Raw genomic sequence first — 113,463 nt, forward strand, 5'->3', positions numbered from 1 at the left:
ATAAAGCTTTAATAAGGCTCATTACTAGTAATAATGCTTAATACCAATAATAAGGCTTTATTAACGTTTATTACTTGAAATAAAGCCTTAATAATTACTAGTAGTGAGCGATGAATACTGATAAAAGTCCTTATTACCCCTTACTACTAGTAATAAGGTCTCATTATTATTATTACTAGGAATAAGTCTTTATTAATGCTTATGACTGGTGATCAGGCCTTACTGATGTTTATAACTAGTAATAAGAACTTATTAATGCTTATTACTAGTAATAAGTCCTTATTAATGCTAATTACTAGTGATAAGGCTCTACTGATGTTTATAATTAGTAATAAGAACTTATTAATGCTTATTACTAGTAATAAGTCCTTATTAATGCTAATTACTGGTGATAAGGCCTTACTGATGTTTATAATTAGTAATAAGAACTTATTGATGCTTATTACTAGTGATAAGGGCTTACTGATGCTTATAACTAGTAATTAGGTCTTATTAATGCTTATTACAAAGCCATATTAATCAAAACATCAAAAAGCATTCGTGACTCTCACGCCGTCACACACTGTATTTATACTTTAAGGAAATCCTCTATTTAAATAAACTCAGAATCTATTAATCTATCTGTAAAAACCAAATTTAATTAGAGTAGAAATCTTCAGTGTGAATCTATGAGCCGTTTACAAACTAAAAAAAGGTGTTTGGCGGCACACAGTGGCTGTTTAAGTAATAACAAGCCTTTAAAAGGACTTAGAACTTCTCTTTTTTGCTCTCGCATATTCATATTCATATTTTTCATTAATGCATTTATGTTTTGCAGACCTCTAACCCACATTTCTATTTGTAAAGATTACATGCACCCATTTTGTGAATCGTCATGAAGTCTGTTAAGTAGTGAAATCAGTGACTCATAAAACAAGTATTTTAATACAAAATAAGCTTTAAAAAATATCTATCAATATAGACGATATTGTAATTTTCTGTATCGCCAAAATAGAAAAGTATTTATGCTGTCTCGTTTAGATTTCTGGAAGTTTGTATGCGATTTTAACTCATTTTGTGCATTTACTTCAGGGGCCGCTCAAAATAGAGCGAGGCAGCATATGGCCCCTGGGCCGCCAGTTGCCCATGTCTGCACTAAAGGCTTGTAAGGAGCCAGTATGTCTCCAAAGAAGCTTCCCAACTGCTTTTATACAATCCGAGGCTTCAACATTATGTACTGTGCCTTCTTTTGCTTCTTTATGCTAAACTGGTGTTGTGCACCACAAAACCCTGTCAATGCTGCTTTGATGTGATATCCATGGCCTAAGTCACTGAACTGCTGACTCTCAATTAGACTTGGAGGTCACAGTGTAATGAGGTCAGTGAAGCTCTGTCATTCACTACCAGCACAAACATAATCCTGATCTCATGCATCAACAGTATCCCAGGAGAAAGTAGTGCTCCAACACTCAACCCATACATTTTAATCTGCTTCAGCTGATCTATGGTGAGCATCAAGACGCTTCATTCATCCAAATGGATGGATACATAAAGATGTCCCATTCTTTTTTTGAATTAATGTGATCAAATTGCTCTGTGGTAGTAATAAATAAATTATCTTGCTAAAACCTATTTTACAAGATTTATACAAGACACTGCCAAAAGTATTGGCACCTCTCCAAATACTCTAGTTACATTTCCAGGTTCTTCCTCAGCCAGAACTTACTGCAGTGAAAAAATTAAACTTCCCAGTCTGACACAGAGAGAGCAGAACATTACAAACCACGATGGCCCAAGTGCAGAATCCATTGGAGATGATGGTGTTTTCTTTGGACAATATCATGCTCCCAATTGTGAATGCAACAGTTATGAAGCCCAATCCTTTGTTTCAACATGATAATGAACTGGACTGGCCCAAAGAGTCCTGAACTCACCCCGATGCTTCATCAAAGCAAATACTAGTTCCTTCTCATCCAACATCACTGTCTAACCACACAAATGCATAAAGTCTAATCAATGCAGGTCTACACCAGAGCCACTACGGCAGCAAAGGATAATCACAATAAACCTGCAGATCAGGAATGATTGTGTTAATAAAATGAATGTGTGTGAAGGAACAGATACAATGATTCTAGGATGGAGTTGGTCTAACACGATAAACAAACCCAATATCTCTTTTACTCACCCCACAAAAAAATTAAAAATCTACCTTTTAAACATTTAGAAACTCTTTCATGGTTTTGGTCACTTCACTTTTAAAGTGGGTGCCTGTATAACAATGGAGTTAGAGTGCAAACTAAAACAGAGGCAAAGGGCTTAACTCTTAACAGACGGGACTAGAATCTAGATCAGAAAAGAGGACTTTGGACCACTGAGCAACAGTCCAGTTCTTTTTCTCCCCAGCCGAGGTAAGACACTTCTGACGATGTCTCTTGTTGAGGAGTGGTTTGACATGTGGGATGTGACAATTGTATTGGATTTGTCTGTGTACTGGCTTTTGATGCACTGACCCCCAAATTCTTAAATGGATTTTGCTTAACAGTCGTCTCAAGTCTGTGGTCATCCCTTTTACTGGTGCACCTTTTTCTACCACATTATTTTCTTCCATTCAACTTTCTATGAATATGCTTTGATACAGAACTCTGTAAACAACCCGCTTCTGGTCTTTTGTGGCTTACCCACCATGTTGAGGGTGTCAATGACTGTTTTCTGGGCATCTGCCAAGTCAGCAGTCTTCCCCATGATTGTGTAGCCTACTAACCCAGGCCGAGAGACCATTTAAAGACTCAGGAAACCTTTGCAGGTGTAGCTGGTTAGGGTGTGACACCATGAATTTACAATATTGAATGTTTTCACAATATCCTAATTTTCTGACACTGAATTTTGGGTTTTCATTATCTGTAAGGTTTAATCATCAACATTTCAAGAAAAAAAGGCTTGACTCTGTGTCATAAGTTTATATTTCATATGGGTTTCACTTTCTGAAATGATTGACAACAAATATTGAACTTTTAAATTATATTACATTTTTTTTTATATATATATATGTACCTGTATCACAGAAACAAAGACATGGATGTTGTTAAAAATTTAAATTATAAGAAACCTGAGGTCTCTGGAACTTGTTTAGGTTCCAAAGTCTGTGTTGACCTGGGCCCTCATCTTCATGGGCTTGCTACAAAGTAGCTATCCAACACCCATTGTTGCACTTTGAGATTTGCTTTAAATGCAAAGTGCATTATAAATAAAATATGTTGTTATAATGATAATTATTATTAACATCCCTCAGCGATACAATCCATTACCTTCTGTCAGGTCACTAAATCAGTTACTATCAGTGGTTCCAAGTAATAAAAGTATATATATCTGCTGGCAAACGTTACCTTGTATATCTAATCTCTCCTTCTTTCTGCTCAACACTAATAAAAAGCTTGGAAAACTGTAACTGATGAGTAGTTTTGTTTTTTTTTCCAAGGTTTTTGAGGCAGAACTGATGACAAATCAACTTTGACAACAGACCAGGAGTCATTTGTCACACATATGCCTATCAGGTTCCTGGAGACAACCAGCTAACACATGCCAGCTTGTAGTCATGTGTTTGATGAGGTCCAGCGATCCCTACACCAGAGCCCTCCACTCAAACATGCTAATGTACCTGTGCTCTGCTTTAATTGGTCCCAGTGATGCTCACCCTGCTCCACCTGTGTTCACAGGAAGCCTCCAGTTAGTCCTGCAGTCAGGTCCCTGACTCTGTGTGTGAGCGTGCAGACAGTGCTAATAACGTGCAAACAAACACACTCTGATTTGGGACTTCTTACACACATCTGCCACTGTCGACATAAGAGATTTGGAGAAAGGAACGGTAGGTGGTTGAGGGTGGAGGTGCTTAAATATATTAGTGAGATTACCTAAGGAGTGTTACTTTACTGGGGTTATTTTCCAGCCAGCTTGGTACCATCCAAACTTTAGCCAGTTGGCTAATGAGCACTAAAAAGTTACTCAAGGTGGAGAGGTGCTCTTAGGAGCAATAGACCCTTAAAGAAGGTGTTGTTATCATCTTAATGCTAAAGGAGAAAACAAATGATGGTTACTGATTTTGTAACAAAGAAAAACAAATGAAGACTGATGCTGTGATGATCATTTGGGATTCTAGGTGTTTGAAACAACACGCTACAATGAACGGCATGCCAAACGATGCAGCTGATGCCTCTGGAATCCTGGAAAGTCCGACTACATCTAACAATCGCATGCAGCGACTGTGACAGACCTATCGGCTACACTTTTACATCATTTGCGACAATATCCCAGATCAGTCAGGTTATAGTAGTCACACAGAGCAGTCCAATCTCTCTGAGGTAATGTCAAGGTCTGCGGGTTCCCGTCTCTGCAGTAAGAACAGCGGGATTAGAGATCAGATCAGCCCTGGTCTGACTCTCTCTTTTACTTGTTTTTTTCTTCCCAAGTGCTCAGGCCATGGTTTTAGAAAGACAGCTGCCATGGGCAAGGCTTAGGACAGACGGTCCATGGGGATGGAGAAAGTGGGAGTTGTCAAAGAGCAATAAAAGTGCAGACAGAACTTGAGTAGGACAAGACAGGACAGATGAAAACGTAATATATAAATTTATATCATACATTGTGTAGGCAAATGCCTCGATCCTGTAAGTATTGTTTTCCTTTCACCCAATACCTTTTTTTTTTTTAACGCAGCATCAAAACATAGCTTCAGTCCCCCGAGTGGCTCGCCTTTTAATCTGTTCCCTAGCTTCCCACGGCGGGCCGCATCCACCCATAATCTGCTGCCGTTTCATGTCTGGAGCATTGCAGAGGAGGATAAGGGACTTGTTCAAGTGGAGATCAATGAGCTAGTGTAGCATAAGGATGGAGAGACTCCTTTATTCCTTTTAAAGTGCCACCTGCTCTAATATTTAAAGACATCATGGATGCCGATAATAGGCCATGTAAGACCGTAGACTGTAACCCATCGTCACAGTTTCTTTAGGTTTATCCACTCCACGTTGTTAGCAGATCCTTTACCTTTTTTCCTTCTTCTACAGAACCCACTCCCTGAGGACCAGACACAAAGGAGGGATACAGATGAATGGTAAACATGTTGCATTATACATTTGTCAAAAACACATTATTTGGCTTCATGTCACAAGTACCTTGTTATTTCAGTCAGTGCCAAGTGTGTGCCTTGAAAAAAAAAAAAAAAAAAAAGAATATCAAAGCTGAGGGATGCATTGGCAGCCGTAGCTGGGGTACAAAACTATGTCAGTGAAGTAAGCGAACTCACCAGAGGGCAGCTTTCTATTCACACAGCTGGCTGATGAGATGTTCGAGGACTAATTATGTATCAGTTGGAGGCTGAAGAAATTTCCAGTCTCAGCCCTCTGTGCTCTAAGTTCTGTGGTCTACCCGCCTTCCCACCCAAGTGGCACACCCACGCACACACAGAAAAAAAACTTTAAAGTTTAAACAAAGCAACACAAACATGCACATCTACATTGATCCAACCAGTAGTCACATTGTGACCTTGACCTTCTCGTTTATGACCCAACAGAGGACAAATATGTTTGATAGTTGGATTAAAAAAACAAAAAAAAAAAAAGGTATGAGACCAAAATCACAGTTGAGAATTTGGGGGGAAAAATGACCTAGCACTGGCTGTGTTCGGATGAATAAAAGGGGATGGGAGAAAGAAATGTTGCATCTGCTGATCAAAGTAACTCCCACAGGAAATCCCTCTTAATGAGAGCTGTACAAGAAAAGACTAGTGGAAGACAAGGAGGAAGAGAAAGAGAAGAAGAGTGTGGCACACCATTCCTACACAGAAAAGAGAGATGAATCATACACAGCGTGTAGCGTGAGACACGTATGGCTGAGGTGGGGGTGTTTTTTTGAAGGGTGTTTTCAAGATCGCTTTAACATCTTCACTGAGGGAACGTCAGAGCCAAGGCCAGGTTAATTAAACCCAAGGGAGCACCAGTTGAGGGGGCCCGCATTTGAATATGTCACAGAAATAGCACAAGTGTGTCAGTCGAGGCCGGATGGCGGTTATCAACGAGCAAATATGTTAACTTTGCATTTTACGCTAAAGGGAAGAGAGAGAAATAAAGAGCGTCAGACAGCAGAGAGAGTAGGGAGGGGCGAGTGCTGCGAGACACTTTGCGTGGAATCGATGTTTTGCTCTTAATCTAAGCATGCCACCGGATTTCTCTGAGTCGACGCTTGTCATTCGCCGCATTAGGCTTGAGGACAGTGACTGAGGAAAAAATAAGAATTTTATATGGGACAAATAATGACAATGGCTTGCCCCTGGGTACTGGAGAAGAAAAGATGCAAACTATGTTAATGAATGGTAATTAACCACGAGGGTTTGTCTCTCCTGGATTCCAGCTAAATTGGTCCCCGAGTTGCAGCAAGAGACAGTCCTAGCCTAATCCTTTATTATAAAAAGATAAAGGAAAACGAAGTAATTAGCATATATTTGCAAAGGGAGGGGGGATTAAAAAGTGAAATGATTTTTTAACATTCCTGAACGCAGGATACTTCACACCATTTTTAATTATACATAATAAAATGAAAGCAGGGGAGTGGAGAAGAGAAAAACAAAAGCCCAAAGATGTAGAAAAGGAGCATTATAAAAGGAAACATGTGGGGCCTCTTGTGTAGGGTGCCAACTCAAGGACAGAAGAGACCTGGAACCGGCTTTTTTAATATTCAAAATGAATAATAAGAGGAGGGGAAAAAAAGAAGAACTGATCAAAGTGAGTGGAGGTAGCTTTGTCAAGGATGCAGCAGCCACTTTAATGTACAACTGCTCCGTACGAGTGTGCCCATCCACTGCCTTATTAATGATGTCAACAGCAGGGGTCACTTGTTACGGACAGGAGCCGTGCCAACAAGCCGCTGTCAATCATAACAGAAGTGTGTGGACCTGCTGATTAGAAGAAAAGCTTAGTCGCAACTGCACACCGCTCACACGAAAACACTTCACTGATGTGTATGATCATTTGTATTTATTAGGCACAATAAAAATACAGAAGTAAAATGTTTTACTTAAAAACAAAAAAAACAAAGGATCTAATTTAGTAAATCAAACTAATCTTTGTAATATTCAGCTTCTTGTTGCATTGGATTTGCGCCAAAAAAAAAAAAATAATTGTAAGGCTGTGTGTCTGCCCTTCATGTGCCGAATAAATAAGGAGGTAAGGTGAAAGAAAGTTAAAAAATGGTGTAACTTAAACTTTAGTGTAAGCATTTGCCTCATCACCACAGGTCTGCACTTAGCGTAGCTGTGCTGTAAATTAGCTTGGCACTAAAGGGCCCCTGTCTGACAGACGTAGTGCGGTGCGCGCTAACACAGATGTCGAGGGCTCATTTACAAAAGCTGGGGTGCTGCGTTGAGCCAGTGGCCCAGAGTGAGTCGACAGTGCTTTTCTCACAAATATTGGTTCTGCTGCCCCGGCTCAGCTTGGCTCAGGCCGGCTCCCACTGAGTGGGAACTAGGGAGGGAGAGAAAAAAAGAAGAGGATGACAGTTTTCCCAGCCTCAGCCCAGGGAGTCAAGCTTTTTCGCTGACTGGTGTTGCAAGCCTGGCCAGCTCTTCTGTCAGCACTTTCCTCTCCTTCATCTTCACGCGCACAGCCTCCATTAGCTGGTCGGCAGAGGGGATCTGCAGGGGAGAAAAAGGGTAAAAAAAAAAAGGGTGTGGGGGTGGAGATAGAAGGGGTTAGGGAAAAAAAAGAAAGAAAAACACAAATGAACTCCTGTTTTTTTAAACTCAGATTTTTGACACTTGGCAACTTTTCAGAAGCCGTGTTTGCTGTTTTTGAAACGAAAACAGAGCCCGAGGACCAGTAAAACTTCAGAGGGACCAACTGTGTTACAGTTTTTGACATAGTGGGTAATCTGGCGATTTAAAAGACTGATGTTGGACTGAAATTTCTATTACCCTTTATTGTGTTAATGCAGCATTCAACTTTAAAGCTGCGTTCACACCAAACACGTTTCGGGTGTCAAAATCGTGCCTCATGCCCCTATTTGGATGCTTGTGCTCATTGAATCAGACGCTTGTCACCAGCGTCGAGGACGCTCTGGATGCACGTCCACAGAAGTTGGGAAGAGAGTGCGTTGAGCGCATTTTGGGGAGGGGCTTCTCTATTGCAGGTGGTGTTCATACAATAGATGATGTTGTGGTGATCAGTTATGTTCATAATTCAGCCAGTAACTGTGAAGTGGTGAGGAACATTATTGTGTTGAGAAGGCAGTGATTACGGTTTGGATGTATTTTTGGTGTGACTCAGTGTGTGCACTGTGATGTTAGAGGGAAGTGTGGTTGAATGGAAAATAAAGTTGGGAGTTCCTTGCTGAACACGCCGCCTCCGAGTCCCTTTCATCGGCTCTACCGTATCAAGAGAACGTCGTCGAAGGGCTCCTCTGCACTGTTTCTGGATTCACCAGAGCTGCGCTCAGACGAGAGTCGCTTTCAGCGCTATTTCTGACTTTCCCGTGCCCAGTTTGACGACCTACTGACCTGCATTGCCACTCGCATCTCCTACCAAGACACCAACTGCAATCGTTCCATCTGTCTCCGGTTAGTGTTTTTTTCTTTTCCATTATTCGGAATTTGTCACGGTTGGGGAAAGCTCCTGATTGGTCGACGTGCCAACTCTAGTGTCGGCCATGTTGGAGGCGCAGACGCACGTCAAAAGCTTGAAATCTCAAAGGCACAGTGTCCGCCGCGCGTAAAGCTTCAAAATGAGTCGCACAGGAGGCGCCGGATGCGCACCGGGACCTCTCGACGCTCCTAAAAGCGCGTCCGCCATATATTGTGTATGTACACCTGACACTTTTGACACCTTTGATGCGTTTAGTGTGAATGTGCCTTAAATGTACATCAATGAGGAACATTTTAACTCCTTAAAAGAATTGGTTTGAAATAATGATGAAAAAAATCTCATTTAGAAACCTAATCACATTTTCAAAGCTTTTTTTCACATTTTAAGGTGAAAAACAAAGTCTGTTGCATCCGCTTAGTCGTTGTCAGACACTAGATATGTACAGAATCAGTATGAGTAGGGTTGCACACGTCACTCACCAAGAGTTACCACAGTTTTCAGTATTAACTATCAATGCACCAGATAAATGTGTAAGCACAAACATTCTCTCAGCTGAACCGTACTTTGAGGAAGCATAACTTCAAATGTACCAGAGTGACTTTACACTGTAGCAAAGTGTTCTCCTACAACAACTTCTCAGTATTGTTATCCCTCATCAACAATGGCTGCTTAGTATGGGATCAGAGCTCCAGTTTGTTTAACCACCAATTAATTGTTGTCCTTTTCTGTTTCAGTGTTACTGGTAAAGTTGGCTGTTCCAGTTTAAGATGGTAAGTTGCTCATTTTAAAACACAGTCTGTGGTCAGTGTTGGTATTGACCTGTAACATAGTACAAACCTCAGTATCAAACTTGATACCTGAAACTTACATAATGTATTATGGAACCCTAAAAAGTAAAATTAAAATGATATATGATTCTGGCTTGTTTTATTTTTCTTCAGCATCACCAAAATAAATGTATTTTCACTTTGGACGATGGAAAAAAAATGCTGACAAATGACACTGCATTGCCACATACAGTACATTCATTGTTGTCTTTTTCCAAGTTTGTGGATGAAGAAAAGATGGTTTATTCAAATAAACCATCGATATGAAAATACATATTCTTGGATCATAAAAAAGTGAACAAGTGACAAGTTTAGAAAACATGAAACAAGGCTTGTACGTTGGAACAATAATTTCAAATATGTCAAAGAGACAGAAAACTCTGAAACTCCTGCACACACAAAGTCCTTGTGCCCCTTGACACCATTAAGCACCAGAAGAGGAACTACAAGGCTGTGTTTGCTGAGAAGATGGTGCGAGTGTATGTGTATGTGTGTGTGTGTGTGTGTGTGTGTGTGTGTGTGTGCGTGGTGTGGAGCTATAGCATTGAATGCATCAAACACACCGCTCTTCCCCAGAGAGCCGCTGCACTGGAGTAACTGCTGAGACATCTCCCTCAGCCGGTATCCTCCAGAGAGTATTACCTCTGTCTCACACTCACGCACACACACAAAAAAAAAAAAAATCACAAATACACACAACCACACACACTAATCAGCTAATTGCACTTGGAGCCACTAACTATGCAAACAAACCCACTAAAATAGAGACACAGCCACAACACAAGCCTCTATGGGACACTGATGTGGGAGACTGGATCATTAATAATCCCAGTTTGGGAATAGGGATAAACAACTCAAACAGGTAAACATGATCAAGATAAAACCAAACGAAGCAAAATGTAGGGCCTAAAACCATTAATGACACCATCACACGGTTAATCTACCCATTTTTTTTATTTCAGTGTTGGCATTTACTACAAAGTGACACACAGGTGCTGACCTTCATTATGATAAAGAGGAAAACCCTTTTGATGCATTGCTAGTATTAGATGCTACAGCTTATTTTTTAACCAGTCGTGCAGGGCAATGTTAGTCACTGGTTTTATTTGCTGCAATGATTCACTTTGTGAACATGTAACATATTTTCTGATACAACAAAAATACTTATTCTAAACTTTTTGGTCAATTTGTCCTGCCAAAAAATGCAACTGTATCTTGCTTTTACAGTATCTGGAAAACTTGAAAAACTTCTTTTTTTTTAACGTTACTTACACAAGATGAATAATATACTGCAGGTTACAGTTAATATTTCAAATATTCAAGGGGTTATTAGTGAGGATGCATTGGCATCCCACTATTGTATTCGTCGTACTTTATTATATTTCTTATTATATGTTCTTATTCTTCCGTAACTCGTTCCACAATTTTCAACCAATTTCAACAATTGAGGTATCAAACTCTTCAGAAAATTCTGTACTTCTCTGCTATATCTCAGTGTTTTGCTCTCATCCACTTACATTGAAAGTTCAAACCTTTTTGACCCTCTTTGACACTTTGACCCTCTTCATCGTCGGCCATTTTGAAACTGATCCAAACCATTCAACTTTATCAACCTTTTTCAACTGTTTCAACCTTTTCAACCTTTTTCAACCTTTTTCAAACATTTCAAACTTTTTCAAACTTTTCAAACATTTTCAACCTTTTTAAACTTTTTCAACCTCTTCAACCTCTTCAACCTTTTCAACCTTTTTCAAACTTTTCAACTTTTTTCAACCTATTTCAAATTTTTCAAACTTTCTCAAATTTTTCAAACTTTTTCAAAATGTTCAACTTTTTAAAACTTTTTCAGCCTTTTCAAACTTTTTCAACCTTTTTCAAACTTCTCAACCTTTTTCAACCTTTTTCAACCATTTAAAACTTTTTCAAACTCTTAAACACTTTTCAAACTTCTCAAACTTTTTCAACCTTTTCAAACTTTTTGAATGCTAAAACAAGGCTATTGCTAATGCCAACGCTATGCCAATGCTAATGCTTGTGCAATACTAATGCTCGCGCAATGCTAATGCTAGCGCAATGCTAATGCTAGCACAATGCTAATGCTAGCACAATACTAATCTTAGTGCAATACTAACGCAATGTTAATGCTAGCACAATGCTAATGCTAGCGCAATGCTAATGCTAGCGCAATGCTAATGCTAGCGCAATGCTAATGCTAGCGCAATGCTAATGTCAGCGCAATGGTAATGTTAGCGCAATGCTAATGCTAGCACAATGCTAATGTCAGCAAAATGGTAATGTTAGCGCAATGCTAATGCTAGCACAATGCTAATGTTAACATAATGCTAACGCAATGCTAATGCTAGCGCAATGTTAATGTTAGCGCAATGCTAATGCTAGCACAATGCTAGTACAACGCTATTGTTAGCACAATGCTAATGTTAGTGCAATGCTAATGTTAGTGCAATGCTAATGCTAGCACACTGCTAGCGCAATGTTAATGCTAGCACAATTTTAACGCTGACGCTAACGCAATGCTAACTTTTTCAAACTTTTCAACCTTTTCAACCCTTTCAAACCTTTTCAACCCATTTCAACCTTTTCAAACTTTTCAACTTTTTTCAAACTTTTTCAACCTTTTTAACCTTTTTAAACCTTTTTCAACCTTTTTCCACCTTTTCAATCTAACTGGTTTTAGCGATTGTTGCTAAGTTATTACAACATTAAGGCTATTGCTAGGTTAATGCTATGCTAATGTAGTGCGACGCGGGCCAGCACATGCATCCTCACTTGCATTTTCTTCAGGAAATGCAAAAATTCTAGTTTCAATTGATTTGAATAAGCCTAAATAAACTTTTTCCCGCCACACAGAACTAAAACAGCCAAATCAGATGACTAATGCGACTGTCATCAGCACAGCATCTTCATCAAAAAAATAAATCAAAGTTTATAATATAATCACAAAACTTTGGAGTTTCTGAAGATTTTGGCAGAAGAAAACACATACACTTCATGCATCCTCACAAATAGGACAAGCAGGACTATCAATCCCTTTCATCTAACTGCCACATTGGCTTGGGACTGATACCCTGCAGGTTGGTTGGAGGTAAGCTATGATGCAGCTGCTCGGCTGGATCCCTTGGGCTGCTTAAAGCAGTGTTAAGAACTGGCACTAATGTTATGCTACAGTTGATTTAGCTGGGCCGTTGTCCCCTTTGGCAAAGCGAGCTTGCAGCAGCACGACTGCTGAGCAACACAACCGCTGTTTTGCAAGAGGCCCCGTCCCCTTTGGCAACAGTAAAGAAAGCTACAGTAGCATTAAGCCTGGCTAACTTACACCTATTACTATTCAACAGGCCCTGCAGAGAAGACCTTTGTCTAGGTATGATTTCATGAACATGTATCAGAAGCAAACTGACGTGTAAAGCCACTGACACTGACAAGTGGGTGTGCATATATATTTGTGTCGGTCTCTGTGTGTGTGATGGTGTGCGTGCGTGTGTGTGTGTGGACAAGGACAGAGGCTGCAAGCAAAAGGTGTTTTTATGAGCCAATTAAATGACAATGCTATTTATGGCCTGGGGCAGACCTTAAGGCAAGGAGCAGCACAAAGTTTCAGGACTCCAGTGACCACTGTCTGGTAGTGGCATTACACCTTTTTCCATAAGAGATCGATCATTCCTTCTCCTTTGTCTATTCCCTAGGAACAGGTTAGAATTATTTCCAAGGGCCCAATTTGTAGGTTGTTGTAGAGATTGTGTCAGCCGACTGGATATCTGAATGAACAAGAATATGAAAAGAGGGAAATCACACAGCCTAAAAGAGATACAAAAGTACAGTACTTGTACATGTACTAGTGTTGTGAAATCTGTTCAAACCTTATCAACATAATGTCTCATGCATAATAGATGTTAAAACTCAAGAAACTGGTTGTAAAGCAACTCTAGGGTCCTGCTTATGTATATCTCTATATACTTTAAATATAGTTAGTATGTGTGTAGAGTTGTAAACTAAATGATCTTTTGAATCACTGTTTGAAGGTAACAAAACTCGCTAACAGATACATTTGTCCCTTAGCTAGTAACGTCATCTCCAATCTAGGCCACTATTCAAGGTAAGGGAGAAATACATACTGTAGTTTTATCACAGAGAAAAAGAAAACAGCTCTTTGATCTTTGATCTTCTCACTTTTGTTTGAAAATCAAATTCATCAAACGGGGGAATAACAACAACAACATGATAAATAGAGTATAAAAAAAAAAGCACAAAGGCGCACACTAAAAAGTCTTGCATTTGATTATCTCCAATAATGAATATGTCACATTTGCAAAAAAGGGCTCAGGTAAGAAAATCACTAAGGCACCGACAAGCCTATTCTCTAGCTCGCCTTTGTAATTACCTACTCAGGCACCACGGCACATCCCTCGCTTTTCTTCCCTTTAGGCCACTAGAGACTGATATGAAAGGGAATTGGACACTTGGGGCCACAAATACTGTAATTAAAAATCTCTCCTTTTCTTGATACGTTGTTTCGAAACATCAACTCTGTGCGCAACATGCATTTGTTAAGGATCTGACCTAAATAAGGCACAGATTAAACACAGGAAAGCACCGGGTCTTTGTTTTAGGTTCCTACTCATTAGGTGTGAAAATGAGGTGATTCAGGCATGATTGGGTTATAAATATAGAAAGGTGATATCCATACCAAAGCGATACAACCTTTTGGTAGAACTCAGCAATCAAGAATATAACAACTGAACGGTATGGCTCATTGCCCAAGGTAATGTACTGGCAAGCAGTTACAGTCAACAAAATGGCTGTGCTAGAAGCAAACCGACACGTGTGGCCAAAATGTACTCAGAGTTGTCCATGTTCTTGTTCAGTGACATAAGGGGATCCATTACATCATAATGTTTATTCATTAAGGATATTTCCACCTCTATCATTCATCATTTTCCTCTTTCAGAGGGCTACCCTTTGGGTGTAATCACACAGGTAGTAACCCTAAACCGTCAAAATGAAGACAACCCCCAAGACTTCTAAAGAAAACCAATGTTTTTTTTTACAAACTTTAATCTGTATAGTCCCCTGCAATGTGTTATAGACATTACTGTTGCTTTGCAGTAATCACCCCCACTGTTTAACGTCAACTGAAGACCACCAACAAGCTGTATCGGCCTTTTGTGTTAGTGTAAAACACGAGCGGAGAGCAACAACAAAGTCACAGAGCGCTCTGACATTATGACTACAGCTAAGCTCTCCTTCAGGGAACTCGTTCTGGTCCCCATAATTGTTCCAGCGACATATTTACAGTACAAAGACTTGGCTCGAGTCCCCTCCACACACATACAAACACTCTTAGAGACAAAAAAAAGAGTGGCTGATTTAATTAGCTCAATCATTAAATGAGACTTAATTAGAGTCACTTTACTTCAGAGGCAAGAGTGGGACTCAAAGCAGTTCCTTGTCATTACAGAGGAATAATGAGCCACACAGCACAACACACTTCCCTTCATTCTTAGAGCAACAACAATAGAAAAGTTTTTTTTAGTGCATCAGCACTGCAACACAAGTAAGAAACTTTAAAACAAAGGATAATGACTTTAATACCAATAAACGCTCCAATATAGCACGAAGCCCTGACGAGAAGTGATACGAATAAAGTCTGTAGTTCTTTATTGTTGGAGAGCTCCAGCAAGTCCTGGCTGAAGTTTGAAATAACAGAAACATGTTTTAGCCCTGGAGATCATCCATTAGTTCCTTTGATGTTTTATAACATGTCCAGTTCAGATTGGTCTGGCCTGTCTCTACCACTCTCCTAATGTAATGTTCACCTGCTTGTTATAGCTTGGAGGCTGATAAGAAGTGATGCTTGTACGCCTCCCCCGGGTGTGATTGTGGGGTAAATATTGGCCAGCCCTCAGCGTCACCCCATACCAGTAAACCAAACCACTGTCCTCCCATAAAGAAATCAACAGAGTCAATGACTTTTTAAATGTTATTATGCTGTCATGAGGCTCGAGATCGGTGTGTGTGTGTACAAAATGAGTCTGAAAAATGATCTGGAGGGAGCGTGTGTGCTTGTGTGCACGTTCACAAGTTTGCATGCACATGCTCCTCCTGTTCATTATTGGCCAGCAGCAGAAGCTAGTCATTTCCCTGTCTTCATAAAGACTTGGCCCATTAAATTCTACCTCCAGTCAATAATTAGGACTCCACAAATAAACCAAAGGCAATTAAATCAATGCTTCCCCGGGCCGGTGCCTGGACCCCATGGCCCACACGGACACTCCATTCTCACTGCTGGCCTTATTCATGGTAGGTTGCCGTGGAGCCATACAGCACACCCCCTGGCCTGCTCATGATTATTAGATAGCACCGTCCCCTGAACTGAGCGGTGTAGTGCTGCTTATGGTGGCTCTCTACTGAGAGGCATACGGTTTGATTTCATTAATTCACCGGTGGAGGTGAGAGACGAGGAAATGAATGCAATGTTTCATTTCGTTTTGAGTGGACATGTGGGGCAGGGGTGAGGGGGCTACAGAACTCCATGGCACTCATTTGGCATGAGGGCAACACACACACACACACACGCACACACCTGCAAGACAGTTTGCCAGTGTATTGTGGATGTCTCTGCTTCTTGTTACGCTGACATGTGGCAGTGGATGACAGAGATTGCCAACAATTGCTCAAACAAAGCCACTGATACACACACACAAGCTTGGAGATGCACGGAGTGAGTGATGAGTTTGCTATTGACAGGGCCACTGAGATAATAAAGTGCTGTCCCACTGGTAGCTCCATTAGGCCTTGACAAGTGACAAGATGAGGCTGTCGCGAGTGTGCACATACACACACAAATATGCACACGTAACTTGACATATGCCCAGATGGACACATCCTCATCCTCTTTCAGTGACAGCCAGCCAGTTAAGCACACGGATCTCTCTCATCTTTTCTTTCATTCGGTCTATTTCTGTCTCCAATTTTTTTTTATCTGATGAAATGTGTGTGTGAGTGCAGCTCCATGTAAGATCATATCACTATTAGAGGAGTGTGTTATTAGTGTGACAGGCAGGGTGACAGACAAGGCCATTTTACTTCACAGATGTTCTGCTTGGTGAGTGCACAGAAACTAATGGGGCACAGTATGAGGTTTCATAGAGCCCGTGCACCCACTAGAAGATGTCGGCCTCAATGTAGTGCACACGTGTTGAAGTTGTTTTTAGGAACAGTAATTAAAAAATTGGATAACTCATCCAAATAGCCAACGAAAGGCTATTATCACAGCTTTACAGGTGGTAAAAAAAACCTGTGATACCATCTCCCAACAATAAAAGTCTCATTGAATTAAAAACCAACAGTAACAGAGAGCGACTAAGGCCGTTGTTGCCAACTACTTGTGACAATATGGTTTCATTTGCGATAGTGCGAGGAAGCTGCAAGAAAGAAAAAAGGCGGAAAATACTAAAGAAATAAAACAAAAAACAAAAAAGAGAACAAGATGGACTTGAAAGGCGATTGAAAAGTCGGTTTTAGTGAAGGGGGATGACTGCTGTGGTCCCAGTGGTCCCAACATGGACCTGGGGGCGAGTCTCAGCCTTGTCATACCCTTCCACTCCTCCACTGTGCACAGCAGCTTCAGCCCCCCTCCACCACCCCTGTTCTGCCCACGGAAAACGTCGATAGCAGGCTGCCGGTGCCGAGGTCTCTGGTGGACACTAGCTCATTCTCCCGGCATCGACAGGCCCGCCAAATCAATATTTAGTTCCCCACTAACAAGCTGCCTCGGGGTCTGAGCCAAAGAGAGAGAAAGGTGGAGAGGGAGAAAGAGAGAGGAATGCAGGACAGAGGAGGATGGCAGACAGAGACAGAGCAGGGACTGAGAGCTGTCCAGCTAGAAGGAAAAAACAGATTCAAGAGTGAGTGTGTGTGTGTGTGTGTGTGTGTGTGTGGGAGGGGTAGAGTGGGGTGGAAAGGTCAGAAGAAGATCTGGGGAACAAGAGAACAGTGTCTGGTGTGTGTCGTGGTGCGTAGGCGACGCATGAGTGCCTGCGGCGGCCGCTGACAAGAACACAGACAAGACACACACACACACACACGTTCACACTAGACACTCTCAATCATACACATATCACAGCCAGCAGACGTTGACAGTGCTCGAGCAAAGCTCCGGCAGAACACTCACAGATGAGTGGCTGTGCACACACAAAGCACACCGAGAGAATGTAGGAGCATTTTGGCGTTTTATCTTTTGTATCTTACTTTTTTAAATGCCTGGAGCAGGATCACTGGGATTGGACCTAAAATCCATCCTCGATTTCCAGTTTGTCTTGAAACCAGAGTGAGTTTTTTTTTTTTTTCTCAAAGTAAAGAGAAATTTGTATGTCAGCCACGTAAAACTGACTATTTAGAAAACATTTAAAACAAATAAACAATTAGAAACTCATGAAATTGTTCCGTTATGAAAGAATAACAGTTTCATATCAAAGGTTTACATGAATACCTGAATAAAATTACAATCATGTTAGAATCATTAAATAATTTGATCATGATAGGTCTTCTAGATTAGAAGATCAACTTCTTCAAGGAAAACATGCTAGACTTGTTGGATTCACAAAAATAAAAATTAATATTGAATGTAATTCATAATGTACAATTAGGTTTAGGTTTATGTTTTCTCGACAACAGTCAGCCGTTTCCTCTAGTAGTTGCCATTGCAAGTCATCTCGTATAAGCTGCAGTAAAAAAAAAAAAATAGATATAAGGAAATGGATAGACCTTTGTGATGGAAGAACACAAAAACTGTTTTTGTATTTCCCTCCTGCAACACCTACTGCTAATTACTGCATAACTTTTACTAATAAACAAATAATTAAAGTTACATCTATAATTTTACTCTTGAGGGAAATTAAGCAAGCATTGGTTTTCCTTGTATTAGAGAATAAAGCTGCGCAACGTCATAGCACAATGCACAGGAGTGAGTAAAGAGTGAGAATGACCTTCTGCTGTAGAACATGGCTTATATGATCCATCCACTCCTGGTCTCTGGAAGTTTCTGTGCAGGTTGATGTCGCCTGCAAAAAACAAAACAATCAAATTACAATATTTGGCAATTTAATTAGAGGTTCAATTAGACCCAATTTTAAAACCAGCAACCCATGTTGGGTTAAAATTAATGTCAAATCAATAAAAAATATACTGTAAACGAACAACAGAAAAACAATCAATTAATTCATTTTTTGAGCAAATTAAAACCACATAAAAAAGTAATATTAGAGAACAACTTGTGGAAATTAAAATAATTTTGTTTTAATAGACTGAAACCAAAAAACAGTTACATAATTATTTTGTCTGTTAAACAAAGCAAACATTTTCGCTGCATCTGACATTGGCACACTAAATGACATTAAATGAAATTTCATCTACATTGGAAAAATACTTTTGGTCAAATCTGTGCAAGGCACATCTCTTGTGCAAAAAAATATGAATAGAGAGAGCACTGTCATAATTATATTGCAACTTCTAGGTAAAAAATAAAGACCTGAGCTGTTTTTGTTAAGACAGAGACTGCTGCCTGTCAATGCAAAATTCCAAAAATGAGCAATGTGCTTCACAGTGTGCAGCATTTATTCTGCTAGATGAAAGTGTAGAGCTTAAGGCTGCGTCCCTGGGAAAGTTTTACAAAAGGTCATGAAAAGTGTTTTTCCTAGGTTTCCTGATAAGCCCTAAGTGGAACCATTTATAGGTCAATGGACTCAATACTGAGCTTTTTTTTTTTTAGTTCAAATAAACTAAACAAAATGGTAAAACTTTTTAGTTTAATCTAAATATTCATAGAAGTCTTTATACGTTCAGGATACGAGAGGTTTTCCAGCATTGGCCTCCTTAGACCTGCTGCTGGAGGGCAGAAATGTAACATCACACTAGCTAGCACTTTTAAGAAGATCTCAAGAGAGTTGGTGGCAAAGTTAGTAGTGTGCCTTTGCATACTACTCATGTAAAAAGACCTAACACAGTCACAGCCTTGTTACTCTAATGAAGCGGGTGTGGAGCTGCAGTTCAACCATGTATACCTCAGCACTAATGTGCTACCTCTACACTTTAAACCCAGGTGATGCTCCTATGGGAGAGGAGCGATGAGTCTTGTGCTAGCTCAAAGGGTCAGAGGCGTGGTAGAGAAAATAATGCATTTTTGAATTAAAACTTTGTTGCTCATACAAAGTCTTGACCATAAAAAGCCAACATCCTATAATCAATCCAATGATCCAATTGGGTGTATGTATGAGGGCTGGATGGAGAGGATATTGTCTGGAATCAGTTTCCTGTAAGAACTTAATAAATGTAGTTGAGTTAAATGATGTCAAGGGTGTAACTTCTCTACACACTAATCCTTAAAGCTATTTGCAACCCATCACATAGATGTACTTCAAATTGTCTGAAGCTGAATAATAATGTTACTACTATTTCATGTCAGTCATTTATTTCAGCTTTTAGCCTTTGAATACATGTAACATCCCTTTATAAGTGGGGAAGGCCATTTTGGAGATTTCAGCCAATCAGCATTTGCATATCACGTTGATGTCATATTCAGGAAAATGGCATTAGATTCGGCGATATATCACGATATTACATTGCCCGATTTTCGGATCGATTCCAAATGCATCTATTTCAATTTTTTTTATTTACCTTTATTTAACCAGGAAAGTCTTTTCCACGGCAGGAGACATTGTAACTGCACAATGACGTGTGCTGAAACCTGGGCATGTTGACCAGCTTATGTTTTTTCAATAAAATCTAAAAAGAAAGAACTACTTTCTGCATTTATTTGTTGTTCTAGGCATATACCTCAGTTACGTTGCACTAAAGTCAAAGTTGGTTTAAAAGGCACAGGCAGGTTGTGTTATTTCTTTATTTTAAGTTGTTGGCACATGGCATGTTAAAGCCAATGTTTTGAGTGTAAAATATGCCAATAAAATATATTTCATACATAATGTTCTCATGAAGGTGTACAAATGTACAGATTAGATGTTTTTTAAGTCATATATAAAAAAAAAACTTAATAATCGCCTTATACTTTAATATCGGGATATATCGTATCGTATCGTATCGTGACCTATGTATCGGGATAAGAATCGTATCGCCAGATGCCAGGCAATACACACCCCTAAGTGGCATCCAGTTCCTTGGGCGTTATGACTATTGTTAAGAGGACCAGGAACATTACGGTGGAAATATAATTTAAATGCAGCTTCTAAATCACCTCTCACTTCTAATAGTAACGTTTATATATGATGGTCTTTCAGTTGAACTGTCTTAAAATTTAGCTTAGAGTATTTCTTTAAAGACTTGAAGCATATACTGTTTGCATTGATTGTGTCTGATCTGTTGTGTTAAACTAGCTTGGATGACACTAAAATCGGATTGTTTGACAATTGCTCAGTGGTGGACACTAGCAAAGTAAATTGATTTAATTACTGTTCCAAATAGGTATTTTTGAATATGGAGATACTTCTTATCTTCCCTCCATTACATTTGAAAGACAAATATTGTACTTTTGGCTCCATTACATTTCTATGGATGTCCTTGTTACTCAGTACTTTTCCTCTCCTGTCAGCTTACTGTAGGTTTTTACATTGCTTCAGTTGTGATACTAAAAGTTTCTGTTGATCCTCACTTGTGTTGTTACAATTCTATAAAACATTTAATATGTCATGTTTGTCAATGCAAGAGCCAATCAAAGAGAAGCGGGTCATGTCTAATAGAAGATAGACAAAGATACTCTCCCTGAGCATCCATGGCTGTATCTCAGGCCCCATGTTTAAGGTTCTCGAAACACAAAACAATGGTTTAATGCTGGCAATATATGGTCTGGTTACCTAAACCAAAGAAGCACTAAACATTGCATTTTATTAGTTTTTTAGTGTTTGTTAACAATTAAAATAAATAAAAAGAAATGATTTTGGGCAAATAAAACGGTTGTATTGTTGAATTACTTTCATTACTTAAGTACTACTACTACTTCACCTAACAATTTGACTGAGCTACTTTTACTAGTGGTGGAATGGTTTTCGACATGGCGTATCTGTACTTTCACTCAAGTAATAAAGCAATTACTTAAATTAATTTTTGAATAAAAGTGTCATTAGTGGCTGCTTTTTCCTTACATTTCCTTTACATTATTAGATTGCACCGTTTACCAATTAATATGATTCTTGATCACTTCAGTATGCATTACTAAATTCTAGCTTTTTACAGCCCTTTTCCTCTCTTATACACCTACATCTTCTGCTGCTTTCTAAAGCTACCACTCTGATTTGGCTGAGAGGCCGTTCTTTGCTTCCAACAAAGGAATTCCCCTTCTTTAATCTTGTTATATGCAATTAATGCATACTATGGGGCTAATTGTTATTTGTATTCATGCACTTGTCTTTATTGTTAAACCTTTTGCGATTTCATACATGGTCAATAAGCACAAATTGCTCAAATAATGGTGTCATCTTGATAAATAACCTGTGGCAATAGCTCAGATAGCTAACTGGTAAATAACAATAAAACAATAAAAAACCTGATTTGTAAAAGACAAAGGTTTGAAATTAATGTGCAATTACAGAAAATCTAAGAAATAAAAGATTATATTGTGACTATCTTGTTTAACTTCTTATTACACAAGCACATACTCTGTGGAGAAAGAGAGAGGGATCTTGTCCACCCTTGGTAGAAGTATGAGAAAGCACTGACCCTCCATTCAACATTAAGTGCAAAACAAACCAGTCTGGCAATTATAGCCTTATTACCTCTGGATCATTAACATCAAGCTACCCAGGGAGAGCTGCTAGAGCTGCTCGGGCCTTTGTGGGGCTTTGCAACATTCTATGGATTCAGGAGGGGCAAATAAAAGAATGCAGCACGATACAAGTGAGTAAATATGGGCACATTGGAAAGGATTAGCACAAGTGCTGAGGTTGTTTGCTTGTGCGCTTTGTACGTTTGTCTGTGCAACTTTGGGTAAGAGAGAAAGTGCAGATTTGAATGTGTTGAATAATAAATAGTACATTCAAGTAAATAAAACTGAATATCAACTGAATAAAACTTTAATACAAAATAAGGGTTCAAGCTGCTGTAAAAAAAAAAAGTGCAAATTTTTTTTATTAGGGGATAAAAATACAATAATCAGTTTACACTAGTTTCAATACAATGTTATACCCGTTGAAAGCTCCTCGAATAATATGATCACCTCTGTTTCCCATCTTCATGTCAATTTAAGATGCTTGTCCCCTTATTTTTCAATAAGAATTTATAACGTTGAAAGTAAGCTTTCTCTTGTACATTTATACAACTATATATATATATATATATGCAACTATTATCTACTAATCAAACAAACATTTGTGTTAGCATTAATATGATGAAGAGAGGAGAAGGATAATGAGACAAGAATTTGACCTACAGAGGTTTCAACTGTGGTGAGAGGGACCTTTTGTCATGTGAGAAACTGTTTGCTGTCATCACCTGGGTGGAGCTGCGCCGTTAAAGGCTAAAATTGGTTTCAAGTGTGAGTAAGTGTCTGTTGCACCCTCTCTCATCTTGTGATAGATGAGAGAAAGTCCCAAGGGATGTGAGGCTGATTGTAACGTGAAGTGTTAATTGATGACATGGCTGGGTATGATCTATTGTATAGAGAGACGGACTGCTACAAAAAGAGTGCAAGACACAGAGTTCTACAAGCAGCCAACAGTTAGAGGAAAGAGTTTTCATTTCACCGATGAGAAAAGAAGATTTAACTTTCTCAATTTGTGCCATTTTAAGTAGACAAGTGCTGCTCCTGTGGGCTGAGGTTTGATCTTCGACCTGCTGTAGCATGATGTCACATCCCTCTTTGTGCCAGTACATGCTCAACAATGTGCTACAGAGTTTCAACAAAAGTTAGAAGCTTGCGTACTTTACTTAACATCAGGAAAAAAAAAACAATCCTACCAACCCAAACATTCTGTTTTTCTTTCACCTCAAGTCAAGAAAGCTGCATAACACCAACTCACTTTTGACTAACGCAAAACCACTACATTACAAGTAGATATTGATGCAATTGTTTCATTTCTAGTGTCAGGTATAATCATTATAACAACTTATCAAAAAACCTTTAGGGTGTTTAGAAAGGTTATAGTACAAATCCATTGTAGGTTTAGAGTGCTTTGGGCAAAATAAAAAAATAAAGATCCTTAAGTAACCATTTTGTGTTAAATGTCAAACCACTGGCCATTAAGCTTACCTGATCAGTTTCCATTATATCTTCCAAATCGTTTTCTGACATATTGAGAATGGAGGCGGCGATGGACTTGGCTTTGATCATGGACTTGGCTGAGAGGCCGCCCTTTGCTTCCATTGAGTTAGCCTGCTTCAACCTCCTCCTCTTTTTCAACTGCTGCTTGACCTCCTGAATGTCTAAAAGTATTTCACTAGCCAGGACCTGAAGGGGAGGAGGAAAAAAAGTCAAAAAAAGTGAATGATGAAATGCATTTAGAAAAACAAGAGAGAAAGCTCTGCCTGGCAGATGAATAAATAAAATTGATCAAGCATGCGCCAGAGAGGGCTAGTACATTATGGAGGAATATTGAGTTTGACACACTCAGATTCTCCTTGGTTTCGCCGTACGCTCCCCTGTAGAATATGGACCAGAGGGGTTGGCTGCCCAGCCGATTCAAAGCTGAGGGAACACTGCTTTGATATCAAACGCTCCCAAGTTTTACTAAATTCTCAAAGGACACAAAATCATGCATCACAGAGAGAAAATTGGGCAGCTCCTGAAAATACTGCCATTCATTTATTTATTTGCTTTCTACATGTCTCACAGTACAACAGTGTAGCATAACACGTTAATAATTAAGCTACGGGGGGCTGTTTTAAATTCAGTCCGAGTGAAAAGGCAAGCGAGAGGATAAGGCCTGAGATGGCACAGTTGTCAGGCACTAAATGGGAGTTTTCTCTAAATAAGGAGAGACAATTAAATGTTGATACTGCCACTGTACACAAGAAAGTCAATAAAATAAACTCCCCTTTGCTTCATTTTGAGCTTATTGATCGAGGCAATAATCTTCTGTATCATTCCCTTGTAAGGTATTGAGAAACTGACCTTGGAATAGATGGTCATATGAGGAAAAGTTGCACTACAAGAAAAAAAACAAGTGAAACTTGTTCTTATTAGACAGTAAATAAACAAAGAGCAATTGCACCAATGGTACTGTGAATCAACAGGGGTGTGTTCACATAATAAAGTTGAGTAGCAGCAACTTAACTTTACACAGGAGCTGAACCAGGAGTACATCAGAGAAGCAGCAGTAGCTATTATTGGAGAAAACTGATTGAGTACTTGAGTCTAGGCCCCTTATTCCCAGCACCCATGATCCTGCGGATTGTGAGCATGACTTTGGCTGTATTGTGAGATGGAACAAGTAACTACCATCGCTTACTTTTTTTAAACGATCAACACATAATTTTAACAATGCCAAACTTGAAGCCTTTGGGTCAAATCTGGCCCATGTGAGTGCTTGTTTTGAAATGTAATTCTCAGAAATAAATTGTATCCTAAAATACGACTTTTCTGCAAGTAGTGGAAAACAGAGGGGTGGGGCCATGCCTTCCGGGGTGGTGTTGCGGTGCGTTTGAAACGTATTGTTTAAACGTATTGTTTTAAACTATGTTTGCGTTAGACCAGTGGTTCCCAAATTGTGGGGCGCGACATCATAAGGAGTTGGGGTGGGGCGGTTGGGGGGGATGGTGGTGGCTGCCTGGCTTGCGAGAAAGCCTTGCTGAACATTGAGCATAAACAACAAAAAATGTATTTTCACTCAAATAACTTTATTATTATTATTATTAGTTACTTACTATTTTAACTAAAATGTGATTGCATATTTTGTTTAAGAGTTTTTAAGAAGAATATTCACAATTTTTATATTTTCAATAAAAATAAAGAAAAAAAAAACCTAAAATTAGTTGCAGAGGTTAGCTGTAAAATGTTCATTTTTCAAGGGGAGTGCTACAAAAAATGTTTGAGAACAACTGCATTAGGCTTTGGCACCGAGTACAAGGGTTTTTGTTTCAACCTACCTAATGTTTGGACCAGGGCCTTGAAGATACAAATATGTAATGTACAGTGGTGTGAAAAAGTGTTTGCCCCCCCTTCCTGATTTCTTACTTTTTTGCATGTTGTCCACACTTAAAGGCAGGGTCGGCAATTTTTAAAGCTAGCTTGAATTTGGATGTAGCATCCTCTGAGAGCCCGGCCTTTACCTTTTGTCTCGTCAGTCCACAGAATATTTTCCTAAAAGTCTTGGGGATCATCAAGATGTTTTCTAGCAAAAATGAGCCGAGCCTCAATGTTCTTTTTGCTTAGCAGTGGTTTTCTTCTGGGAACTCTGCCATGCAGGCCATTTTTGTCCATTCTCTTTCTTATGGTGGAGTCATGAACACTGACCTTAACTGAGGCAAGTGATGCCTGCAGTTCTTTAGATGTTGTTGTGGGGTGTTTTGTCACCTCTTCAGTCGTTGCTGCGCTCTTGGGGTCATTTTGGTCAGCTGAGCACTCCTGGGAAAGTTCCCCACTGTGCCGGGTTTTCGCCATTTGTGGATAATGGCTCTCACTGTGGTTCACTGGAGTCTCAAAGCTTTAGAAATGGCTTCATAACCTTTTCCAGACTGATTGATTTCAATTACTTTTTTCTCATTTTTTCCATAATGTCTTTGGATCTCGGCATGTCTATAGCTTTTGAGGATCTTTTGGTCTACTTCACTTTGTCAGGTAGGTCCTATTTAAGTGATTTCTAGATTGAGAACAGGTGTGCAGTAATCAGGCCTGGGTGTGGCTACAGATATTGAACTCAGATGTGATCAACCACAGTTATGTTTTAACAGGAGCTGGGACAAACACTTTTTCACACAGGGCCATGTCGCTTTGGATTTCGTTCTTCCTCATTAATAAAACCATTCATTTAGAAACTGCATTTTGTGTTTACTTGTGTTTTCTTTGACTATTTTTTAAATTTTTTTGATGATCTGAAAACTTTAAGTGTGGAAAACATTCAAAAATGTAAGAAATCAGGAAGGGGGCAAACACTTTGTCACACCACTTTAGTTTGCTGTCGCACATTAATTGGTGCGTAGCTTTTCAGCCATCATGGTCACATTGCAAATCCTACTTTAGGAATGTGTTTCCCAAATCTGTCTCTCCTTTTTTTTTTTGGTGATGTTTTGGTACAATATAAAGCACATTTGGAATACTGGTTTTCTTATTGCTTTGCAATAAAGCCACAGACCAATAAGCAAGCACGCAAGTCGCAATTCGTTCCTTGTTTGTCTCAATGCTTGTGTCCATTTAGAGGACTTCTTTGTGCTTGGGTTCCACATGCAGATTGAACTAACGTTTATAACATCAACACCCTCTTGTGGAAAACCGGAAAGAGCCAGTAATGGTGACGATACCACACGTAGTAAAAAATGTGCAATTAACGTAAAAGGTAAATTGTAATTTGGCAATGTATTACTGTTAGTGTAAAAATATAAAAAGTCAAGGAAAAACTAACTTTTGAAGATCTGAGTGCAGTGAGGGCCTTTAAAGGTTAAACACTTTATTATTAAACAGTGAGCAATACTATTCAATTATTTCAATCCTATTGATATTCACTGTCACTAGTCACAGGTTAAAATCAATTGCTGTAAAGTCTTAAGCGCAAAAGGATTCAGAAAGGAACAAGTAGTGAATCTATTCCTCATTTAGCCTAGGCTTAGATAAGCATACAGGGTGGATAAATGTAAGTATTTACACACATAATCAAATAAAATTTATCGAAAGGAAGTGAGTGTGTGCGATTGTTAAGGACTTTCTGCCTGGTCTGCAGTAGAAACGCTGTGTAAATTTGCCAGGGGACCAATTTAAACTTGACGAGGATTAGAGGAAGAAGATGGGGATCAAAAGAGGAGCTCAAATATATCCCCTTCAATAACTAACTACCTCTGAAATACTCTTTACACACATAAAGAGAGAAAGGGCCATTAAGAAATATAAAGAGCAGAGTGGGAGAAGATAAAGCTAATTATAAGGGAAAGTGATACAAAAAAAAAAGAGGTATTTTAAAGTTATCATATGTCCTGAAAACGTGGAGTCAATTTATGTTAGCCCCTTTCACAGCTAAATGTGGCTGACAAATTCATTTGTGGGAGGTCTTATAAATCTATCATGTAGCATTTAGTGTAGTCTTCTATGCTTTTTTCCTTAAAAGAAAGTCATAATCTGCACAGTTTTGAATTTGAAAGTTTTTGAAAGCTGTCATATCAAACTAACATTAGAAAGAAAAAAGTGTGTTTCTGTGTGTGTGTGTGTTGTAGTCACCACATGCAGGGCCACTGCTAAGCAGTTCAAGAGCAGTGCTTACAGCCTGGGGCATGTGCAGGGGCCAAGAGGGTATTCTGGCACACAATAGAAAGATTTCCACACATAAATACACTCCCATGCACCACATAGAGCCACAATGGAGGAAAAAAAACAACAACTCAAAGACACACAAAATCACACACACGCACAGCGCCTGCAGTTCTGATCAATACATGACAAGAGTAAATCTCCTCCGGACGTCAGGCTGTCGAATCAAAGGGCTTGGTGTTCTTATAGGGGATCAAAAGAGCCAGAGGGAGACAAACAATGATGTGAATCCTCAACACCACCATGTGGCCCCAACAGCTTAGGGTTATGGGAAATGAAAAGTCATACATGAATTGAACTTTCATCCACTCCTATATGAGAGAGCCTTTCCATGTAATATAGCATCAATGTTTAGGGTACTTGTAGATAAATATTTATTATATGCATGATTAATAAGGTAGATAAGAAATGGGCCACAAACTTCAGGGAGAAAAAGTTCATTCCCATTCCTAATGTTACCATAGTTACATGTGCTACATTAAAAAGAATGCAGCTGAACTAAAACCCTCTGACATGACAAGAGGAATGAAAACTTCCACTGGGCCATCTTCCCCCTTTTTCCTCAACACGTACAGTATGTATGGGAAATTTACTGCCAACCCTTTTAATATGAGATCTCAATAGAACAAAAGTGACGAACATACTTATCATTCTCACACAGACTATCATTTAAACCTCAAGGTGATGATTAAGCCAGCAGCTTTCAATGGGAACACACTGTACTCTAACCGGTGCCCTGATTCTTTTCAAAGACAATCCAGACTCCTTGTTGCAATGAAAACTATCCATGACAGTTTTTAAAGAGTAACAACTCAAAAAACACTTTTTTACTGCTGAAAACAAACATATTTTGGTATAAAGTAGTGCTGTTGATTAGCCTTAGTCTTGACATTAAATTACAACTATTTTAATTTGGTGTATTTTGTAAAAATGTAAGAGTGACTGCCTTCTATGGGTTGAAACCAGGCTATTACAATGGAATTTTGCTATTGGCTGAGAATGATGGTTTGTGATGTTTTGGTGGCTTCTTAAATCATGAACCACCGATGTTGACCCTGTCATAAGTCATATCTAAAGCCAACTTGTCCTCCTCACCTCTTCTGCCCATAAAAAATAGTCAGTTTAAGATGATAGTCTATTGTTTTGTCCTATTACTACATCGCACTGAGTCAAACACGTCGACTTATTCAATAAAGACAATACGAGGCATGCAGAGTGGCATTTTTTCGCAATTTAAATAAGAAAAGTTTCTCATTTACTATTATTACTAGTTATCATTATTAAGTTTTTTTTCCTATTGAGCTGAAAAGATGCAGGTGAAAAGTATATGCAAGTATGCTCAGAGTTAGTCAAATAAAAGCATGGTTATTTTTTCCCAAACTGTATTTTTTTGGGGCTTTTTTTTCTCTAAAATATCGTCTCCTATTGTTTATCGCTAACTCAGTATCGTTTATCGTCTTGTCCCGTGAACTTTGTATATCATCCTACCCCTAGCATAGTTAGCGTAGCATCATTTGTTCTTTGGAGATTTTATAGTAAAGACTGGGCGTGTTTTAACTGCTCCGGGAGCTCCGACCAAAATGAAGGAATTTTTTTTTAATTTTTTGCCTTGACGCATGTCAAAACCAAACAGCAGCGTCTAGTTAGTCTTACAGACAAGTACAGAAAAGCACTTCCATTATGTTACAGTCTGATTTTATAGGTCCAAAGGGCCGATCATTATGAAACATCAGCAGATGTAAAATTATACACATAATGATGAAAGTAAAGTGACCTTTTTTTCCCCTAATCCTCTGTGCTATTTGGCTCTGCATGCAAAAAATTTGCATTTAACCAGTTTGCTCAGCTGCATAGTACATAAGTCCAAATCTTTGTACTCTTTACGTACAAACCCAATCATTATGTACAAATACAAAACATTAATGCGTCTGCATCAACATGTACTTGCGTATTATACAAAAAACTATTCCCTTGATAATTGATTAAAATTTTTAACTTAGAGCTCTTAAATTTAGCACATGCAACACAGTGGCTATAATAATTCCAATATATGCATTTGCAATATAAATTGCAAACCTGTGGTCTACTGTACTTTGATTATCGAATGGAAGAGGAAATAAGAAGTGACCTCAGTTTACAACCTGAGATTTATCATTCGCCACAACTTTAAAATGAAACAATACTACATTTGATTACTTTAGAAGTGAAAAATCCATTCCTAATTTCCTTATTTTGACATCACAGTGAAAAAGTCCAATGACAAACTTTGAACTCATTTCCTCTTTAGTTCTGTACCTTGATGAAGGAATGTAGCTGTTCCAGCTGGGAGTAGGCCTGGCTGAGCTGCCTCTGAAGCTTGTCCAAGGCATGGGAGCTTTGCTGGGTCAACCCTTCCATTTGCTCAGTGGCTGTCTGTTCCAGTGCAGTCAAAGCCTGTTCACTGGCACCCACTCGAGCCTGCAAGGTATGTATGCGCTGCTCCTGTGGAATAAAGGCAGACTGAACCGGTCAGTAAAAAACTAACTTTTGTCTTTTGTTTCAAGGAGAAAGATGCAACAAAGGTCTGGGAAACAGGAATGATCATGACTTTCAAGCTTGTGTGGGATTTCAACAATTCTGATTCAGGTGACCAGGAGTTCAATTGATCAGAGGATATTTGGAAAGATGGTGTAACCACAAAAATTTTTATCTACCACTGACTTACTAACAGAGGTCTGGACAAAAATCATTTTAAATGTATCTTATCCTATAAAATCAGTCTTAAAATAAGCCTGAAAAAAAAAAAAATCATATACCAAACAAGGGAAAACAAATCTAAAATACAAAATTAATATTTTTTAAAATTAATATAAAGATGTTTAGGAAAATTTGTTCCCACTCCAATTCTTTCCCCTCAAGTTAAATTACAGTATCAAATATTATAGCATTGCAAATAATAGTAATAATAATAATTTCTTCACAACAAAGCTAAAATGGCCAAAAGCTAAGCACTGATGTTAGCTCACAAAATCACATAATACAGTTTTTCCCACTCTATTCTGAATCAGTGTTCGTTCTTTGGTTATTTTTATTTTCAAAACCAAATTAAAAAATAGAAAAAACTAATTGTTTTATTAATTTAAAACCAGAAACAGGAAAACGAAAAAACCAAAATCCAAACAAGCTTGTGTTGTTTGTGTGATATTTTGATATTTACGGGGGAAACTAGGACAAGAGCTTCATGTTTTAATCTCACCACACAGAGGGGACACACAGTCGGACTTTTACTTTGCTGCGTTTGATAAAAATTATCTTGTAGCATGTTTTCCACCTCACACTGATGGCAGAGGCGTAATTTGTGTCGATGACGTTTCGTTAGAGTTATTGATGCTGGAAATCCGAATCTATGAATATCTGCCAACATTACCATTACCATTACAAATCAAAACCAAAAAATGGAAAATGCACACGTAAAAATACGTAAAAAATGCACATGATAGGTGGTGTAATGAATCCACAAATGCTCCTCGTTTCTTGAGATCAACTTCCGTGTGCGTTGACGGCTGCCGTTAGCGGTATTTATAACGTGCAAAATAAACATTTTACTGCCCTCAAAAAAGCTGTAATTGTTTTTGCCAAAGTGTCAAATTATAGAAGTTCTAACATCTATTGATCCTCACACCAGCCCCACAGTTGATAGTTAGTTTATTTGGACACTATTTGGACCATAACACCGCGAAAACAAAACACAACCGTGAGCAGCTTTTTACGAGCTAAAACATTCACAGGCTGAATGAAAACATGAGCAGGACGAGAAAACTGCTGAAATAAATCCTAAACAGTCCTATTGTGTGAGGAGACCTGGTCCAGGACCTGTGGAGGGAGGTGCAGCGGACTTTAGTTCTTACTCTAATTTCCCTGTCACACAAACAGAACAAGTTGTATTTCTGTTTTGGGTTTAAATCAGTAAAACAAAATAACCACACTATATATTTGTTATTTGGTTTTAAAAAGGAATAACCAAAGAGGCACACACATTCTTCTGGCATTGAAGCACTGAAAAGTTTCTAAAAGGGTCCAACCTTTTTTTCTAGGCCCTCTTTCAGTTTTGTACAGTTTGCTTCATATTGGCCTTTCTCTGTAGTTGCCACACTCAGTCTCCTCTTTAGAGATTCAATAAAGGCCTTCCTGTTCGAGGCCTCCTCAGATAATGTCTTCACCTATAACATAACAGCAAAGAAGAACAAAGAAGGTTGAAAGGAAAATGATAAATGATGCAAAACTGTGCGTATGCATACAATACAATACAATAAAATTTTCAACAATGTTTTCTAGAAAATGTAAAATTGTTTTTTAAATTTATGAAATAAAAGTTTTCGTATTGCAGGTAAAAAAAAAAATACAACTTAAACTTAATAGAAGGTTTCTGATACTGATAAGAGTATCCCACTTATATATCACCCCATGGTTAGTGCAGACAGAAACATTTAAGCCGTACTAGCCGGGACTCGTTGATTATTGGTAATTGATTTTCCTCTCTTCTGAGGCAATCGGTAAATTCAGTGAATGGAACTTTTACAGCAAAAATTACAATAAAATAAATATATTTTCTGAATTGTTTGCTTGACAAAAAACAACAACTCTATAACCAAACACTTAAAGTTTTCTGGCTGTAAAAACAGTGCAAACATCAGGCATCTGTCAAGCACGTAACATAGTGCGCGTGCACAATACCTTTAGCGTGTCTGAAATTTCGGCGGATCAGCTGAGAGACGCAAAATATTGGGAGCAGAAAATGCAAACACATTTATGCAGTACGCGCAGTCACATTTATCAAACTTGGAGCTGTTTGCGGGTCATGTTCTTTTTTTGCACATAAATTTTGTACGTCCCAAAGGTTGGTGGTAACTCTCACAGCATTACGCACAGAGAAGACGCAGGGGAAACAAAAATAACTGACTTTTAATGCTCCAGTTAAACTTTCGGGTTTAATAAATAAATGAAATAAAACAACAGTCTATATTAACAGCCACCTAAGGAAAATGCAGTGTAAACTGTGTGAGATACAGAAAGAAACAGAGCAGAGCGCATGTCTGTAGCACCTCCTGTGCTGTGTCTTCCTCTCCAGGTTTTGCAGATAATATTTATATGATAATGACAATAAATGACTGAATTGAATTAAATTTGAGCAACGTTAACCACTCTTTTCAGAGCATTGATGGCAAGTGTCAGCCCAGAAGCAGTGCTGAACAGCTGCGTAATTTGCACAGCGATTACGTGAGATTCCCACCGGGGCGCGTGCGACAGAGCGCTACACCGGACAGCTCAGACCTGCTGGGTAATGCCCAGTATCTCATCTTCAAGTGCTGCAGACTGCTTTCTCTGTTGCTGCAGTAACTCAAGATCAATGTTATCAATAGATCAATAGGACAGTTCCTGGCCTTTGCCAAGGAGCCTGTTTTCCATGAAATAAGATATGAACAATGCGACAGGGACTGACGGAATAGTCGCATTAAATTAGGAAAAAAAATAACATTTAATTCTTATGTCCATTCAAGTAACAGCACCTTCATTTATATTGACTACTTCAGTATTTCTCAAACTGGGGGTAAGCAATGACATTACAGGGGGTCCTTGAGAGAGAGAAATAGGAACATTTTATAATGACTATAGGGTTTATTTGATGACCAGAAATGATAAAAACTATAGAACTAAATCTATTCAGGAGCCACTAAATACTGTTTTATTCCACTTATTTACAAAATGAAATTCTTCAAAATGTGTGTTATCACTTATTCTCTATAGTTGTGTTTTTAGAGTATTCTGAAAAAAATGTTGTAGTCGGACAAAGGGGAGTATTTGGATTCAGAAATAAGAGATAGGGGGAACTTTGAGAACCACTGGGCTACATCATTGAATGGTTTGTGCAGCAGACAGGGAAGTTCACCTGTTGCTCTATTGCACCATCAACTCCAACTTAGCTTCATCAAATGTAATTTTGTGCTTTCGCTGTTGAATGCGCAAAATGCTAATTTAAATTGGGCGGTCTCAACTCCATTTGCACTTGCACCAGTTTGCGCTGAACTCTTTGTATATTCCCAACAAGTGGCCAAGTAAATCCGCCCCATAGGGTGTAATTTATACCTGTTGTACATTGACTACAGTGATTTAGGTGTCGCCCTGATGTACCACACTTGATTTTTGAAGTAGCTCGTAATGAGGCTTTCTGTAAAATTGCGTGATGACGCTTTCATTGGATTTAAGCGTGTTTGAGCTGAGAGACATCTAAAACATGCTGGATAGGGGTTTCATTGAACCAAAGTCCAGTAGGGTTGTTCCTTAGGACCAGTATGACTGGTCGAGCACAAGTGACATCAAACTGGGCTGAAATATGGCTCAGTTTGCAGTAGCAGTGTGACGATATCTCCATACGGCTATATATCGCAATATTTTTCCGCACGATCAATTATTTATTTATTTTTTTTTTTCAAAACCTTTTCTGCTTTTTCACTAAAATATGCAGGTAGGTGTTCACAGAGATGTTGTCACTGTTTGTTGAAGGAACCAATATATTGTTTACTGGAATATTGCACTATAATGGTGTCACTGGTAAGAAAAACCCTGTTTTTTGTTTACAGAAAGCACTACTGGAGATACTTATTCATTTATATTGATATGTTGACACTTTACTGAAATGTTCACTGTTCATAGGACACGTTTTCAATGTGTTGTCTTTCAGAAATATAAAATAAAAGAAATATTTTTTCACTTAATCTTTTTTTTTTCTTCTTGTTATCTGAGATAATCGTTATTGTGAGCTTTGTATCGCGTATCGTGAGGTAACCGGAGGTTCCCACCCCTAGTTTGCAGCACATTTTACATCTTGTGTGGGGACCGCAATTCCATGTTAAAGAAAATGTTTTCATTGTATGACTTGCTAAACTTTCACAAAAAGTATAAATTCATATACGATTGAAAAAGCTGAAACTATATAAAAGAGTTGCGGAGTTAAGTGTTCCATTCTAGGATTAAAAAGCTCTGGGCTATGAGAAATGCTGAGAACTGAGAACAGTTGTAATTTTCTTTTCCGTCATCATTCCTGAGCGCCCTGGGGATAAGTAGGTGTGACGGTAATCAGGTGTTATGTATGTACCTTCTTCTCAAGCTCCTCCACCTGTCCCCTATAACTTTTCTCCATCTCCTGCAGAAACTTCAGCCGTGTCTTTAAGTCTTCCACCAGCTGCCTTTTCATCGTAACATCTCGTTCTGCGTGACTCACCCTAGAAACAAGCACGAGAAGCCACACATACGAAAACCCATTAAAGAAAAATGAGTTTCAAGTCTACACATCTACATAGAAGATCACACACACTGAATCTGACACACACACACACACACACGCAACGCTGGCAGTCTCAGTGTCCCCAAGCAGTGCATCAGGCATGACAGCTCATTATGACAACTAAATACACTGGCATGCTGTTTGGGTAAAGTGGAGGGGTGGGGTGTGAAATAAGGATGCATATGTAATTCCAACTGGCATCTATTAGGGCGACTGCTCTGGCAGGGAATGGCACATCAAGCGTGACAGGGGAGTTCTTTTTGACAAACTGCATTTCAAATCAACAATGACACTATTTGAGAGACTTTAATCAAGCATATAAATGTTTATTATTTCCAGCTCAGCATTACACGAGCTGCACAAAAGTCACATCAGAGGCAGACCTCTGTTTTTGGACAAATTATTTTCCTAAAAAAAAGGTTGCATATGCCGCTTTGTGGTTTTGGTTTTATCTCCACCGTAAACACTGTTTGTTGACATTTCGGAAATTGCATTGTGGGAAGTGTTTTTACATCATTCTGATGTCACGGGGAATTCCGAGAATGGACTTGGACTTGATTTTATATAGCGCTTTATCCCCACACTGAAGCAGAGTCTCAAAGCGCTTTACATATCAGCTCATTCACCCAATCACTCTCACATTCACACACCAGTGGGACAGGACTGCCATGCAAGGCGCTAGTCGACCACTGGGAGCAACTTAGGGTTCAGTGTCTTGCCCAAGGACACTTCGACACATAGTCAGATACTGGGATCGAACCCCCAACCTCTCGATCAGAAGACGACCCACTACCACCTGAGCCACGGTCGCCCATAGAACAAACTAGAACAACAATTGAGCCAAGTAAGAACGCAGTAAAAACACTTCTATGCATTTGTTTACGGGACTCCACATCCCACAATACAATGCACAAAAAAGTCAACTGATAAAAAATAAACTTTTCATCTAATAAGATATTATCAGGGGGAGCAGCAATAACATGTTTTTTTTTTCACTGTTTTGGTAAAAAAAATGTATGTGTACTTCATTTTTGAATGTTGCTATAGGAATCAGAACAAATAGAATGAAAGCCTAAAGGATGCAATTATTTAAAAAGCCACATGATGATTATCTGTTATTTAAAAGATGTAGTGAATCGCTTAACACCTCAAATGCATCATGGTTTGTGTATTCTAAATAAACAGATGAAGCAATAGGACAGCAAATGCTTCAGTGCCTGGGTTCTCAAAGTGGGGTACGGGTAACCCCAGGGGTACGCATATTGTCATAGGGGGTGCATTAATAAATAAATAAATAAATTGGAAACTATAATATAAATCGCCAGCAGTCAGGAGCCTCCATGCATTGCCACACATTAGCTGATGTAAGACTACCCATGGTTACAGATTATTATATTTATTATTATTATTATTATTATTGTTCCTCAACAGGATAGGTAAAATTCAGAGACAAATTTTATACATTGTATGTGACATTACATCAGCAGTTCCCAACTTTTTTGGATTGTGACCCCATTTTAATATCACAAATTGTTGGCATCTCCAGAATTTTTTCTGTCTTTCTAGAATTAGCTTTTGATCATATTTGCTGTTGCAAGAATAAGTGCACAAAACGACAGCTCGGATATTTTTATACTGCATTTTAATTGAACTAGATTTATATTTGAGAAAGTGAAAATATAGAATATAGTTGTTTAAGATTGTTTTTTTGTGTGTGGTGTTTTAATTTGAAAAAAGAATAACAATTAAAAGATTTTTAAAATATATTTTTAATCAGCATTTAGTTTTATTATTATAAATGATTAGACATTTCAGGACCCCATTTGAATTCCATGCGACCCAACATGAGGTTGAAAAACCCTGCATTAAATTATTATGTTTCCTAAGTGTGCAGCGGCAGGGGTAGATGGCTTCAGGTTAAATGTCTGAAGGGGTACGGGACTGTGGAAAGTTTGCAAACCACTGCTTTAGTGTAAGCAAATGTCCCTGCCTCCTGAGGTGGGAGAATGCCTGAGGGCAGACTGCTTAAATAAATGTGAACTTGTCCTATTGGAGTGACATTAAATTAAATGAGAGAGGAGTCTTGCCTCGAGACCATGTGGGGGAAGTAGCGCATGCTGGTTACCCTACGGATTTGGCCATTAATGAGAAAACCCATATTGAACCTTTCAGATGACTGTCTGGTGTTGACTTAAAGACAGAGAGGAGCAATAAGAGCCTCAGCAGGTCCCTCTGCCCCAATGCAAATGGCAATTAGATCGACAGCATTTATTTTAGATGGTCTCTTCCTCTCCACCCCCAAAAAGAATCGAGGATAAAAAAAAGAAAAAGAATGAAGAATATATAAGGCTTCTGCTGGAATGTGTGATCTCTATTTATGAGTGTTAGTGGAAAGAGAGAGAGCGCCTCAAACTATAACCTGATCACTCACAAGTTTGTTCCCTTTGTTCTGTGCTTGTTGGCAATATTGTTCATAAAGCATGCGTGCATTGTAATGATAACAGTCAGTGGTCTGAAATACACGTGTATGAGAGAGAGAGAGCGCGTGCGTACTCTCGGTGTTGGTTGTTAAGAATGAAGCACGGGCGGACGTTTCATGTGGCTGATAGACAACAGGGCAAAAGATGAAAGAAGCAGCTTCATAAATAAGGCAGGGCCATAGTGCCGGATATTGACTGAGGACATGCCGGTATACTTTGAAATTCATTTCTTTTTTCCCCCTTCTCTTCTTTAAGGCGAAACAACCTTGCTCCCTGCTATGTGCTGAGATGTATATTTCAGAGATGTCTAGACATGTCTTTCATTCTGAGAAGGAGTCCCTTCATGCAGGTCAAATAAATGGTAGGCAAGGGGAGATGGTGGGATACGTGTGTGTGTGTGTGTGTGAGTATGTGACATGAGCCCAAGCAGAGGCACAGGCTGTCGCTAAAACATTGCTTTGGGACACTTGCTGTGATCCTTCCTCTGTGCTTTGGTCACACACAAACACATATCTTACTGTGATTGTACACATGCCCTGGATACATTATTGAGTGTGGAAGGCAGAGGACCCAGCACAATACACAGTGGGAGGAGAGGAGAGCGAAGTTATTCCTTTTCGGTTCAAATAGAAAACCCAAAGCAGAAGTCGAGTGTGTGCCTTGCATGGTTCAAATCTCAACAGTTCCCCTAAGTGGAATGCATTTAGCTATATGCGTTAACTATATGTAATGCATGGAGTGCTACAGTAGGTAAACCATGAAACTCATTACGACTTGTGGCCCACAGGCCAGAGTAAGACTGTGTGGGTTTCAGTGTCAAGGGCCAAAGCGGTGCCTCCTGCAGCACACAACAAATCAATACGCAGCTTTGATCAGCAACCCACGTAAGCAGCATCACATCGCATGACACTAAAGACACCCACATGCACACATGAGCATACATCCTGATTCCTTTATCGTTTTATACACTTCCTTCCATACATAATTTCAAAAATGTTAAGGGAGACATGCCAGTGAGGAGTGCAGCAGACTGAATGCTGCCACATGGTGGAATCAAACACAAGAGATGGGAGCAAACTATGCAGGCGTACACACACACACACACACACACACACACACACACACACACACACACACACACACACACACACACACACACACACACACACACACACACACACACACACACACACACACACACACACACACACACACACACACACACACACACACACACACACACACACACACACACACACACACACACACACACACACACACACACACAGAGAGACATGACTGGGAGATGACAGAGCAACACAGAGTAAAATACCATAACTGGTATAGTGGAGAAACCAAAGGAGTAATTAAGGAGTAGCACAATTAATTTCACCACAAAGGTAAAAAAAAAAAAAAAAAAAACTAACTTGTCTTGTAGGTGGCGGAGCTTGTCGTCCTTTTCCTGGAGCTGGCCTCGCAGGGCTTTGTTAGCTGCCACCTGCCTGGTGACCTCAGCGCTCGTACTCTGAGGGAAGGGCACAAGATGTTTGTTAATGTGAGCGTGTCCAATAGAGGGTTGAGTTTTCGCGACACAGCTGATGACAGGTCAAGCACAGCATGCCTCCTCATTATAGCTACAGTCCAAATTACATTTGGAAAATCTGCACAGAAAGGTCTATGATACATTTAGAAACAGGTTAAAAAATGTACTGGTATACTATGATAGGTAGCTGTAAACTCTCCTAAAATATTTGTTCATAATCATGGGTAATTCCAGCAAGTCTTCTTTTTGAACAATATGTTAAGGTTTCATTTATTCAAACAACTGTTTTTCAGGAAATTTACAAGTAAATTTCTGTTTCTGAAAAACAACAAAAACTGAATAAATGAAACCTTAACATATTCCATCTTCATGGGTGCACATCATTTTTTTTGGTCTGGTGCTCAGGAGAGGTTTGTTGTTTGGGTGCTTACTTTTTTAAATACCTTACAGCAGGAGAATAATGGAGGGATGCATAGATGGCATAAAATGTTACTTTAATTTTACCTGAAAAAAAAAAACAACACAACTAAATATTAGTTCTTTAAAACCTCACAGAATATGAAGCTTTCCAAAGAAATCATCTAAAAACCAAACAAAATTACTGCTTTTTAAGCACGTACTACAATTACTATTTTAAAGAACTGAAAGCTCTGTTATCCTATAGAATGTCATCATCTCTTATAGCTGAAAAACTAAAAAAATTAGCTCCTTATCAGGAACTTTCTCCCTTTCTTAACTTCCATCAATCCCAAAAATCTTAGCTGTGCAAATGCGAGTTTCAACTTTTAATTTAGTCCACATTTGTAATTTTGGTAATGCATGCGCACCTGCACGCCACTTATGTGCACCCCTGTGCATAATCATTTTAACCACAAAGATTTTCCTTCCAACACATATTGACAGGTTGGCTTCCAACTCCCACCGTGATGGATATTTGAATGTGCGTGTTCACTTTGGTTTAGGGGCCCCTGTCTCTGGTGGGAACTGTACAAACACGAGCCTTTGACAATGCACGCTCTCAGTGCCCGCGCCCTGACAGTGCATCCCTCTTTGCTGTCACCTGGCATGACTTCCCCGGCTGAGTGCAACGACAGCTGCAATCTGCTCTGTGACACTGACGAGCCGGCTGCTCAGAGCACGATAATGCGGTGGTATCCTGCACACCTCATTCACTACCATGTCAAGCACGTCTATGCCATTATTCCTCATTTCTTTTCTCTTTGACAGGTACTTCGCAATGAGATCAAATGATAAGAAATTCGAAAACATGTTGAAATCTGGCTAACCGCACCTGTTTGAAAGAAAAACCCTCTCAGAGTTGACTTTAAACTTTCTATCCTCAAGGAATTCAAGCTGTTTCATTTCAACTCTTGAAATATTGAAACTTGATTAAATACGCAAGACAAGATTTATTCTAACTAAAAACCTAATTAGAAATTCCACCAGTGGTATAAAAGAGCATTGTTTAGCACAGTGGGATCATGGGTAGCATTGCTGCTTCATAGTAAGTTGGTACATTACTAATCTGAGAAAATAAATAAAAGGACATACAGAATAGGAAGCAAAAGGATACTAAAATACTTGTGAATAATGTGTTGTGCTTATTAAAAGTCCCTATTATCAATTTAAAGCAGTATGTGCAAATATTTATGATCCATTTCCTTTGAAGATTTTTTTTTTTTTTTTGAGCCATTGAGCCTTAATTTCATAGCATGTTATTCAATGTATTATTCCCTTAAGCTTCATAGTGCACAAAATTGGAAATGAGATCAGTCTTTAATACCCTCATCCTATTAGAAGCTTTATCTAACAGGTCATGCACAATAGGACAAAGCATGAGAGCAGTTATAAATCCCAACCTTAAGTTTGGCTTGGAGCTGTTTGAGGTCTGCCTCCAGAGCCTGGGAGTCAGGGGTAACTGAGGCGGGGCTTCTAGCCTGGCAGGAGCACGTAATGTTTACTGGTACTGGTGCTGCTTGCAAGGGCATCGTGGCTTGCTTCCACTGCTCCAGCTCCATCTCCAAAACCTTTTTCTGCTGCTCCACACCAGCCAGGTCAGTAGTTAGCCTCTGTTGATTAAAAGAATAGTTAGGCCCAGGTAATGGTGAAATTTACAAGTTTGTTTCCATTCATCAGGAAGAAAACATAACAAATACAAACATATGTTTATATAATTATCATAATCATAAATACTGTACTTCAGGATCCTAAGTCTTAAAAAAAAAATTTTTTTTAAAAATACTTAAAATGTATGCAAACTAGCATCCCAGAATAAGGGGGAAAATGACAGTTTAGAGAAGCAGTTTTGTACAACAAAATCCAAAGATAGATAAAAATAATAATACATAAGTAAATATGAAATTTGGTTATGTTTAGTAGAATCAAAATAAGCATTTTTCCCCTCTTGCCACCGACCGACTAAAAGAATTACTTGACAGACGAGTTGACAACCCTGCTCTGACTGTAAGGCCACTATTTCACCTAAAGCACAGATTTGAGCTGTGTTTTGAGCACATGGAAGAAGGTGTTTTCCATCGCAGGTAGGGTCTGGTGCAGATCGCAGGCACAATGCTAGCGTTCACCAGCATGAACAGGTTTTTAAACATCTGTGTTTTTACCAGACAGGTGGCTGGTAACAGTGCGTGGTGTCGTATGCGTGTGTGGCTCAGCGGCAGGTGTCGGTGCGGGCCTGTTGTGGAGGTGATGCTTTCCTCTTTACATGCAACCGTAAGTGTAATATTTGCAGACAAGCTGCAAAGATTACAGTGGACATCAACGCAAGAAAATGGAATCTGCGAACATCTCTTCAACCATAGGCTGTGCGCAACGCAGGCAAAACGGACCAGCACCGTTTCTTGCAATGGTGGCTCAGTTTAGTTGAGACAACTTTATCTATCCATTCACTTTCTGACCCGCTTGCTCCTTTTTTCAGGGTTGCTGAGGCCTAGGGTTGTCCAACTTTAGAGAGTTTTCACTGTCACACGGTCAAACAGCATCAGGACAACAACACTGTAGATATGAATAAAGTTCTTCATATATTCATCATCTCCTGAGGCTGATACAGTAAGGGACATCATGGTTGGATTGATTTAATAGACTACTATTAAATCAATCCATGTTTCATGTTTAGGATGTGGAGGTTTTAATGTCAAATGAAAGATAATTTGTATTAAGCAATATAAATAGGTATTAAGCAATATACATAGGTCTATTATGTATGGTCTTTTAATGAACAAATCATAGTGATAGGTAAACATTAAATTAATAAATACATTTACATTTTATTTTATATTATATATATTCTCTAGGTTAAAAATGTTTGTAGAGATTTCTGTATAATCTAGTTATTCCCAAAATGGGTTACGTGTACCCCTAGGGATACTTGAACACCTTTCAGGAGATACACAAAAACATTTCATTTTATTTTTCAACATTATAGATTTTTTTTACATGCACAAAATAAGGCCCTAAGTCTTTACATCTACATGTCATTAATTATAAATGTATGTTGCACTTACAAAGTTAACACATGTTTGAAATATTGTACGTTATTCACAAGAGAGCCATTGGCTTTGTGTTAATATCTCATCTGTGGTGAATCTCTCTTTTTATGCTAATGAGATAACAGATGATGCTGCTGCTTGGTCAATAGGGTCTAATTCTCTTAGTGATTGGCGTGCATAATAAAGCAGCCCTTAAAAATCTGAGAACACTTTGGAAGAGAGTGAGTTCAGCATTCAGTGAGGGCTTTGATTGATGAATGATGATGGCACTAACTGGTCGTGCACAATGGGCAGTGTATCAATGATTTTAAAAGAACTAAGATCAAATCCACCTCATCACTACTAACGATTTGGTAGAGCTGTAGAAAAAAAAAACAAAAAACATTTAATATCTTAACAGCTCAGTCACACCAGACTGAATTTGGTTCAATATTGCCACAATTAGCTACTCTTGTATCATATCAAACATCAAGGATGCCTAATGACATAAATGTGAAATATGATCCCTAAAGATATACACTGTACACACAGAGTAAATGCTAAAACACAGACAAGAGCCACACACACACACACCTAAATGAAACCACATAATCCCAGAGGTTAGCTCTCATCTCTGCATACACAGTGATTATTGATATCTTGTTTCTGGCTGACACCTTTTAATAGAATCCCTCTTGTTTTAGGTTTCCTCAGCTCTGTTGAAGACACACATTCCACATCCCCTGGAGAAGTGGAAGAACGAGAAGGAGAGTAGAAAATACCAAGGAGAGCTATGACCCCAGCGGCAGTTGAGCAGGAATTAAGAGAGGCATTGATGGCACTTCCTGTAAAATAGGCTATTAATTCAACCTTCATCATTCAGATATATTGCCAAACCCTAACCCCCTCTCCCACCTCCAGGAATGTATGTTTTAAATATACCAAAATCAATTATATTAAAACGAGGAATCTGGTCTTTGTTTTATTTTTGCAAGTCCTGAATTTTTTGATTACTTTATCTTCCTGATCCAGTGGGAATGTGACATCACTTCCTTTGACTATAATGTCTACAAAGTAAAAAGTTAATATCCATTGGCCTGTGAAAATATATGATCCTGCAAACAGAGTACTGACATGTTCCAGTAAATGTCAATTCAATCTGAATTTACTGGGGCTTATTGAAATGTAAAAACAAAACTACCAAAGGTAGGAAAGGGAAAAGCAAAACAGAATGAAACCGATAATAAATCCTAATGAGGAGAGGGAGGAACCATGAAACATAGAAATGACAAAACGGCTCAGGGGTCAGGAGAAAAACACAAACAGCTCTGTGAGAGAGCTATGCTCCTTAATCTCACATGATGCCCCCTGCGGAGACTGTCCTAAGCCAATTATAAGCACCAAGTTTTAACTGGAGAGTTGGCCAAGAACGTCTGGAACAGCTCCAAAGTCTGATCCTTTTGCCCTTTGCAGAGAGGGCAACAAGATCTGGCATTGGCCAGTCAGACAGACCAAACTTTCTCTGGTGGAATGGCATTAATACTGTAGGAGATGGACAGAAACAAACTGGAACACAAACTTCCTCTCTACCTCACACACTACCGTGTGTGAGTGAGTGATCATGTACTCATGTACTCTAATACTGTGTCTGAGTTTTCACTGGGCTTCAGAAATCAGAAGACATTGCAGGTGTGAAAGGGCCAACATGTGTGCTGCCCTCTGACCTGTGCTAGTCCGATCGACTACTGTATACAGGCACAAAGCAATGGAGAAAATCAGTCAGTGTGGGGCCTTCAATCTTTACCATTCTGTTTTTATTCATCCAAACAAATCCCATGTCTGTCAGAATACCAAAAGAGCTTGTCAAAGTGTTGGCGTATGATCAATAAGAGAAGGCTGTGACAGGAAAGACAGTGATTAGGGACCAAAGCACTCTGTGTCATGTTTATTTCTGAGTGTCCTATTTGGAGAAAGGTGCTAAATCACTCAATAGTTGAGGTCATGGTTAGGTTAAAATTTAATAGCGTAAACAAAGACAATCTTTATAACAAAGATTGTTACACATGTCTTTGTATCATCTGAAATTACCTGTGTGAGCTGCTTGCTGCTGCAAAGCTGCTCGGTGAGAGAGTTCATCTGTGCCATCATCATCTCATTGGCCCTGCGCAACTCTTTGGCTGAAAGCATTGCATCTTTCCTGGCAATTTGCAGGATGTCAACATGACGCTGGAGAGACTCAACACGCTGCTGCAGAGAAGAGGAGGAGCAGCGCTGGGCCTTCATCAACCGCCTCTTCGTTCTCCACCTCCTCTTCTCTCCTCCTGTCCCGCGCTCCCAGGGATCATGCTGTTCATCGTCTAACAGAGGGAAGAACTTGAAGGAGCCGATGCTTACACAGAAAAACCTCAAACACCCAACACAGATGCTACGGCTAAGGATTTTCAGGAATGAGTAACTAAGGTCAAATTAACAACTTTGAATTATCCATTTATAACTAGTTCAGGAGGGTCAAGGCAGAAACAAAACAAACCAGTCTTGGTAACTTCTCAAGAAAACAGTTTGTGACTGACCAACTGGAGACATCAAGTGTTTATTGTATCAACTCATAGTTTATTTTAACAGGTTGGCACAATAAGAGAATACACGTAGTTACCTTGGGGCAGACGATCACATCGTTTCCTGTTGGATTCTGCTGCTGGTACTTCCCTGTGGCACTGAAAGAACAGGGAAGTCAAGCACAATAAAGGGAAACTGCCTAATACAACACAACAGTTGACATATTGTATTCCTGAAGCACGGGTTATAGTGACACTATGATCACAGAGTGCACTCGGTTTAACGTGACAATACAAATAACCCTGTGTTTTAATAATTCACCTGAGCATGTTCAGCACACTTTCAACACAGGCACTTCCTCTGACAGATACTTGCAAACGCAGCTTCTGTTCAATCAACATCTGAAAACCCTGATTCATTATTACAATATGACATGTGTGCATGTGTATGTACAGTCATTTGCACGCATAATATGTATGGGACACCTCCCAACACCACCATCGTTAGTAGTGACATCAAAGAAGAATGCCCCCCCCCATCACACCTCCCCCTCCTTTGTCTCTGCCTAATTCCTTTATATGGGGTCAGGTAGGATTTGATCAGTGCCAAGCTTGATCACACATGCACAGTGAAGAGAGAAGATGAACCCTTTAGTTTGTGACATAGCATGTGGTGAGGCGCTCAGCTGTCATGGCGATAAACCCAGGAGGAGTTGATAAGCACATTTAGAGGTTCTGGAGAGGGGGAACCAAGGGGGTGGGGGCGGGTATGAAATAAGGGTCTTGACAGCTCTGCGGTTACATCCACAACAGCAGCCTTCATTTCTTTGTCGTTTTTCACCTTGCTCTACTCCTTCTAAAATAAAAAGAGAGAAGGTGTCTTTCTAAGGACAGAGTTGGAACATCTCTTGTTCGCTTTCTACTTCCCGTCTTGACGGACATGTCTCTCTGGGGTTTGGAGCTGCCATGTCCTGATGTTAAACTGTGCAAGGGTCCAGGCCTATTGATTTCATAGCATAGAGAAGAAAGAGAAAAAACCATTGCAGATAAACACACCCACAGGAAATACTGCCTCAGTATTCATTGCAAAGAATACTCAAAATATTAATAATAGTATAAATGCAAGTTATGAAGTAATGAATACAACACCATAGCCCATTAAACAATATTAGTGAATTGGAAAGATAAAAAAAATCCTTAAACATCAACCAATGGCAAAATCTCCTCAAAGAATTAATTTCCATGGAAAAGATGTCTGCTCTCAGAAAAATACAACAACTTGCTTTGAGGAGCGTTGGACTTTTTTAAAAGCATTAAATCTTAATTTTTAGCCTGATGATCTAGCCTGCAAGCAACTGCCAGCACCACTCTTTACTAACACACTAATCCAACTGTGGACCTGGCCCTCCCTGGGCTTGTGGGGGGGGGTGTTTGGCCCCTGGGGAGCACCTTCACTGGGGATGGCGCAGTGGGCAGGGTCAGGCTCCCTCCTGGGCTCACTTGGGGGGACCTCGTGGGCCGGTTTGTGGTGTGTGCGACGTCGAGGATGGTACTATGGGGCCTCCCTTAGGGTCGCGCTGGGTGGGCATGTAGGGGTGCGGCCTGTGAATTCTGGCATGGCTAATCCGCATCAAGAGTGGCTGGTCTGCTGGCTGGATGCGCTATGCCCCGTGGGTGCCGTGCTGGGGCTGGGATGTCTTGGGGGTGGGTCTTTGGATTGGGCCTCTCGGGGCACGCTCTCCTGTCATCTGCTCGGGAACTGGCCACGGTTCGGTGTGGCGCAGCGCTGCCTTGGGCGGGGTGAGGCTGGTGGCCTGGGGCCCGCTGTCCTCCGGGCTGCGTTGGTGTCGGGGGGGTGTCTCCTCATGTTGGCACATGGATGATCGGGGGTGGCCTTCGTAGGGGGGAACAATGCTGGTAGCATTGGTGTGGGGTGGCGGTGCCAGGCTGGGGGTGCTTGGGTTCGCCTGCTTATCGTCCATCACTGGCGGGGTGGCCCTGCTTGTGCGGTTGTCCTCTCTCATCGGGGGGCCGGGGCCGCCTCCCTGTAGACGGTGTTGTAACGTGTGGCTGTGTGGGCCTGTGCTGGTCCTGGTGCTGGCTTCTCTGCCACTTCCTGCGGTGGGGGTGTGAGCCCCTCGGGGCTGGCGTGCGGCGGGGGTCGCCCCCTGGACCACTAGAGGGTGTGGCCAGTGCCCCGCTGTGCCTGGGGGGTGGGGGTGCCACTGTGCTCCGTGGGGTCGACATTGTTCTGGGGGTGCCACGGGGCGGGTTTCCGGCTGTGCTGCTCGGCGCTTCCCTGGGGCCCGCGGTGCCGCCATCTACCCTCTCCAGTGTCCCGCTCTATGGACGAGCCATGCTCACACCAGACGGGCCTCTTACACCGTGGACTTTTTGACCGAAAGAGTTGATCCATATAAGTTATTTTAAATGATTCCTCGGGCCAATATACTGCGCTTGACAGTATCAATGCTCTGAGCGGGGCTTCCCTCTTGAAATACAGACTATGTAAGTTTGGAGAGATGGACCGTCTTTGGCCAGGTCATATGACCTGGAGAATGCCTGGAGAACGTTTCACTTTACAACAGTCACGTGACCACAGGCTCGGATATACATAGTTCCCACGTGACGTCACAACTAACGGGCATTTCCCAACCCGGCGCCATTGTTGTGGGCAGCTGAAACGAGCTTAGCCTCTGTTCACAGCCAAAAGAGCACAATATTGTAATTTCGTGTTGGGTTAATGGGTGCAATAACCACCATGATAATTGAGCTAACCGTGGATTCTTTAGTAAGAGAAGTCGGCAAGTCAGATCCGTAACTTTGGGATAAGGATTGGCTCTCAGGGCTGGGCTCGCGCCGCGGCTGGAGGACTAGCCCGCCGCCAGAGACACAGTACTCGGCCCACCTCGCCACGTCGGTGGCGCTCCCCCCTACTCCCTGGCCTCGCCGGCATTGTCGGCCCCCTTCGCCTGGGACAGAGCGGACGGGCAACGCTTCTCGCGGATCTCCCCAGCTGCGGTGCCCGCCGGGGTGGCCCCATCCACAGCGCCAAGCCCCAGGGAGTGGGGGGGGAGCGCCACCAACGAGGCGAGGAGGGCCGAGCGCTGGCACCCCAGCCCTTAGAGCCAATCCTTATCCCGAAGTTACTGCTGTCTGCATACAAAATCAAAAGACAAGGGAGGCTGGCCCTACTGACTGTTGATTTTGCGACAGTGCTGCGGCGCTTGTGGCCACTAGGGCGCTAGACCTGCAACTTTGGCCAAAAGTTACACAGTGTGCCTTTAAGCTGGGTGCAACATCACCCGCTTCAATTTCTCCACACGTCACCAGAATGGCTCAACACCCCACAACACAATATGCACAACTGTAACTGTATCACATCAAACTCTCAACTTAAAATAGTCGACTCTTCCCAACCACTTCCCTAAAAGATTGCACTACATGTAGTGTTGACCTTCAACAGCATGTGCAGAAAAGGTAAAAAAGAAAAAGGAAAAAAGGTATTAATTGTGGATGGGAATCACATTAAAATGGTTCAAACAGCTATTGACAACCATTGCTGGGGTGTTAGGCTATTATTATTTTTTATTTCTGTCTGTGAAACCATTGGAAAGCTTAGAAATCACACTTTAAAAATCTGTAAATAACTCAAAACGCCCTTGTGCTACTTGTTCCTGATTATCTCATGAAGCGTCACATATAAATTTATGTCATAGACTTATAGTTATTTACTGACATAATACACTATATAATAAGACATTGAGCGTTGAGAGTGGACCAACCTTTCTGCTGGGACGTTGTCTGTAAAGCGCTCTCCTTGCTGAGGCATTATTAAGGCTGTCAGAGTACTCCTCACCACTGTCACTGCAAAAAAATGTGTGGTTTATTACAGTGCAAAGGATGAACCAACAACCCAAGTTCGGAAAGTACCACCCTTGAAGAAAAATCCAATTTACCTTTTATGGTTGATTTAGTTGACATCAAGCAAAATATGTGCATTTTATCCCCTTCTCCCAACAGAAAATCAATGTCCCATCCAATTTCTGAGCTAGAAGTGTAAATGTGGGTGTAAATGAAGTGAAAATCTGCAGTGTTTGATGCTGTTGGTGAATGCATCAACATGTATGAGAGCGGCTGTGGCCTTCATTAGCCCTCTGTGTGTGACAGACATGTGTGAGAGGCACGGCTGAGCAGCAAAGTTGCATCTGATGGACACACGGTAAGGGCTTCTTGAAACACATGCACAAGCACACACAAAAGTGCACACTTTAGCGTGCACACACACACACACATTTGTGTATGATCACGCACACACTCAGGTTTATTGACAGTGACCTTTGACGTGAAGGTGGAAGCCAGTGACATTTACGCTGGCGGGTTTATTAAGGTGGGGCCTGAGAGAAGCAGCAGAGGTAAAGACCAGAGAGAGCGCATCTAACTGGAACATGACAGGGATGGGGGGCTAGTTAGGGTTAAAACCAGTCCACACGGGGCTTTGGGACTTCCTGAGGATTACTAATCATCCCCACTAAGACCAGGGTTATATACATTTGATGAAAACTTGCAGCTAGTTTTTATCTTGATGAGGCAGCTTAACAGGTGGAATTTAATTCAGACTTGTGAATGCAAATTCTAAGTAATGTCACAATTAAGTTCCACATTTTTTGTATAGACTTTACATCTGCTCATCTGTTTTGAAAATGTACTTTAATAGTGTTCCATTTTACTCTTGTATACTGTATGTAAAATTATATATTTACAGACAAATCTTTTACAAACAGAAACTAACAAGTAGGGCTGAAACAATTCATTGAGTTACTCGATTACAAAAATTCCTCGAGGCAAAAATTGTGCCTCGAAGCATCGTTACATTCCTATGACGAGCACTATAGACCGCACAGCACTAGCGCATCGTCAATGCGCGACCAACATTCTGTATTTAGTTGGCGCCATGGTGGAGAGTAAGCGACAGCTAACGTCTAAAGTCTGGGATCATTTCATCCTCAAAAATGAAGAAAACAAGGTGCAATCAAGTGTTTACAGCAAACAATACCTGGCATACCACAGCAGTACGACTTCAATGATGCAGCATCTGAACTGAAAGCATCCACATGCTGTTTCAACAAGCGTCGCTGAAAAAAGGTACTGTAGCGCTAATTTAGGCCTGGGCCAATAATCAATTAATAAATAAATGAACCGGACGATAAATGAAAACGAGCGTGGAAAGTTTTCCAGCTTCGATATATTGACATATGCATGTGTATTTGGCTGCACGCCTTTTGGCTGCGGAGGTTAGCGCTAGAAACGGATATAACACAGCAGATAACTCCGTTAGTTCTAACAATTTCTCAGTGAACCTGCAGCATAATTACTCTAAAATAGTACACGACCGCCAGGCAATCTTAGATTTAGGTAAACCACACAGTTATAGTCTGGTAGATGCGGCAACTCTAGCTTTGGATTGCTACAACGGCTACATCCAGCGGCCTGAGTAGCAGTGGAGCCCCTGACCAGCGGTGTCCGCCAGCGGATCGGAAGCACGCGCGGCATGCGTGTACACACAAACCAGGATAGACGGTCTTTAAATCCTTAAATATGTAAGGTATTAAATTTGATGAAGCCAAATTTAGGACCTTAAAAGCTTTACATTTAAGAACACATACACACACAGGTTTCTAGGTTACCATAGCAAATAGGCTCTTCCCGGAGATCATATATTATTTGTTAGTAGTTGGTTAGTTGATTTAACTGTATTGTTATTTAATTGTTGGCACTGGCACCTATTAACACTACATGGTTAAATTCCAATAAATGGGCTTGGTTTTGGAGCCAAATGTAGTTTTTTTGAGAAATAAAAGCCAAACGCTTGATCATTTTACAGCCACGTCATTTTCGTTATGCATTATTTGTTTTGGTTGCTTAAAAACGCAAAAAAAAACTTATCCGATTAATCAATCAATAAAGTGCTAGATTAATCGATTACAAAAAAAAAAAAATCGATAGCTGCAGCATTAAACTCAAACAAGTTTGATTATGTGAATAGAGAGTCACTTTAATGAATCAATAGTCTGTAGTAATATTTCAACATCAAAATGAATCCTAATTTACTTTATGAAAAGCTGGTTCAGAATGCTGCAGCTCGAGTCTTAACCAGAACAAAGAGGTCAGAGCACATTACTCCAGTTTTAAAGTCTTTACACTGGCTCCCAGTCAGCCTCAGAATAGACTTTAAAGTTCTGCTGCTGGTGTATAAATCTGTGAATGACTTTGGTCCAGAATACATCAGTGAGATGTTAGTCAGGTATGAACCCAGCAGGTCTATCAGATCTAATGGAGCCCAGAGCATGGTGACAGATTTTAGTTATGCTGCAAAGAAGTGGAAAAAAACTGCGAGCAGAGCGCAAGTCAGCATCCAATGTGAACATTTTTAAACCAAAGTTAAAAGCTTTTATTCTACTGCATATGACAGACGAAGAATTTAATCATTATTTGTATTGTTGATTTAATGTTTTTACTGCTGATTTTAAATGTCGTAATGATTTTTTTTTAACTGTTTAAGGTTTTCTGTTGTACTTTTTAATCATGTAAAGCACAATGAATTGCCCTGTGTATGAGCTATACAAATAAAATCGCCTTGCCTAGGCTCACTACAGTTCTGTAGGTTACAGTGCAGTGAGTTAGAAAGTATTTTAATTTCTAGTAGCCTTGAACGCGACCCTGAAAAGGAGCAAGGGGGTCGGAAAATGGATGGATGGATGGTACATTTTAAGCAAAGCCTCAGTGCTTTACAAGATTTCATTTAGCAGACACTTTTATCTAAAGCGATGTACAATATGAGGAGTAAGGGTTAAGGGACTTGCTCAACATCCCACAGTGATGGCCCAGCTTGGATATGAACCGGTGACTCTGCGATTACAAGCTCGCTTCCTTGTTAAATAATTACCTTCATCTGTTCATCAATCTACAGTCAAATCAAAAGCAACAGATATGTTTAAACATCTGTTTATTGCAAAAACAAAAAAAAACACATTAAAGATGATGTTATTTTGTTTCGATGCCTATCTCGTCACATCCTGTCCGGCTTTGCAGCAAAACTGCTGATCTAGTCAAACTGGTCAGCAGCCTTCAGCTTCCACAAACTTGAGACAGTAAAGCCAGAGGCAGAGGGAAAAATAAAACAGGGAGAGGAAGCTTTCTAAAAGTTGTCAGCAGCTTTAACAAGTTTGACGTCTTTATTTGGTGTGTTTTAGGCCAAAGCCTCCTTAGGCCAAAGCACAGTGTTTCTCTGAGCATCAGCCAGACATATTTGTGTAAAGGAATCCTGAAAGATGAGAGACACAGAAGGCTTTACAGTAGCAAATCAGTTGACAGATGTCTTAAATAAGACAACATCTTGGTTCAGATCCCTTCTTCACAAATCAACTTAGATCCTGCTCTCAGGTAAAGTGTTTATTAGACTGCTGCTTATTAGCTACATGGAGGGGCATTGGGAAAGCAGGGCAACGCTACACTCAGTCCCAGTTAAATGACCTCATGTGGGTAGAACTGGCGTGGATTACAGTCTGATGAATTGGTTGGGGAAGAAATGGGGGGGGGGGGGGTTAGCAGGACTGAGCTAAAGAGAGCTTGAGCAGGGAGGGGCACGCAGGGAGCCAAAGAGACAAGAAAATAAATATCAGTGAAAGTTTGAAATCAAATCAATCCAACCATTACTCAATGGATGTTGGTTCAGTGGCTTTTTTGCATAAAACATACACAAAATAATTATTGCCGATGGTTCCTAATTTAGAGGGTGTTGAACAGCTTGTAGACATCTGGTACCGATCCAAGTGGGGTCATTTAAAATTTATTGAACTAAACTATGGCAAGGAGGGAGAAGTGGGATGGGAAGGAAATGTATGCGAGATTGAATGGAGGTGTATGCGTTATGGGATGGTCTAAAGGCTGGCTAGAGAAAATAAATACAACTTTCACACACAAACACACATCTTTGAGTTGAAAGGCCACAAGATAATTAATGTATCTACCAGGCAAGAAAGGTTGGACCTCCAACCACCTATGGCTGTGTGTCTGTGTGTGGCCGTATGTCTTTACATGGTGATCCGTAGAACTGTCGAGGGAGTTAGTAAATATGCAAAAATTAAATCAAACTGCCAAACTGTCAATTTCTTGTTAACGTGACTAGTGCATGAAAATGGCATCACTGGAAAGTATCAAGGCTTTGGCGGCCCCCTTATCCCTAGGCTTTTCTGGCATCAGTTCAAATGTGTGTAGAGAGCTAGAAGTGGCTAATTTTGCATGTAAATTTCAGTCAATAAGCTCCAAGCAAGGCCCCCCAGGATAATTCAGAGGATCTGTCAGAAGTCCCCCTCCTCTCTCCCTTTCTCTATCATTCTTGTTCACATTCTTCTTTCGGCTTTTGAATACCAACTAGACAGACAATGAAATTCAATCACCGATTTGCTTATGCTTTGCATATGCAGGTTGTCCCCTTGATGCTGAATGTGCCTTTCAATCCAGTGAGCTCACCCTAACTACACCTACCACCTAAAAATAATGAGTGGGGTGAAACAATGAAAATGAGCGTGCTGGTGCGTATGCGTGTGTATCATTACCTGTCTACGCTCATGTCCTCCCACTCGTCCTTTGAGGGGCTGAGACCGCGGCCTTGCCAGTTGATGGCTTGATTGGGGCTGACTCTTTGGTAACTCTGCTGGCGCAGCACACCTCTGCACCGAGTTGTTTTAAATTTGACCTTGCTGCCGACGTTGTAAGCAACCCCACCTGCTTGTGCTGGTCCTGCTGCTTTATTCCGGTAGAAGTCCCTGGCAGCTCTAAGAATCCCCACGTCCTGTCTCAGCTTCATCAACTGATGATGAAACTTGGCAGTGACCTTTTGAGCTTCTGCTAGCTGGGTTTCAAGAGCCAAAATCTCACTGTGATGGTTCTCTTTCTGTTCTACAGCTTGAGTATAGGCTGCCTCCTCACGAATAGCTCCCTGGGTTTGCAGGTGATCAATTGAGGCTTGGAGTCTGTGGTTGCTGTGGAGCAAATCTTTGGTGGCTTCAAGTAGCTTCTCTTTCTCTTTCTTTAGACCATTTGTTTCCTCCTTCAATGAAAGTATCTCCAGCTCCAGCTGCTCAATCTGAAATAATAAAATATAAACTTTCAACGGCAAACGTATTTTATTTCAGCTTTATGAATCTAAAAAAGGAGTCATCTGTTCTGTAATACTACATAATTAACTGAAGAAATCATGTACTAAGCTGACTTGTAGGCATGGATTGATTTTGCAATCTAAAGAGGATACATTCAGTTTCAATGCTTTAAGAAGGAAGGAGAAAAAAGGAGGGCAATGGCCACCTCCCCAGCCAGGAAAGGTTACGGACATCTGCCTGGCAACCATTAACCTAGATCACCTTTAACAATACAGTAACGAGGAACACTTAATGTAGTTGTCAGTTTTTGGTGGACTGTTAAGTAGAACAGTAGGGGGCCTGCTCGTTTTTTGCCTTCAGGCATTTTTTCCCCTTTTATTTTGTTCTTACTCTGCCTCGTGAACCCTGGTACGATTAATAAAAATTCACAGCATTATTTAGTGATGAGTTTTCTCTGTCTTAAAGGTAGGAAAATAAACAACAACAATAAATAAGTAAATAAATAAATATGGAATCTTTTGTGGGAGACAGAAATGCAACTGTACTGTTTTGATTAGAAAATGATTTCAAACAGATTACCTGTAATCCAAATACAGTATTAGTTCTGGTGAATGTGTGAAGAACAATTGTGTGTGTTAAGTTAATGGTATTTTAATTTGTTGTGAAAATTGCTTAAAGAACGGGTTATGCTTGAAAAAAAAAAAAAATGGTTTTCTTGAAGACGTTGAGATAAAGTTATGGTTGAATTCTCATCGTTAGAACATTAAGTGAAGATGTGGTGCTGTACCTTTTTAAAGGACTGTTCCATTTGGTCTGAAAAAGGACACAGCTTTTTTGGAGTGCTGCTTTTGACCTGGTGCTCCTCAACTACTTTGTCAAGCAATTCTGCAAAAATGAAAAAAACTTATTATTGTGACATGTCAAAAAGAGACTGCTCAATCAGTGGAACAATAAGAAAAAACGGTACATGGTGCAATGATCTAACATAAGTAAGGTCTATTTTCTAGCCAGTATTCACTTAATTTCTTTTAACTCAATCAAATGTAGCACAGAGTCACTCATGCTATTTTCCCAGAAAACTGAAATTTTCACTTTCACTTAAAAGTTTAATCAAATTAGTCTTTTTATTCCTTAGATATTAAAAAGGTGCTTTTTAAAGCAAGGGTTCAGAAGCAAATAATAGTACGTGCTGTGTGCAACTACTCCCCAGGGATCCTAAACAAATAAAGAGACGTGTTTGAATCCCCAGTGAACACATAGCCAGGGGCTGGACTGCTTCTCCCAAAAGACATCTAATCTCTACAGACAAACATACTTCTTTATTCTAGGGCAGCGGTGTCATAACGGTTAAGTAAGAAAGCTTGAAATCAAAGGGACATTGGTTTGACTCTAACCTGGGTCATCACTTTGGGATGTTGACCAAGTCCATAACCCTAACTCTGTGTGTTGTACGTTGCTTTGAATAAAAGCATCTACTTTGTAATAATTTGTCTTTTATTCTTCAATAGTGGCCTGGGCATTATTTAATTTCTATGATAACTAGAGCCCTAGCTGCTGGATGTGTCCATGGTCTCTGGAATGGGCTGGGGTGCCTGTCTGTCCCTTCTGGAGTGGGTGGGTGGGGCCTGGTGTGGGAGGTCCGTGTGCCCTGTCTGTTGCCTTTCCTCTTATGCTCCCTCCACCCTCGTCCTCTCTCATCTCATGGGGACCGCTCCAGTCGGCCTCGGGTGTCAGTGGGGGGCTGTTGCCCTTTTCATGGAGGTCCTTGGTGTAGTACTGGGTGGGCTGGCTGGCGTGGGGCGTCATTGCCAGAGGCCTGGGTCCGGGGTGGATGGGAGGCTCAGGGTTGGATGGGCTCGTGTTGGGATCGGCACTAAGGGTGACTCTTGCTCGAGTACAGCTCTCGAGTCCTGGAGGGCTGGTTGCTGGTAGAGTTGCTTTGGGCTACACCGCCGGTTAATTAAAATGCTCTGCCCAGTTTGCTTGTGAGGGAGCGCCAGGAAAACAAAAGGACGGAGCTTTGGTCCTTCTTGACTGGTGTGCATGGGGCCTTGTGAGGTGGCTTGCAGTGTTCTCCTGGGTGTTCTAGATGCTCTGGTGTATTGTTAGCATTCTTGGGCGGGTTGCTGCTTAGTCTGCATCCGGCCTAACCCTCCCGTGGCCCCCCATAGTGGGTGTGTGCGCAGTTCGGACATCTTTGGGTACCTCAGTGACTGCCTGCCTGGTGGCCTAATAATATCTAAAAGCAGCTCTTCTTGCACATCTGTTGTGGACTCACAAGCATGCCTGGGGCACAGCTCTTGCTGTGACATAACTTAGAAGTGTTTGCTTCCAAAAAATTGCTCTGTCACCCCAGTAAGCATGCATCTACTCCCTCTGTTCATTCTTATCTTTAAAATATTGGAGCATTGGTATGTTTTCACCTCTAATATTCACTACTAATATGTCATTACACTGGCACAGCAAATTTCAGTCCTCTGCACAATAGTAGCAACACACTATACCAACATCATGGCCAAAATGACCTCCTTATTTTTATTGTCCTTCCTAACCCTTTTACCCTCGTCTTTCTTCCCTCACTCAGGTTTAACACTGCCCTTTCTTTTTAAACCTCTTCCCCTAATGAAGTCTAACTTACCTTTTCTTAGGGAGGGCTGGTAACGGTCGAAATCACGTAATATAATAAAAGCATTATTTTATTTTTTGCGTTTTGCCTATAACGACAAATGCAGACATGGTAAAGAAACCTTAAAAAGTGCAAGTGCGTCAGAATCAAATAGACGTACACATGAAGACATGCTTGCAAAGTCAAAAAAGCCTCTGTTTCACTTTGTAACACATTATCAACTATGAGCTTAAGTTCAGGTACATGTTTTAACCTAAATGCAAAAAGCAACACAAGAAATGACATTTTCTGCCTTTCATTCCATCCAGTTAAACATTCATGACAGCACGACCAAAATAATTTGTACAATGAGGCTGACGATATTAAATATTCAGGACCTTGACTTTTCAGGTCGGTCGATCTTTTGTGGAGGGAGTTGGAAAAAAGGGGCCAGAGGAAGAGAAAGTAGAGAAACAAAGTGTTCTAAGGCTCGGCTTCCTTGGCCAGCATTGACACTTTGCTCTGGGAAGTTTGTTACTTTGAATTAGCCTGCCCTTTTGTCTTCTCCAGATGTCACATTTGATCAGACAGAGCACTAAATAGGACAGGAGGTCTGCTGTGTTCACTGGGTACGTAACCAGGTTGGGAGACAATTATCCTACTCCTGAGCTGGTGGCATGGGAGTTGGCACCTCAGTACTACCTTGATAAGAAGACATGGTGACTCCCCAGTCACTCAGTATTGAAGGAGGTTCTGGTACAGGCATACATTAACGTCCCTTCAATGTCTTCTCATTGAATGCAGCACAGGGAACCTGGTTCTTTCATCTATTGCTTTTTAATAGCGCGATCCTTATACGTGCAAATTCAACTCTCTATCCTTTTGATCAGGTCACAGAGGTTTAGCAGGAAGGGGTTGTTGCGGCCATTCTTAATTTTCACTTGCATGATTATTTTTTGATTTTTTTTTTTTTACAAGTATATGTCCCTTTGAAAACAAGAAAAAATATTTAAAAAGGACAAGATAACTTCAAAACAAAAATGATATTGAAAGTGTGCTATCAAGTAAAATAATAAAACTTCTATAACAATGTAAGTTACTAGTTTGAAAACAATCTTGAAGATGTCCTAGATAAAACACTCTACTGACAAGGGAAAAAAAAAAAATCGAACCTCTGGCTCTTGTTCAACACTGATTATTGAATATTAAGGGTTCCTACAGCTTCAGTCAAACTAAATTCATGACTTTTCAAGACTTTTTATTGCCATTTCAAATTAAATTTAAGACCAACTTCACAGTAAAAACAATTGGGGGAAAAAATCAATTACATAGGGTTAGGGTAAAAAAATAGCCAAAAATCTATAAAACGACAATAAAAATAATTAAGAAAAGCCATTAAGAAAAATCTTTGTTGGACAGACACTTTTCATTAAATTTATATTTCCCCATGTTGTTGAAAGTTGCTACAATCCCGCTCCAACCGCGTCACTGTTTTGTAGTTGGTTAGGGTTACAGTAAATTATACATTATTTTAAAAACAAATGTTACCATTTATTTTGAAATGTGAGAATACTTACATTCATAATATCATACTTATAAGTTAAAATTGAAGACTTTTTAAATAGTGATTTAAGACATTTTAATGAAAATTAAGGCCTTATTTTAGGATTTATGAATTGAATGCCTTTTAAGACTCATTAAGGATCCGCGGGAACCCTGATATTACACCGTCTTGAAGTAAAACTGTCTCTTTGAGGTTCTTTAAACTCTACAATTATGAGTAGAAGGCTAAGCAAAGTCCAATCTTTCAATTAGTGTAGTCCTTTAAATTCCATAAAAACGTCTTCAACAAACTCAATCACTGGTCGTAAAGAAAATTAAAGTGATTGAGAACAGATCTGGTATTGAATTAGTTAATGAAAGCCATGGTTACAGCGGTCAGCATCTGACACAAGATTGCAGATTAAATTAGATGGAATGTGCTTTTTTTAATACAGAGAGTGACATTTGCCAAAAACATGGACAAGAGTCGATCCCCAAATCAATTTGCAGGAGTTGAACATGTCTTTATTAAGATGCCCAATGTATTTCCCTGGGAGTATTCCAAATGCATTTAGTTCTTAGAGTTTAAACTCCTTGGTAGTAAAAAATACCATATAACAAACAAGTAAAGTTTATGGAAGAAATGTATAATAAAACTGGGGCACCGTGGCAGAGGTGGTGGAGGGGTAATCATTTAATTACGAGGTCTGCAGATTAATTTCAAGAAAATACCTGTACGTGTTATGTTGTTACCAATTACAAGATCTCAAATCCAAGTGTAATTAAATAGACCATTGCTCCCTATTAAGAATAACTAAATACAGTTAATTTTTTTTACCTTGGTGCTCCTTGGCGAGATGCAGGTGGAACTCTTTTACAGTTGCCCGGTCCATTGCCCCCTGGACTCGCAGCATGTCCAGTTCCTCCTCCAGTCCTGCTCTGAGGAGATACATAAAGACTTTAAATGAGGACTTCTTCAATACATATGAATGAAAAGTAGAAAGGTGGACTCTCTATTTAATAGAGGTCGACCGATATTGACTTTTTTAAGATTGGCCATCGACCAAAAAATGATTCTTTTTTTTTTTTGACCATCACCAGCCCTCCTTAAGGAAGGGAAGAAACACTTTATTATAGGGATGATATAAAAATAGATGGTAGTGTTACACCTAAGTGAGGGGGAAGGGAACAGGGAGGAGAGACTCAAGGTAGGAAATGGAAAGGGTGGGGAAGAGTTGATTATTTTAAAGTGAGCTTGAGATGTGATGTTGTAGTTGTGCATATGGTGACAAGTGTGAAGCTTAGGTATAATGGTGGTGGCTGTGAACAGAGCAAAGAAGTGAGTGGTTATACCTAAAACAGGTATTTAGTTTAAACATTGCACATTGTATATTGTTGTCGTGCTTTACGGCTACTTACTCGTCCTGTACTTATTGTTTTACTTGGTTGTGTACGGGTATATATGAATACATGTTATATGTATATAAAAACATGTGAAGAGTTCTATTGGTGTATTTCACTTAATTTCTAATATATACATTTTTATCATGAGTGTTTTAATTGTCTTTCATAATCAAAGTGCTTTGAAAAAAAGTATATCTGCCTCAAAGATCGGTCACCGGCTGCATGTATTATTCTTTTAAATCGGTATCAGCATCGGCCTTTGAGAATCCCATATCAGACGACCTCTATTATTTAATAACTTTTGAGTAAACATGGAACTTTTATTTTTTCAATAATTTTCCCCATCCATTTCACCTATTGTTGAACTTAGTTATTTGCCAAGAATAAGAATGACAAAGGGTAAGCAATTAATTAAAAGTCCTTTTTGAATTTCTTTGGAAATATAAGTGACAAAAAACATCAAGGTGGGAAACGCACAATGTGTAACTATGTAACTATATAAGTGTGTGTGTGTGTGTGTGTGTGTGTGTGTGTGTGTGTGTGTGTGTGTAACACAGGCTGTAAAGCGTGCCCAATTACCTCTTGGCAATTAACTTGATTCTTGCTAAAGGCTAATTATGTGGAGCCACGCTCTAGACTTTACACTTTCAAGTTATTATTAGGACCCCAACTGTAGTCTATAGAGATTACTCACAAACCCTTTGAGACAACCACACCTGAAACTTGCACACATAATTTCCCTCCCCTTTGCACCTCAGAGTCAGGGAGAAACAGTAGAAACGAGCTTTTTCGACGCTAGTGGCTTTTTGCCTCAGTTAACCTTGAATCAAGGTCTTTGATCGGGTTGACTTCTTAAGACATGTAGCCGTGTAGTTGTTCATGTGTTTGGGGTCATTAGTGGGTGTGAAAAACAAAGATGATTGTAATGGCAACTAATTTCAGATGTGTCCATACTTTTGAGTTTGTTGCATCAGCTGGGACAAAAACAGATCCCTTTCAGGGAAGGTACATGGGAAAAGATAAGTGCTGTAGCAAAAGAAAATGATTAGCATCTTAGCCCACACAAGCCAGCAGAGGCTTTGTCTAATGGCTGACCGCAGCTTAAAAAAGCACACAAATGACTCTCCCCAAAGGGAGGGCGAGGAAGCAGATGGATATGTGTCGCTCCTCTATAGATTTCCCTCCATAAATGAACTTGAGTCGATGAGGCACGGACACTGCTCTGTGAGTCCAGGCTGTTAATGGGACAAATGAGCTGAAATCTGCAACATGCAAAAAGAGCTACATCCATCTCGTGTTTCTCTTTATGCCTTTTCAAAGGCCGATAGTATTGATGCTTAACCAGAGTTCATATGCAAAACATTCAGTTTTGTTGAAGGATAAGCTTGGTTTCCGAAATGAAGACGATATTGAATTTCAAATGGCGTTCATTGCTCTCTGGTTTCACAACAGGACATTTGTGGAGATTGAAGACGGCTGCCTTCTTATTCATTTATATTGCGTTGTTGGACTTTGTGCTAGCCCCTTTCAAAGACAGAACAAGTAAAGCTGGGATGGTGAAACAGCAATGAAACTATTCTTCGACTTGTCTCAACAGGCACAAAAATAAATTTGTCAAGGCAAAACCTTTAATAACTAATTAGATTCATTTTATTCAACAGTCTCTTTTTTCACAATGGAGAACAACACACAGAGCAACTACTAGAGACCACTTTGTTGTATTTGCTTTGCTTGACATGAAATAGCATGTTTACATCTTTGTGTGTAAAGATCTTTGTTTAAAACGAAACAATACTTTTATAGCTACTGGCTTTGTATAATCCAACTTATTTGTTTATTGAAAATGCTTGGGCTCCTAAATTTTAATATAGTAAAAAAAATATCTGATTAAGACATGTATTGGTATTTTCAAATACAGTTTCAATCAATCAACACAGTTTCTGTGTATGTTTGGAGATGAAGAAGATCAGTGAATCAAAGGACTTCCAGCCTTTGCAGGATCGAGACATGTCTACATTTATAAACACCTCATTACTTCAGCCATAAAGTAACCTACAATCCTTCTGAAATGAAACCACGTTTGGTTATATCCTACACAACACAGAAGAGATTGGGTTCTTTATAGCCTGAAAAAGTCTTAGAAAGAAAAAATGTGACTAAGTCTTGAAAAAATCTGGTTGATAAATTAAATGAGGCTGAGGCAAACTGCTTTTTTATTCCCTCCAACTTTCAGCATTCCCTGAGGTAGTATTACATTCAGCAGGCATAAAAGAAAAATACATTTTTCAGTAGAAACTAAAGGCAACAGACAAGCACCAGGTTTGATATGCTTGTGGCCTATGATGTAAGTGTGTCATGCCACTGTTCTGGTCTTGTTTTTTTTTATTATCTCTAATGCAATGCGAGAAATTAAGTAGTTAGTAAACTCTCTCATTAGGTCTAGTCATGTCCAGTGTATGACCAAGCAAAGCTTAGAGCACACAATGGCAAACTTCATCAGTAAGGTGTATAGCACTCTAAAATGTACAACAATCAAGCTTCCACGTGTCAGCCTCGTGCAACCAAAAGGTTGTATAAAACAACTTGACTGCCATTTTTATCATTTGGGTGAAACTATGGTTTTATTTGTCTTGAGAAATCACTTTTGTCAGCACAAGTTATAACTTGGCAAAGTTCTTTTTTCTCAAGATGTATTTTATCTCTTGGTCAAAGGAAAAAAGCAAGATGGTCACAAACTAGAAAGATACATTCAAATATAAGGTAATACTATTTTTGGTTGCGAGTTTCAGAAGTCCACTGTTCTTTGTTTATGGGTAAACGGGTTAAGATCCACCGTGATAGTAAACAGTGAGGACAAGACCATCAAGTTCCAAAATGCTCCCTGGTTGCTATAGTAGCTGCCGAATGTTTATGAAGTATCAACACATTAAAGGTCCCATGTCATGCTATTTTTCACCTCCATTTGTTCTAAGAACCCCAAAAACATAGTATTTGAGGTATATTTTCACAAACTCGCCTGTTTTCCAGAGGTTTAGCTCTGAAAAGTCACTTTCTGAGTAACTCTACACAAACAGGCTGATTTGCTGCCTACTTATGCATATTCATGAGTGGGCGTGTCTATAGACGGAACACTGACTTCCTCCTCCCCACACGGTGACGTAGGGCCAGAGGACAGCCCGCCCTCCTCCCACCTACTCTGTGGCTGAGCTCATGCTGCTTTAAAAACACGAAACAGAGCATGGGGGAGGGGCGTTCGCCGGTACATACATAGACTGTAGAAAATACATACATAGCACTGTGCGAAGGACTCTAAAATGCTCACCTTTGTGGGCATATCTGTTCCCATGACAATCACGGCAGAGAGCTTCCTGGAGGCGCGGCTTCTCCAGCTCAGTGCCGTATCAAATTCGTCATCAAAGTGGGAACGTGTCATCAAATTGGAGCGAGGTGTTTTGGCTCACCCTGCAGTAAGAAAGGAGTAAATCACCCTCTAACTAACGATTGAGAGAATCAATGTAAAAAACACGTAGGACATGTGTATGAAGCCCAAATAGCACTTTATGATGTTTAAGGCACAGAAAAGTCCATTTAGCATAACATGGGCCTTTAATATACAGTAAATCCATGTCATAATGGTGTACTGCCATAGTTCAAATGCTAAAAAAACATAAAATAGCAATAAATTTTTTTTCCTTACAATTCTATCTATTGCATTCAAAATATATCTGGAGGCCACAAGTATATAATTTTTTGTGGCCAGTTACACCCAATACACCATCCAAACTTTAAAATTGTATTGATGCAAAGCAATGGACAAACAAGGCTTTCTAATGTACACCTAATTTATATTTTTCAGTGTATTCTTCATTTTCTAATTTTATGAATGCATTTAGACAAACGAAGACTGAAAAACACACTTAAACTTGCACGATAATTAAAAATTATCAAATAAAAATTCTAGGAATATTTTAGTTGTCTGATTAGTGAACATGCATAAAACATGGTGTTTGTGTGAACAAATGTGTCCCTCCTCCAACTAAGCCCTAGTCCGTTGGGCAAAAGACTCTCATTACTTCTAATACCTTTTAGTAAAACAAGATGAAACGAAAAGAAAGAGTAATGTGAGGAACATCAGGCAAAACTTTATTATAATTAATTAGAGTCAACGTCGCTTGCTGGGGAGGTTCACGTCCATAATGGTCACTCTCTACAGAGGAGCAGTGCAAATGATCTCAAAGGCTTTTCCCTCCAGTAATCGCTAGTTAATTTATGCTTTGATGTCGCCAGAATATCACATTTTTTTGGTATGAGGGTGCCTTGCATGTGTTTATTCTGTTTATGGAGCTTAAATAATTCCTGCCTTTAGAAAAGCAAAAGACCTTTAACAACAATTAACAAACACGGACATGGAGTGCTGCAGACAGATGCATAATGAGGCAGCTAAAATGATCCCACAGCGAGCTTTCAAGCCCACCCTGCCCAGTCATACTGTAGCTCAGCCTTTTACCTTTTACTGTGTCCATCAGTTTGTCTGAGCTTTTGCCTATGATGCAAAAAAGCGAGAGGTATCCTGAAGAAAGGTTAAAAGCTGAGTTTAAATAGATTCCTACACAAAATAACTTAATGAATATTTTTTTTTTATTAGAAAAAACGCATTTGAGCTTTTAACCGGTAGCTGAACTGATCATATCGCTTATTTAAAGAAGAAGAAAAAAAGCAATGATTAACTGTTTAAAGCATAGAAAGTTACAATGCGATGCCCATTTTTTCATAGGTAACTGGCAAGAAAACAAGTGTACAGTAAATGTAATATGATTTTCCGATCTATGAACCCCAAACCAAACGTCTTCATTCATTAAGATTAGGATAAAAGCTTACATTCCTGATCTCTGGCATGAATACCGACTGCCTCAACTTATTTTAAATAAAGCAGACTTGTATTTTCAATCAGGTAACTGAATCCAACTTTACTCTAGAATTCATCCCCACTGCTAGTTTAACACATTCAATAACTGCAAATATCCATTTTCTTTCAATTTCTCTGTTTGCTTTACAAAAAAGTATGGCAAAAAAAATGGGTACTAGCACTGATATCAATATTCAGCACAGCAGCTAATTTGTTTAAAAGAGCAATGACTTATTCTAATATAAAGGAAAAGTGGAAAAATACTTCCTACAAAAAAAAAAAAAAAACAGTTTGGGTTATGCCTAGGTATTGATGACAATGACATTGATTAAGTAATGTATGATCAGTAGTCTGTAATTATGCCAAAATGTAGAATTAAATATGTAAAATAGTAGTACACATCAAATAAATGTTTTTATTCTGTATCTGGATTTTCTTTTATAAATTATGTTGGAAATATATAAAAATATAAATGGCAGAAAAACACATTTTACAAATTACAAATCACTATATTACAAATTTCAATTGCAGGATCAGCAATTGGTTTGTGATTACTGAAAGCAAAAAGGATTCCAGGAATTGTAAAAACAACAATTTGCTTGAAAACACAAAACCTTTCTACAAATTTGATGTTATGTCAACAGAGATACTGTGCTTTCAAAGCCACACAACGACATTTTAAAAAAAAAATCCTGAGTAAATTATTCTCAGAATGTTGGGTTTGCCGATTACACCATTACATTGTTGGAACAACGATTACACACTTAACATGAGCATAGTCTTTTTTCAACCTTATATACAACAATAACAATGACTTGCATATGTACATTCTCCAGTCATCATCCCCTTTGTTTGTAATCAAGTAAAAAAATGAATAAAATCCACTGCCTGGAAAAGTTATTTTAGCGTTTGGAGCTACAGTATATCTGGTGCAATCTGGTAGATGAGTTTTTCCTTTTATAAATAACTGAGTTTGTTGTGTAATGTTTGAGGAAACTTTAAACATATACAGTATTGAGAATAAACAGATTCAGAAAAGCCTATGGATGTAACATAATACAGTGGCATGAAACACCAACTCAATGGCATTTTTTTTTTTTTTTTTACTGAAAGCCAATGTAGTTTCAATAAAAAAAAAGTTGTAATTACTCGCATGATACATTTAACAGACCATCCCTCTGACCTCTAGTCTAAAAGCAAAGATGATCAAAAAAGATGGTCCAGGTTGAGTAGTGATTTTTAAACTCTGTGAGGACCCCCCGTGCAGGAGTTTTCTTATTCATTGTAGGAAATGGCCATTTTGGGCCTTGAGTGTGTGTTTTGCACGTGCTGTTTTTTGAAAGGATAAGCGGAACCATCTGTGAATGATATCATGACAATGAGGAAACCAAATGAGAGACAAATGAAGTTTAAACAGAGACACTGACACTGTAATGTTATACTGCCATGTTAATTACTCATTAGTGAATCATTACTAACACCTAACAAGCTTAACCTTCACAAGCGCTATCATTACAATACGGTCAATGGGACTACAAGATTTAACTGCTTACACAGTTTCCTAGGGAACTACTGTTTGCTTTAAGTTCCTGCTGTTGCTCTTCAGTTTTTTGTTTTGTCATTAAAGTGTAGCATGATGCATCTTTTTTTTATTATTATAAGGGAGAAAAGTGGTTAAGGTAATGGCGCTGTGCTTGTGTTTTCTTTAACCATCTGTGTTTACTTCTGTTCCTTTCTTACAACCAATTATTGGTGAGGTGTAAAATAATAATAATAAATCGGCTGGCAGGAAAGATGCCTTTTGTGGAAGAGCAAGTTTACATTGCATAAAAGCAGATGTCCAAAGAAAAGAAAAGTGGGAAATAACGTACTCCTGGTCAGGTAGACAACAGAGGGTCCTCGTCCCAGAGGGAAAGGCCTGTTACAAAGCTAAGAAAGGGGCGAGCAGCTCTTCGTCCCCTATGGTTTTCATTTCAGGTCAATTTCAAGGACTCCACGTGTTTGCTGAGGTCCTGCCCAAAGCTGAATACCCCACTACCCTGGCCGAGTCGTGGCCAGGCCGGCGGATGGACATCCCTTAAGAGGTAGCATCAGCGGCACTAGGGCTGCTAGCTTGTAATTAGCTTGGACAGTTCAGGCTTGGAGAAAGGCAGCAGGGCTATAACATAATGAGCTCAGCTGGGATTAGGAGGACAGGGCAGGGGGTGAGCAGAGGGGAGGCAAGGACCAGAAATCTAGCCTCTGTGTAGTGCAGCATCACGGAGGACCGGAGGGAGGCAGCTGGGAAGGCAAGCAGGAAGAGGAGTGGTGAGGAGTACAGAGGCCCAGGATAGAGAGCAGGTGAGGAGAGGTGAACAGTGGAGAAGGTGGGAGAGGGGCGAACTGTGGCTTTGGGCCAAGCTTTGTGAAGCATCAGGGAGGGTCAGTGTTAGTGGTTCTGTTACTGGGGCATCTTTAAGACAAAAAAAGACTAGACATCCATCCAGAGACTAGAGACAAAGGCAGAGGCAAATAACAAAAACAAAGCAACATGGAAAGAAACACAATATAAAATATCTATTCTACAAAAAAAAAAAACACAGTGCCTCATTATAAGGCACATTGTATAAAAACTAAAATAAAAATAATACAACCTCTTGGTAATATTTAACATTCAGGGATCCACTTTTATAGTCTAAAGCAGCAAATCTAAAACTCTAGGAGCTTGTATTTTTACAAGTTCTCTTGTCTAAATGTCAAAAAGCACCTTAAAACTTGTTTCAGCAAGCATTCTTGTCCAACCTGATCTAGGGTTGTGTTTTATTATACTTTATACTATTTATTTGATTACATGTTCTTTTACTTATTTATTATACTCCTGTGAAGCACTTTGTGACTATTGTCTGTGAGAAGCGCTATACAAACACATTTTACTTACTTACTTAAGTTCTCTTTGCAAAGAATATTCTTTTGGTAAAAGACTACCTCTAGTTTGTGGCACATGATCTTCTAAATATTTAGGTGCAAAACATCCCAAAATCAATTAAAAATGCTTTTGTTCAATTAAGAAGACCAGTTTTAAACCAGTTTGGTACACTGCCTTTCCTATAGGTTTAGAACTTTTAGAACAAAGGACATCAAATCTATGGTTGTGTGTTTGGCTAGAGAACTTTATATACAGTACATTGATCTGTATGTATGTGAATGTATGAATTTGTGAGCAGTTGTTGAGGGGAAGTTTTAAAGACAATTTTAAAAAGTGCTAAATGATACAAACAACTTTGTCTGGGAATGGAAAGGGGCCTGTTCTTTCTTACTAGGCCACCATTATTTGTGTAGAATATTGTTTTATTTGGTAAAAAATACAAAAAAATTAAAAAAAACACCATGGCAGTGACTTAAGTTGATGAGAAGCAGAAAAGTATTTCATAATAAGAAATGTAAAGATTAATATACATAAAGTCCTAAAGTAGACATACCAACAACCGAGCAATTACAAACCAAGATGACATTGTTAATTGTGACGTGCGCTATGAGATGACTATTGTTGTAATTAGCGCTATATAAAGTTTAACTGAATTGAATGCAACAACCTGCATATTTAGTAATGACTTGTTCAAATGATCTTACTTTTTTTGTGATGAACAGATAATGAAAACCAGACAATCATCGTCAGTAAATGTGTGCAGTAAAGTTAGGACAGGATTAGACTTTCAGCACCTTAAGTGATTTCAACATACTTTTCAATGGAGAGTTTCCTGGTGAGGTTTTTCAGGTAGGTCAGCTCATTCCACACAGCATCGCTGTTTTCTTGTCGAAGTTGCCATGATGCAGCACGCTGTGTCCTGCCACTTGTCCTGTATACACAAACACATATCAGCATACTAAAGGATAAATTCAGGAAAATACATGCATATATGTTGGTATTATGTTTGCAGGTTTGCATACCAAGGTAAAATAGTTGGCAATATACATCACCTTGCTGCCTCTGGCAAAATCACATGGGGTAACAAGACCCCATAGTCTCACGCTATTTCTGCTGTTCAGCCATCTTTAGCAGTATTCAAATGAGCAGCCTTGACTTTGACATTTCAGTGGCAAATTATGTACACACATATGCATGTTTGGTAAAGCCCAGGGCACAGCCTGTGTGTCAGGGCAGCAGAGCATTCCCTGTGTGCCATGCAAATGTAAATAATGGCCAAAAAAAAAGCACTTGCAAACAAGGTAATTCTAATGTCTACACCTTACTTATTAATACTTAATGACACTTTGTGTTTAGTGGCTGGAACTTCAATTGAACCTCTCCTTTGAATCTTAAAGGTCCAGTATTATGCTATTTTTTTTTTTAATCTCCATTTGTTCTAAGAACCCCAACAACAATATTTGAGGTTTATTTTCCCAAACTCACCTGCTTTCCAGAGTTTTAGCCCTCTGAAAAGTCACTTTCAGATCGTTTCCAACACACAGGCTGTTTTGGGGCCTTCATGCATATGCATGAGTGGGCTGTAGATGTAAACTCCACACCACAGCTGATCACCATAGCGATTGTCTTTGGCTATCCACACACTTGTTATTGTTTACAGCCAACAAACTGCACATCTATCTATAAATACATGGAAGGTCTCTGTGTGTGCGTGTGTGTGTGTGTGTGTGTGTGTGTGTGTGTGTGTGTGTGTGTGTGTGTGTGTGTGTGTGTGTGTGTGTGTGCGCGGAGCGCTTATCTTCCTGACGCAGTGTCTGATCGACCTGAAAGTTTTGTAACAGCTTGCGCATCCATTATTATGGACTTTTTTGGTGCTTACGTTTCAAAACGTTTATTTTCATTTTAGTTTGAAATCAATGCGGGTTAGACCGGACAGACATGAGAGGGGGAAGGGCATCTGAGCCGCACGCTCACACTTCCAAAGCTCTCAAGTCTGACGCATTGGGCGTGAGAGACACGTATTTCAACCTGTTCACACGCTCACACACCACATCATGTATATTGCTGATGCGTGCGGCTGATGTGCGTGTGTGTGAGAGTGAGCCCAGGAAGGAGAGATTTGTGTGCATGCCTATGAGTAGAGTCCACCACAGCATTCGGGACAGGTAGCGAGTCTTATGTTATATAGTATAATATATAGTTACTGTATATAGCAAAATGGCCTGTTCTTTCTATACTGAACCATAAGAGCGTGAGTAAACCCCGGAGGAGAAGCAGCCTCTGTCCCTGTAGAGTACAGATCTCCCCCGTGTCCCCCCCAACCACAAACAGGAAATGTTTTAACAGCATCTTAACACCTACAATAAACAGCTCTAACCATAATAAAACACACACACACACACACACACACACACACACAGCTGAATATTTAATGAAAGGTTGAATGCGATGCCGCAAAACATCAAATCTGTGGGCTGACATCTGAAAATATTTGAAGTGTACTTCCTCGTCCATCCGGATTGGCCTCACAAGCAAATTGTACTCCCCCTCCTACGATTTAAAGGATGAGTCGACCACCTTCGCTTTCTCTTTGCAGTAACAAAAGACAACAAATTTCCTCTTCCTTGAGAAGTAGACGCAGTCGAGTCGCCACCATGGTGTAAACAATGGCTACTTTTTCCACAATACTTTTGTACCGTGGTTGGCATGTGTTTGTAATACACTGCAATTTAGGAGCGTAAACCGCACGGAGTATAAATGCTACATGCGTTGTTGATGCGTCAAGCATAAAACAGCCTTAACTGCTCCATGGACGCTACACCGTGGCTGCCCACTGCTCCTCAGGGAGGGGTTAAATGCAGAGAACACATTTTGTGTATGTAACTTCATATCTATAACAATAAAGGACAATGTATATTCTATATTCTATATATATCTTAAACCACAGTGTTTGTTTTACCTCTGAGGTAGTTTGACAGGGAGGAGCTCACATTCTTATAGGGTAGGAGGAGCCAGGATTGTCAGTTGGAGGAGTTTCGGTGTTGTGACGTCAAATCCAACGAAAAATCCAACTTGTCCGTTTGGAGATTACTTTTTACAAATTGTGAAATAGCAAGGGAGGACGGAAACAGAACTTTTTCAACTTTTGGCTCTCTGAATGAGACTAAAGGGATGTATATCACTGTAGCAAAACCATTATGAAGTGATTTTTTCATAATACTGCCCCTTTAAATATGCCCATATATGGACAGGCTCAGGCTATAAACCATCCACCCCAAAAAACTATGGATGCCCAATAATAATTTGTGATGGTCACCAAGAAGCTGACCCAGTAATATACACCTTCCACTCAACCCATTGCCTCTGTTTAGCCTGTGTCGCTATATGCTTAGTTAAACAAAGTATGAAACGAGGTTGGATGTAAAATTATCAGTGTTCAAATTAGGGGACGGATCTGGATAAGCATAATGCTTTTTTCCGTTGCCCTTTCCGGCATGAAAAAGGACAAAAAAAGGACCAAAAAAAAAAAAAAAATGATGTGATTTTGCTCTGAATGTCAAATGAATTTCTGTGAATGCAACCATGTCGGAAATGAACTGAATAAATAAAAAAAATAAAAAAATAAATGACAGACTTGTCATTTGTATGGCGTTCCTTTGCAGATGAGGAACCTGTGGTCAAAGTCCCCACTACTAGCTGGGCTGACCACATGGAGTACGTGCACGGGTTGGCCGAGGTCGAGCCGGAGTTCTCCGAGGGCTCTAACCTGCCTCTGGTAGGACTAGAAGCCGACCGTGAGGACGATGACGTGCTAGACATCGGTCTGGACGTTCATGGTTTGTCGGAGGATGAGCTAGATGCGTTGTCGCCTGGGGAATGTGCCGCCGCTACTGCGCCAGTTAACCAGGATGACACATCTTTCTACTCTCTGTGCCGCCGTGCAGCTGAGAGACTGGAGGTGGAGTGGCCCTCTCCTCCCCCGGTTCAAAAACCGTCACGGTTTGCAGGATTTTTTCTCCCTCCCGAGCCTAGGGTGGTTAAGAATAGCCTGCCCATGTTGCCGGATTTTATCTCGGAGTTGACATCAACATGGAACAAACCACTGTCTACCCGCGTCACGGTGCCCGGCTATGGACAGTTTTTGGATTTGGATGGAGCGGAAAAGGCTAGCTTAGTCAACCCTCCACCTATGGAGCCTTCTCTGGCTGCGTATCTGGCGCCTTCTCACAACCATGGCGTGAGCGGCCCCACATCGCTTCCTTCCAAGCACTGTAGATTTTCCTCCTCGCAGCTGGATAAAATCTACAGAGCGCAGGCCAGCACTGCTCGTGCACTGAGCTCTGTCACCATGCTGCAGACCTATCAGGTTTTGCGGCTGGCTGAGCTCAGTTCGCTGCTTCCCCCGACAGCTCTCTTGCTCCTCTCCTTAACGAGGTGAGGGTCGCCACGGATTATATCCTCCGGGTGTCCCGCTGTGCAGCGCTCTCCCTCGGCAGAGGAATGGCGTCTTCCGTGGTGTCACAGAGACACCTGTGGCTGACTCTATCTATCTCTTATTTTCATGTGGCAATACACCCGGACCACAGGCAGTTTCTAAGGTTTGCATTCGAAGGTGTAGCCTACGAATACCTTGTGCTTCCGTTCGGTTTGTCGCTCGCCCCTCGCACCTTTACCAAATGTGTCGAGGCGGCGTTAGCTCCTATGCGGGAGAAAGGCGTGCGTGTCTTAGCCTATCTGGACGACTGGGCTCTGTTAGCGGGTTCGAGAGAGCAGTCAGCAGCAGATCTGTCCCATATCCGAGCTCTGGGCTTTTCAGTGAACATGAAAAAGAGCTCGCTGACCCCGAGTCAGCAGTTTTCTTTCCTCGGTCTGGAGATATGCTCTTTAACCGGCCGAGCGCATCTGTCGGAGGGCAGGGTGGCCGCGTTTCACCGCTGCCTCGCTCATTTTCAACTGGGACGCAAACTACGTTTCCGATTGGTCCTGCAGCTTTTGGGCATGATGGCGTCTATGATTGCTGTAGTGCCGCTCGGACTGTTAAAGATGCGCGCTTTTCAGCGCTGGTCTCGCTCACACCGGCTGTGTCCACAGCGTCACCTCCAGCGGATGTTGATAATAACTCCGTCTTGCATGATGGCTCTCCACCCTTGGAGGGATCCCGGGTTACTAAGCCAGGGCTCCCCGGTAGGGAGGGTGTGGTTTCGCAAAGTGGTGACCACAGATGCCTCCCTGATGGGATGGGGGGCTCTGTGCAACGGAGCAGCAGTGAGAGGACTCTGGACCTCAGTACAGAGCAGGCTTCACATAAATTATCTGGAGCTGCTGGCAGCTTTCTTGGCCCTGAAGTATTTTCGCTCTGTGCTATCAGACCAACATGTTCTGATCAGGACGGACAACACTACAGTGGTCTCGTACATAAACAGGCAAGGGAGTACACGATCACTTCCCCTGCTTCCCCTGCTCTCTGAGAGCCACTCATGTTCCAGGATGCCTGAACCTGGGTGCAGACCTTCTCTCCAGAGGGGGTCCCCTTGTGAGAGCGTGGAGATTACACCCTTTGGTAGTGGCTCAGATATGGGTTCGATTTGGCAGGGCGGAGGTGGACCTCCTTGCTTCCAGGGCAAACGCCCACTGCCCCCTGTTCTTTTCCATAACAGAGCAATGGTGTCAGGACCGAGATGTACTCCCATTTCAGTGTTCAATTGTGGAGGTTTTGACTTTTCTTCAGGAATTGTTGGATAAAGGTCTGTCCTTTTCCACTATTAAGGTTTATTTGGCGGCTATATCTGCCTGCCATGTTGGTTTCAATGGAGTGACGCCAGGTGCGCATTAGCTGGCCATGCGTTTTTTAAAGGGAATTCACCGGCTGAGGCCTGTGGTGAAATCCATCATCCCCTCATGGGATTTAACTGTAGTGCTGGATGCTCTCTGTGGCCCCCGTTTTGAGCCTATGGAGTCAGCAGATACGAAATTTCTGTCATATAAGACTGCACTACTTCTCGCTTTGACCTCCGCTAAGCGAGTGGGCGATCTTCATGCTTTATCAGTGCATCCTTCTTGTACCCAGTTCACTTCAGATGGTTCTAAGGTCACATTACGCCCAAACATGGCATATGTGCCTAAGACCATCCCTTCAGCTCATAGCTCCATGATTTTTGAGCTAATGAGTTTTTGCCCTCCTCCTTTTGCATCTGAGGAGCAAAGGAGGTTACATTCCTTGTGTCCTGTACGTGCTCTACGTGAATACATAGACCACACTAGGAGTGTGCGTTTATGTGACCAGCTGTTTGTGTGTTTTGCTAATCCAGCTAAGAGTAAAGTCCTGTCTAAACAGCGGCTTTCTCACTGGATTGTGGAGGCTATCTCCCTGGCCTACAACAGCAGGGGTCTTCAGTTACCTCAGGGTGTGAGAGCACATTCGACCAGGGGCGTATGTACATCGTGGGCTTTGTTTAGTGGGGTATCTTTGAGTGACATCTGTCGTGCTGCCAGTTGGTCATCACCACACACTTCTGTTCGGTTTTACCGTCTGGATGTAACGGCCCCTTCGGTGGCCCATTCGGTTCTTTCCACTGGGTCTAGCATGCACTAGAGGTGCTGGAGGTTGGCTTCCGGTTCATAGCTGCTCTGCGGGGCGTGTATACATGTCCCATACTATATGTGTTGTACCGAGTGAATCGACTGAAAGGGAACGAAATGTTATGTCTATAACTTCTGTTCCCTGAAGGAGAGGAACGAGGTACAACACTTCTTTGCCCCGCTACACAGATGGGCTCGGTGAAGAGCGGCTACTGAACTGAAGGATGACTGTGATGACAGCGTATTTATGAGGCAGGCAAAGCCTCATTTACGTCATCACAGATCATCTGCCTTCAAGGCGTGATTAGAGGTTTTCTTCAGTAGGCCAAGCGGGGGCGTGATATCCCATACTATGTGTTGTACCTCGTTCCTCTCCTTCAGGGAACAGAAGTTATAGACATAACATTTCGTTTTCATTTAATACTGCTAATGCTGCTGTGAGCAGTCGCTGTGTTTGCGTGACTGAATGCACATTTTCTGTGAATGTGTTGTTTGGTTTTCTGTGTAAAGCTATTAAAAAAAATCATCTTAATGAATTTTTCAGTCAAAGAGTCCACTGCAAGCACACAGTGACGGCCACGCTAGTGTGTGTGGCTCCAAAAGCCAACCATTTATCATGCACAGCTTTGTTTTAGATATAAATTCTTTAGGTTTGTATGGTAGTTTATCAGCTTCTTCTTTTGAAAAATGTGTGAGAAGCTTTATTAAGTCATGGTAAAGCTTGTACATTTTAATTTGTTCACAGTGAGACTAAAAGCTGTTGAACATGGAGCCATGAGAGAGCTATGTTCTTCAGGCCTCAGTGCATCCTCCCCAATGGTATCCTTGTTTCCATTATTAAGCAGGAGGAAATGGAGAGAACTTTTCCACGCTGCTGCGGCTAATTGCTCTGAATCAGGGGGAATCTGTTTATGAGCGCAACTTTGATCAGAGTACGGATGCTTTAATAACCTTTAATTTCATTTGCTCACCCCCATCATCCCCAGTCTGATTAAAAAACTTTTTCCCCACCTCTAAAATAAATAAGAAGTTGGCTTTTACCCCTCTTGTTCATGCCATTTTGAGAAAATATTGGGGTACAGTAATGTTTAATGGCAGTGTACCATCATTGGGAATAGAATGTTGCACTGCCCCTGCATGAGGATGAGGCAACCTAAACCTTTGTCTGTTTTGATGTTGGCTACTAGTTTGATTTAGGTGGGACTGATTATTGCACACGATGTTAGCATTTCTTTCCAGCAACTTGTCCGAATCAGGATTATAACAACATACGCAGCACAGAACAGGTATACAAGTATGGATGTAAACAGGACTGCATTGCCTTTAGTTTCATGATGTTTCCTAACACAAAAGGGGAGCTAACCCGCCCCCCCGCATCTTCCCAAAAAAAGCAACAACACAGCATGGAAGCTACTTGGAAATCCCTAACAAGCTCGAAATGCAATGAGACTCGACGCCTATCCCCGCTGACTTGTTAGAGCCTTGATTTTCGAGCACTAATGGGAGCATTTAAGTCATCTTCTATTGTCTCTCATTTAGGCTGTGGGTTTAGCAGTGGTTCAAATATGTGGCTTAATGCCAAATGAATACCAAGATCATAGCATTGAGTGACTGGGTGGTGACATGGTAAGTGCTGACTGAAAAGGGCAAAGCTGCCTCTTCATGTCAAATCAGTCACAAAAAGCTGATAAGCACACACTGACCCAATGGATTCAACTTCTCCACCTTCTAATGTCCAAAATACTTGTTTAATTAAAAAATACATATTTCTGACTGGCTTGGATATGTTGCACTACTTAGCAGATGATCAATTTTTCTAACAGTTTCATTTTTCTTTTCTTTTTTGATAACCGCATAACAGCAGCCAAACTGCCGTTGAAGTCGTCTCGCCACATCTCCGTCTTTGTTCCCACTGACAAAGACACATGCTGTTGAGCCTGCGCTTAGCTAACATGAGCCAAGTCAAGCCTAGGGCTGAGCACTCTCTCTCACCAACTCCACTTTCACACGGGCTCACATTGCACTGTGATTTTCTTTAATTAACCCAGAGAGAAAACAGCTGACAGGGTCAACATTTTGCTGCACGACCGCCAAACATACTGTACGTACCTTTAGCTAAAGTTTAGGTCTTACAGACATTAGTATAAGGAAGAAAATTAAAAGAGAGGAGAAAAAAAGAACAGGATGTTAATGACATTTTAATAAATTCTCTCCATTGTGTAAACAATATTGTGTGGTTTCTGGTAAGAAGGATAACAGGTCTAAGCACTAAAAAGGCTCTTTCTCTCCTCTCTTTTCCATCTTCTCTCCACAGGCCTTTTCAAACACCTAGTACCCAAAGGACCAGACACCTCCAGCCTTTGGCTCTCACATCTTAATGAGCGCTAAGGGAGAAGAGATGCTGAAGCATACACACACTTGGCTTGAAATGGCGCAAATTGACTGTGCTTAAAACCTTTACAAAAGGAAGGAATATCTTATTCTTTCCTAAAACCAGCACTCGGGTCCTGTCAAGAGAACATGTGGTGAGCGATGGGACCCAAAGACTACATGTAAGTAGTTTCAGGGGGTTGTAGTTTTTCAAATGAGCCAATAGTGTAAAGGAAGTAAGTTATGTGCTATAAAATATCTCCCACTCACTGCTTCTTTGCTGAACTGATAGTTGCTTTGTGTCGTTAAAGGTTTGATGTCTTTTGCCGTGCGAAACCAACAGATCCAACACGAGGTGACATTTCATTGCAATAAGCCTTTTCACACACAAACCCTTTCCTCATAGTTTTTGGAATATTTTAAAAGACAGAAACTCTTGGTCATGCAGCACGGAGCCTCATATCATATGCACTAATTACTGCAAAGAAACTTATTCTTTAACTGTGGAAAGGAAAAGTTGCCCTTTTTTTATTTTTAAATGTGGGTCACAGAACTCATTGACACACTTCCTTTAGAGAAAATAAGGCATGCCAAAAATGTCAATATGATTGAATTAGAAAAAATCTGGCAGCCCTTGATATCCTTTCTTAGAGATAGTTGATATGTGCAGTCTATGGGAGGGCGTGGGTGGGGTACGAGAGGGGTGGGCACTCATTTAGATTTTTTTTGTTTAGTTTATTATATTGCAATAAGGACAAGTACTTCTAGTGAAAGCTAAAGTTCATCCTTTTTCTGTTGTTTGTGCATGTTTTGTTCGTTTAATTTTTTTCTGTATGTATGTATATGAAAAATGAATGAATAGCTTATAGCCTTTTGTAATACCTTCAATAAATATATTTGAAATTAAAAAAAAAAGGTTAATAAAAATAATCATGGACTTGGTTAGTGAATGGTGTACCTCTTAAATTTACCTTTTCAAAGTGAGAACTCACACTGTCCTTTTCATACTCGCTTGTCCCATCAATAATAATAATACATTTTATTTATAAGCACAATTCAAAAATTCAAAGACACTTTACAGTTGTTAAAACAACTACAAACATCCAAACGAAAAAAACAAACTACCAACAATAAAGGTAAATACAGAAAATACAGGAAGCAGAGGAGGTCTGTCGCTTTAATACTGTTTCTCTCATCGGTTTTACAAAGTGCTCGGATATGTGCATCATTCCCGGATACGGTCCAAATTCCGCCCACTGGAGACCCAGGTAGTTGGCGTTTTAGTCAACAAGAGGTCACCTGCGTGGAAGCAAGAGGACTGTCCTTGCTTCGGCACAGCTGCTAAGCTGCTCCTATCGGTTTTTAAAAGTGCTCAGATTGGCCGAAAGTGGCATCAGAGGAAAACCCTGGTCACCTCCTCAAGTCCAATTATGTGTAATATTAATAATATAAACACTATTAAAACACAAAAGATCACTGGAATAACATGACAAACATCATTAGGTTGGAAATATCAACAGAGTGAACAAGCTTGTTTAGGTTTATATCACTCTCGCCCTATGAGCCCCTCAGGTCGCGCATGCTCACTTCCAGAATGTAAAAAGGCTTATTGAGCTAATCCATGTTTCCCAAATGAAGTACATGAGTGTAAACAGAATACTCACAGGCCACCTGATTTATCCATCTCTTTCAGTTGTTCTCGGAACACCTTGTAGTGGCTTTGAATCAAGAACAGGCGTTCACGGCGTCTGTCATGAGCTTTTCTCAGCTCTTCATTCTCTTCAATCTGTAAATCACAGTATTCATTTTTATTTTTATTCAAGACTAAGTAAAACACAAAACCATACAGAAAAGGAAGCATTTAAAATAAATGGGCAATGTTTCAAATTAATTTGAGACAAAGGATGTTTGTACTGACATGTAAGCGCAACAAGTGTGTTCATCTAATAACAAAACACACAGTAGAAACACTTTATCTGGCAAAGTTATTTCCATTCCCCTACTGTCATTTAAACATGTGCTGTGATGGAAGGGTTCTGGTGGTGGGTTTGTTGCCGACACTCTTGTTGACATCTATTAAAACATAGCAAGACTGGGTTCCTACTCCTAAATAGGAGTAAGAAAAGACAACATATAGATTTTTTACTGTCGGGAGCATCTCTCCTTCCCCATCACATTGACCTTAACAGTGAGGGAGAAGGAGAAAACCGTTTCAACAGGCAGGACGAACAGAGGTGGGAAAAAGAGAAAGTCAGCTTGTGAGAGTAGAGGAAAGAGAGACACAAAAACAGATAAATTAGAAAGTAAGAGAGAAAGAGAGTGTGTTGCAAAAAGAGAAGTGAAAGGAGAAGTGCAGGACAGGTTTCTGCTTGAGTGGCCAGGGCTAGGGAGAGTTGTCGAGCGCTTTCTGAAGGGAAGGAGCTTGTTTACTGCTGATATGACATGGCTATCCTGCAGAGAGGGAAATGCGAGACCTCAGCCCTGTTATTATTAACAAGGACAAAGAGAACAGAGAGTACACACAAACATGCACTTGACACACAACGGGTGTGCGCTCACACAAGATGCACATCAACACTGCCAATGTGACAAGTATGGATTTTCCCAGGCAAAGATTATTCATTGAGGACATCTGCAAGACATCCACGGCCCCTTCAAGCATGCCCCCCACCTCTGCAAACAAGGCTATAATGAAAGGAACCAGAGCAGAGCAGTGTTAACTGGAAGAAACGGGGACTAATGGAGGATACTAAAGAGTTGTGGCTGACTGATGGAGGAATGAAATGGGTGGGATAGAGAAAGTGGCGGAGCATTAGCAACACCATGACTTCCCAGGCTCCTTATAGAGCTTCCCTTGTGCGACCCAGCTTTGGTCATCAGGCCACACTCCCATGCCTGTCGATCAATACGCCCTCATACACGGACAGCATGCACGACTGTGGATGTTCTCAAGCTGAAAAATAATTACATAGTTACAGCTACTTTTTACTTGAAAGTGTGCAGCAGAAAAATAGGAGGCCATTACTGACAGAATTGTTTGTTTGTCTGCTGTTCACTGCTAAGGTCAACATGTCAATGGTATGGCTGCTGTACCCAATTTGAAAGGCAGTCTGTTGGAAAGAAGTGGATAGGATCAACCGCACAACAACTGTCTTTACAGAGTGAAGCACCATAGTGTACCATGGTGTAGGTAAAGCTTTGAGTGCATCTGATGGAGGGCATGTCACTAAACGACAGAGGGGAACGAAGGACAAAACTGGTAAATGGTGTTTTGAACTAATGCCCTCATTACCGGGGTCACGATTTTCTGTGCATACCTTTGCTAAATGCCTCTCAGCTGGCAGACAAGTAAATGGCATCATTAACTTAGACCGCCATGCGTGTTGTCTGAATCCATGTTGAATACGACTGTCTAAGTGTCTGCCAGTGATGTAATTCAGACACTTCAGATCTGACAAGGAAATGGTGCCTAATCTCTTCCTGGGATTGTGTTCAAAGGAAAATGACCTTTGATAGTCACTCACTCACTGGTCAGCCACAGACATGAACAAGAAATACAAGCTTAGGAGTATTGCCAAAGTAATACAAGGCCAAAAAAAGTCTATATAGACAATAGGAAGAAAAGACAGTTTAATTTAATCATTTATATATTAATTTTAATTCTCTTGCAAAAGAGAAGCTCCTCTTTTCTTTCCACCGACTTCACTACTAACATACGTTTGCTTGTGTGTGTACTCACAGGTAAGAATGTGTGTAGTAGAGTTGCTGTACAAGAAGGTCATGGAGAAAACAGCCACAGCATCACAATTGTACCATTCGGATGCTTTGAGTGGTACAGTGTTTTTCCAACCCAGCAGTTGATGATGGCAGCAATCATGTAAACATTATTGGCCGCAGCAACAAGCTCCATTAGGCCAGACTTGTGACTGGTACCCCTCAGTGCCAATAAAGGTTGGTTTTTTTTTGTTTGTTTACTGAACATAATTTTAAAGCAGTTGTGTCGCTTTGAAATGATCTCAGGAAAATAAACTACCTTTGGAAAAAAAGAAAGTTTAAAGTGTAGAAAATAATTTGTGCATACTACGTGTTTGTCCATAGCTCCAGCAGTTTGCAAAGCAAGTGCCACTCATATTTCAATTGCGCATCAGGGCTTGAGGTGCAGAAGACCATAGTGACTAAAATGACTCCAAGCTTCTCAGATTGGTCATTGCTTTGCACATTTGTGGTTGCAAAAAAAAAAAAAGCCTTGGATGTAATCACATTGGTAACAGTAAACAGCTAAAGTGGAGGCTGTTACAACAATTTGTGCAAATGATAGAATAATTATAATAAACTTCCCATTTGAAATGATTTGTTATTGATTGCTAATATCATTAACTATGTTCCAGGGGCAGGCTCTACTGGCAGCAGTAATTTAGACATCAATTTGAACAGAATTCTATGATGGAAAAAAAAAAATCAAAACAAGAAATTTACCATAAGAGAAGTTGAAACCCCATCTGAACGTCTTGACTGAAGGTACCTCTTGAGTGCCACTGTGTCAGATCGACAAGCAGAACTTGGCTACAAGCTAATTCTGGTCGTGTAATGGGTTTTCTCTCATCTTTTTGATACTCAATAGTTGCTCGGTAGTTTTGCAGAATTATATAGCTTTTATAATGTCAAGCAAGTAGAGTGGAGTACTTTCAGTGTGGGCCAAAGTACATAATCAAAGAGAAACAAATGTTCCTGAACACTGCATTAGAGGAAGTAAGGCCATCAACAGCTCTGAAGGACTCTCTATCAAAAAAATAATAATAATGGAAGATGGCCTCTTTGCACTTACTGCTGAAAGGTTGTGGGTTTGCATGACCCTAAATTACTGTGAGGATAAATGAGCATGTCATATGTAATTGTGTTTGTGTGTGTGTGTGTACTGACAACTAGTGTGACAACAGGACAGGTTTATATAAAAGATCAATTGACGGATGCAAATAATTTAAATGTATTTGTATCTTTATATATATGTATATATATTTTGTATACATTAACTAGCGATTACCTTCAACTGCAGTAACTCCTTCAGGTCTTGAAGCTTCTGTTCTGCTCCTTCTCCTCCCTTCCCTCTCCCTGGTCCAACACTGTTAGCTGGGGATAAAGACCTGGACCGCTGCACATGAGCACCCTGAGACACATAAGCCGACAAACACCGGATTGAAAATTTAGAACACTTCACTTATACAGATGGGCAAAACAATATGCAACAAATAACATCTGTAGCAACACTGAGTGAATGCCAACAATGGAATTATCTATATTCTATTTATTCCCCTCTCACCTTGAGTAAAACATGATCAGAGACGCACACAAACATACAGGCAGAAAAATATACCAAGCTGGAGCAGCAGTGCACAGAAACGGAAGGTAGGAGGTGTGCGTCCGTGTTTTGTGTGTGTGTGCGTGCGTGCGTGTGAGAGAGAGTGTTTGGAAGTAGGAGTTGCAAGCTGAGAGCAGCAAAGGTTTCTCCCTGCGACTGGCTAATGAGTATGTTCATTTCCATTTACATTGTTTCTTTGACAATAATGATGTCCCATTAGGGGAGACTAAAGGGGCTATAGATTCAAGAATGTGCTGGGCTTCATTACAAGAGGTGGGCAGGGAGGCCGCTCTAATTGCTCTACGAGGGGCCTCCAGGTTACACTTGATAGGACAACTGGAAGAGCTGCCGATTAGGAGGGGGTGCAGTTCACTAGCCAGTCTCTTCTGTAAAAATAAATAAAGAAACGAAGCACTGGGGCCGCACTGTAGAAAAGCAGTGGGAACAATATGCTGTTGGAATATGAATATGAGAGGATGGGAGGAACCCTGCAGTGCCAGCCAGGGCTGACCAGATGGCAGGCTAAAATATGCAATGCGACTAAATGAACAACAGTCCTTAGGCAGAAGTCGATAAGAAATATGCAGAGAAAGGGGATGGGCAACAAAGTGAGGAGGTTAATGATAAAACTTTAAAAATTTAAAACCACACCCACACACCTGCATCATTACATTTTAGTTTTGTTTTAAGTTTAAGTCCAGCTTAAAAAATCAGGCTCATTACTTAGCTCGTTTCAAATCATTGTGTTCTATGAGAAAGAAAGAAGGACTGAAATGTAAACTCCCTTTTGAATGTTTTCGTACAGTATGTTAAAACCAAACAAATAATTAATTTTTTTTTGTGTAATAATTGTGTGGTATAATGATTTATTTACTAACAAATTTAAAAACTTGACTTGAAAACAAAAATGTACCTGTTATATACATGAATGTTACAGTTTTTGGCTATATTACTAGGTAAAATTTGGGAATTTCCTCCTGAATTCTTCAACCAATAATAAACTTAGTAATTGGGATTTCTTACATCTCAATTTTTTGTTCCGTAAATTTGTTGATAACAATGATTACATTCTATCATTAAAACTAGGCTAAAATCATAGATTATTCACTATATTTTATATTTAAATAAACAAGAAGATTTATATACATATTAAATTACCATACAGCAATTGACCCTTCAAATTTAACTAATTGAACTATTTAAATGTCTATTACAGAGAAATGGCTGGTGACAATATAATCAAAGTAAGGAAATGTGTTTAGGAATGTGCCCTCCGGCTGTAGTTGACTCCAGTGACCTGGTCCGCTAGGCTCTGCCTACTTACCTGTATGCATGCCAACCATGTGTTCGAACCAAGGCTTAATGACTGTACGTGACTAATTAGCAGATTGATCTGCATATTCTGAATGAGTGGCAAGCCAACTGGCTTAGTGTGTTTGTAGAAGAGGGAATAGCATCAGGCCAAATAAGGAATCCAAATCAACTACACACTTAACTTAAAAGTAATATTCTTTTTATTATAAAGCCCGACTAACAAAGTCCCAATTGGGAAACAGTTGTTTTCTAAAATAATATTTAATATCAAGACTCTTAATCTCAGCTTGATGACAGTGACAGCTATACATAAAGCTGCAGTATGTAAGGCTTTTTGGCATCATTTGGTGAAAAATTTATTATCAACTTTGAGCAAATTGTAATCCAAAGTGTTCTGAGTGGACAGTGAATCTCTTCTCCTTCTCCTGATCCAGTAAATGAAATTTATGAATCCTGACGCTGGACCTCAGCCAATCAGAGATCTTTCTACAAACACGTGTGCTTCATAAGCTGTTTTGGGCGTTACTATTGGCTGCTCAACTGAAGTGAGGCACATTCAGGTACCATCGGTAGTAAAAGTGTAATGACGGATGTACCAGCAGAAGTCTCCATCGCAGCATTAGATACAACAGCTATACAGCAAGTCAAGTGGAAAAAGGCAGACCGAGGTGGAGAAGAAACAGAATAAATTCCCACACATACTGAGGAAGAATAGACCGCTTTGTGGAGGGGCCGCTGCACATACTGGTGTCAGAGGGAGAGTGAAAACAGACAGGATACATCGCATGTAAACCTAAGAGAAGCTTATTTAGGGTGGAAAGAACAGACGCAATTCAGTCTGGACGCAGAGTGGTGGTTGTCAGTTCGTTCTGAGCGGCAGCTGGGATCACGGCCGCATGTGTGAGCTCTCTGGCGGGGACGAGTTGTCAACAGAAGCCGCTGGTCAGGACAGTAACTACAAGTATTCATGTCAGAGTCTCTAAAACACCAGGAAACTCTCCAATAACACAAGATAAAGTCCATACATTTGTCACTAGTCTCTATGGAGAAAAAAGTCATTAAGAGCGTGCACAAAAGACACCGGTAAGGGAGGCTAACTTTCGGTTTCAAAACTGAGCAGAGAGAGGATTCTACAAACTGCAGCTTTAAGTGGCCATTGGTAACTGAGTCAGTTTCCAACCACCTTTCTGTGTTGAGTTTGCATGTTCTAACCAGGTTCGCTGTATACAAACTAGGGATCTGTTCAGGGTGCAAGGCCCTAAGACCCTGACTCATTTACATAAAGATGTATACAGTGAAAGCCAAAGGAGATTAACCATTGCATGTTTTTGCCAAACGAATAAAAAGAAACTGACTGAGCTCCAATGCAGGTGGAAACCATATTCCAGACCACAAAACGGAAAAAGAAAAGTTGAGTGAGAGGCTAACATGCCAAAAAAAAAGAAATTTATTACAATAATTGTCATTGACTCGACTCATGCCATGCTCTTCAACTAAACCAAGATTTACAAATTAATAAATACTTTAAAAGATGAACACAGTACAAAAGGAAACAAAAAAAGAGAGAACAAAGAAATTTGGGGTCATGAGACAACAAAGTTAATGCTCAACAAGACAAGCCTTAAAGAAAAGTTGAGAACAAGAGGCAAATGAAAGCCCACACTGTCTCTCTCAGCTAAGCGGTTGGTTGAAGACCATGGTCTGACCTTTGAGCAGCATGCTCTAAGAGTAGGGAAAAAGACATCTGCACAAAGTTCAGTAACAAGCTTGAATAAAAATCTAATTTTCTAAAAGCTTATACTAAAGCAGAGACTAAAGATCTTATCGACTGCCTCCTCCATCTTGCAGAGAGGGGTCACGGCCATCAATGGGCTTCTTTATGATTGCAGCAGCATGCCATGTGTGCATCCGGAGTTTTCAAAGCTGAGCGCACAGATACATATACATGGATATAGATATATACATCAATAGATTATTTTGTGAGGGTGTACAAAAAGCAAAGGTTTTCAAAAGCCTGTCGTATCAGCTAAACAATGGACAGAGTAGTTAGTTGGTGAATTCTAGCTGAGCATCAATGAATGAGTCTTACTAAAATGAATGCATAGGATCCAACTCTAGTGACTACCAGTACCTATCAAACCTCTATATCTTTTGTATTATGGATAGCAGAGTGATGCATCCTGCGCAGGTCGCCAGTCCAATGGAAGCATAACAGAGACATACACATACACAGAAACTCTGCCTAAAATGCTAAGTTTTTTTTTTTTGCAGGACAAAACAGACCTTAAAAAGAAAAGAAAAAAAACACACTCTTCAGGAAAAGACGCAACCTTCAAGCCAAGCCCGAAACATGACCTGGGTATAAAAATATCATCCTTACCAATTAATTACCTCAAACATGATTTTTGTTTCCACAGCCAGGTTTTTTTTTTTTTTTTTTTTCTTTAAGAGAAAAAAAAGAAGGGGTTTGGGAAGCAGAATGTGGGATATCTGTAAAATCAGATTTTTTTTTAGTTTTGCACTTCACTTGAAAAGCCTAAATCACATTTCACCTTGAGTAGTTACTGTTTAAATGTAGAAGAAAAAAAAAAAACATAGCCACTTTGTGACTTCTATCAAACACTTTCATATTTAGAATTAGGATAAATAAATATTTATCATTATTTATCATGCTTAATAATTGAATTGGAGTACAATGTTTTAAGTTAAACCTAAAACAAATTACAAGAGGAGTGAGAATCAAGTTGTTGATTAAAACGCTACAAAAATGTAATTTTAATATAAATGAGAAATAAATAACCACTGTAGCACATCATTCTTAGCAAGCAAACCATGTCACCGCTTTTTATTAACTAATCAGAAGGATTATTTCAGGTATATTAGGTAAAAACCATTAAATCAAAGCATTAGTAGCATTAGCATTAGTGATAAATGCTTATTTAATTGATAGACATTAGGTAATTTGTATTGCATTTGTGGATTGCATTTGCTATGATACCACACACATACACATACGAGTGCAAGATAAATATTTTCTTAACAGATAAAATGAAAATTTTCTGCTGAAAACGAGATGCACAAATGTATCCCTCAGTCACATGTTTTAATCCAGTGTGTGAATATCAAAACACCCCTTGTGAAAACTGCATTAGTATCAGACTCTTAGGTAATATAATTGCTCCATTTCTTAATAGAGGATTGAAGATGCATAACAACAACTTGATAATGTTTGCCTGTGAGTTGTGTCCTAGGGCAAATATCATAGAATCTCTGAAAAAGAAAGGCACATGAGGAAATGTCAATAGTATTTAATTATACTACATTTATAAATACCCAGATGAGGACTTCGATTTAAGTTATAATGAGAACTGGAATATAAATCAAACAAAGTGTCCTTAGGCCAGCTTCAGAATATGTGAGGCCATCTAGAATCACGTCCTGCCAAACTTATGAGTGGAATACTGAGAAGATCAAAAGCTTCTTTCTTGTTCATAATGTACTGCTGAGGCAGTAAATTAGCCAGTGCCTGAGCCCAAGGCATGCGTGAAACCAGCAGCACACGCCGGCCTGGTCACAGTAGGAGGGGTATTTATATGTGTGTGTTGGAAGAGTTCAAGACAAAGGTTGGCAGATACTGGGCCAAGTAAATCACATGATTCTCAACAGATCTCTTTCTTCATACCCTTTTCCTGTAGCTTTGATCTAATCTGAGCAAATTGGTAATGAGCAAGTGTGGGCATGTTAGCTGCTCATCCATGTGTTGCTTTTAACATGATTATCGGTAGTGTGGGGACTCACCTGCTGTTTTCTGACCGACCCAAGGCTTCTTTGATATAAAGGCTTGTCCTCTGGCCTGGGATCTGAACTCTGAGCAGAGGCCTGGTCAGAGTTGGAGGATGATCTCTGATCTGTTCCATTAGCCTGCTCCATCACCTGTAGAATGAGACAAAGCTGATTCATGGAGAAGAAAATAAACATGCTGAGGAAATTTTAAATAAAATAATTAAAAAGATTTTAAATGCTTATAGCAACTGGCTGCCTGGGAGCCCACATGCTGTCCTCTGTTTACTTTTGAGCGGCCCCCAAAGTAAACAAAAAAAAAATGACTCCCAGAAACATACAAAATAACAGGAGGACAACAAAAATAAACAAGACAACTGCAAAAGGACAACACAAAAATATTGAAAAATAACAGATTTACAACATTAAAAGCAACAGAAATACAAAAGATGACTTCAAAAATACAAAAAAAGACAACAAAAATACACAAGAGGACTGCAAAAATACTCAAAAATAACAGATTTGCAACATTAACAACAAAAAACACAAATGACTCCTAAAACACAAAAAATAACTACTGTATATCACTCCACAAACACTCATAACGACAGAAAAAAAACACAAAATGAGAGAAAAATGACAACAAAAAAACAACAAAATCCCTCAAAAAACAACAACAAAAATGTATACAAAATGAGAAGAAAAACACACTACCGGTAATCCCTTCATCCTGTATCAATGTTAAGATTGGTCATTATTCTAAATGTTAATACAGTATAAATATTAATATTTTGGCCCTCAGATCAGACAATCACATTTCTGTAGCCGGGTTAGGGTTAGGCTGTAGTGCTCAACTGGTGACAAAAAAAAAATCCATTCTTAAGATGATACATTTACAAAAACTATTGGTGAGATTCATGGTTTGTTGACAACATACCAAGTGCCCAATAAAGCAGGACATTTCAAGTTAATCTTACTTCTAGTCTTCATAAAAAAATGAATTTAGTTTTGATCTTATTTCAGTAATCAAAATTATTTTAAGTTTCAGATGACTAAGTTCGTAATCGTTTCTAGTCGACTATATCTGCAGAAAATGTATTCGGCCAAAATTACTTCTGCCTATAAACATATTTAAATAAAATCAGTTTGGATTATTTCTATTATCAAAAAGTTTTTCTGATCCAGTTCTATTTTCCTTTTCAACATCTAATTTTGTTTGCATTTAGTCACAAAATGAACACTGCAGCAGAATACAATTAGAAGAAAAACACTGATATAGCAGTTGGTGAATTTCAGATCGTGGAGTACACTTGGTAAAACAATAAAGATGTAGTTTTAGAAGTGTATTAACTATTCACAACCTTGACTTCAATAAAGAAAAGTGTAAAACTACAAAAACCGTAAATGCAGCATCAACAACTAAAGCAGCCGATAAAGAACAAGCCACGCTTCTAAAAGATCAAGTAACTGTACTTTCACCCCAATCTATACTTCATTCTCCCACTTTTTTTTTTTTATTTTTATTTTTTACCACCGGTGTTATGTTAATATGCTTCATCACAGTTGGGTGTGTGTGTATTTGTCAACATATTAATAAAGACAGCATGATCTCTACTTTGGAGACTATTATATTTAATTGCCACATGGTGTGTGCAACACATTCACTTTGTACGGACTCATTTGATGACCTTTATTGTGGCATTACATTTATACGCCCACACACCTCTCGACTCCACCTCCTGCGCATAATGTTTGTCTTTACTTTAGTCTGAAATGAGGTGGTGTGATATAAATAACAGCACAACATCATCTTCCAATCAACACATCACCAAGTCAAAGCCCTTTGACAGAGAAACCTTTTATTATTATTATTATTATTATTATTATTATTGTTATTGTTATTATTTTTCAACAAGTCCTGATTGTATTATCAGAAACCCTGGCATCTGGGCGTGACCTTGTTAACTGCCAGGGTAATCAACTTTAACCAAAGGGGAGGAGAGGGGATGATAAATTATTAGAGAGGAAGATTTTGTTCATGTTTTATTAAATTGGCCTGTCAAAGGGGTTGGTCAAATTATCTAGGGCCTCGTTTATTGGAGGCTGGCCATATTGGCGCATCTGTTACAATTATTTATAATTTCCAGACAGGCGAGAAGATGCGATGTGTTTTTCAGTATTAGCCACATGAAGCAATTTAGATTTCAACTAATGTAAGAGGGCCTGATGTTTTTCTGTTTATTTTCATCAAAAAGAAAACAGGAAAAAGAAAAGTTTTTCTGTAAAAACTACAACAAGCAAACAAGAGCAACCAGTCAACGGGCAAAGTGAATGACAGTAGACGCAAAGTAGGTAGCGTGCAGGTGTGGTAAAGAGAGAGGCAGAGACTGGTTGGGAGGAGGTTCAGGCAGGAGAGGAGGGTGGGGGGGGAAAATGAAAAAGCTGGCCTTGGTAATTACTGAACACTATTAGGTTATTGGGGGAACTTGTCTGGCACTGCAGGCCCTTGCTGGTGAGGATGCGCCAGGCAGGACCATATGGAGCGAGGCTTGTGATTGTGCTCCCTGATGCTCGTGACCCGTCTGCTGCCGAGCCCTTGAGCAGAATTCGAAATGAGACTTGCCAGGCCTAATGTTCTACACATGCACCATTTATGCCACAAAACAAATCTGATCACTGTTAATTATGGAGCAGCTATAATCAGGAGGGGCCACACTCAAACACACATGCAAAAACATACACACACACGCGACTGCATGCATACATAAATGCTTGCTCAAACAATACCAAGCACATTTATCTGGGAAGAAGTGATTAAAGAGGTCTGAGAAGTGAGGGATGTGCGGGGGACTGCTCCCCACTAGGAATGGTGCATTTAGCAGCGGAGAGGGGGATTCTTTACGATATGTGTGTGTGTGTGTATACACTAAAGGAGCCCATGTTTATTGGTAGCAAAGCCAAAAGAGAATTAAAAAAGGACAGTCCACCGTAAGTAGCCTTTGTGTGTACACACACAGCCATTTAAAGACCCATATAGACAGACTTAGTAAACCAAAAACTCTTCAGTAGCACATGGCTGTGCTTCAATGATGAAGCAAGTGATGCTACAGAGAGATTCTCATCAAATGATAGCCACTGAGTGTGTATGAGTTATGTCTTTGTTAGTTTGTCTCTGGTCCTGGTCCTGCATCAAGTGCAGAATCACAGACCAAGTAATAAATACAATATTGTGTAATGATAACAGTCTGAAACGAAAAAAAAGGAACTGATAATTGTAAAATATACAAAAAGTACAAACCTGCTGAAACATTCTTTCCACAAACCTGATGAGAATTACTTTTATTACAATTTCTACCTAACCACTTTTCAAAAAAAAAGAGGATAGTGTCGTTGTCCATTCTTCCAGGAATTACTTAGGTAAAGATGTTAAATAGAATATACTGAACGAAAAAGACCAAACCATCCCTTTTGAATCCATCTGTACTATTAAACATCATGAGAACAACTGAACAGAAAATAAAGGGAAAAGTCTGCCTTATCAAAAACTTACAATAGTGAATTTTTCTGGATTAAATTTTTCAAAGTGTATTTCATCAAATTCTTTATAACGGTAAAAAGCTATATCGTACAGTTTTTAAATACACTATTGCACGCTGTACATTCTGTGCTGATAACACACACCGAGTTTTATCTTTGTGTTCACCTTTCAGAAACAAAATGTAATAATAACTCTGAGAGTACTGTATAATCTTAGCAAAGAAAGTTGGATCTAACATGTGGAGGTTTAGTAGTTTGGGAAAACAGAGTGGGTTGTTAATATTTATTTACTGGAAGTGTAACAACTCATTAGGCATCTTTTCAACAGACATCAATATTAGGACCATTCAAGGTCATCAAAATATATAAATCAATAATAAAGATAGAGAAATAGAGAGTTTGTTTCATTATTGAAGCTGATATCCGGAGTTTCTGAGAAATCTATGTTTATGTATGATTCTTTTGAAATGCGAAAAAATACCGAACTAGTCTTTCACTATGGTCTGGTCATTCATATACGTCAATGTATACAAGTCCCGCCTTCGCCCTATAGACCCCTATTCAAATGGAAACGAGCGCCGTGATCGCCCAGCCAATAGGCTTCGACTTCCTGTTTTTGAAACTGTCAATCAAAGTGAATGCAGAACTGTGCACGGAAACAAGGCCGCGCATCACAACAGCAAACAGGTAAATATGACTTTGGCTCTTACCTGACACATAAACCTATACCAATGTGACCTGATGCAACCTTATTATGTTCTGCAATGCGGAGGTAGATTGGCAGAGGCAGTGGGAGGAAGTGGAGCTGTTGAGGGCGGGGCATCGAGACGTTTCTGAGAAACTCTGGATAGCAGCTTTAATATGCTAAAAATTAATTTATTCAGACAAATAAGTGTCAGAATGAATGAAACCTTAAAATATTGTTCAAAAAGAAGACAAAAAGAATCTTGTTGGGACTTGTTTCACTATTCAAATGTTTGTGTTTACAAGAGTTGACAAAGACGCACTACGTTGCAATAAGTTTTCAGTAACCCATTTAAAGGACACAGGTGCGTTTTTATTAGCTTTAGATAAAACTTTACTGGAGCAAATGTGCATCGCTTAATTTCCATCCCTCAAATGTTGAGAGCAGAAGCAGTGTTTTGAGAAGCTGCCCACACTATTAACATCCTACCACTAATTCAGTGTAGAGATGTTTCCAGAAAGCCTGAGGTCTCCTACACATTCTAATGTTAGTCTTTAATCACCGCTCAGCTGTGATGGAGGCCAGTTGTTAGCTGCTGTAAATACTGTGCAATGCTGCTGTTTAGTGGTAGTCATTAAGATTTTCATTTTCAGGCTACCAAAATTTGGCCAGCAATGGATTATTTTTCCTGCCATCTGAATTGAGATGGTGACCACCCAACTTGGCAACCCAAAGCTTCCCAGTCAGGTAATTTGTCCGGGGTGCATCTCACTGAGCATTGGGGGTCATGCAGGTGCCTGACGTTAAGCCATCCCCTGCAGCTAAGAAAGAAGGGCATCAGGCTGACATTATAAATGTATTTATGTCCTGGATACAAATATTATCTGACATATAGAAAACACACATAAATACAAGATACTTACATATACAAATAACAATAATAAATCATTGAAGTCATTTCAGAAAAAAAGCCTAATGTTTTCCTATTTTTTTTTTTGTATTTCAAAAACTTAAAAAAAAAAACAAAAAAAAAAAAACACCAATCATCATGAAGGGCAACGTAGAACAGTGAGTCTGGATCATACTAAAATCTCCTCCTCTGTTACTGCTTCCAACAAAACACTTAAAATTAAATCAACCCATACCAACCTCACCCATTGAATTTAACAAATGATTGAGGGGAAGTTGTTACAGGAATTGCAATTAGGTGTTTGTTTGCATTTTCAAAAGGCGTTTGTATCCAAAGTATACTGTGGCCATACCAGCCTGTCATTTCCAGATCCCGTTAGATCTTGGAAGCTAAGCAGGTCTAGGCCTGGTTAGTAGGTGGATGGGAGACCACTGAGAATTCCAGGTGCCACAGTGGGGTGGCAGTCACCCTAGTGGTATCTGTCATTGTGTCCTTAGTGTGTGAGTGAGTGTTGGTGATGGTCGGAGGGGCCGATGGCGCACTATGGCAGCCTCGCTTTCGTCAGTCTGCCCCAGGGCAGCTGTGGCTACAATAGTAGCTTACCAGTGAAAAGAATAATTCCTTAATTCTGTAAAGCGACTTTGAGTGTCCAAAAAAGCACACTTTTTCTGTAATATATAACCTGTTCACTTTTGTGAGAAATGTAATGCAGAAGAGAACATTATTTTACATACTGCTACATACATGAAATTTCTCTTCTGTATTTAACCCATCCCTTAGGAGCAGTGCGCAACATTTGTTTAAACAGCAGAGCAACTGAATATTGAAAAAGTATTCAGCAGTTAAAATGTGTCATGATTTCTGACTTTAAGTCATCTTTGGTCACAAAGAAAAGTAAAGATTTAAAGAAACTTCCTACTTACCACAGTAAGTACTTAGCGTACAGTAGTTCTGCACATAAACACCTGAAACTTCCTTTTGTCTAAATCTAGTGGTAATTACAGCAGTTACACTGCAGTGCTGGATTTAATCACTGACTAAATGATCCATTTAAATTTACGGCTGGTTAAATTAACAGGGTTAAGTGTGAGGGGATGATTGTAACTCACTTAACTTCTGATCTATCTTTTCACAAACACAGTCAAGGGGGTTTCAGTTTTGAAAAAATCCAAGTCATATTTCACCAAAAGATAGATACATCTTTATAAAAAGGATGAGAACTGAGCCACTTGTTGCTCATAATCCTATCATCTCTTGTAGAAATGCACGATATTTGGCCGATATCCGATATGCTGATATTTTACAGCTCATTTGGCCAATAACCGATTTGGATATTTTCTCCCTCAAACCTAATTGCAGAGATGATTTAGTTTCTGTAGTGGAATTAACATACATAATTACTCTGCATACTCGCATACTCACTATTATGTTGGCTCATTGGCAAGTGAGACATAAGACACAAAGCAGAAATGGACTGTAACCTTTGTTTAACTCTTTAAATTGTGTATTTGAGAGGTAAAAACTACATTTTTACAAGCTAGCATTTTGTGTCATAGCTATATACAGGGCCGGAGTGGGACTCATTTTCAGACCTGGTGTTTCATGCCTTCAACCAGCATTAAAAAAAGAAAAAAAGAGCTGCCAGGGACAGCTGTAGCAGCATACGTGATCAACCCAGTGCCATGACTGAACACCGGCCAAAAAAAGGTGAACACTGGCCCTTGCGGCCCAAACATCAGGTTGGCCCATGGGAGATGTCCTGGTCCATCATACATAGCTGCTACAGGCCTAGCTATATATGATGGAAAGAATAAAACCGTATCAAAATTGGTAAATTCAGTGAAAAATTCTACTTTGAGAATGTCTTTTCTCCATTGATTTGCAAGCACTCCTCGCAGTGCTTAGTCACGCCTCTCCACGTACAATAGGGCATCTACATACTGTATATGATGTCTATAGGACATCATATATGTAGCATGTTTTCTTATCGGTTAGTTATATCGGTGAAATGGCCGATGTCAGATACTTAATTTTAAAGCCAATATCGGTCGATAACATGCCAACAATATTGTGTATCACAAACCTAATTACTCCCCAGTCGCACAGCATCATTGGCAAATACTACTAATCTAGGGGTGTCCCGATCCGATATCAGCCAGAAAACAAATATCGGATTTCATCGAACTGCATCTAAGACCCCCAATATATGTTATATTATATTTATTCAATTGTAGAATACTGTAGATATTATGTTGAAGGTTAAAATGTATGTAACCAATTAGTTAATAATAAACGGGTCAGTTTTTCTCATACCTACTGTTATTCTCTGTTTGAGTAACATCACTTGATCAAGCCTTCTCTAACATTCCACACTACAAAATAAGTCATAAAAGTATTTATGATTCATGCTGACATTGTAAGGGATAGATATCGATATCGACCAATATGCAAGGCTGCAATATCGGTATCGTATCTGAAGTGAAAAAGTTGTATCGGGACATCACTATACTAATCACTCATATTTAGAGGGTGACTACCTCTATCGTTTTATAAATGAAGTGTACTCATGCTCCAATGGATACCTCTGTTAAAATCACCTGCAATTTTTTATATTTCAAATTCTCTCAAACCAGGTTTCCTTAACATGACAAGATAAATTACCAGTTGGTCCTTTGCAATGTGATGAAATAAAAGATGTTAGTGGAGTAAACAAATATGCAACAATTATGCAGTTGGCGGATGAAAATGGAGAAAGATGTTTAACACCCTGTTGAATCCTACACCATAAAATGGCCAGGAGTAAAAAAAACAGTGACTGCTCTGTGCCAAGTGTGTGGTCTAAGATCTATCGCCATATCATGAGAAGCCAATAAAAGGTACTACTGCCTTGAAGTGACAGTTCAAAGGTATAGTCAAAGCCAAACCACCGCTGACTGACAGATGTAAAACTGTAACTCTAACATCATCTTCAAGAGCGTTACTGGCCTCCAATTAAATCACCTCTTTCCATCCCATATCTGTCTTTACCGTCTGAATGGAGTGTTTTAAAAGGACTTCCAGTTCCTTGGGTGGGAGGAGAGAAAGTAGATTGATAAAGTAAGTCAGAGAGCGCAAGAGTGCCTCGGACTGAGACCGAGAGAAGATCAGATAGCTGACATAAAAGACATTGGTGCTAAGAGGGATGGATAGATCAAGGGTGAAGTAGAGCAATATCAAACGAATGATTCTCAGTTAAAGACCACCACCACAGGCCATACTGCTGCTTGTCAGTTATTACACAGCCTGCTCATCCACCTACACACAGCTGTACCTGACAACAATTAGAAGCTAGGTGAAGAGAAGTAATTGACAAATGGATTGCAATAAACTAGGTTTCTGGTGTAAGATTAGCTATTTAGAAAGTGTTAGGTATTTTACGTAAAGCATCTTGTAGCAAAGTTACATAAGAAAGAAATATACAAACACATGTAAGCCTGGAGTTTAGTACATACTGCGGCCCTGAGGGGCCACCAGAGTAAAGTCTACATAGGGTACTACTATACCTTAAAGTTGGTTTGTCTATGTGCTGAGGGATGCAGAGGTGGTGGCTGAGCCTGTTGTTGCTGCTGCTGTTGAACAAGTAGTTCCTGCTGTTGCTGTAGTTGGGCCTGGAGCTCTGAGATATATTGGTCTTTTTGAGCCACCTGGTCACTGAGCTCTTGGTGACTCTGTCGAAGTTTGGCCTCACTGGACACCAGAGCCTGGTAACACTGACTCAACTCTTTGTAAAGCTGCGTAATAAATAAAAAGAAAAGTCAATGCTGTTCCTATACTGTAGGTCAGAAAGGTTCTGAAGCTGCAGAAAGAATGTCCAGTTATAGATTAGAATGACTACTGATACATTTATGGATTAACGAAAATGTCTTCATGTATTTATTTAAGTAACAAGTTTTTAGGATTTTTTTTTAAATTTCGGTGAGATGTTGTAAAATGTCAACCAGTCTACCAGATCAAACATATGTAGGGGCTGAGCTTTGTGCCACTAGAAACAGAGTTTCAACACTTGGTATTGAATTTGAAAGTAACAACTTGAAATGTAATTTACTGATTTGAAACTGAATTAGTAATTTCAATTTGTAATTTTTTCCTGTTGAAAGAAATTAATCTTAGTACATTCCAAAAATTCAATATATTTCTGCTTCTCAAATTCAGATTTACTGCACGCAAATAAAATTCACTACACAGAGACATACTACAGGTCCGCGAGGTTGAGCAATCAATCACTGATTCATGGACGTCTTTACGTCTACAATAACTCCTTCACAGCCGGTTGAGGGTGTGACCAAAGATATCTATAATAAATATTTATTCATTTATTAAATATATCTAAATAGCCCTGAAAATTTTTCAGACTAGCAAATGAATCAGTGATTGATTGCTCAACCCCGCGGACCGGAAGTGTGTCTCCGTCTAGTGAAATTGAATTGCGTGCAGTGAATCTGAATTTGAGAAGCAGAAATATATTGAATATTTGGAATGTACTAAGATGGTTTTTTTTCAATAGGAAAAAAATACAAATTCAAGTTACTAATCCAGTTTCAAAACAGTAAATTAAATTTCAAGTTTTTACTTTAAAATTCAATACCAACTATTGAAATTAAATTTCTAGTGGCACAAATCTCAGGCTATAGAAATGTTTCATTACTGAGGATGAGGCTAAAAGGATTTTACAATAACAACATGACAATAGTAAAGAGAATGAATAGTAAAGAGAATTAATAAGTCTCCAGTTTCCTGTCCACAGCTGTGCATGTGTTTTAGTGCAGTCATCAGACAGAAGTGGTACACTGAGAACTAAGGCTGAACAATTAATTGCATTTGCCATATTATCGCAATATCATAAAACCTAATTTTTTTAATCGCAAAGGCTGCAATTTTTTTTTTTTTCTTGTCCTGTCTTGTACTGTCTTGTTAAGTTCAGAGAGTGTTTAAGAAGTGCAGTCCACATGTTTACATGTTTCATGAAACGTGAAGTTAGTTAGATATGTTGAAGAGGTAAAGCCACAGATTTGTTTGTTTTATTGTTGTAATCTGTGCTTTAAAATGTATATTGTATATTTATTCAAAGAGTAAATAAATCTGAAATTGTTTATTATGAAAAAGATTGATGTATTGCTTGTGTTCATTGAAAAATACATGACAAGAGGCCCTTGAAAAAATAATCGCCTATTAAATCGCAACCGCAATATTGAGGAAAAAAAATTGCTATTAGATTTTTTCCCAAAAATGTTCAGCCCTACTGAGAACACACTCAGAGTAAGTGGATTCATTGAGTAAAGTCCATTTCTTGAAGAATTGAAAGAATTGTAGGGTAAAGCCAGCTGGAAGATAAATGACTCCAGTGGTGAGCAACAAAGTGGCTATTGATGAGTGTGAAGTTCGCGCTGTGTGCAGGTGTGTGCGTGTGTGTGTGTGTGTGTGTGTGAGCACCTGCTGATATGAGGTGGTGTTGGCAGTGTGAGCCTCTTCTTGGTTCTTCAGGACTCTCTGCGTGTCCAGGTTGAGACCCTCCAGTTGTGTGATTAGGTGGCTCTGCTCCGCCACATGCTCAGTGCTCTGTTTGTACAGAGTCTGTACTTCGGCAAAATTATGACTAGACAATAATAAACATATAATGTAGTTATTCATTTATTCACACACTGAAAAACAAAAAAAATCATATAAACATCTACTTCAAATATAATGCAACTAAAACTGTAAGAATGCTTAAATTAGGCAGTTAACAGAAATATACCACCCTATTTCCTGATCAATGAACTTTATTACTTATTACCTTTTTCCTTTGTTTTTACATTGAATAAAATATGTTCAAAAACATTAAATGTCAGCTTTTCAGATTTTACATAACATTCCTCTGCATTGCATTTCCAACTACAGTATACCGTAAAATTGCAATATTATTATAAAGGTCAGTCATACTTGATCAACTATCCTTGTTTCGAAACAGCAGTAGCGCTTTTTTTTTTATAAATCCACACTCACCAGCAATAACAGCAAATAATATATAATGTCCTCTTTAAAATCACCACAGTACTTCCCAAACTTATAATGACATATTTAATCACAGAGCTAAAAGCATCGTCTATAGTCCTCGTCTGACTGACATGTCAAAGAGCCTTTGGCATTAACACAGAAAAGTAGTTAAAAAGGTTGAGATTACCGCTAAGGCTCCGACAGTTCTCACAGTTTTTCTCATATCGACTACAGCTTAACCAAAGCCTGCCCTGTTTCCCTTTTCTTCCTGTTTTAAAGCACACGCACCATAAAGGGCTTAGCAAGTGGCTTTAAGTGAGCCGGAGTGGAAGAGTTCTGTGTCGCCCTAATGCCTCGCAAAAGAAATGCACCATTTTCTGATGCTTTCAGTGAACGAAGCAGAAGAGATATATGTACACATACTTGATCTAATCATGAGTAGTACCTAACCAGGTGTAGATGACACCCAACAAGGGACACCCCTTAAAATAAAAGGGCTCACCTAAGTTGATCGAATTGCGTTTCCTTTGCTGCCACCTCCCTGGCTTTGGCAGAAAGTTGCGCTTCCAGACTTTGATTATCACTCTGCAAGGTGGACAGTTCTTGCCAGGACTTGTGCAGCTCCATCTCCAGATCCTACCATAAAGGAATTACATTGTAAAAGTATGCAACATCAAATACTATTAGTATGTATACAATTATTTAATTATTGTCTTTTTACCCCATGCCTCACTTTGGAAACCACTTTTTAAGACTGCATTGATTGGCACCAAGTAAAATTTATTTATTTATTTATTTATTCAATTTATTTCCGACATGGTTACATTCACTTTTTTTTTTTTTACATTTTTTTTTTTTTTTTTGTACATGCATAAAAAAGGAGACGAGAGAAGCAGTTTGCTTATCTGGGTCCCGTCCCCTGTTTTACCATCGCAAATTTACATGGGTTTACATGTCTCTCTGGTCAAACATTCTTGAGTTGTTCTGAACAGTCCTTTTTTGTGTATTCTCATCTGTAGTCAGTGTTGTCTTTTCTTTTTTTTTTTTATTCCTCCTCCTCTCTATCGTTGTTCGTGTTGGCCTTGTTCCCTGCCAGACGTTGTTAGCATTCCTCCAGTGCAAGAATAGGTCCTCTTTTGAAGGTGTTTGGAATTCTTTCAGGATTATTAAGTGGTGAAATACCAACAATGTCAATGTCAGACTGCTGTGATTTTAATGTGTAAGAGTAATTCAAGAAGACATGTAAAATAATGGACAGTCACAGATATCCACATACTTAAGCTTACTGTCATACGTTTTCTGTCAATCACTCTTCATGCATTTAACTTTTTGGAGATGGTAACAATCAGTCAAAATCTACCAAGTTTTGTTTCCCTCCAATACAGGGAAAGTTGATTTATCAATGTAATTATGTTTCCTCATTTTTAATGAAGCAAGTTTACTAATAATTTTGTGTCTTTTCACCAGCTGGCCCAAACAGGCATTCACAAAAGTCCTCTTGATACACGTTGGAACATGTGCATGATGTGAATACCTTTATTCTGGCCTGGGCAGCATCCCTGTGCTCTTTGTGGACATTGGCCTGCCTCTGTTTTTCTTCCAGGTCAGCTTGCAGGGCGGCACAGCGGGACAATAATCCCTCTTTTTCCTCCTTAAGAGCCTGTGCCACCTGGTGCTCCTCCTCCTCTTTTCTTATACACACCGTCTTTATTTCCTAGATAAGAGGGGTGTGTGTAGGAAGGTGGGCGTGGGGGGGACAAAAGGGTCAAGTAAACAACAGCGACGAAAGAAAGAGAAAAGAAAAAGCGACAAAATGAGAAAAGAAGGAAAAGGCAGTGAAAGATAAAAGACAGTAAGGATTGGAACCCATGGGGTTGTGTCTGAAATGAATATGTAAACAGTAGCTTGGCTGTACTGAGGGAGCCTGCTGCATAGATCACTGATTGGCCAAGGTCACCTGTGCAGCACGAGGGGGCCCACGCCGCCGTTTGTTAGTAGAGTAGTGCAGCATGAGCTGGACTCATGCAGGTACATGGGCCAGTGTTATGGCTTTAATGACAGGTTCCTAATGAGGATGGTTCAAGCTACAAAACCCATTAGGCTCAACCTAGGCCTGCTTTGATGCCGTCCCCCACAATTTCTCGCCACGAGACCCCAAAGACTCTAAACAAGGACTATTCCTTTATCAATTAATCATAGCCGGGTCCCATCTAGCCATAATTAGGCAGAGGTCACATGTCTCATGCACAAATTTCCCTTTCTCCCAATGAAAAAGGCATTAGGTATTTATCTACAAGTTATAATTCTGCATCCATTCGCTTCCTTTACTCTGCCTTACTCAGAGCCCAACCTTTTATTTTTTAATCTAAGTTCATGGCAAAAACATAATACTGAAAGCAAAGAAATGTAAGACTACTGAAGAGTAGGAGCAAAGACTGGAAAAGACACAAAGATAGCAAGGTTTTGTTAAATCAAGCGAAAACATTTCATTTTCTCCAAAATGATTTAAATGTCTAAACGTGGGCATATACTGTACAATTTTTGGCCCATTTTGAGACAATTTTTCACTCGTGCAACAATTTTGGGGATTGGGCCGAGTCTCGGCTTAATCGTGTGTCGTGCATCATGTAGTATACATGGGGTCACGAGAAACGATCAACAGCTCACAGCCTTTATTTTAGTTAAGCGTCACATGTGTCTATCCACTTCGATTTCTTCTTCTTCTTCTTCTTCTAATTTTTACATTGCATTTCCGGATACAAGACTCCTACGTGTCGTGTATGGACGTACAGTGTGAGCAGTCGGGTTGTGTCAGAGTGTCGGTTCGTATAGTGTGAGAACATGAATGATGAGCTCCGCACATTCAGACTCTGCAATTGAGTCGCACAATTTGTGGAGATGAGTACAATGATTGAAAAAAATTGCACAGTGTCTGCCCGCCTTTGGCAATGACCACAAGGAGGACACTTATTTTTTAAAGCGGAGGCCCAGGCTGCCGCGGAGATTTTGTTTCACCAACCTGAAGTTCCTGATTCTGATAGGCCACTTGTTCACGCAGAGTTGTCAGCTCTTTCCTCAATAATGCACTTTCCTCTTCCGCAACTGTCCTCCGCTGTACCGCATTGTTGATAATGTCCTCCTGCTGCCCATTCCTCAATTTCTTTAGCACACAGAAAGACAGAAAAGACCAATAAGCAGGAACAGAGAGCTACAGGTTTACAAATGATCAAATCAACAGAAAATAATGATCATACTCATGATCACCAGAGTTAAATAAGCAAAATAAGAAGAAATTTAAAAATCAGTTTATCTTTTGAATGGGGATACATAATTGGTACCTGACTATCATTCTAGGATTTAAAGCATGTTTGCATTAGCTTGACTGTCTTCCTAATACTAGGGGTTGGTATTATTATTATTATTATTATCATCTAGAATATTATATTACTATTTTTGTTAGCTAAAAAAAAACCCCAAGCTACTGTATATCCGTGTTCTGCTAATGTGTTTGGTAATTACTTTGTACGGTAGTTATGAGACAAAAATATGATACAAAATTTTTTATTTTTTTAATCATTCCCTGAATGAAATACTTTCAGCCATCAAACATTTAAAAAAAAATCCTGACAAGAAGAAAACATCGAAAATGTGATTATTCTTAAAATGAATTAAACCAGAAGAAGCCAGTTTCATTCATTGACCACTTCCTTTCGCCACTGCTTTTTACCTACTTTATGCTTCTTCTTTTTTAGGCATTGTTGCCTAAGGAGGCAAACGCTGGCTTCTTAACACTACATCAGCTGGGGTTTGGCATTGGATAGTAATCCACAGCCCTTTGTGGGTACATCCTCCTCTCAAATAACACTCTGGGATACAATTAATTGCCACATTGAGGGAAATCGCTCACATTTCTCTAGATAGTGGATTTAGTGTTCCATCTTTTTTCAAGCTTGCAGTGCAAGGAGCAAAGGGGCTTTAATAGAGATTTATACTGGAGTAAAAAAAAATAAAGGCCATGTTGCTAATGAGATAGCAAGAACAATTTGAACCTCAGTAGCATTAAATTGACAGAGGAGAAAAAAGGTGGGCTTGCCAAGTTAAGAGTTCTAGGACAGAAAAATTAGCATTTAAAAATTCCCAGTCGGGTTAAAAAATAAAAGCCAATTATGGTACAAAAGTAGAGAGAAAAAAAGGAGACGCAAACCCATCATCAAAGTGGAACATTAAGAAAATTGGTAGATCATTCCGAGTAGTAGAAGCCCATCAAAAAGACAAAAAAAACTATCAGGAACCCAGATGACAGGGCCCAACTTCCAAAACTATTACTAATCTTTGACGAACATTAATATTCCAAAGAAAAATAAGCATCCCAGGATATCAAAAACAATCTCTAAATAAACAACCCATTGTATTATTTAGTCCTGGATGGTCTAAGAACAACGTTAAAATCCATCTTGCTCACAAAGAATGCAAAATATATATGTTTGTATCATTCCAACTTTATGGCTGCATCCAACAATTTGAAATTGTGTAACATTTAAAGATGTTAAAAAAAAAAAAAATTGTTTCCACTACTGTGAGGAAGAATAATTTTTTTGAATTTTGAATTTGAATTACTTTATTATTTTTTAGGGAAATGCTTCTCACACACATAGGCCCGAATCACACACATGCACAAACAGGACCTGTGGACATGCATTAATGGAGAGATGTCAGAGTGGGGCTGCTTTTACAATGAAGGGAGCGCACCAGAGCAGTGTTGGGGTTTGGTGCCTTGCTCAAGGGCACCTCAACAGTGCTCGAGAAGTGCCCTGGCACCTCTCCAGCTACCAGAACAACTTCCGTATTTTAATCCCCATTGGGACTTGAACCGACCACCCCCCGGTTTCCAACCCATGTCTCTACGAACTGTTCATCCAGTTCCTGCAGCTTTGATCAGTAAGTGAATACTGTTTTTTTTAACTGTTCAACAATTCCTATTCATATTTATTGAACAATGCTCAGTGAGAGCAATGCAGCAATGACTCCTCATTATTTATCATCCCTGGTTAAGAAAGAACTAAAAAACAAGTTCGGTTGAACTAAGTCTGGGCCTGCGGAACGTCCCAGCGCTGAATACCACGTACCACGTTCCTGAGATTTTAGTCAAATGACTCGGCTCTTGACATCCGCTCATAAAATATCCATGTCAAATTACAGCCCGATTCAACGAGCATTAACAGAGGAGTAGTCATTTGAAAAATCAGGCCCCCTGGTGCCCCCGTGGCACATACAGAGTAATGGGCCCTATTCATATATAAGTGTTTGTCAATGATTTGGTACCACCAACTGTCGCAAAATTTGACTCACCATTAAATGAGAAAACGACTTTAATAGAAATTGCCGAGAAAAGGGGGATGGGCCTTGGGTCCCTAATCAAATTGGGTGAAGCATAATCGTAATCTACATTGAATTACCTATGAAACAATATATCACACGACTATGTTCCAAGAAATTTGGAAATTACCGAAAATGGGGCCCCAAATTGAAAATCGGGCTCCGAGCGTCAATGCGTACACATCCATAGACTATACCTACCAAATTTCAGCCCGATCCGTTCGCGAATAACAGGGAGTAGTGATTTTAACTAGTGTACACAACAAGAAGAAGAACAAAAACAACAAAGTGAGTGGCATTTTATTAGTATTTAATTAATTATTATCAATGAAGCCACCACGATTAACTCATTGAGTGCCATTCACATCTGTAGACGTTTTTTGGTTTAGTAACGTAGATTGCCATGTTTTTCGGCTGGGATTGCTAGGAGACAGTGGGATGAAGGCCTCTATCTTGTACCATGATGTAGTGACCAACTGGTGCCATATAGGTAGCACCAGTGCTCCTTTGGATGAGAGATCAGCCGTGATGGGCAGAGCTCAGAGGGAGAGGAAAAGAATTTTCGAGACAGAAAATGGCACTACGAGAGTTGATGCTGAAGATCCCAGCAGCTCACACTCGACCAGAGTATGTGTGGAACCGAAGTGGACTACTGAGAGTGTCGCGATTGTGAGAGAAAACAATCAAAAAATGGGGCAAGCAGTGACAATCAGCATGTCCAGGATGAGGAGGAAGTTGCATGTGGGGAGAATGACGGGGGACTTGACTTGAAGGAAGGCCAAAATACAGTAAGAAATCCATTAAACTCTGACATAGATAGCAAAATAATAATAATGTTGCCATCAAAAGCCTGTCTCAGTGTTGTTTTTGTAGTTTTATAGAAGGAAACCAATGTTGAGGTGTCCCGAAAGCAGAAAAAATTTGCTTCAAAGTCACTAATAGACTTTTTCAGAAAAAGCTGTTTTTCTCAGCTTTTTGTCACAAACTAGCGATTTGTGTGAAACTTGCCTCTATTACACTACTGATTACAGAAGTACGAAACAAGCTAGAAACAAAAACATTTTTTTCTGATGAAAGTAGAGAGTCTAATCTGTCAGATTGTCATAGGACAAAATATGCAGTGAAAAATCAGTGAAAATCCTCTAAAATGCCTGGCAATATGGGGTTGGCTGCTCTGAAAATGGATGGCAGTGAATGAGTTAAGAAGCCAATGCCTCCTCAGGTAAAAGTCTCAGTGCTTCAAGGCTTGTTTAACTCCAGTTTTCTTGAGATCTGTATATAAGAATTTGACACATCAGGTGTAGATTGCACTGTTCCTGGGAAGGTTCAGGTTTCTGAATAAAGTTTTCCACAAACACGTTTCCTGCAATCATGCAATGGCTGATCCTGTTATGAGGATTAAGGAGGGTGATGTCAAAAGGCTCGTGCTCGCTGATGATTCTATTACAGCCGGTCTCTTTAATGATAGAGACAATTCTGGATGAGGGATGCTAATGAAGGAGACTGCTCTATTGCATTAGTGATGTCATTATTGTTCGCTATCACACTATTAAGAGGTCATTCTCACGAGAGAAAGTGACAAGGAGATAATAAATGATAGTCATAAAAAAGTTTAAAAAAATGAAATACAATATTTTTTGCCATAAACTCAATAAACATTTGATGCTTTATCATTGCTTTGAGAATTAATTTTTAGAAACAAAGTAGGTCGCAATCTTTTTAATTGATAAAATAAACATAGAAAGTGAACATAGAAGTTTAAAAACCCTGTTTGGCCACACCTGCTCCAGCTCCTGTATCAGGTGGTCTTTGGATTGGAGGATTTCCAACACTTTCCGGTCCTTCAGCTCTGCTTTGTGCTTCTCCCTGAGAAGTAAAACCATGAAAATAAGAAAATACCTATTATATTGAATTACTCCTAATAAAAAAAAAAACAGCATAATCAGGCTTATCATAAAATGTCTATGTCAAATACACAAATACGCCTCTGCAGAATCTGACATCTACTTACATATTGTTTTGAATTCTTTTATGTCTTAAATGTTGTACATTATTTGCTTCTTTTCATATATTTGTATTTTTTTTATTATTTGCCAACTCTTAAAGCCTTAACATGTAATGTTTGTTATTAGCATTCTTAGCGAAGAGCAAAGTAAGAATTTCAATGGCAGGAAAACGTTACTGTCCATTGACAATAAACATTTTGAAATACTTTTAATTTCTGGTAGTTAACTAACTAAATCTCCTAAATCATTGTGGAAAATTAAAAAAAAGAGCCAATTCCGTTCTTATTTGTAGCACATGATGTTTTCCTGAGCTTGTCGTCACCATTCTTTAGTACCTTATTTTGAAAGTTCCAACATGTTCTGGAAATGACACGTGTTTCCAACATACGTTTTTGATTTGTAAACTTAAAACCTTTTGGAAACCTGTTTTTCTCACCACCAACCTGTAATCCTTCGAGTTGAGCCTTGTATATGAAATGTCCTAAACCAGTGATTCTCAACTGGTGGGTCGGGACCCAAAAGTAACAATTTGGTTTTTAAACGGCCCATGTTACGCTAAATCAACTTTTCTGTGCTTTAAACATCATAAAGTGCTATATGGGCTTCATACACATGGCCAAAGTGTTTTTTTTATTGATGCCCTCAATCGTTATTTAGAGGGTGATTTGCTCTTTTCTTACTGCAGGGTGAACCCAAATACCTCGCTCCAATTTGATGACGCGTTCCTACTTTGATGACAAATTTGACATGGCACTGAGCTGGAGAAGCCACACCTCCAGGAAACTCTCTGCCGTGATTGACATATAAACAGAAACGCCCAAGAAGGTGAGCATGTCAGCATCCTTTGCAGAGTGCTATGTATGTATTTTCTACAGCCTATGTATGTACCTGTAAACGCCCCACCCTACGCTCTGTCTCGTGTTTATAAAGCAGCATTAGCTCGGCTACGGAGTGGGTGGGAGGAGGGCGGGATGTCCTCTGGCCCTACGTCACCGTGCGGGGAGGAGGAAGTCAGTGTCCCGTCTATAGACACGCCCATTCATGAATATGCATAAGTAGGCCGCAAATCAGCCTGTTTGTGTAGAGTTGCTCAGAAAGTGACTTTTCAGAGGGCAAAACTCGAGAAAACAGGCGAGTTTGGGAAAATAAACCTCAAATGCTATGTTTTTGGGGTTCATAGAACAAATGGTGATGGGTGAAAAATAGCATGACATGGGACCTTTAACCATGTGTACACTGCCCCAACATGGAGGGTTGCGTTCAAGGTGTCCACTCTATAAAACCGTACGAAAAAAAGTTTCATTTCTCTGCAATACAGTTAAGCACCTTATTAGGCAGACAAAAACAAGGTTTGTATCAAAAACCTCTTAGTTTTAACTGTTAAAACCAAAAAGAGACCAACTATTTTCTCTGCTCACTACTCTACACCTTCTCGCCGTCTTTGAGATCCTTCCTTTTGCTTCATCTTCTCTTTCCTGGCAGATAGTAGAATAAGTATATACTGTCCCTGGAGGAGCGGGAGCATTTCCTTTAATATTAGGCTGTGTTCAGCATGCCCTGAGCAACCAACCAATCACTGTACAAGGCTCACACAGGCAGGAGGGCTGATTGGTAGTTCCCAGTGGGTTCTGGTGCTTGACTGGGAGTCGACACAATTCTCCCGTGCATCAGGTGATACAATGCAGATTTACTTTCTGTGTGATCGTTTCTGCACCTGTCTCAGTGGAACAACACACTTTGATGGTTTCCTAAGAGGCTTTAAGCAACTGAAGAATAGATCGAGTTAAAATGAGAGGCAAATGTACGGGAAACTCTGCATGCATGCTGGGGCACAGTGTTTAACTTGATCAACCACAGCCAACAAGCATCAGAAAATGTGTTATGTGCATCAGTGGTGGAGAAAAAAGGGATGAGAAATGCATACCTAAAACCAGAGGTGACAAGTTACAACGTACAAATACTTTGTTACTGTACTTGAGTAGATTTTTCCGGTATCTGTACTTTACTTGAGTCTATACTGTATATATATATATATATACATATAAATATATATATGTATATATATTTTTTTTTTTTGGCAACTTTTTACTTTTTTTTTTTTAAATAAATATCTGTACTTTCTACTCCTTACATTTTAACAATGAGCTCATTACTTTAAAAACCTTGTCACTCAAACTAAACAGGCCACTAACTGCTTCGGCTGCTTGTGAAAGGCTTTTTAGCACAGCAGGACTCATTTTCAGACTGAAGAGGGCAATCTGACACTTTTAAACCAACTTTGACTTTAGTGCAACTTAACTGAGGTATATGCCTAGAACAACAAATAAATGCAGAAAGTTAATACTTTCTTTTTAGATTTTTTTGAAAAAAAGTTGGGCAAAAAAACCCAAAAATCAATATGGATGCATTTTGAATCGTTTCAAGAATAATATTGCGAAATATCGCCGAATCCATTTTTTTCAACACCCCTAGTATATAATATATATACTTTTATTTGAGCACTACTGAAGAAAAATACTTTTGCCACCTCTGCCTAAAGGAAAGCGAAAACAAAAAAAACATTTTGAATTACCTTTTTTTTTTTTTAAATAAAATAAAAAAGAAAAAACAAAACATAGTATTATTCAAATTATTTTATATCCACACATATCCAATTTAGAGTTGCAGGAGGAGCTGCGTCTATGGTACATCCTAGACTGGATGCCAATCCATGATTTTTTTTTTGCCTGTGCAGCATAAGGACAAAGCCTAATGATCTCTCTTTCGTGCAACTTAAAATCCCTGCAAAAAAGGTCCTGTTCAATCTTACATATTAAATGGTAAAGACAAAGTCTTTGGCAGGCCTGTTTCAACAGTCCAGCATATGAGCTGCCGAGCATTTTCATTAGAAAGGTTTCCTCCGTTTTAACTGCTTGACTGTGGATAATGGGGCTTAAATCAGCATCTGCACCAGATTCAGTCATAACCCCAGAAGAGGGGCCAAGGTGCTTTTTAAACCCCCCCATTGAACAACTTTCACACATTATTCCATTCACTTGTGAGATAAAGGTTCAGCTGCTGAGCTTCTCAGGTAGCCTTGTGAAAGATGAATATACGCACCGCTCCACCACCAAACTGACAGCCTGGGTCAGGTCTGGATTTGCTACTTGCAGGCGTTTCCACAGGGACCACACAAACTCCTTGTCTGCCTGTGGGGAGGGGGGGAGAAAAGATTCAGCTTGTCAACATCTATCTATCTGTGAGGAAAAAAGTCTGATATCTTGGATAATTAATTGGATTTTGGTCAACTTTTAACAAGAAAAGTAGCACCACATCACTGCTTTCCTCTCTGGAAACACAAAAATATGAAATAGGTTGCGCAGTGGCATTAGCATACGACAGTAAGGGTAGTCAATCAATAATTTAAACATCTTGTACACAACAGTTTTTGAAAGTCTGGTCAGGGTTGTCTAATCAGGCCCTGAAATCTTCATTGCTGCGCTGTGACCTTCTACTCAAGGGGAGCAAGCATTGACACTTGTCATTATGAACTATTTATGCCCGGGGAGTAAAGGGATCCCAATCAAAACACAGCAGTGGAGCTCGCATTTTCTTTATTAATCAATTGCTCTCCAGATATGTTTTCCACTGAAGCTCCAAAGTAACTAGCCCCAAAGAAACTCAGAACTGATGACAGAGAGAGTCATCTTCAAGCTGAAAAACCCCAGCCAGCCCTCGCCACATTTCCAATTCAAATTGTCTCGCTGCTTTTTCGAACATTTTTAAGCTACATTACATTTAATGAGCGACATCTAAAAACTACATTTTCTGACATTAAAAGACAGAATTATACCAAATCGACTTAATACAAAATTATCTGATAAATTATGTTCACATCATCATAAGATAAAAGTCATCTCTCCCACTGGAATCCGCTGGTCTCCAATTAGTACATGAGTTTTAACCCCCTTCGTAAAAGTGCCTGATCAATTATTTAGTAAAATGGCAGAGGCAGACCTTGATAAGTCCATGAAGTGAACATATAAAGTGAAAGGACTGTACAGTTCTGTCTCTACATACAGCTGTGTGCTGGAATAGGATCAGAGTGTAAACGGGGTGGGGGGTTTTTACCAAATCAACTATGGAACTCAGTTAACGATTAAATTTGGCGGCATGGCTTACTTGAAATCTGTGAGCTCCTTCCATCTGGCCTTTGGCTGCTATTAACTGTTCCAGAGACCAGTGTTGGGCCTGGACCCTCATCAAGAGCTTTACTCTGCCGTACGTGTACTTAAAGATGTGTGTGTGTGTTTGATGATCTTTGAATTATTCATATTCAATGTAGACACTGAAACACCATGGGCTAAACATACCAGAGAGAGCCACTGGAATTCAGCTCATATTAGTGAAATTAGCATGGTCTAGCAGGGGCATTTGTTGGCTGACAGATGAAACTCTTTGTAGTTAATGGCAGTGATGAAGTATATCATGCCAAAGACTTAAGACATCAGTGGTATTCAAATGCCACTATTTAAACCATGCACTCTACAACTTAAGGTCCCCATTAGACAGACAGAATCACTGATGGCTCTCACCAAGACCACCAAGGATGGCTTCTAATGTTAGGTAGCGGAAGCATAGAACACCTGCCAGTCTTGAGTTGAGCAGAGCACACTGTTCAACAAGTAGTGTGGTAAACTACGGTAAATAAATACAAATGTTATGTTACATGGAGGTAGATTTGTGTCTTAAATTAATCAAAAAAAGTTTACTTCTCAAAAAAATTATATTTTTAATCAAAGAAAAAAATATTTGAGACCCAAATAATTGCATTTGAACACTTTTTTTTTTTTTAATTTTCTATCTCTGATTGAAAATGGCTGTGCAGGGTTTCGTACAAAAACGTGAGTGTGATTTACCCGTTGGCAGGAATAAAAAGTTTAACAAATATTGTTTTGGGACCATATCAGGAATTTTTGGAAACGGGGGTGTTGAGGGTCTAGCATTGTGCCTAATGTCACTCTTGCAAAGTATTCTGGCATGATTTCAGCATAACTCTCCCAGCTTCTGTAAGTCACCTGAAGCATATAAATATAAAATTAATAACAGCAGTGAACTCTATTAACGTTATTGAGCATATTTGGTACAATTTCAGGACTTTTAATAGTGGGTAAAGTCATCTAAACAGGGAAAGATGATGAAACGTGGAAATAGGTGAACCCTGAAATGAAACTTTAGAAATATTAAAACAAAAAAAATTATATATACCCAAAAGTCAACCTTAATGGGTTTTTTTGGTTGTTTTTTTTTAACTGAAAATTCAAAGGTAGAACACTTGAAATAAAAAGGGACGTGACAAAACTGACCCATAGCAATTAATGAATTTTAAAACAAAATCACTCAAAAATCAAAAGTTTGTGCATCAGATAATTAATCAGTAGAATTTGTAAACTTAATGTGTTTATTTTGAAAAGAAATGCATGTATGTGCATGCTTGCAACATTACATTTTTGAGAAGATTTGAGTTCTGTTCTCCTAGAGTCAAAGAAAATTATACGTAAAATAATAATAACAATAATAATAATAATAACAATAATAATAATAATAACAATAATAATAATAATAATAATAAATAAGTACATTTAGAGTATCTGCATTCATTCAAAGATCAGCCTATGTGTTTGCCTTGGTTTGTGATAAAACATCTAAGCAATACAACTCCAATGTTGGAGATGTAATGTTTCTCTCACAATGCTGTTTGCCTAATCCCTGCCTTTAAAACATTATTTATGAATATGCAAAGTGAGAAATGCTGGGATTTTTTTCTCCCCTGCTGTTAGACACCACCTAGTGGCGTGTACGCATGAACTCCCTCATTCAATAACTATAAAATATGTCTGAACAAAGAGTTTTGTGGGTACCGGTATGTATTTCCTAAACATTTTATTAGCGATAGGATATTAACCAATCAAAATGTTAAAGCTAATATACTATATTTAATGAAGGCTAGTGAACATGTTATTTTAGGTAAATATTGGATTTTTTTTTGATGACATGACTTCTAGTTGATTGACAGCTTTGGGTCCTTCCCCTAATGGGTCAAAATACATTGCAAGAACAAAACAAAATTACTTTTAACTACAACTTAAATCAATCAGAAGCTTTCATTTGAATAAAACATCTATTATATTTGTAGCATCATTATTAATCATAGCAGCCACCAGCGGTCTAATTATGGGACCTGAGGGATGGTTTTGCAAAGATAAAAAAAGTGACAAAAACCTTTATAGAATAAGAAAAAACATTGTCTTTTTTGTGGTTTAGGCTTAGATAGTAAATAGATTCACTGAGATCTTGTGGTCGTAGTTATGTATGGATGGAAATATTATATTTTTAGAGTAAGTGAAATACTGCTAAGCAGTTGGGCAAAATATGAATATTGTTATGAAAACATAAAAAGTGCACTGACTAATTTTAGGCCTTCATTTAATGTTGCCTGAGGATTGGCTTTGAATCCCATGCATTTATGATTGAATATTGTGTATTGAGGTAGTATATGGACTATAAATAAAACAAGCTGTCATTAATTCACAGTTAATATAATACATGCATGTTGAAAAAATAAAATAAAATAAATGTGTTACTATTTCCATATTTGCTTACCTGACACTGCAACAGTTCATCTGATAACAACTTCACCTGTTCTTCCAAGCTTGCAATGCGATCTTCATCTTCAGAGTTCATACTGATACTATGAAGACAAAAAAAGAAGCTTTCAACCAATTTGCACAGTCTGGACATGTTTTAATGCACAATATAGGATGATACACCGCGACAAAAAACAAATAAACTATTTCACATTAAAGCTGAGGTTTCAGTGTGTTATATTCCAGTTGTTGTGCTTACCTTTTTTATCGATACTCAGCTAAGCAGTGAGATATGAACACGGTGACAGCTTATGGCAGCTTGTGTTTACTTGCTATAAAGCTAATCGAAGCTAACATTAGCTACATCCGGCAAAACATTCAGAGGACGAGAGTTTACTTACTGTCAGTGCAGCGAACACACAGTTAGAAAGATTGCGCTTCAGATGAGGGTTAGTGAGTCCAAAAGCTGAAAACCCTTCAATACATAAATTCATGTATGATAGACAGAGTGAACGCTGCCTGTAACCACGGATACCATTCAAACCAACCCGCCTCCACCTCTTCCTGTCACCAGCCGCCACGTCACTTTACGACAAGAGCCAATGATGTACGACAGCGAAACTTATATCTACCTTTTAAAGTTTCACTTCAATGTGTTTTTTAGACTGGTTAATACAAAAAATAATAAATTATTATTATTAAAGAATTAAAAATTATTATTATTATTATTATTATTATTATTATTATTATTATTATTATTATTATTATTATTATTATTATTATTATTATTATTATTATATTGTATAATTTTCGGCTTTTTTTTTTTTTTTCAATGCACTTAAAAATTACTGCAGACATCAGATATATTGTCAAAAGTGCAACTTTATTGCTAAGATTGTCCTCAAGAGTTAAAATGCATAGAACAATCCCAAAATAAAAAGTAAATGAGGCTCTGTCATTCAACAATTTCAAGCTTTAACCCAACAGCAACTTCACAGTAGCTTAAATTTTCTGATTAGGAAATCAGATAACTACATATTTTACAACATATAACATTACAATTTAAAAAATTATAAACTATTCTCTTAGCATCTCAGCATAATGCGAAT

The 113,463-nt window shown here is 39.5% G+C and overlaps 1 protein-coding gene, 1 long non-coding RNA gene and 1 pseudogene across 4 annotated transcripts; 2 read left to right on the top strand and 1 right to left on the bottom strand.

The window, feature by feature from the left end:
* Nucleotides 1-7,155: 7,155 nt before the first annotated feature.
* On the bottom strand, nt 7,156-112,914 carry cntln (centlein, centrosomal protein). Of its 2 annotated transcripts, none has more exons than XM_028457186.1 (27): nt 112,756-112,914; nt 112,371-112,458; nt 108,828-108,916; nt 105,504-105,588; nt 101,366-101,506; nt 99,881-100,060; nt 98,849-98,982; nt 97,804-97,966; nt 95,877-96,104; nt 87,221-87,355; nt 81,794-81,916; nt 78,417-78,538; nt 68,618-68,734; nt 59,427-59,527; nt 55,229-55,326; nt 53,899-54,428; nt 49,066-49,147; nt 45,379-45,439; nt 44,814-45,082; nt 41,103-41,312; nt 39,128-39,225; nt 35,032-35,158; nt 31,961-32,098; nt 30,195-30,380; nt 23,697-23,894; nt 18,430-18,504; nt 7,156-7,654 (listed from the first exon to the last, which is right to left on the bottom strand). In XM_028457186.1, the coding sequence occupies exons 2-27, from the start codon at nt 112,449-112,451 to the stop codon at nt 7,544-7,546; spliced, it is 3,882 nt and encodes a 1,293-aa protein (XP_028312987.1). In that variant the 5' UTR covers nt 112,452-112,458; nt 112,756-112,914; the 3' UTR covers nt 7,156-7,543. The 2 variants fall into 2 exon arrangements, with proteins under 2 accessions (XP_028312987.1, XP_028312996.1); XM_028457195.1 differs by lacking the exon at nt 112,756-112,914 and adding an exon at nt 112,614-112,694 and having other exon boundaries at nt 7,544-7,654.
* Nucleotides 17,604-43,564, top strand: LOC114469581 (uncharacterized). Of its 2 annotated transcripts, XR_003674790.1 has the most exons (6): nt 17,604-17,771; nt 30,187-30,363; nt 30,443-30,524; nt 40,206-41,783; nt 41,865-42,306; nt 43,430-43,564. It is a non-coding gene; the product is annotated as an uncharacterized LOC114469581 (long non-coding RNA). The 2 variants fall into 2 exon arrangements; XR_003674789.1 differs by having other exon boundaries at nt 40,206-42,306.
* On the top strand, nt 92,673-92,790 carry LOC114472413 (uncharacterized; annotated as a pseudogene).
* Nucleotides 112,915-113,463: the final 549 nt, after the last annotated feature.

The sequence above is a fragment of the Gouania willdenowi genome, chromosome 1 (genome assembly GCF_900634775.1).
Source record: "Gouania willdenowi chromosome 1, fGouWil2.1, whole genome shotgun sequence".
Classification (NCBI taxonomy): Eukaryota; Metazoa; Chordata; class Actinopteri; order Blenniiformes; family Gobiesocidae; genus Gouania; species Gouania willdenowi.

Bases quoted from the DNA above. Each gene is read 5' to 3' on its own strand.
- cntln (XM_028457186.1), bottom strand. From the start codon at position 112,451: ATGAACTCTGAAGATGAAGATCGCATTGCAAGCTTGGAAGAACAGGTG. The intron at 101,507-105,503 runs GTGTGGCCAAAC...TGTGTGCTAAAG, and splicing joins TGATACAGGAGCTGGAGCAG to AAATTGAGGAATGGGCAGCA. The intron at 18,505-23,696 runs GTAAGCTTAATG...TGTTTTTTGCAG, and splicing joins ATATAATGGAAACTGATCAG to GCGACATCAACCTGCACAGA.